This window comes from Cervus elaphus, chromosome 14 (genome assembly GCF_910594005.1).
Source record: "Cervus elaphus chromosome 14, mCerEla1.1, whole genome shotgun sequence".
NCBI classification, from domain to species: Eukaryota; Metazoa; Chordata; class Mammalia; order Artiodactyla; family Cervidae; genus Cervus; species Cervus elaphus.
Window position 1 is genome coordinate 14,862,757 of NC_057828.1, and position 128,101 is coordinate 14,990,857.

Sequence of the window (128,101 nt, forward strand, 5' to 3'; positions counted from 1 at the left end):
CTGCGCCATCTTTGCAAACACTTGTGCGTTTAGGAAAGTAAACAATTATTTACACGGAATTCTTAAAGGTCCGTCTGGTCAAGGCTGGTCCAGTGGTCATGTATGGATGTGAGAGTTGGACTGTGAAGAAAGCTGAGTGCCAAAAAATTGATGCTTTTGAACTGTGGTGTTGGAGAAGACTCTTGAGAGTCCCTTGGACTGCAAGGAGATCCAACCAGCCCATCCTAAAGGAGATCAGTCCTGGGTGTTCATTGGAAGGACTGATGCTGAAGGTGCAACTCTAGTACTTTGGCCACCTCATGTGAAGAGCTGACTCATTGGAAAAGACCCTGATGCTGGGAGGGACTGGGGGCAGGAGGAGAGGGGACGACAGAGGATGAGATGGCTGGATGGCATCACCGACTCGATGGGCATGAGTTTGGGTAAACTCCGGGAGTTGGTGATGGACAGGGAGGACGGGCGTGCTGCAATTCATGGGGTCGCAAAGAGTTGGACACGACTGAGCGACTGAACTAAACTGAACTGAACTTAGGGATTTTAAAGCAGATGGGATGTGTCGATGGTTTGAATCCAGAAAGAGATTTCAGAGGTGAAGTGTAGATGAGTGTGATGGTGTAGTTCGGAAATTCTGAGGTCGGGAGGAGGTGAGGGTGACAGGGGACAGTGTTATCAAAGCTTCTACCAGTAATTCCGTACCTCGACTTGTGTCCGATTTTTTCCTATATTTGTCTCTCTTCACATTCTATCCTTCACTTGTCTCTTGGGCCCCATCCTTGCTTCTCAACCATAACCCTCTCTCCCTGGACCATTCACAATCCTATCAGAACACAGAGATGCTCTGATGCTTCCTGTCTTTGGGACAGAAATCTCAAACCCTCTAAGTTTCCCCCACCAACACCCCCTTCTTAGCTGAATGTGAGAGAGACAGAGATGTGAGGGTCTGTTTCCCTGCTGGCTTTCTCTCCTCCTCATCCTAGCAGGAGTCTTGATGCTTGCTCTTCTGTACTATTCTCTGAACTTAGCTACAGTGAGTGACGCTGGTCACATCGAGGCTGCCAAGTCACCAGACACCTTCCGCCCTCGTTTTCCTCTCTTCCCCAGTTCATCCTTCCTTCTCTTTTCTCTGTTTGCCTGGCTCCAGCCACAGTCGTCTTCTCTTAGATCTTTGAACAAGTCTAGCTCTCTCCCTCCTCAGAGCGTATGCACTGCTTCCATCTTGGCAGGAGAGGACTTCTCTCCACTCTGCATGATTTCTCACTCTTAGGTCTGAGCTTTCATGTCATCTCAGAGTTGCCTCCCCTAATAATTTTGTTTAAACTCATCCCCTCAGTGTTTCTCTCTCTTAGCTACTTGTTTCTAGATTGCATTTACGATATGCTTTACATACTTGTGTATTTATGGTCAGGTGCTTGCTTATCATTTTCTCCATCTTCCTTATTAGAATATAAACTCCATAAAGACAGGAGTTTATATTCTAGGGACCAGGAACCATACCTATGCATTGTTCACAGTAGTATCTTTGTTACCTAGAACTGTGCTAGGTAGTATCTATGAATGAATAAAAATTGAACCAAATTGATTACAGTTCATATTATTACTATGTTTTCAATCCAAAAAGTATGTTGTTTTGAATTCAAATAATTAAATGAAAGAGGACAGTATCAAGAATTTTCTGTGTGTGTTCGGTCGCTAAGTCGTGTCTGACTCTTTGCAACCCCATGAACTCTGGCGTGCCAGGCTTCCCTGTCCTTCCCTATCTTCCAGAGTTTGCTCACGCTCATGTCCATTGAGTCGGTGCGTTTTTTAAGAGTTTCATTTCTCATATATATGATACTTCTATAAATAAACTTTTCAAAGAATTTTCATCCAAAAAATTTAGGTAGCATTTTAAAAGCTTTGGATTTCATCATAACACCCCACTTAACCAAATCTGAGTGCATTCAATTTAAGTAAAAGTGTGTGCCTTTGTGCACTGTGAAAGCTGCTAATGGTCCTCATCCTCAAATCCACTCCTCTCCACTGGGTGACTTTGAGTTCTGCCTTCCTTCCGAGCTTTAATGTCATATGATTTGGGCCACTCCCCTTAGTCTTGTTAGCTTCCACTTCCCAGTGTAATTGCAGCCAGAAGTGCAGGATAATTTGAATGCTTTTGACAGGAATAGCTTTGGATAATCTTTTATTAATGTAATTAGCTTGGCTTAATTAAGGGTCAAACCTGAGGGGCTTCTCCAACCATTGCTATTCTATACCCTGCTTTCAATGCTTTTAGTCTTACCCAGGGAACTTCCATTCCAGGACAGATAAATCCCAGCAGGACGTTCTGACCTGGTTCTGTCCCCAGAACACACAAACAGATAAATTCAACTTCAGCTCCATGGTCCTGTTTTTGACTAGTTAATCTTTTCCAAGGCTGCATTGCAGAGACATTACTTCTGTGCTGTTTTCACTTTATTTTCTCTTCTTAACTCCCGCTTCTCTTTTTCAACACTAAAATCGGAGGATTATCTTCCAAAAGCTATTGATAACTACATATATGTCTGAGAAGAGTGGCAGATCCTGATAGGGACACAGGTTTTCCATTATTCCTTTCCTTCAGAAGACAAAGTCTTACAAAATAGATTTTTTTTTTAAGGAAAAAAAACTAGGTATTATTGCTTCATACTGCTGTGTCACCTTCTGCTGTACAGAAAAACGCATCATCCACACATACACATATATCCCCTCTTATTTGGATTTCCTTCCCAATTAGGTCACCACAGAGTTCCCTGAGCTATACAGTAGGTCTTCATTAGTTATCTGTTTTAAACACTGTAGTGTATACATGTCAATCCCAATCTCCCAGTTCATCCCCCTTTCCCCTTTGGCGTCCATATGAATATTCTCTACATCTGTGTCTCTATTTCTGTTTTGCAGATGGGCTCATCTGTATCATTTTTCTAGATCCCACATATATGCATTAATATATTTTTTTCTCTTTTTGACTTCCCTCTGTATGACAGTCTCTAGGTCATCCACATCTCTGCAAAGGACACAATTCGTTCTTTTTTATGGCTGAGTAATATTCCATTGTGCCACATCTTCTTTATTGACTCGTGTTGATAGACATATAGATTGCTTCCATGTCCTGGCTATTGCAAATAGTGCTGCAATAAACATTAGGGAGCACATATCTTTTATTTTTTTTCTAATTAATTCCCATTTTATTTATTATTTAATTATTATTATTTTTTAAAGATTCCCAGTTTTATTAAATTAGAGGAGCCAGGATCTTTACAAAGCAGATTGTGGGGCTTCTGAGAAGTGTCTGGGGAAGAGCAGGTCTGTGGTTTTTTTTCTTTTTTTCTCAATTATTTTTATTAGTTGGAGACTAATTACTTTACAATATTGTAGTGGTTTTTGTCATACACTGACATGAATCAGCCATGGAGTTACATGTGTTCCCCATCCCGATCCCCCCTCCCACCTCCCTCCCCATCCCGTCCCTCTGGGTCTTCCCAGTGCACCAGCCCCAAGCACTTGTCTCATGCATCCAGCCTGGACTGGCGATCTGTTTCACACTTGACAATATACATGTTTCGATGCTGTTCTCTCAGATAATCCCACCCTCGCCTTCTCCCATACAGCCCAAAAGTCTGTTCTATACATCTGTGTCTCTTTTTCTGTCTTGCATATAGGGTTATCATTACCATCTTTCTAAATTCCATATATATGCATTAGTATACTGTATTGGTCTTTATCTTTCTGGCTTACTTCACTCTGTATAATGGGCTCCAGTTTCATCCATCTCATTAGAACTGATTCAAATGAATTTTTTAATAGCTGAGTAACATTCCATGGTGTATATGTACCACAGCTTCCTTATCCATTTGTCTGCTGATGGGCATCTAGGTTGCTTCCATGTCCTGGCTAGTATAAACAGTGCTGCGATGAACATTGGGGTGCATGTGTCTCTTTCAGATCTGGCTTCCTCGGTGTGTATGCCCAGGAGTGGGATTGCTGGGTCATATGGCAGTTCTATTTCCAGTTTTTTAAGGGATCTCCACACTGTTCTCCATAGAGGCTGTACTAGTTTGCATTCCCACCAACAGTGTAAGAGGGTTCCCTTTTCTCCACACCCTCTCCAGCATTTATTGCTTGTAGACTTTTGGATAGCAGCCATCCTGACTGGAGTGTAATGGTAGCTCATTGAGGTTTTGATTTGCATTTCTCTGATAATGAGTGATGAGCATCTTTTCATGTGTTTGTTAGCCATCTGTATGTCTTCTTTGGAGAAATGTCTGTTTAGATCTTTGGCCATTTTTTGATTGGGTCATTTATTTTTCTGGAATTGAGCAAAAATATGGAACGCTTCACCAATTTGCATGTCATCCTTGCGCAGGGGCCATGCTAATCTTCTCTGTATCGTTCCAATTCTAGTATATGTGCTGCCGAAGCAAGCACAGGGAGCACATATCTTTTAGAATCATAGTTTTCTCTGGGAGTGGGGTTCCTGGGTCATATGGTACCTCTATTTTCAATTTTTTTTAAGGAACCTCCATACTGTTCTCCATAGTGGCTTTATCAATTTACATTCCCACCAACAGTGTAAGAGGGTTCCCTTTTCTCCTCATCCTCTCCACCATTTATTGTTTGTAGGTTTTTTGATGATGGCCATTTTAACTGGTGTGAGGTGACACCACATTGTAGTTTTGATGTGCATTTCTCAAATTACCAATGGCATTTTTCACAGAATTAGAACAAAAAATTTTTAGTTTGTTATGAAAACACAAAAGCCCCCCCCCCCCTCTCCAAGCAACCTTGAAAATGTTCTGATTTCATTCTTTCACATGTAGCTGTCCAGTTTTCCCAGTACTACTTGTTGAAGAGTGTGTTTTCTCCATTGCATGTTCCTGCCTTCTTCATCATAGATTAATTGACCATAGGCGTCTGGATCTATTTATGGGCCTTCTATCCTGTTCCATTGATCTATGTCTTTAGTTTTTCTGACAGTAGCATATACTGTCTTAATTACGGTAGCCCTTAGTATAGTCTGAAGTCAGGGAGACTTCAGACTATTCTCTATTTTTCCTTCTCAAGATTGCTTTGGCTATTTGGAGTCTTTTGTGCTTCCATACAAATTTTAAGCTTTTTTGTTCTAGATCTGTTTTTTTTTTTAAATGCCACTGGTATTTTGATAAAGATTACATTGCATAATACATGCACATGAATCAAATAACTAAAATTATATTTCAAGAATTTTGTCCTAATTTTTATTACTCCTGATTGCCTTTTCTCATAGGAAATGTTTCTTTTCCTTTTTCCATGGGAAATCAAATTCCATTTTCTTCTTTTAGTTGCTTTTTAAAAAATATTACCCTTTTTATCAAACACCCGTAAGTGCAACTTCAGAGCCAGACAACCTCACTTGCCTCCAGAGTCTGACTACTAGCTTCTGTCATCTCTGCAGGAACCAGCTCTGCCTGGGGTTCTAGGTCACTTCCCTGAGTCGTGGGCAAACAGGCTCTCACGTCCAGCCCACCTCCTACCTCCTATGCCTCCTACCTCACATGAAGACTTCCCTATTGGCACTGAGGTGTCAGCTGGCACACTTGGTGACTGTCTGCCTAACTTAATGTGAAGTGAACCTTTCACCAGCGACATATGGAAGCTGGTGATTGTCTTCCTCCCTCTGTTATTGTTGTTTAGTTGCTAGGTCGTGTCTGACTCTTCTGCAACCCCATCGACTGTAGCCCACCAGGCTCCTCTGTCCATGGGATTCTCCAGGCAAGAATACTGGAGTAGGTTGCCATTTCCTCCTCCAGGGGATCTTCCCGATCCAGGGATTGAACCAGAGTCCCCTGCATTGGCAGGTGGATTCTTTACCACTGAACCTCCAGGGAAACCTCCTTCTTCCCTGGATTCCCACCAGAATGGGCTGTCTCCAGTCACGGTCATTTATATGGCCTCTCACTGGATGTTCTTGTGAGAGTGAACCACTGGTTGTGCTTGACGAGAGAGGCTGATCTGGTTTACATCTTGGCAACCACCCTTCATTAGTGCCCTCATTTCCCTGTTTATCCTTCTCTGTCCCTAATAAAGGAGCAGCTTGTCTGCCTTTGCCTCAGGGTCTGCCTTCTGAGGAACCCAGGTCAAAACTCTGTATTTCTAAACAAGTTGTTCAAAGTCATCTCTCTTGATTTTTCAATTTAAGACATTATCAATTGACTTTCTTCATGAAAGATGAAGACTTAGTGGTTTTACATTTTCATTCACCACCCAATACTTTTTTCTCTCCCTATTCCCTCTACCCCTGGAGAAGGAAATGGCAACCCACTCCAGTATTCATGCCTGGGGAATCACATGGACTGAGGAGCCTGGCAGGCTACAGTCCTTGGGGCCACAGAGTTGGACACGACTGAGCAACTAAACCTATCCCCTCTACTGGATTCCTCGGTGGCTCAGGGGTAAAAAAAATTTGCCTGCTACTAGAGCCCAACACTAACTCTATAAATATCCTGTTTACATACATAATTTTCATAACCACTTTATAATGTTGCTATTACCATCACCACGTAGCAAAGACACCGATGTGTTGAGAGGTTGAGTGGCTTAGCAGAGGTTACACAGTCGGGTGATTTCTAATTGGTTGTCTTTCATATTCATGTGAGATTCTCGCACAGTGAATCCAGGGAAGTTTACATAATCTAAACGTCCTTGGTGAGAGCTGAAACACATTTATAATCACACTCTACCAAATACCTAAGTCTTTTAGGAAGTTGCTTTTGGCTAAATGTTGACGGGATCATAAACCTCACAGTCTTATGAAAGCACTCAAGGGCTACACATTTTTTAAAAATTTCATTTCTTGTGGAAAAAAGAAAATGTTCTTAGTTGTACTCTGCTGCTGACTTTTAACCCAGGAGTAAGAGATGCCTTTCTCTGTGAAACAGAGCAGGACACTTTTGTTTTTCCCTGAGGGGTTGGCTATTGGGGCTCATTTCTGTGGTAAGCTGACTCAGGGTCAGGTAACGTCAGGAGTGCAAAAGCCAGCAGAACCTTGGACAGGGAGAAGAAAGGCTGGGATCAGGTGGGAACCATAAAGATAATACCTGTCCGGGGTCAGACCCTGGTGACACGGGGTTAACTGATCACTTAGAGCAGGATTCAGGTTCTATACACCAGGTTGGGTCAAAATTTGGTTAATGAAGCTGAAGTCCTAATTGGAGATAAAAAGTTTAAGCTGTGGAAGCCGCAAAAGTCACCTTTTATGAAAGTGAACACATGCTGGGCTTCCCTGGTAGCTCGCTGGTAAATAACCCTCCTGCCAATGCAGGAGACATGGGAGATGCAGGTTCGATTCCTGGGTCAGGAAGATTCCCTGGAGAAGGAAATGACTCTCCACTCCAGTATTCTTGCCTGGAGAAGTCCATGGACAGAGGAGCCTGGGGGGCTACAGTCCATGGGGTTGCAAAGAGTCAGAAACGACTGAGTGAGTGACCACCACCACCTGCAGCTAAATGCCAGTGGAGGGGGAAAAAGTATCATAACACAGTCCTGCCTAGTCACTATATGACCGAAACCCCAAAACAGGATACGTCGTTGCCCAACTCCTACTATATTTCTCCATGGGGTGGAGTTCCCTTATAATTTTTCTCCTCAAATTCCTACATCAACTTGCTTTAAACCACATTAATGCTCCTCAATTTATTTCATCATCAGTAACTCTTTTACACTTTCTTTTTGTGCTCAGTGGTGCATTATGGAGTAAAAATGCATAACTAAGAATGCAAACTCTTTAAAATCAAAACCACCATAAACATTAGTAATGCCCAGCTGGGCTAAAATAACTAATGAGCCACGAACAAGTTCCTCTGATCTCCCCCAGCCATTACACATACACTGACTTGATAAACCTTCACATTACTCCATTTTAAAGAGAAACATGTTCATGTTATCTAACAAGTTTAAAAAAGAAAAATCAATGCTATTACCACCCTTTCATCTTTAACACTGTAAACTGCATGATGGCAGTTCTGTGAACACACATTACCATGTTTTTTCACAGTGAATGCTGTATGACCCAATATACTTCCACTTGGATTTTTTTGGCAAATGAAGCCCAATAAAATATCCCAATGTGATAAATAGATCTGTCACATGTCTTGTTTCTTATGGTCTCAGCCCTATTCATATCAGTTTCATGATATAAATCAACATTCTCTAGATGAGGGTGAATTATAAACTATAAGTAATTCTATGCCAAAGGATCTACAAATAATTATGAGACAGACTCAACAGCACAGCCTTCGCCAGGGCTAATTTTACTGTTTTTCTGTGGTCATTTAAGAAAACTGACAGGGAAAGTTTTCTAACCAACCATAAATGCTGATCATTATACAATTAAATATAAAAGGAAAGTGTTTTAGAGAACGAGAGAAAAAAAGCTTATTTGGCAACATGCCGTTACTTATATACTAGCACCTCTGAGCCCTAAAACAAATTCAACATTTACAACTCATACTACATCTATTTTAGTTAGGTGAAAGCTCACCCAAGAGCAGAGGTTCAAAGGAACAGGGAGCAGAATAAAATACATATTTAGTGGGCACTTATGAATTGGATGGAAATTAAGTTTGAATATGGCCCATTAAACTCTTCATTAAAGACATTCTGCTGCAGAAGATTCACACATTACTGGCCCCACCGATATGATGCTGCTGCTAATGATTTGATTATGTGGGAGTAGAGTTTCTTTGAAACTTTAAAAGTCGGGATGCTCAAACTGTAAAGATAATGTAACTTATAAAGATACACTCTTAATTCTACTACAACAAGGATATAAGAAACGTGACCATAACCAAGCTGCAAGTTCAGCCAGGCACATAGATTATTATCTTTATGAAGAACTATGAGTTGCTATATTATTTAACTTATTAACAGAAAAGGTGACTATAAATGTACTTAAGTTTTCAAAGCGGAAACTTATATTGCATTTATTTCCCAAGCAGAGGAATACTATGCCTGAAAAAAATCTCATGAATCATTTTATCTAAAGACTTTCATCATCTATATCCTACCCCACACTACAGTTTTTGTCTTCTTGATTGAATGTGATTTTTCTGTCTTCTTGGTTGGGGGAGAGAGAAAGAGAGAGAGTGTGTGTATGTGTGGGGGTGTGTGTGTGTGCATGCATGTTGGGGGATGAGTAGTATTAAAGTCCTACAAAACGTTTTATTCACAATTAAACCTGAGACTTAAAATTCACTGAAATTAAATCAGAATGAGTAGAACACTTTATCAGGTTTCGACTTAAACTCTATTCAAGAACCACTTTGCTTGAGAAAGAAAAAAATTGATGGATAATCACTTATAGTGCCTACACCATGTACATCAACTACATTACATATGAAGCACTATAATCAAACATGGAGGTTAAGTAACTTTTAGTAAATTTAAAGTGGATAGAAATGGAATTCAATGGCAAAATTCTGAGAGTAGGTCATTTACTAAAATTTGACATAGCATCACCCCACTTTTTGAACTTCGGCAATAAAACTAGTTTTATTTCATTAACTTTACTCACTTAAATGGCACACATTTATAACTCCCAAGATATTCTTATAAACACTACCTAAAATAATACATAAAAAAAAAAACAGACCAATAACCTGGAAGTGTTATCACCTATTATCCCTTTACTAAATATAATTCTTTATACATCTATTATACATTTAAATTTTTTTTCTTAATTATTCCAACATGTTAACGTAGAAACTGTGCTGGGGTCTTGAGTCGGCAATGAGTTGGCAATGTGGCAATGAACTGCCCAGAACACATAGCAAGTGGCATTTCAAAATTTCTAATCCAATTCTTAAGTCAAACTCAGTCATTTCTCCCCTTTTTATTTCTAAAGTTAATATACCATGTTTAGAGTAGTCCGTTCCACATCAAATCCAACTGAATAATAAAAGCTCAGTCATATAATATTAAGGTTAATGTGATTATTTTTCATGGTTAATTTTGACCAGCTTTTGTAAAGAATGCATTTGTAATATAAAATATACCACTGGTCTTAAAAAATTTTATAAACTAATTTATAAATTAGTAAGACTCATAGAACAGTTATCTGGAAGAGTGGCAATTTATTCCTGGCCACATATGTATACCCTATCATCACTGTTTCTATTATTAATACCAATAAAATAGAATTGCTATGTAGTAAGAAATATGGCAACTAAATACCCCCCCTCCCCACCTTCCAAAAAAAGAACAATGTCATCACTTTAATTTTATTAGGAGTCACAATATTTTTTATTTAGGAAAAATATTTCCTTCAATGTTCATTAGATAATGAATCTTATTTAAATGAATACTTTACTTTTACTTTTCTGTGTAGACCAATTAAAAAGTATGCCTTTTTCCTTTCATAAGCAGACTCTATTTGTCTAATTCTGCATGGCAGATAAGAAATTAATACTTTACTTCCTTCTACCTTAAAAATTATGAAATTTTCCTCATTATGAATCAGTTATTTCTTTTGGACTGTTGTCATGCTGCTGTTGAAAGAAAAAGTTAGTAAAGGATATGGATACATGGGAAACAAATCATGAACTATAAGACTAGTTTATAAGGAAATATATTAAACATTATTTAAATATTAAACAAAATATTCCTACATTAAATAAATAAGACTTGAATTTGTCATGTGGAACCATAGGCCAATACCACCAATAATGGGGATGGTCTAGTGCAAAAAGGTGGCCACAAAAGAAAAAAACAAAAACAAAAAAAGGAGGAGACGACACAATATTTAATTGTTTTCATATTTAACCAGTGATTTTCAATCCTTTTTGAACATAAAATTACCTGAAGGACTTTTTAAAAATACTGATGAATGGGTCTCATCCCAGACAAATAAAATCAGAAACAGGATTCAGGTAATGGAGTTTTTTTAAAGGCCCCCAAGTGATTCTAGTATACAGTCAGAGTTGAGGGCTGCTGATGGAAACCCACAAGCTTCTGACTGTTGCCTGACTCAGAAAAGTATCCTACGAATGAAGAAAAGGAGCCTTCTTTTACTGGTGGGACAAGACAGGGGTGTCTCCAGTTACTTGTGGATAAATCAAGCTTACTAATGTGTATTTCATTTGCATCAAAATATGTGCATAGGACTCTTCATTCATTGTGATTCTATATTTTTAAGCTCCAAGATCAAGTAGAGTCAATGCTTTGTAATAAACCAGTTATACTGAAACTCCATCACTCATTCATGCACAGAACATCTACTGAATGCCTACTATGTATGTGCAAGGCACCGTGACAGGCTCTGCTCCAGGACCTGGAGTCATGAGAGGAAGAGTGATTGGCCAGAAGCTTGGTTTTTTTTTTTCCTTAGAATTAATGGCTATAAAATGAATTCCATGGACCTAGATAAGGGAATGAATTTTTAAAAAAGGAAAAGAAATTAACTATGTATTAAGGGTCTGATTTTAAGATACATGAAATTCATAGCATATTTGTACTTTTCCTAATGTTATTTCCAGAGCCTTTGAATACATGTAAGGCAAATTCAAGATAGAAAAATAAACCCTATTGAAAGTAGATGTTCTGAGTTATAACCACACTCTGTAAATTTCATACATAAGTATAAATACTAAAAATCTTTATAGAAAGGTAGCTCATGTCCACTTGTAGTAGTCTTAACAAGTAATCTTACATTAAAATATTACAGATTCTAGTCCTTGACTATTTCATCATGGAGAAAGTTCATACAATACATAATTTATTTTGAAAACAGATTTATATACTGAGAAATTCTAATGTGAACAAATTTCAGTTTTCTTTTCAAGAAGAAAGGATGCAGAGAAGGTAAGAAGGGGGGGCGGGGCACAATCTGTTCAAATCTTACACATATCCTAAATCCTAATAATTTAAAATGCTGACTGCTTTTTTCCTGAAGAACCTAGTAAATTCCATATGAATAAATACTTTTTCTATTCATTACTGACATGGACTTTTGTGGTTACTTAAAAAATAAATAATAAGTGCTTCTCATTTTTATGACAGCATTAAATTTCAAAATGAGGCTAGGTAATGTCAGCTTAACCCAGAAAGGAGCTAAATGTGGGGGGAGGGGGAGGATGGGAATGGCATAAGATGAATGATCAGCAACAATTCTAGTGGTAAAACCTCTTTAGGGGAGTAAAGGGTCCAAGTTGCTTTTTAAGGAATAAAAGATGGATCAAGACTCAAGAAAAATGCTCATTCATTGTACCTTGGAGGCAACACTCTGTCTAAAGTACAGAAGTAGTAAAATATTTTACTAAGTTAAAATATAGGTTTTATATTTTATACGATATCGAATACGCACATAAAAATACCAGTGTTTTCATCTTGTTTCTGTTCAGACACTTAATTAAGCAAATATGTTCTTTGGTGTCTGGGAGAGTTATCAATATTAAAGATAATGGAAGATAAGAACATGCCTAGAAATAGAAGACTCAAAATCCTATACCATATAAAGGAAGAATTGGAAGGTGGACTTATGAGAAAAGATAAAGTTACACTGCAGAAGGACGTATACATTTCTTTCCCCCGAATCATATTCTGGCTCCCAAAATAAAAAGTATTATAGCCTATTAGATTTTTAATCTGTGTTTTGAGATTTTTCAAGTGGAAAGATATCACAGATAGAAACATATCACTCTAAGTTTTAAAATTACCAAAGTCAGTGAGAAGAATGTACATTCATTAAATGTATTCATTATAAGTAAAGAAGTCTTGAAAAACTGAACAGTTCAACCAAAGCTGAAGAATTCTTCTTGATTTTTCATTATTCCTTTTTAAATAAAGAGAAAGTATAGTACACATACAGGCTGACATTTTGATTCATTCAAAATAGTCACATCCCTTTGCTTGGTTTTTGACGTTTCAGAGACTAAATTTTAATACCATTCATAACATAGTATTTTCAATAAAAGGAATTAAAGAGCAATGAAAAATCAGAAGCAAGATGGCTTAGAGAGCCTTATAACCTCTACATATACACACATTTGTAACCTGTATTTATTTCCTAGAGAAACAAATTTTAAGTGATGCTAATGTAACCAATGGAGAAAAAACTTCTATCAAAATATACAATTTCCATTACAGACTAGAAGACTAATATTAAAAAAATAGTTGTAAGCCAAAAAGTTTGCTTATATGGATGACAGGCATCATCCCTTTGAAGCATAAATCATCAAATAAGGTTTTATAAAAGATCGATCCGTGACCGTCTTCATTTTTAAGTTCTTGATAAATTCATAAAGCTTCAGTCCCAGTCTTTAGAGCATGGTGCATCACGGCGTATCCGCGGTGTTATCGTCTTAATTCAGATTTCCAGGAAACAAGTGCTAACTCAGAACCTCAAGTGGGATTTGTGCTTTACCATGTACCTGAAAACAGTATTATAATAGGTCATAATGACTATAGGAGTTTTAGAATTTTTACAATACTACCTGAAAAAATAGTTGGTATTATTAAAGATTAAAATCAACAGTGGAACAGGATGTTTTGCTTCTAAAAAGTAGATACAATAACCTTTGGGAATATAAAGATTTCTGAAGCCAGAAAAACCATTCATCTTATTAATTTCTACAATGTAAGAGCTTCTGGCTAGGATAATAAATGACTCTCTTTAATATATTATCAACTACAATCACTGGGTTATCTCAATCATCTCTGACTCTGAGGAAACACATAATATTTGGTGAGAGATCAAGAAAGTTACAGGCTTTAAAAAGCACCTCAAACGAGAACAGGTTCAATGGTACTGTGATCATACGCTGTCCTTACTTTCCAATTATAAAACTGATACTACTGTAAAGGGCTTTAGAAAAAAACAATTTATACCAGTGATTAAGATAAATTCAAAAACCAAATTCCTTTCATGAGCTACCAGCTACCCATACCTCAAGTAGAGTCAGAAATCTTTCAAAAGGTGCTGTCAAAAAATGAAGGGACTGCTTAAAGCCAGTTCCTTGGGTAGACAGAAAACAAGGTTCAGAAAAGCCACAGGGTTCATTAGAGTCAAATTGCAAAACCAAGACCAAATCTGAGTCTTTGAACTCAGGTTTAGTTTTCTCTCTACTAAGCTTTAAGCCCTTTCTCCCTTTGTTTCCAAAGTCAATACAACAAAGATACTTTGCTAATTACCTATTTTAGATCAACATCAAATTAGGCAATGTTTGAAAGGGGAGCTGAGGGGTATGGTTCACAACTCTAAGGAACTTAAAATGCAACTGAGAAGACAGGAAAACTACTGCAATAAAGCAGAAGTAAGTGCATTTTAGGATTATGATTACCTATCCAATGTTTCCCAGAATCGTAAGAAAACTGGTCTGTCCAGATGACGTTTGTGATAGCTGAGTTCTAATACTGTTACATCCCATTTCTGAACGTTTGGGTCCAGACGAACTTCATCATATTTGAGATGGAAGGCTTTAACTAGAAGTAGGAGAAATAATGTTCTTTATTCAAACTGCAATCAACATTATAAAAATATTTTATAAAGGAATAAAATACCAACCACAGACATTAACCAATTCTTCTACCAACAAAGCTGCATTACAACCTAAGTGATCTCTGAAATAGAGGCTAAGCACTGTAGTATCTCCCAAAACATTTAATTCAACAAAAATTTACTGAGGCTTATACACACCAGCCACTGGGGACTGCAATGAAGAATGAGGTAAAATAAAACGTGTACGATCCAGTGAAGGATAATAAGAGAACACCATCGCACATACAGAAAGATAAAGGTAGTAGAATATCACAGAAACACCAGAGTAGTTTACCCAGATTATGGGATTCAGAAAAGGCTTGGATAGGTAGGGTGGCATAAGAATTAGGCAAACACAGAGCAAAAGTGATCCAGTTAACAAAAGAGCATGTTCAGAGAGTTCAGTTTAGAAACTATAGAAATTTAACAAAGTTGCATCATGCAAAGTAACACAGGAAATTGATGAAGGATAAGACCACAGAGGTTCAGAGCAATGTTGGTCCTAACGGTCACATTAAGGAGCTTGGATGGTTGCCTAAGAGACATGACGACTCACTCTGCAAAGTGTTTAGCAAAGACCAATGATACGGTATAAAACCTAGAGAAGAGACAGACAGATCTGCTCTACTGGGGAGAAGATACACATATGACAGGAAAGATTCAAGAAGTAATTAGCAAGTGATAGAACAAATGGGATATGGCAAGAAATGATGAAAAAGGAAGAAGAAAGAACTGGAAGGTCTCTAGAGAAAGTGACCTGGAAATAGATATTTACTTGATATAAAAAGAGGTTAGCAAAGATCCTGAAAAACAGGATTTCAGGCAGAAGGAACGGTTGGTACAAAGGCCCTGCAACAGAAGCAAGCTCAGAATACCCACCCAAGAACAACTCTCTGTAGGCAATGTCCTACGTGTAGATCCTACTCAGCCATGGTCAAAAAAAAAAAATTCTGAAATTTATTTCAAATGTGGTAATAAACCACTGGGTAGTTTGAAGCAAGAAGGTGAAATTATCTGATTTTCACTTTGAAAAGATTATCTCTAGGTGTTGGGGAGATTAGAGACTCTAGGACAAAACTTCCCAACAAGTGTATGCTGCCAAGGTTGACAGGTGACCACAAAACACTGACTGAATCTTCCTCCTTGATCGTCTATCTGGTTGGACCACCCTCGGCAGTTTATCACTGCATGTGCAATCAGTTTATCATCAGTGGAGTGTTAGTTTTACTTGTGCACATGGAAGACGTTTTGCTTTTCTTTCCATTGTTTACTTTTTCTTCCAACATTCAAGATATAAACATTACTATCACCATTATGATCTAGTATTAGGAGTTTCTAAAGAGAAAATGATTGACTGTTAATTGTTTTTAATAGCTACTTTACAGACTGCTTGATCCATATCACTTGCAAGCTTACTGGCTTTTGATGTTAACAATTAATCAAGGTCTAAGTCTTGATTAAAATACAAAATAAACCACTTGTGACCCTCTAATGGTCAAAAAAAACACATAAACATTATTGCTAAAGTATCTAGTTTTATAAATAAAGGTCTCCTCACTGAGTATATTATGTATTTTGAATTTAATTCAAATTAACCAATTTAAACCAGTTCATTAAAGGGGCTGTATGTTATGGATTCAGAAAAGCCATTTTCAAAATACTTATTATATATGTAAAAAATATTTGTTTCTTTAAATTTTTAAATCAAATGAAGTCATTGTTCAGTACTCTCTGCTCATTACATGTTTCTCTTTTCTGATCTTCTCATTATTTATTTTAAATTGTTCTTAAAAATACATGAGTTATAATTTTTAAAATGACTTATCTAAAGTCACAAGGGCCAATAATCCCCTTTACTAATTTCAATAGATTTAGTTTACATAGCATTTATTTTTCAACAGAATACACAATTTTTAAATTAAATCTGAATATCAGAGTTCAAAAAGTTTAAGTCACAAAAGGAGGAAACAGTTTCTTTCATTACACAAAGTATCTTAACAGCATGAAGCAATGGTGGCAAGCAAACTTAAACCAAGACATCACCATAAAATATCTTTCTTACTCAGAAAAAGACTTGGTTTTTAAGCCTCACCAAAAATAGAAGAAATAAGTTTCTTTTATAAGAAGGCAGTTATCTGGGAGTACTAAAGCAAAATTTTACAAATTTGTTGTTCATTTTCTACTGCATGATTGTTGTCAATACATTTTTTGCAGAAACAAAGGAAACAGAAAAGGTGCTCTTAAATAGCATTTTGGTGGATAGATGATGGCATGTAAAATGACAAAGGGGCAGCATAATAGAGAAGATTATTAAATCAGAAAATTTTCTCAATGATAACAAAAAATTTGAAGAAATTGTCATTTAAAAATCTTGGTCAACAAATGCATGTAACCACTTGAAGCATAAAAAATAGTATTTTTAAAAATCAGTATCAAGCTCAAATTTCTCATAATTTTGAAAAGATTTTATTTGGCAATTTTATAGAGTTTAAGATCTTCTCTAAACCTCTGTAATTTATTATGCAGCATGAAGAAAATACATTTTTTTACCTCAGTTTACCCCTATGCTATACAGATATTATCATTTTCCATATAGGTTATGCGGGAAAGGTGAGAAGCTAGAATAGTCAAGAGTTAATTTACAACAAGGAGACCAGCTAAAAGCTAAGAGATAATGTATTTCTAAATTTCTGGCTTATGCAAATTACTAAAACACTGAGGAGAAGAACAGTCTGGGGATGATGGAGAACGTAAGACAACAGACTCCACTCGGAACAGGCAGAGTCCAATGCACCAGTGGGACCTCACAGGAGCCCCCTGGTCATCAGTAGACAGGGAGGCCCAGAACACCAGCCAGAGACGTAACTCAGAACTAAGGACAGAGATGCCGGGAAGCCACCAGATCTCCTCGAGTGAGTGTCCATACTTAAGGCAGAAGAGAAGCGGGAACACAGAAATGCCACTGCTGGCACTGAAAGCCAGAGGAAAAACAGCTAGAGTCTGAGTCAAAGCAACAAGCCCTCAGAAAAGGACATTCTGAGGTGAGGAAATGGATCAAGAGTAATCTGATAAGGAGACCAAAAGTAGCCAATATCTGGATCCCTGTGGGAGCAGTTCAGTGGGTGAGCAGGCGAGTACCACCACAGCTGCCTGAGATCAAACAGAGAGCCAGACAAGGCTTTCAAAGGCTTGGCTGTGGAGGGAAAGGAGAGGAAGCTAGAAGAAAACGGGGGTGAAGAGGAAAGGGCTTCTTTCCATGTGTTTTAGATAGAAGGGCAAGAGTACTTTCATTTTAAATGCTGGTTAAGTAAAGAAGGAAGGTTTAAGAGAAAGTAATTCATGGAAGAAAATCATTATTGTTAACTTAAAAAAAAAATCTCTAAGTCCTTATCTAAATTTCTGAAGACTAATGATCTGAACAAAACCACAATTAAAAGTTATATTCTTAATGAAATTTGGAGAATATTTTTACCTTCAAGACATTCTAATCATTTTTTATTACAGTACTATTCAACAAGGCAAGCAAGTAAGTAAAACACAACAAAATTAGTGTTCAGTGACATTTTGCTTTCATTAAAAATTCCCACTCTCCCTGTATCTTTGACTTCTATTTATCAAATCTGTGCATTACTCAGGTTTTGGAAATAACACAAAAAACTATCATCATATTAGCATTCATTTTTAAAACTGAATGAAGGGAGGAGAATAATGATTAAAAAGCTTTCAAGCTTGGGTAATTTTCAGCCTAAAAGAATGGTGGCACCACTGACAAAAACTAAACTGCTTTATTTAAAACAACAAACAGCTGGATTTCACAGTAGCACAATCTACATTCAAAACAACTAAAGTTGTTATTTCTAACAAACATACTTGTTTCATGAGGATGCTTTTTAAAACATGATTTTATTACTGATACTAACTTCACTGGGTACTCAAATAATAATTAAAAGGGCTTCCCTGGTGACTCAAATGGTAAAGAATCTGCCTGCAACGCAGGAGACCCAGGTTCAACCCCTGCGTCAGGAAGATCCCCTGGAGAAGAAACTGGCAACCCACTCCAGTACTCTGCCTGAAGAATTCCACGGACAGAAAAAACAGACAGGCTACAGTTCATGGAACTGCTGTTCAGTCAGACTTTCATTCTTCTACTGTTGGTGCATTAATAATGCCAAAATATGATCAATGCAAGATATGATACACGAAATTTACACCTTTAAGAGGTGTCTACAAAATGCTTCCCAATGCCATGCTCTTTTCTGTGCTGGTGACATGAGAGTCAATGAGTCAAATGATACCCCTCACATCCTGGAACTGGCAATAAGCCAGGGAGGACTTACAATACAGATATAAAAATCAGGTCAAAAAAAAAAAGAAAAAATGAGGTCAAGTCAAGCAATGAATGTTACCATGAAATCACCAGGAGAAAGTAATGGTTACTTCCAGGACGGTCAGAGGAGGGGATCCCTAAAGGAGAGAGTAATTGGCTACAACCTGAACCAACAGAAAAAGGCCGATTCCGCTGCAATCGTCTCAGACAGTGAGAACGGCGGGCAACAGTCAAGTGGCGCTGTTAGTTCCACAAAAGTCAGCCTGTTTAAAGACTGGCAATCAATTTTACATGTCTGTACATGCAACAAGATTAATGATTTCTAAGCAACCTACCAATTAATTACTAACATTAAAACATAGGCAATGATTCACTTTTAGATATAAATACATAGAAAATATTAATATTCCAAAAAACACTTAAAAATATTTCACAGGTGTTTAAAAATAAAAATATATGGTACTTAGTAAGAATCCTTTGATATACACATCACATGTGCAGAGCCATAGATGACTCTTTCTCTTTAATAAAGCAAAAACATTTCTACATTAGATAAGCAATAAAAATAAAGAGAATCTTACTTTTAGCAAATATGTCAACTGGTGATCCATCAGGCAAAAGCCACGGCCAACCTTTGAACTGCCACGCAGGACCCTGCACGAAAACTGCTACGACCCGGTCCCTGTTGCAGAGAAGAGGAAAGGGAAGAGCGGAAACTGAGTGGTTCAGGTGTTCTCAGTTACTACATCCCTTAGGTGGTGGCTGCGATGGCGCACGAGCGCGGCCTAAAGGAGCTACCCCACGTCCAAGGTGAGAGAAACCCAAGTAAGACGGCAGGCTCTGAGAGAGGGCATCAGAGGACAGACAGACTGAAACCACAATCACAGACAACTAGCCAAGCTGATCACATGGACCACAGCCTTGTCTAACTCAATGAAACTAAGTCATGCTGTGTGGGGCCGCCCAAGACTGACGGGTCATGGTGGAGAGGTCTGATGGAATGTGGGCCACTGGAGAAGGGAATGGCAAAACACTTCAGTATTCTTGCCTTGAGAACAGTATGAAAAGGCAAAAAGACAGGACAATGAAAGATGAACTCCCCAGGTCGGTAGGTGCCCAATATGCTACTGCAGATCAGTGGAGAAATAACTCCAGAAAGAATGAAGGGATGGAGAAAAGCAAAAACAACACCCAGTTGTGGATGTGACTGGTGATAGAAGCAAGGTCTGATGCTGTAAAGAGAAATATTGCATAGGAACCTGGAATGTTAGGTCCATGAATCAAGGCAAATTGAAAGTGGGAAAACAGGAGACGGTAAGAATGAACATTGACATTCTAGGAATCAGCAAACTAAGATGGACTGGAATGGGTGAATTTAACTCAAATGACCATTATATCTACTACTGTGGGCAGCAATCCCTTAGAAGAAATGGAATAGCCATCATGGTCAACAAAAGAGTCCGAAATCAGTACTTGGATTCAATCTCAAAAACAACAGAATGATCTCTGTTTCCAACGCAAATCATTCAGTATCACGGTAATCCAAGTCTATGCCTCAACCAGTAATGCTGAAGAAGCTGAAGTTGAATGGTTCTATGAAGACCTACAAGACCTTTTAGAACTAACACCCAAAAAAGATGTCCTTTTCATTATAGGGGACTGGAATGCAAAGTAGGAAGTCAAGAAATACCAAGAATACCTTCAAGTTTGGCCTTGGAGTACAGAATGAAGCAGGGCAAAGACTAACAGAGTTCTGCCAAGAGAATGCATTGGTCATAGCAAACACCTCTTCCAACAACACACACAGAGAAGACTCTACATACGGATATCACCAGCTGGTCAACATCGAAATCAGACTGATTATATCCTTTGCAGTCAAAGATGGAGAAGCTCTATACAGTCAGCAAAAACAAGACTGGGAGCGGACTGTGGCTCAGATCATGAGCTCTTTATTGCCAAATTCAGACTGAAACTGAAGAAAGTGGGGAAAACCACTAGACCATTCAGGTATGACCTAAGCCAAATCCCTTATGACTACACAGTGGAAGTGAGAAATAGATTTAAGGGACTAGATCTGATAGACAATGAGTGCTTGATGAACTATGGACGGAGGTTCATGACATTGTACAGGACACAGGAATCAAGACCATCCCCAAGAAAAAGAAATGCAAAAAAGCAAAATGGCTGTCTGAGGAGGCCTTACAAATAACTGTGAAAAGATGGGAAGCGAAAAGCAAAGGAGAAAAGGAAAGATATACTCATTTGAATGCAGAGTTCCAAAGAATACCAAGGAGAGATAAGAAAGCCTTCCTCAGCGATCAGTGCAAAGAAATAGAGGAAAACAACAGAATGGGAAAGACTAGAGATCTCATCACGAAAATTAGAGCTATCAGGGGAACATTTCATGCAAAGATGGGCTCAATAAAGGACAGAAACGGTACGGACCTAACAGAAGCAGAAGATATTAAGAAGAGGGGTCAAGAATACACAGAAGAACTGGACAAAAAAGATCTTCACGACCCCGATAATAACGAAGATGTGATCACTCACACTCACCTAGAGCCAGAAATCCTGGAATGTGAAGTCAGGTGGGCCTTAGGAAGCATCACTAAGAACAAAGCTAGTGGATGTAATGGAATTCCAGTTGAGCTATTTCAAATCCTGAAAGATGATGCTGTGAAAGTGCTGCACTCAATATGCCAGCAAATTTGGAAAACTCAGCAGTGGTCACAAGACTGGAAAAGGTCAGTTTTCATTCCTATCCCAAAGAAAGGCAATGCCAAAGAATGCTCAAACATTTGCACTCATCTCACACAATAGTAAAGTAATGCTCAAAATTCTCCAAGCCAGGCTTCAACAATATGTGAACCATGAACTTCCAGATGTTCAAGCTGAATTTAGAAAAGGCAGAAGAACCAGTGTTCAAATTGCCAACATCCGCTGGATCATTGAAAAAGCAAGAGAGTTCCAGAAAAACATCTATTTCTGCTTTATTGACTATACCAAAGTCTTTGACTGTGTGGATCACAATAAACTGTGGAAAATTCTTCAAGAAACGGGAATACCAGACCACCTGACCTGCCTCTTGAGAAACCTGTATACAGGTCAGGAAGCAACAGTAAGAACTGGACATGGAACAACAGACTGGTTCCAAGTAGGAAAAGGAGTACGTCAAGGCTGCATATTGTCACCCTGCTTATTTAACTTACATGCAGAGTACATCATGAGAAACCCTGGGCTGGAGGAAGCACAAGCTGGAATCAAGATTGCCAGGAGAAATATCAATAACCTCAGATATGCAGATGACACCACCCTTATGGCAGAAAGTGAAGAAGAACTAAAGAGCCTCTTAATGAAAGTGAAAGAGGAGAGTGAAAAAGTTGGCTTAAAGCTCAGCATTCAGAAAACTAAGATCGTGGCATCCGGTCCCATCACTTCATGGCAAATAGATGGGGAAACAGTGGAAACAGTGGCTGACTTTCTTTTTTGGGAGCTCCAAAATCACTGCAGATGGTGACTGCAGCCATGAAATTAAAAGACGCTTGCTCCTTGGAAGGAAAGTTATGACCAACCTAGAGAGCATATTGAAAAGCAGAGACATTACTTTGCCAACAAAGGTCCATCCAGTCAAGGCTATGGTTTTTCCAGTGGTCATGTATGGATGTGAGAGTTGGACTATAAAGAAAGCTGAGTGCCTAAGAATTGATACTTTTGAACTGTGGTGTTGGCGAAGACTCTTGAGAGTCCCTTGGACTGCAAGGAGATCCAACTAGTCCATCCTAAAGATCAGTCCTGGGTGTTCACTGGAAGGACTGATGTCAAAGCTGAAACTCCAATACTTTGGCCTCGTAATGGGAAGAGCTAACTCATTTGAAAAGACCCTGATGCTGGGAAAGATTGAGGGCAGGAGGAGAAGGGGACGACAGAGGGTGAGATAGTTGGATGGCATCACCAACAAAATGGACATGTGTTTGGGTGGACTCCGGGAGTTGGTGATGGACAGGGAGGCCTGGTGTGCTGTGGTTCATGGGGTTGCAAAGAGTTGGACACAACAGAGGGACTGAACTGAACTGAGAACCCTTAGTGAAAGAGTCTCACCATCGTTCCTGCAGGAGTCTTCTGTCCACACTTCAAAGAGATAACATAGTGCTGCATGACTATCGCTTCTCTTTATGTTACACCAGTAGAGTACTTTAACGACTGCTACGCTTCCTATGCATTGTTTTAACACTTAAGTCATTTAAACATAATTACGTGCACAGTCCTTACATGAGATCCTTTCAGCCTTTTATCTCTGCCTGATCTATTAATTAGTGGGCCTATTTTTCTAATGTAATAGGGAACAATAGTGTATCTGTTAATTGAAAAAGTTGGTTTTAAAATAAAATCATTTAAAATTCAAACATTCTTAAATGTTTCACTTTAATTAAAAATATTATAAATTACAATAGTTCACTATTTTGAATTCACTATTCACTAAAGCTCCAACACCCTGAATTCTTCTGATTATCTGGAAAATAATCTGTGTACAGTAACCACATAAACTTTTAAACTTTTTCAACTGTTTTACAACTATTTCACTCACTTCGAATTCTCTAATTTGTGTGTGCGTGTGTGCTAAAGCAACTTGTTTTTCCCAGACATTTAACTTTCTTTTCCTAAAAAAGCACAAATCTCTTTCTGGGCCCTTACATTTCACTAGTTTACAAAATATTAACTTGAGAAATTATAATAAAAATAACTACCATAAACAGTTTAAGCCTACAACTAAAGAAGTGGGAACAAAATCATAACGTTAACAAGAATAACCAACACTGGTAAGACTTACTACAAGCATTCACTATGTGCCAGTGCTGGTCTACACAGCTTACTCATGTCTACACACTTAGTCTTCAAAACACTCCTGTGAGGTAATCTATTACCCCATTTGACAGAACAGCAGAGTATGCGTGAGACCAGGAGGCAGGAAGTGGGGAGGGGGGAGGAGTGTGGAGAAGAGGAGGGTAGGAAGAGAGAGAGAGGGGAGCCAATGACTGACCTTGTGCACCAGTCACGCTACTGTCCTATGCGGGGACTGATAAATCATGACAACAGCCAGCTCACTGTTACACTACTGTCCTATGCGGGGACTGATAAATCATGACAACAGCCAGCTCACTGTTACACTACTGTCCTATGCGGGGACTGATAAATCATGACAACAGCCAGCTCACTGTTACACTACTGTCCTATGCGGGGACTGATAAATCATGACAACAGCCAGCTCACTGTTACACTACTGTCCTATGCGGGGACTGATAAATCATGACAACAGCCAGCTCACTGTTACACTACTGTCCTATGCGGGGACTGATAAATCATGACAACAGCCAGCTCACTGTTACACTACTGTCCTATGCGGGGACTGATAAATCATGACAACAGCCAGCTCACTGTTACACTACTGTCCTATGCGGGGACTGATAAATCATGACAACAGCCAGCTCACTGTTACACTACTGTCCTATGCGGGGACTGATAAATCATGACAACAGCCAGCTCACTGTTACACTACTGTCCTATGCGGGGACTGATAAATCATGACAACAGCCAGCTCACTGTTACACTACTGTCCTATGCGGGGACTGATAAATCATGACAACAGCCAGCTCACTGTTACACTACTGTCCTATGCGGGGACTGATAAATCATGACAACAGCCAGCTCACTGTTACACTACTGTCCTATGCGGGGACTGATAAATCATGACAACAGCCAGCTCACTGTTACACTACTGTCCTATGCGGGGACTGATAAATCATGACAACAGCCAGCTCACTGTTACACTACTGTCCTATGCGGGGACTGATAAATCATGACAACAGCCAGCTCACTGTTACACTACTGTCCTATGCGGGGACTGATAAATCATGACAACAGCCAGCTCACTGTTACACTACTGTCCTATGCGGGGACTGATAAATCATGACAACAGCCAGCTCACTGTTACACTACTGTCCTATGCGGGGACTGATAAATCATGACAACAGCCAGCTCACTGTTACACTACTGTCCTATGCGGGGACTGATAAATCATGACAACAGCCAGCTCACTGTTACACTACTGTCCTATGCGGGGACTGATAAATCATGACAACAGCCAGCTCACTGTTACACTACTGTCCTATGCGGGGACTGATAAATCATGACAACAGCCAGCTCACTGTTACACTACTGTCCTATGCGGGGACTGATAAATCATGACAACAGCCAGCTCACTGTTACACTACTGTCCTATGCGGGGACTGATAAATCATGACAACAGCCAGCTCACTGTTACACTACTGTCCTATGCGGGGACTGATAAATCATGACAACAGCCAGCTCACTGTTACACTACTGTCCTATGCGGGGACTGATAAATCATGACAACAGCCAGCTCACTGTTACACTACTGTCCTATGCGGGGACTGATAAATCATGACAACAGCCAGCTCACTGTTACACTACTGTCCTATGCGGGGACTGATAAATCATGACAACAGCCAGCTCACTGTTACACTACTGTCCTATATGGGGACTGATAAATCATGACAACAGCCAGCTCACTGTTATACTAGAAAACAGTTTTGACCTCATGATTCCCTTAAAGGGCCCTTGGAAATGCCCACAGGACCACAGACCATACTGTGATAATCACTGCATTAGATGGAGACTCTAAGCATCCAACAGAATATTCAGCCAAGATTACCTTCAAGTTAAAGACCTACAGCAACAAAGTTACTGTGAAAAACCAAAGCTTAAAATTCTTAACAGCTCAAAATCTCTTAAGGTTAAAATTAAATCTTAAATTAAAAATTTCATAGGATATATGCTCCACACTGCCTAAACCATCTTTGAGAATGGAGCACATTATTAAATGGCCTCTTAATTTTACGACGTAACTTGCAGCACACACTAGCTGAAGGACAAAGGTGCCTGCCAGACAAAAGGGAGTCTGTCAGACAGAGGTCACCCAGACCCTTCAGTGTCTCACAGGGTTAGCAGGGGAGCAGTACAATAAAAATACCACTCCCAGTGAATTCCTGAAAGGACAATTAACAGAGAAGAGAAGAAGAAAGGTAAGGAAAACACCTTCCCTACGTTATGACACCAATGGCCAGGGCCCAAGCTAATATACGAAAGCAGTACAATGCAGTGATGGCACTTGCACACACTGTATGACTGCTTTCTGCAAATATGTGCAAACATACAGATGACATAACTTTCTACTTATTACAAGTTTTAAACATACCTGAAATTCTCATCTTACACTTCATATATAACTCAAAGTATCTCTGTTAGGTACTAGGACAGAATACTAATATGAGAGCCCTTGATTCTTCACTAAAATTTTAACATACTAGTCTTCTCACTGGCTTGATTTTCTAATATCTGAAGACTAACGAGTATGTCAAAGGTAAATTTCAGCTTATGAGTCAATGTGTTACACTCTGTATCAGAGAGATGCACACTCAGACTGTGTATTTTTATTCTGCTTAGATTAATGAAATAATTTAAGGTAAATCATGTACCTGAATATACAGGCACTTTATATTATAAATAGCTCAATATTTTATTAAAGGATATTTTAATTCAATAAAAGAACTGACTGGGATGATGATGTTATTATTTTCATTAAATTATTCCCTCACAATAAAAGTAACAATGCTTTCACTTATTGTTTCTTTACCAAGGAAAATCTGAATTCTCCAAATCAAAAATCTAAAATATAGGCCCTCTAAAACAACACTAGTCTACTTGAAAATTTTGTTCCAAAAGCTGATCCAGAATAACTGGACAAGTGGACTGTTTTCCACAAGTTTATGCTTCTTCTTACAGACGTCCAAATTATACTTACTTGATACTAGAATGCTAACATTATTGATGACTAAATTAGACACTAACACAGGTTTCAAGGATAGAATATCTAGAATTCATGATAAAATCTAGTATTTGTTAATTACACAAAAAGTGAAGGACTCTGTAAAAGCACCGACTAACTCACCAGTCCTGAGGCATCAGTTTAAGGGGCTGGTCGACTACTCTGTAAGGAACTGTGACACTAATGGCCGTGCCGCCTGGCTGCATCTGGTCTTTTCTTCTCTGAATTAGAGTTTCATTTTCTCGCTGGCAGCCTTGTTTCTTCTTTTCATCTGATGGAACAAATCTTTCAAAAACAGGAGACAAAATGATTCCACAACAATCATTAAGTGAGAAAAGAAACTGTACTTTGAAATTACTTTTAAAATGATAGTTTTAAACCAAAAACATTATTTTAAATATATGCTCACTCTGCATGTACCGAATATGGGTCTTTCCTTTGCATGCCAAACAGAAGTCAAGCTCACTTACATGAGAAGTTGGTGTGCGTGAATCTCACACTCAGACACAATTAGTGTGTGAGAGTGTGACACTGAGCATTCCCGATGGTTCCATACACAACCACACTAATCCTTGATTTCTCAAATGCTAATAAGAAGGAAATTTTTACTATAAATCAAAGATCACTTGAAATGGAGCTGATGTGGCTAGATATAGATAGGTGATTCAATCCATCAAAGAGTGTCACCAAATACCCCTTTCCACACGGTAACCACCACGCCCACAAGACACAGAACATGTGCAACAAACAAGAGAAATTTCCTCCTGCACCCTTCAGTAATCCCTACACTTCTCCCCCAACAGGCAACCACACAACTCTGCTTTGCATCACCACAGGTGACTTCTAGGAATTCAGATATGTGGAATCACACAGGAATGTACTCTTCCATGCCCGGGTTCTTTCATTCGATTCAATGTTTCTGACATTTATCCATGCTGGGGGGCATACTGGTAGTTCATTCTTTTTTACTGTTGAGCAAAATTCTATTGTATGAATCTGACACAATCTGTTTATACATTCTCCTGTGGTACATTTGGGAGGTTCCAAAATTGGGGTTATTACAAATAAAGCTACTATAAACACTCTGGTATAAGCCTTTTTATAGACATATGTTTTCATTTCATTCTCTTACATAAATACCTATGAGTGGAACGGTTGGATCGCAGGGTATGTTTAAAAGAAACTGTCAAAGTTTTTCAATGTGGAATAAATTATAAAGAACATTCTAAAGGCATCTCTGAGCTAGCTAGCAAGAAGTAAAGAATTCTTGGGCCAGAGAACTGAGTTAAGAATGGACTCAAAAAGGTCAGGATAACACTGCAGACTTCAACCCATGGAAGGCAGTGGCAAACTAATTAAGTTTTGTCTTTTACTTTATTTCACTAGACTCTCGGAAGAGGAGACAAAGCCCATATTCTGCTCAAAGTAGAGAATCTAACAGAAATTCCTTCTTTCATAAAGTTAGGACTCTGGGGGTTCAGTATAATGTAAACCAGAAATAAACCTACTGCCCACCCGTTTTCCTAACCTCAACTCAGCCCTGACCAACACCCTGACAATTGCAAGAAAAATCAAATCTCAGAATTGTAAATTGGACCTCACTTGGATTTAAAGCAAAAATTAACCCTGACCACAGTGGTTGGTTCAGAAATACACCTGTTACACTGTACAAGCCAGGCAAATAGGATTTAATCCCAGGATTTTTGCTGGAATTATTGGGAAATGAGCACTGTCTCTTTGTGGTGACTGGTAACTTGGGAGTTTCTGATAAGTCATCTTTGCTCCTGAAGAAGGAGAACCTGCCTAAGAGATGGAGACACCAACTCATGCTTATTTCATTTAACACTGAATTCAACTGTGTCAGAAGCCAGGACTTTTCAGTTCAGTTCAGTTCAGTCTCTCACAGGTGTCCAACTCTTTGCAACCCCATTAACCGCAGCACGCCAGGCCTCCCTGTCCATCACCAACTCCCGGAGTCCACCCAAACACATGTCCATTGTGTCGGTGATGCCATCCAACCATCTCATCCTCTGTCGTCCCCTTCTCCTCCTGCCCTCAATCTTTCCCAGCATCAGGGTCTTTTCAAATGAGTTAGCTTTTCACATTACGTGGCCAAAGTATTGGAGATTCAGCTTTGACATCAGTCCTTCCAGTGAACACCCAGGACTGATCTTTAGGATGGACTAGTTGGATCTCCTTGCAGTCCAAGGGACTCTCAAGAGTCTTTGCCAACACCACAGTTCAAAAGTATCAATTCTTAGGCACTCAGCTTTCTTTATAGTCCAACTCTCACATCCATACATGACCACTGGAAAAACCATAGCCTTGACTAGACGGACCTTTGTTGGCAAAGTAATGTTTCTGCTTTTCAATATGCTCTCTAGGTTGGTCATAACTTTCCTTCCAAGGAGTAAGCGTCTTTTAATTTCATGGCTGCAGTCACCATCTGCAGTGATTTTGGAGCTCCCAAAAAAGAAAGTCAGCCACTGTCTCCACTGTTTCCCCATCTATTTGCCATGAAGTGATGGGACCAGATGCCACGATCTTAGTTTTCTGAATGCTGAGCTTTAAGCCAACTTTTTCACTCTCCTCTTTCAATTTCTGCCATAAGGGTGGTGTCTGCATATGTGAGGTTATTGATATTTCTCCTGGCAATCTTGATTCCAGCTTGTGCTTCCTCCAGCCCAGGGTTTCTCATGATGTACTCTGCATGTAAGTTAAATAAGCAGGGTGACAATATGCAGCCTTGACGTACTCCTTTTCCTACTTGGAACCAGTCTGTTGTTCCATGTCCAGTTCTTACTGTTGCTTCCTGACCTGTATACAGGTTTCTCAAGAGGCAGGTCAGGTGGTCTGGTATTCCCGTTTCTTGAAGAATTTTCCACAGTTTATTGTGATCCACACAGTCAAAGACTTTGGTATAGTCAATAAAGCAGAAATAGATGTTTTTCTGGAACTCTCTTGCTTTTTCAATGATCCAGCGGATGTTGGCAATTTGATCTCTGGTTCCTCTGCCTTTTCTAAATTCAGCTTGAACATCTGGAAGTTCATGGTTCACATATTGTTGAAGCCTGGCTTGGAGAATTTTGAGCATTACTTTACTATTGTGTGAGATGAGTGCAAATGTTTGAGCATTCTTTGGCATTGCCTTTCTTTGGAATAGGAATGAAAACTGACCTTTTCCAGTCTTGTGACCACTGCTGAGTTTTCCAAATTTGCTGGCATATTGAGTGCAGCACTTTCACAGCATCATCTTTCAGGATTTGAAATAGCTCAACTGGAATTCTATCACATCCACTAGCTTTGTTCTTAGTGATGCTTCCTAAGGCCCACCTGACTTCACATTCCAGGATTTCTGGCTCTAGGTGAGTGTGAGTGATCACATCTTCGTTATTATCGGGGTCGTGAAGATCTTTTTTGTCCATTTCTTCTGTGTATTCTTGACCCCTCTTCTTAATATCTTCTGCTTCTGTTAGGTCCATACCGTTTCTGTCCTTTATTGAGCCCATCTTTGCATGAAATGTTCCCCTGATAGCTCTAATTTTCGTGATGAGATCTCTAGTCTTTCCCATTCTGTTGTTTTCCTCTATTTCTTTGCACTGATCGCTGAGGAAGGCTTTCTTATCTCTCCTTGGTATTCTTTGGAACTCTGCATTCAAATGGGAATATCTTTCCTTTTCTCCTCTGCTTTTCACTTCCCTTCTTTTCATAGCTATCTGTAAGGCCTCCTCAGACAGCCATTTTGCTTTTTTGCATTTCTTTTTCTTGGGGATGGTCTTGATTCCTGTGTCCTGTACAATGTCACAAACCTCCGTCCATAGTTCATCAGGCACTCATTGTCTATCAGATCTAGTCCCTTAAATCTATTTCTCACTTCCACTGTATAGTCATAAGGGATTTGGCTTAGGTCATACCTGAATGGTCTAGTGGTTTTCTCCTCTTCCCTCAATTTCAGTCTCAATTTGGAAATAAGGAATTCATGATCTGAGCCACAGTCAGCTCCTGGTCTTGTTTTTTCAGTTATGTTGAGCCAATTATTTTTACAATAAAGCTACTTTAAGTTGGTTTTTAATACTTAACACAAAAAGTTATGTAACAAAAACAACCGGAACTGCATAATTACCTGGATGGATATGTGCAATCTGGAGAAATATTCTGACATCCACTGACTCTACCATCATTTGATTTAGGTATTTCACTTAACATTCTATGACTGTGAAGGAACATGGGTAATATGACTAAAGTCACTGTTTAACAAATTTGTTAAACAAATACAAATCTCTAAAATAATTTCCTTAGTATAATATAAAATGCAAATGAGAGGATATAATTAGACAAGTTCCAGATTTGAAGTCTGTATTATTTTGAAAAATGAACAATTTAATCAATATTTCCCGATTAAAAATACAGCTTTCCTTTCTCCTAAATAAAATAAGTTGAAGTTTGTGGGGAAAAAAATAATTAGCAATATCTGGTGTTAAAAAAACCTCAAACCGAGAATTTAATGTGAAGCTATAGATGTTGGATTGGCTATGTCGCCAGGTGCTTATCAGACACAAAAGCAGATCTTCGCCCGCCAGCCATGAACTCCACGCAGTTCAACAAGGGGCCCTCGCACAGGCTCTCAGCCGAGGTCAAGAACCGGCTTCAGTCCAAAAACGACCCTCAGGAGGAGGTGGAGCTCCGAAGCTGAATTGAGGACTGACCAGCCTCTCCATCAGCCTGGACTTCCAGAAGGGTCTGAAGGACTGGATCATCCTGGACACACTCATGAATAAACTGCAGCTGGGCTCAATCCCTAAGACCAACTGCGCCATGCAGAAGTGGCAGCAGCCAGAAAACCTCTCCAACTTCATCAAGGTCACGGTCAGCTACGGCATGAACCCCGTCAACCTGTTTGAGGCTGACAAACTGTCTGAAAGTGGGAACTTGATGCAGGTGCCTCTTTCTTGCCCTGGCCAGGAAGGCCAAGACAAAGTGATGCAGAGCACACGGACACTGGCATCAAAAACTCGGAGAAGCAGGGGTGAGACTCTGACGATGCCACCATGAAGGTGGGCCAGCGTCACTGGGTTCTTGATGGACACCGACACATGTGCCAGCCAGTCGGGCATGACCGCTTCCAGCACCAGATGGCATCTGTACGACCCCGAAAACCATATCCTGCCCCCCTGGGACCACTTGACCATCAGCCTCCAGATGGGCACCAACAAGTGTGACAGCCAGGTGGGCACGACAGCTCCAGGGACCCGGCAGCACATTTACAACACAAAGCTGGGGACAGACAAATGTGACAATTCCTCCATGTCCCTGCAGGTGGGCTACATGCAGGGTGCCAACCAGAGTGGTCAGGTCTTTGGCCTGGGCCGGCAGATATACGACCCCAAGTACTGCCCTCATGCCCCAGTGGCCGATGGGGCTCCAGCAACTGCAGGAGAGGGCCAGGCCCAGGGGAGCCCTCAGAGTGCCCCCTCTACTACTGGAGGAGGCAGGCTACTGAGACACCCGTGCGGGCTGTCTTCCCACATCACTGACCTATCTGGGTTTTCGGGTTTTTCTGTTTTTTGTCTTGTTTTTCTACATATCAGAGTGCTACCAGTTAAGAGTCTGGGGGAAAGGGGTGAAGGCCATAGCCAGAGGCACGTGGGGTGGGGGTCCCCACCAGGGCAGCTCCAGGCATCAGGTTTCCCAGCAGACTTCTGGGCCAAGCTGTTAGGTTAGGGGGACAAGGAAAAGCAGGCAGGGAGGGGAACTGGCCCTGAGTAATTTCCGGTTACATCTACCCCACTTCTCTTTTTTCTGCCAATCAGTCTGTGGTTTCTGTATCCACAGAAATTTCAGGCAGTTTTAGTTAAGGAAAATACTTTGTTCAGAGGAGTGGGGGCGGGGGGGGGGGGGGATGCTGAAAGGTGGTCAGGCCACAGTCCCAAAATATTTTAGGTCTTGTGGATTTCCCAAGGACCCTCAGACCACATATCCTGGCCTCTCCCATGGGTCCAGTGGGGACACTGAGGCCCTGGCAGAACAGTGGAGTTCTGAGTGCTTGAGACAAAACTGGCCCCCGCTCCCTCCAACTGTCCCCACTCCCCCACCAAGTACTGCACAGGGATCCCAACCCAGAGGCCCCCGCAAGGATCAGCCCTGTCCAGGAGCCCTGGGACCAAGAAATAATGTGAAAATACCAACTATGGACGAAAAGAAATAAAACCTCTTTGGGGGGGTGGGGGGGTGGGGAGCAAATCTTCATTCTGGAACTCAAAGAATTTCTACAAGAAAAAATTCCAAGGAGAACAAATAGAAATTACAAAATGAAAACAAAAAAAACCACTAAATGAACAGTTAAAAAGAAAAATCCCTAAAACACAAGGAAACGAGATATCATGAATGAAACAACAGATAAAAGAAAGCAATTAGTAAGGACTTCCAACAGTGCAGCTATCAAAGACCAAAACTTGTGAAACAAGCCTGCAAGTATGTAGAGGAAAAAAGAAATTATTGAAAAAAGGCAAGGGGAAGGGAAGGAGCACCAAAGATTTGAAAAAGAACTAAACAGAACCTCTAAAAATGAAACAATGAGACATCTGAATTTTAAAATGAAATGAACAGACAACATCACACTAGGAGATAGCCAAAGGAACAGACAACTAGAAGTTAAACCTTCAGAAATAATCAAGAATTCAGGTGACAGAGAAACAGAAGGAAAGCAGAACTGCATAACAGACATAGATGATGAAATGAGAAAGTCTATAGTATGTCTCATTTAAATCCCAGAAAGAAGAGAGAAAAAAAAGGGGAGAAGAAGTGGGGGGACATAGAGATAATGTCTAAAGAGCCAAGACTTTGTGAACTGATGAAAAACACAAATTCACAGATTCAATTCTGATGAATCCCAAAGAGGGATATGTAAGAAATCTACACCTAGGTATAGCAGATAAACAAATTTACAATGACCTTTAACAAGAGAAAGCAGATATCCTTCCAAGTACTGATTATCACAGCTGACCTCTGATCATCAAAAAAGTAAGCTATTATAGAAAATGGTGCAATAACATCTTCAATGTAATAAATCAATTCCTATACGGTTTTCCAAAGTGGTTGAACCCTTCTGCACTGCTGTGGCAGCTGGGTACATGAAGCATTCATGGTCCAGTGGGAGCTTCCATCTGCTCTCCTGGCAGCTCTTCCCCAGGCCTTAAGTAGTCCCCCATATACATATGCTGAACACTGTCTGACTGATGCAAGGGGAACTCGAGGTCTATCTCTGGGGCACTCCCTCTGTGTAATCTCTTCTCGTTGCAACTCTGCCCTATGCGAGGACCATCATGGCCAGAATCACAAGCCCCATCCAACCAGTTTATTTTAAATAAGCTCACGGTCCCTCAAGATCATGTTTATAAATGTCAAAGCTCTTCTTAATACTTCCATAATAGAACCTTGATCTTGTTACTCAGAATGTTAAAGGTGAGGGCAGGATTTATTTTGTCTCATTTCATTTACTTATTGAAGGGCTAGAAAACTGAAGAATCCTCAGTTTTACATGAAACCAAACAGAATCTATGCCAACATGAGCTATGGGATACAGCCAGTACTATAATTGTGTGGAGGAGGTTTCAATTATGCATTAATTACATAGCAAAGCCTCAAGCTGACTCAAGCTGTAGGGGAGATGTCAGTTGCAATGAGGTGTTAAACAATGAAGGGAGTGTTTTAAACTTAGAAGAAAAATAAGGCATGATCTATCCAAAGAAGGTAATCTGTTAAAATTGTTTGCTTTCTTGGTAGGAAGGCTAAGGAAAAAGGTGCTAAAATTTAGTTTGTGACTTCTATGCACTACTTACTACTTTTAATATTTTAATTATTATCAAATCTATTTCAAGAGGTGGGCAAAAACAATTATATTTCATATTTGCCCAGCTGTAGACTACTTGAGGAACTGTAGATTATTTAGTAATCAACAGCACTGTCTCAATATTAAACTCCACGAAAAAAAAGCCTAATATGAGGAAATAAAACCTAAAAATTCCTTCTTTCCATATTGTTATTGGAAAAAAGGTCATTGAAAATTTCACTCATAAGTATTAAAGAAAAAATACTATACAGATACACTTGCACATGCCAGTTACATAGGATTTTTATTCAGCTATTTAAGTCATAGGCACTTAAAATTCAATTCTGCATCTATTAAAACCTAGAGTCAGTAAGTATTACAACTTATTTTGCTACTCATTTTAAATTAGTTGTAAGTTATCTAGAAGCAGCATGATTTTCTTTTTGAAGGTTGTTTTTGTTTAAGAACTGCCATCGTTATTTTACTGAGAAAGTTAAGCATCTGCAAATTTTAACACAGGATATAGGTTCCCTCTTTGCTTCTTCAACCAACTTTATTAATGTCTAGGTTAAACTATGGTTCCCTTTTCTAGCGCCATGTGCTCGAGGCGCCGCCTCTTGCTCCTCCCGCCGCCCTGAGTCACTGCCTGCGCAGCTCAGGTTGCCTGGCTCCCTGTGCTAGCCACCGATATTTGGCATTTGTACAACACGGCAGACATCGACAACAAAGAACAGTCTGAACTTGATCAAGATTTGGATGATGTTGAAGAAGAAGAAGAAGAAGAAACTGGTGAAGAAACAAAAATCAAAGCGCATCAGCTGACTGTTCAAATGATGCAAAATCCTCAGATTCTTGCAGCCCTTCAAGAAAGACTTGATCGTCTGGTAGAAACACCAACAGGATACATTGAAAGCTTGCCTAGGGTAGTTATAAGACGAGTGAATGCTCTCAAAAACCTTCAAGTTAAATGTGCACAAATAGAAGCCAAATTCTATGAGGAAGTTCATGACCTTGAAAGAAAGTGTGCTGTTCTTTATCAGCCCCTGTTTGATAAGCAATGTGAGATCATTAATGCCATTTATGAACCTACAGAAGAATAATACGAATGGAAACCAGATGACGAAGATGAAACTTTGGAGGAGCTAAAAGAAAAGGCCAGGATTGACAATGAGAAAAAGGATAAAGAAAAAGAAGATCCCAAGGGAATTCCTGAGTTTTGGTTGTCCGTTTTTAAGAATGTTGACTTGCTCAGTGATGTGGTTCAGGAACATGATGAACCTATTCTAAAGCACTTGAAACATATTAAAGTGATATTAAGGATGCTGATCAACCTGTAAGTTTTGTCTTAGAATTTCACAATGAATATTTCACAAATGAAGTGCTGACAAAGACACAGAGGATGAGGTCAGAACCAGATTAATGTGATCCCTTTTCTTTTGATGGACCAGAAATTATGGGTTGTACAGGGTGCCAGATAGATTGGAAAAAAGGGAAGAATGTCACTTTGAAAACGATTAAGAAGAAGCAGAAACACAAGGGACCCACGTGGGACAGTTCGTACTGTGACCAAAACAGTTTCTTTCTTTAATTTTTTTTGCCCCTCCTGAAGTTCCTGAGAGTGGAGATCTGGATGATGATTCTGAAACTATCCTCACTGCAGACTTTGAAATTGGTCACTTATTACATGAGCATGTAATCCAAAGATCAGTGTTATACTTTACTGGAGAAGCTACTGAAGATGACGATGATTATGATGAAGAAGGTGAAGAAGCAGATGAGGAAGGGGAAGAAGAAGGAGATGACGAAAATGATCCAGGCTATAACTCAAAGAAGGATCAAAATCCAGCAAGACTGCAAGTAGCAGTGAAGCAGGATGTATGTGGCCTTGAGGATAACCTACACTGATCTATCTACCTTCTGCTTCCCTGGAAAGGATGAATTTACATCATTTGACAAGACTTTCAAGTTTTTTGTTGTTTGTTTGCTCATTTTTGTTTTTGCAGCCTAAAATAAAAATGTCATATAATTAAAAAAAAAAAAAAAAAACTACGGTCCCTCCTCCTCCCTCTAGGGTATACACATCTATTAATCTAAAGTATGTTTTACTTTTCTGGTTCTTTACTGGAACTTGGAAATGGGGAGAAGAAAACCTGAATTTGTTTTAGATCTCTAGCCAAAGCAAAATAATTCATGTTAAAAATTAAATGATAACCTGTCTCATTAAGACTTTAGTCAGAGTTTCTACAGTTTTCCCTAAAGGATTCAGATAGAATATATTCTGTTTTTGAAAATTATATTTGAGACTATCTGCAAAGCCAACAGCACTGAAATTGAACGTTTGTTTTCTCAAAATAAGAAATACTGAATCAGTAACTAGTAATTCTCAACAAAAGCTCCATGCCCTAGAAGAAGAGCAGTTTAGCAAACTACTTACTTCAGGTCCTGGAGAAGGTCCTTTGCATTAAGCATGGTTATTAAAGAGGTGGTAGCTGCAGGAATGATGATAATGGGTGTCCGAGATCCTATAAAGAAAGAATTTTCAAGGTATCAAATAGGTTATTAAAAAGAATTATAGTTACTCTAATTAAAAAGTAAAAGCCTGCAAATTTGTAATTTTCACTCTTTTGAACTAAAAGACATTTTAAGCAGCAGTGACATTCAGACTAGTTAATGATCAGGACAGCCTGAGCACGAACCACTCAGAATGGACACCAAACACAAACACCTGCTGCAACTGCATGGGAAGGCCATCAGCCCTGGCTTTGTAAGCAAGAGCTTACTTTTTAAAGCAAGTTTAGAGTCACATGCACAACCTTACCTTTCTTCTGATTTGGGGGAGGTCTGGCTTGAGAAACTGTAAGAAAGAAAAAAAAATACAAATATCTGAGTGTTATAAAAAATCACATTCTTATTTTCAAACTTACAAAGCAAGTAAGTCCAACAATATTTGTATTTACATATGACTCATTAAAAAATTTTTTAATGTACTGCAAGTTTCTTAAATAACATGAAGCTATTTCTCTGCTTCAGAAAATCACTATAATGCCTCAGCAGTTCAACAATCAGGAGCTATAAGCAAAGTGGATATACAGCATTGCTAGGCGCTTTGAATCTACATTCATAGATGTTAGGGTCCAGAAAAGGAGGCAAATAAATGATTTCTGAATTAATAGATTACTCTGTGATAAATATAAAAACACAGAGTACTACAAGAGGATGTAACACTGGGAGAAGGGCTGCGAGAGGGGAATGTAATTAATCTCTGTGGAGGAAAAACAAAGATGGTACCCCAGTAACTAAGACCTAAAATATAATATTTATCTTTATCTCTCTTTTCAAATTTTTTGGTTTGTTTTATTAGCAATGAGTCATGTGAAGGTCTTTTTTCTGGAACTGCCCATATTATCAATAATTTTGTATATTATAAAAACATGAATATTCATATCTCTTCATTATTTATATATGCAATGGACTTTATAATAAGTAAAAACATTTGTTGGCATAATAATGGTAACATCAGTCTAGTTCAAGATGAATGAATTTTAAGATAGTGCTGCATGTTCAATTTTCAGTATTTATTCATACAATAAATTTTTACTGACTGCCTTCTATGTGTCATGTGCTGTGCTAAAATTAATTTTTTAAATCACAAAAAATAAAAAGTCAACAATTTAAAATTCTAATTCAACATCAGTTCTTAGACATACCACTTCTAAAGGAAAGTACACACATCTTTGGAATATGTTCTATTTCAAAAGCAGTAAAATGCTACATTTTAACTAGTACTTTGTTCTCCTTTGAATAGCTATTTCATTGTGATAAAACATTATGGAGGCAGTAAAATGCTACATTTTAACTAGTACTTTGTACTCCTTTGTATAGCTATTCATTGTGATAAAACATTATGGAGGCAGTAAAATGTTACATTTTAACTAGTTCTTTGTACTCCTTTAGCTATTTGATTATGATAAAACATTATGGAGTCCAGAAGTATGATCTTGTAGCCACAAAAAGCAAAGATAAATACAAACACAAGTTCACATGCATATTTATCGAAGTGTTCTCATCTTTCTTTTTGCTGAGAAACAGATACTAAAACTTTCTTAAATTATTTTTAGAAACAGGACTCCTGGATACATCAACATGTAGAGCAAGACACTATCATCTGCAATATAATACAATCTCAATAAACACTTGGAATTTGACAGAGGGATAAAGGAAAGGTGGGATGGACAGACAGATGTACAAACTGGAGACAGGAGTGGCTAGGAGAATGAGTAAGGAGAACAGAGCAATCTTTGACTGAAATATCAGATATAATAGGAAAGCCCATAATGGACTCAGGAATATAAGGAAAGATTCACCAAAATCAAGGCTGAGAAGACCAAGTTAGAAAAAGACAAAATATAGAAGCTCAAAAGCTCACATGTTAAAAATAAACTTTAGATGTTTAGTAAAAAAAAAAAAAATAACAACTACAATTAAGGACCAAGGCAGGCACACAATGATGAATATGCTAAGGATGAGCTTGATCTAAAGGCAGGAGGAGGGAAGCGTGGAGTAACGCGGAGTCCATGAGGAGCATGAGGGAAAGCAAGAGCCTGGAGTCGGAGCTTGACTGTCTCCATTCTGCCACTTTCCAGACAATGACCACCCACCCACCCGCCACCCCGCAGCACACTGAGATGAACGCCGCTCAGCGCCAGCTGTCCTCAGCCATGAAACAGAGACAGTCATTTCTACATCTTGATTCTGTTGTAAGATTCATAAGAACAACAAGGCAAGTTAAGCTCTTCTCCAGATCCTGGGCATATTTACTGTTTACTGAACCTCTCGGCCATAGCTGACGCTAAACGTGCTGCAGCAGCCACGGCCACTGCCTTCAGCAACGCCGTAGCTGACCACTGGCACGCTGAGGACAGGCGATTACTGCTGCTGTGCTTGTTCCCAAACAGAGTTCTATCCTCTCCTGAAGTATTACTCAGAGCATACGTACAGGGCACTCTGCTAGGCTTTTATTTTTATAATGATAAATAAAACAAAAATAATCCCTGCCCTCAAAGACCGTTCAAGTAAAGGAGGGGAACCAGACCATAACAAAACAGGCAAATAAACACATAAAAACAAATTTGAATACACAATATTAAGGAACAAAATGAATGTACACTGATACTAAAGTGTCCTTTAGACAGAACGCTTAGAAAAAGTCTCTCAAAGGAAATGGCATTTCAGCTGAGATTTGAAGGATAAAAAGGAGCAAACTTGCAAAGAACAAGTGAAAGAACAGTCTAGATAAGAGGTAGGAATGTGGGCCAATGCCAAAGGCAGGAAGAAACTGTCGTGCTTATGGAACTGCAAATGTGCAGACAGGCAAAAAGGAAGGGTGCAGCAGGGCAGGAGGTTAAAAATATATGTCGGAGCCAATTCATGAAAGGCTTTCTAGGTGACGTTAAGCTTGTATTTAAATTCTGTTAGATAACCCTGTAACTTTTAAGCCAGAAAGTGACATAATTTGATTTTCACATTATACTTTCTGTAAGGGAAAAACAGTAATTTTAGTTAAGAGATCAAAGGGGGACAACCAAAAAAAAAAGGCGGGGGGAGTGGGACAACTGTGTAAGCAGCAAGCTCAGGATGATCACAATATTCTACAGCGGTGCCGCCCAAATTAAGTGTGGTTAAGGCAAGGGTAAACTTTCCAAGGCCGACTGAATAACATGCAATAAAAATGAACACTAGAACACTGGCCATGCACCTGGATGCTGTTAACAGTATTGCACTCTCAACTCCTATCTGTATCTTGTTAGGGACCAGAAATAAACATGTCAGGGACTAATACTTCAAGATGCACTAGTCTAGAGAAGTGCTGGCAGCTGAGACTTGAGTTGTGGCAGTGGAGATAAAGAGAGAATAGATAAATACAGAACACAGAAAAGGTAAATCTGACAAAACTCACTGGCATACTAGATGAGAAGAATAAGCAAATATGAAGAATAAAGAATAATTCAAGTTTTGGACTTAAGATACAGAGTTGATAGTGGTGTCATTTACTTGTGAAGAAGCAGGAGAATGTGAAGACTTCGTGGGGAAAATATCAAAGAAAAAAGGTTTTCAGCCAGTTTTAAGATAAAGTTTGGCACATCCAAACGTTAAACATTTTTAATATAAGACACCAGAGGTAAGAAGAACTGGTTCAAATGAATTCTTTTTAACGGCTGAGTAATATTCCATGGTGTATATGTACCACAGCTTCCTTATCCATTCATCTGTATTATCTATGGTGAAACAGGTCACCAGCCCAGGTGGGATGCATGAGACAAGTGCTCGGGCCTGGTGCACTGGGAAGACCCAGAGGAATCGGGTGGAGAGGGAGGTGGGAGGGGGGATCGGGATGGGGAATACGTGTAAATCTATTGCTGGTTCGTGTCAATGTATGACAAAACAAAAATACATGAGTCAAGACAAAGATGACAAACTGCTAAGACCCACTCAAGTCAGTCTTATTGACTAGTGAGTATTAAAACTTAAAATCTTTGCTTCTGGAATGATAGGTAGGGATTGTGGATCTATGGGGGTCAATTAGTGAGTGAAACGAGACCTCACATTGATGGGCATGAGAATATCTGTTATATTATGAGATATTCTCGGAGATTTATTTCAGTCATTTTAATCACCGATGCACCTTGGCAGAACTGAAAAAGAATGACAGATTAGGAGGTGGAAAGACCCACAGCTCCCTGCTTCCCACGTGACCTTCTCCAAGATTACAAACTAGCTGGGAGGACGCAGCCCCTTCCCTGCCCCTCCATTCCACGGCACACGCACACAAGCTGGTCCACGCGGGTGTCAGCACCGCCCCTACCCCCTTGTTTGCCATGTGATTTTGAGAAAATGTGAAATGGAGACAATTATTCATACACAGCAGAGAACAGCGTTAGCATCCTCAGGTGGTGACTTGCTCCTTTTTATACCATTTCTGAATTTCTCATGTGATCTTCTTTAGACTAACCATCCTTCCCATCCAAGGGAAAACAAAAAATTCTGCATCAATCATTCCACTGCCTCTACAATATTCCTCTCTTCCTTCCAAGCTGCATCCCTGGGGTCCATGTCAGCCTGACCATTCCTATTTCCCTGACTTTTTCTTCCTTCCTGTAAGGAGCTCCTTTAGCTCCTTCTTGTTTCTGGCACTGAGCACATGGAAGGCATTCAAATAATATTTAACTGGATTTAATTGCTCTTCCTTGTACTCGCATACCAGCTTTTGGCATGGTCCTGTCTACTGAAAAATAGTCCCATAGTTCCATCATCTGATATAAATTATATCCAGTGTGCTCCAAATTTAACAAAGATTTCAAACCAACCCTATGTCATTAAAAGAAATAAAGAAAATACTAGTTGTGTCAAGATCCAGGTGGATCCAAGACACAATCAAAGAGCCTACAACACCATCCCAATATAACCCCTCTTGACATCACGCTTTTTATGTGCTTCCAAAAATCTGAACACTTATAATTACATAATTTTAGAATTAGCCTATGTGTGAACATACTATGAATAAAAAGATATCCAAATCTGCACTACTGACACTAACAAATTGAAAAGGAAGATCAACCAGTTAAAATTCTTGACTGTGCCTTTTCAATTAATACCATTTTCCTAATAGCCACTTTTAACAGCACTGATACTAGACTATGCTAAACACGAAAATAAAATGAACAAATGAACAGTAAATCAAACCCAAAAGAGTGAAAATGAATATAGTGTCTGTATCTACATGCATTTATAAAGATCAATCTCTTTAGGTATCAGGAAAAGGAAAGAAAATATTTTTAAATTAACTTCAGGGAACTCCCTGGTGGTCCAGTGGTTAGGACCCTGTGGTCTTACTGCTGAGGGCCTGGGTTCAATCCCTGGTCAGGGAACTAACATCCCACAGGCTGTGCAGTGCAACCAAAAAAATCAAAAGATTAAATTAAAAAAATAATTTCAATATTAGCCTTGTTTATTAATACATATATTTTTTAAATTATAGAAACTAATATGCTCAATAATACAGATATCTGAAACCTAAACATCAAAGCTGCTTATCAATCTATTAAAATTACGGTTCTATGTTTCCATAGGAAAAGACAAACATCACATCCACCATACTATCATGGAACTCAAACAAGAAACTGATGAGAGAATGGGTATGTAATAAAGAGCTTTTTAAAACATTTTCCTAAAATCTTAAAAATATTTTCTTAAAAATTTTCTTTAACTCAACTATACCTATTTACTCAAGTAAATATGATACTAGTTTCGAAGTATTTTAAGTAAAATTTAATTCCTTCAAATCGTTACACAGTATCAGAAATGTCAGTCGTGATAACAGAAAAAAGCTAAAACTTTTCTGTTTTTACCTGGCCTTGGTACAGGTTGTGCTGCAGGAGTTTGCGTCTTCCGGGCGGATGCACCTTCCTTTAAAAGAATAAAAATGGATGTGTTAAAATTCCTTTGCACAATAAACACTTTTGTTTAATTACTGCAAAAAAAATTCCATGTCTATCTCTCCCTCAGTCATGGAACATGCTATGAGTTAAAACAAACAAGCACCTTACCATTTATGTTTCTGGTTGTGAGTTGGTAAGAGAAATCTTTAGTTGAAAATATACTTAAATTGTTACTATTCATTAGTTATTTTAAGTATGTAAGATTTTTCAAATATTCAATGATTTACTTAATTGCTGACAATTTTAATATTCTCAGAAATATCATTACCAGTTTTAAAATCAAGTCAATCTTTTTACCCTTAAAGAATCTCAAAATGAATAAGTAATACATAATCTCACATTAGAAAGATGTAAACAGTGTTACTTTGAGTGCATCTTTAAAAAACACAAATATTTAAAATTAAACATCTTTAAAATATTCAGGGAAAATAATCCATTTACAAACATGAGATTTGTTAAATTTAAGAGTGGTTGAAAATTTCTTAAAAGCTGAATAACAAATCTCAAGTAATTACAAATAATGTAATATATATAAGGAAACATGCTAAGGACTGAAGTACATCAATTATATACTCAAGAACAGACACCTCTGAAGTGCTTAACAGACTTCAAAAGTTGTCTATCTTTACTGCAATAGTTTCAATCATATTCACACTAAATTTTCTTTAAACATTAAAAATTAATGCTTTTAATTTTTATTAATTAAATAATAATAAATTATTTATTATATATATTTATATATTATTTATTATTAGTTATAGTTTATAAAAATTATTTATAAAAATAATAAAAAATTAAAACATTTTTCTTTATAGAAAGCTACAAGTGTAAATTTCAAAACAGCTAGTAATTCATGAAGATTTTATTCTAGCTGTACTTAAGTGAAGAAAATTTGATAAGTATCAGGAAAATTACACAAATCCATAATAAGAAAAACCACTACCACAACAACAGAAACATTTCTAAAGAAATCCTGCTAAACAATGTTCACTTTAATCATATTATATTTTCTTCATAATCTGAGATTTTACCATGGTAAAATGCACAGAGAATGCATTTCACTTGGAATACAATAGGATTCCTGGCATTCAGTTTAAAGGCTTTTTTAAAAAAAGGTTAAAATAGAGGACTCCCTGGCAGTCCTGTGGTTAAGACTCTGCTTCCAATGTAAGGAGCACAGGTTCCACCCCTGGGTGGGGGAACTAAGATTACAGAAGCCTCATGCATACCTTCCCCCTCCAAAAAGCTAAATTAAAAAAAAAAAGCAGCAGAGGCAACTAGCAAAAACTCTTTGGGGGAAAAAAGCCCTTGAGGACAGCGGACATCCTTTCCTAGTCTTTTCACTGTCATGCATTTAGTCACATACACTGGTGTGGCTGAGACTGAGTCACTTTGGGTGCTGGCTCCATGAATGTGTTAACTTTGGAAACATTTGTCAAGCTTACTGATGGTATGGTCATTATAATACAAGCAAATTATATTCAAGTAAAATTTAAATGTAAAGAAAGTGAGTCACTATTAATGTAGAGACCATATTCAACATTTAACTTCATTTAATGCACTGAAATTGTCTGATCTATATTTTTCTCTAAGTTCATGTTAGGGGACACAACTGCTTTTACTCATCTTTGTAAATCTAGTACCTACAACACAACAGATGCTCAACAAACGTTGGTCATATTGAACTTAGTTCTAGAATTCTAAAAATCAGAAGCCAAGGGATAATCACTAAATAGAAACTAACCAAAGAGATTTTAGCTTTCTCTCCCATGTTCCTTTATAAGGAGGAATCAACTAGATATTATATAATAACAAGATTAACTGTATTCCTTTTGAATTCTTACAAGTAAATACTGGGAATTCCCTGGTGCTCAGACAGTAAAGAATCCACCTGCAGTGTGGGAGACCTGGGTTCGATCCCTGGGTTGGGAAGATTCCCTGGAGGAGTGCATGACAACCCACTCCAGTATTCTTGCCTGGAGAACCCCCATGGAGAGGAGCCTGGCGGGCTACAGTCCCTGGGGTCACAGAGAGTTTGGACACAACTGAGCGACAAAGCACAGCACACACACGTAAACTGGGTCAGTTTAAGTACACAGAGAAGGAAGAAAAATGAAGAAAATGAGTCAGGAAGAACAATGAGCATGCACATATGCAGGCCTCCTTCTGTCTACATTTGACTAGAAGGCTGGCTAGTCCTGGGCTCAGTCTATAGAGAGTTCTCTGTGTTTTATAAATGGGAGTCAGCTAGTCATAAGCCTATAAGGAGTTAAGTCTAAAATTACAGATAATGGTGTCTCGTGACTCATGGAGAAAACCCATCTGCAGAATGATATAAAGAAGTTACCAGCATGCAAGAAGAGACATGGAATACAATATCCCTCATAACACCTATCTAGTTCCAGTGGCCTGTAAGACCTCTTCTCCCGCTAATCCTTGGAATCTTCTTGATTCCAAGAGCCACTAAAATCCCTCATCTCATTCTATGCAACCCACACACTTTTTTGTCTTACTTACTGGAGCAGAATCTGTTACCTGCAACCAGGAGAGTTTTATCTAATTTTGTCTTCTCAAATTCACTGAAAATTTTGAGTTGTCAGTCACTATAGTACAACTTTGCTTAATTTTGGATAAGTAAACACAAGTAAGTTCAAACGCACACACATATATAGCCATGCCACTTCAGTAGGCTGTGAGCTCCTTGAAATGAAAACAGAAAGACCTCTGCAAATCATATGGTTAGTTCACAGCCATTTCAAGGACTCCCTAACCAATACAAGAGCAGCTAAAAGCTCATGTTACTCTGATCTGCATTATTTTGTATGTCACTACATAAAGGACCTCAGAAACCACATAACCTAATTCCAGCACCTCTTAAAGATGAAGAAAGAGATGTAAAATAGCTTTTCGAAGGCTACAAAGAGGTCTATCTGGCATATGTTAAGAAACTGAAATAGAAGGAAAACAAAGAATAAAAGAAACAAAATGAAGAAATAATAATTGGCAGTAATATGGAGCAGACTGACAACTCTGTATTTTTAAAGATATTTGGACTGGGGGAAAAATGCTATTCAGCTGGGAGAAGAAAAGTATCAGCACAAAACAATTGAAAGAGCTGATGAGTTGTGCTAACTGGAGAGGAAAACCTGCTTTCTTTCAAAAAGTCAGAATCATTATAATTTCACCAAGACTGGAGGCATTCTGGAAAAGAAGTAACTGGCAAAAAGGGATGGGGGAAACTGACAGAATCGTTATCGGCAAAACATAACACAACCAAACAAGGTAACTGTTTACAATCCCTCCTTGCTTTCTTTTAGCAAGTGAAGAGAATCTAGAATCTTCTGGTATTGGGAGAAAGAATACTGGTATCTGCCGCTTAAACAAGTAGAAAATAACACCATAATACAAAATATTGTAAGAAAAAAATTTGTAACAAGTATCAGTATGAAAAATATACTATATTTAATTCTGAAAAATGCAGTTTACATAAAAATTAATAAGATACTGAAATTTCTTAATGACGAAAACATATAGACTATATATATACACACAGATTCTAGTTGATAGTCTACCTCTTTGACTACTGTATTTATGAGACAAAAAGTAACGTTTTTAAAAAGTAAATCAATATTAATTGTACACTTGCATGTTTTGTCTTTTTAAAAAGTAACTTATTCCCATGAAATCTGTATTTGATATTCAGAACTCACAAATATTAGGATTTCTTTTTTAAGCATCTGAATTTCTTAAGTTCCAGAATGAGTCTTTAAGAAAATCATTTTGGAAAAACTAGGTAAAAAAAGGAAACTGCAACCCTGAGCAAATCACAAAGAGGCTGAAAAGCACTAAAGGTTTCAGGAGCAAAAAACTTGATACAAATTTTAAGTACAACTTAATTTTTGTTTTTTAGACTAATCATAACCTGGAGTGCATGTATACAATGCTTGCTAACACAGAAAGCAGTTGACACATTTCTAAAACCCAGTACAGTGAACCTACACAGGCACACCTCAGAGATGTTGCTGGTTTGGCTCCACACGACTGCAACAAGCTAGTATCTCAATAAAGTGCGCCACACTTTTTTTTTTGTTTCCCAGTGCATATAAAAGTTATCTTCACACTATAATGTAGTCTACACAACTAATCAACTATCTCTGCAAAACTGCAGGATACAAAATCAAATCAAAAACATCCACAGCATCTCTATACACTACCAATCAGTAACTTAAAAAGGAAATTAGGAAAACAATTCCATTTGGAATAGCATTTAAAAATCAAATACTCAAGAATAAATTTAATCAAGAAGCTAAAAAAAAAAAAAACTGTACACTGAAAACTTTAGATTGATGCTGAAAGAAATTAAAGCCATAAACAAATGGAAAGACATCTATGTTCATGGACTGCTAAGACTAATAGCATTAAGATTTCAAAATTACCCAATGCAATCTATAGATGCAATGCAATCCCTTTCAAAATCCCAAAGGTGTTTTTGCAGAAAGAAAAACTTATCCTAGAACTGACGTGGAATTTCAAGCAGCCCCAAAGAACCAAACTAATTCTGAAAAAGAACAAAGTTGGAGGACTAAAACTTCCAGATTTTAAAACTTGTAGGTACAGTAATAAAAATACTGTAGCAGGGAAAGAAGGCAGATCCATAGACCAACGGAATAAGATAGCCCAGAAATAAACTTTCACGTACATGGCAAATTGATTTTTGACACAGGAGCTAAGACCATGAATTGGGAAAGGATAGTCTTCAACAAACAGTGCTAGGAAAACTGGATATGCACATGCAAAAGAATGAAGCTGGACCACTATCTTACATCATCTACAAAAACTATTAATAACTCAAAATGGATCAGAAGCCTAATTTTAGGAGATACAACTTTGAAAAAAAATTTAAAAACCTACAGATAAAAAATCAAAGAGTAAAAGCTTCATGACATTAGATTTGACATCAGTTTCACGGATATGTGAAAGTGAAAGTAGTACTAAAAGGTACAGGAAAACAGAAGAAAAGCAGATAAACTGGAATTAATCAAAATTAAAAGTTTTTATGCATTAAAGGACACTAACAACAGAGAAGTCAATCCAAAGAATGGGAGAAAAGATTTGATAAGGAATTAATATCCCTGGCATGTGGCTAAAACATTACTCTGGACATGTCTACAAGGATGCGTCTGGGTGAGACGAACGTTTGAATCTGTAGACCGAGTAAAGCAGATTGCCCTCCCACTGCAGATGAGTCTCGCCCAACCCACTGGAGAACTGACGACAACGAAGAGGCAGAGAAGAGGAGACTTCCCCTCTGGCTGGCTGCTTCAAGGAAGGACACTGGAGTTCTCCTGCCTCGGAGGCAGACTGGAGCGCTTACACCACTAGTCCTCCAGCTCTCCGTCCTTCGGACTCAGCCAAGAGCGCCGCGAGCCCGTCAGCTTCCCTGGGTCACCAGCTTGCCAACAGCAAATCCTGGAACTTTTCAGTCTTCCTAACCACATATGTCAATTCCTCACAATCTATCTATCTACCCTATTGACTTCTTTCTCTGGAGAACCCAGACAAATACAGCAATAAAAATTTTAGATCAAAAGAGAGTGAGATAGAACACAAAACTCTTTAAAGAGGCATTCTATCATATTGGGAAAACGTCAGGTTTTTAAAAATTATTTATCTGTAGATTAAAAAATTACATCCACATGAATGTAGTTCCTTAATCTACAGATAAATAATTTAGATAAAATGCTAATCAGAGCACTGCAACTAGAAACAAACCAAAGTACGTGTACCGACCTCCTTTAACATTGAAGTCCATGATAAACAATTCTTTCTCACTGAGGTTTAATAAAAGCTTTATTTTTCTCACTTAAAGTCAGGAGAATTGTTTTCATAATGGAAGAGGGACACAGGTAATGTAGAAGGTCCACAGGATCATTTGTGAATCTCATGGGTCCACGGACTAAAAACAAATACACTAATGTAACTAGAGACAGAGTAAACCAGTGCAAAAAAAAAAAACCTGACGTACACGTCTCGAGCTCTAGGTTCTAGCTCAATGTGGCTCTGCTACATTAAGAGCAAACCTTTGAGAAAAATCTCAGCCTCTCAGGGTCTTAGTTACCTTGCCTGTAAAATGAGGAAACTAGATTTTTAGATGACCTCAAAGGTCCAATTCTACTCTGAAATTCCATTATTCTAATGTAAGTAATACTTTTTCACTAGGAACAATGCCATTACAGTACAACCTGAAGGGTCCAATTAAATGACTACGTTTGAAGACATAATTCAACATGGGTTTCTTCAAACCTATACAGCTTATAATTTTGCTCTACAGCTTATAAATTTGCTCTTCTTTTCTTTCATGTGAATAAATAATACTCTGTTGCCCAGCTCTATCAAAGGTTACATGTTTGGAATTATATCAATATGATTGTTTTGGGAATCAAATAATTACAGCTACTGGCCCGTAAGATGTCTCAAACAATTTAGAGGTGCGGACCTATCGCACCTTCGCAACTCTATCAAACTCAACACATCCCCTTTAAGGATATTTTACACTGACCCCTCTAGCCATCTAAAATGAAATGCACAGGTAACATAACTAACCTATATAGGCAAAACTTTTACTGGAAACCAATGTCCTAGCAATAGACTTTGCATTCCAATTATGTTTTAGGTTCGTTTAATAATAAAAATGGTCTAACACAGCGGCCCCAACCTTCTGGCACCAGGGACTGGTTTCACGGAAGACAATTCTTCCACAGACCCGAGGAGGAGCAGTGTTCAGGATGACTCCAGCGCATTGCCTTTGTTGTGCACTTTCTGCTATTATTCCATCAGCTCCACCCCCGACCATCAAGCATTAGCTCCCAGAGACTGGGGACCCCCGGTCTCTCTCACACACACACACACGGACATTCGGAGGTCCTGCAGAACACACGACTAGTCTTTGCTGTTTTCAAAACCTGTCCCGACACACTACATTCCCTGGCCACATGCACTAAACACCCTTCATTTCTGTTGTCAGCCAAAAACACCTGCCCTTGTAAACTTCTAGAACGTGTCCTAGGAAAGCAGTAGCAAGCTCAATACCACCCAGCTCTAACCTCCAAGATTATTCTGTGTGCGCCAAAAAAACAACTGAAAGATTCTAGTTGATTTGTGCTGAAAAGAAAGAGCTGTGCTACTGAGAAACCAAAGCATATACAAGCAAAAAGGCATACTTTAATTGCACTGCATATACTGCACTTTTTTTTTTTAACAGATTGAAGGTTTATGACAACCCTATGTTGTCAGATCACAGTTAGCATTTTTTAATTAAAATATGTACGTTGTTTTTTAGACATAATACTACTATTGCACAAAATATACTGGGAACATAACTTTTCTATGCAGTGGGAAACAAAAAAGTTCCTGTGACTCACTTCAATTCAGTACTCACTTACTATAGTAGCCTGGAATTGAATCCCAAATATCTCTGAGGTATGCCTTTATTGTTACAGTACTTTCCAAATTACTGCTGATTTTAGATGCTTACTTTTTCTCTTAGGGTCATTAATGGTTTGTGTGAATTAAAATAGACAAATGTCAAAGAGACATTTAAATCTAGCTCCGCTTTCAAGTCAATAGAAATCTTAAACATATGAGTGAAAACTGAAGGCAAAATAGTAAGGCAGGCAAACACTGACACTTGTGGTCATTCTGAGATTGCTAATTTGCAATCAGCTAATTCCTGCTCTGTGAGTTCAAAGAAAAGTAAAACTGGTTTGTAAAACATCAATAAGGGTCAAAGGAAAATACAAAATTCTTAATAAACACATCCATTTCTTTTCAAAAAGGAAAACTACTAATAGTAAATAGTCAAAAATATGTCATCTGTCCAAATCTTTTTATGTAATGAAAAAGATGTCATTTGATTTTAAGTCAAAGCAGTCTCTAGATAAACTCCAAGTAAACATTGCCATGCAAAACTGCTGATTATCTCAATAAAACTGAAGGTGTTACCTAACTAATTTGGTATAAATGGAGTTTTTCAGTGTATTACGTTGGAAATTACATCTGCTCCAAAACATTAAGATTTTTCTCCAGCAGTGTAAAAAGATAGCTAGTTTTTCAGGTGAAATAAATGGCTTGCATTCAGGGGCCTACTAGCCAGACCAAAGCATAAACAGGAATGGAGACCAATGAAGGGAAAACTGATTCATGTCTCCCAAGGCTGTTTGCTCATCACCCACCCTGGTTGAAGTGCTATCTCCACATTCCTTTCTCCAGCCTTCTTTTTACCAAGGACATTTAGTTGAATTTATATAGATACATAATATAATTCATGAAATCATTTACCTTTCCTATTACATACTGAACAAATCTATACCTGATTGATCATGTAATAATCACTCAAAAACTATTAACAACATGAATAAAAAAATTATTATTTCTGTACCCATTTAAGACTTAAAAGAGTTAGGAGGCACAGCAAATTCTGTCTTTAAATTCTGGCTCCTTAAGGGATATTCTAGACATGCACGGGAATACCCTAATATGAACCTGGATAATTCTGGCCATGATGCATATAGTAATATTCACCAATTTTCCCACCAGGGATGTGCTATAAAATTAAAAAGCAGACCTATGCAAGTAAAAATTACAAGACATTTATAACTATAAAACTTAACAAAATAGCTGCCAGTTTGCTGAGTCTGATAAAGAAATCTGTCACATTTAGTGAGAAAGTTTAACCATAGAATTCAGATGTTAAAAGAAACTAGACTGAAGGAAGAGCTTCTACAAGCTTGCCTGTCATAAGACTTTTACAGCTTTTCTTGGCTGGAAACATGCAGGTTGCTAGAAAAATCACTGAAGGAACTTTTATCTCATGTCTGCTGTTGTTCTGTAAAGTTCCTAAGCTAGCTTAACGTAAACGTAAGAAACAGAATGCAGCTGCACCTGAAAGTTTAAAGTAAATTCTGATTTGGCACACAGGTATCCTCTCACGAGCTTTCAGAAGTCTCCTCTGCCATATGAACACTTGCTCAGTTGAGACAACAGTCTACTGGGATTTCAAGGGCTCCACCCAACTGCAGGGGCCACTAACCAGCAGGTTATCTACGGAGTTAATAGTCAAGATCCATAAGAAATTCAGTGGGGCAATCAAAAAGACAGCCAAAAATAACTGTTTTATCCTTCCTGGAGGAAGGGCAGGGGATGCATCTAAACCATCTTTGTATCTTTAACATTTATTAAGGTGTGCCTAATTGCAAATGCTGGCACACAGTAGTTGATCAGATACATATCTATTGATCGAGTAAATAAAACAAAAACACAAACATCTGAACATTTAAAACCATATCTCTGGGTATGCCGTGATGGTGTGCTCCGTCATGTCTGACTCTCTGAGACCCCATGGACTGCAGTCCATCAGGCTCCTCTGTCCATGGGATTTCCCAGGCAAAAATACTGGAGTGAGTTGCCATTTCCTTCTCCAGGGGATCTTTCCAACCCAGGGATTGAACCCACATCTCCTGAATGAACAGGCAGATTATTTACCACTGAGCCACCAGGGAAGCCCCATGCTGTGCTAGTGACAGGAAAAAATTCCCCCAGTTCTCCAGCAGGGCCACACAGCATAATGGTTGAGAACAACTTACATTTGCTTTAATTCCCAGCTGGACTCTTTCTTATCACTAATCATCTGATATTTGGGATAACTGTTTTATAACTCTAAACTCCGGTTCTTCATCTTTAAAATGGGTATTACAATAATAAAACCTTATCAGAAAAAAAGTTATTTATCTAACAGCTCAAGCAGGCTCGGCAGGCAACATGAATTGAGTCACTGCTGCTGCTAGCACAGTCAAATCCTACGTCAGGAATTATTGATACATAGTGACCTAGTAAGATCTACTTACACTTTTATAAAATAAGTCATTTTAAGCAGGCACTTAACCATCACTCTGCCACCTAAGTTTAATTAAAAACAAAGAGTAGCGAACATGTAATACATGTGGACTTAGGGACTAAATGCCAAGAAATCTGGGTTTTAGTTCTATCCTTCACACTTTACCAGGAAAAGCCAAAGCTCCAGGCCTTAGGTTTCCCATCTGTAAAATTCTTAATGTTCCGACTAACATTTCCAGGAAAATCACATACATCCCTTAAAAAAAAAAAAAAGTCTTAGGATTCCTAAAACTACAAAACACATTTCATCATTTACACTAAAAAATAAAATGAAAACAAAAAATTAAAAATATTAGAGAAAACATAAATCTATATTTGAAACAACATACATTAGTAGGGAAAATAGGTGGGACCAAAAATATATGACCACAAATATATGGCTTAAGTTTCAAAATGGTAAATTTCTATGAGTTAATGTCCCTAAAATCTGAGGAAAATCTAATAATTCAAGTTATTTTAATAAAGGACAATGCCCCCAGTACTTGAAGAAAAAAAGCAGCAAGGTGCCCAACAGACTAATCATACAAAGAAATATTTCAGAGTGAGTATCTAGTGTTTATGGAAAAGTTTGCTTGATGGCAAGTTACTAAACCATCCTGAAATATTAGGACAAATAAATATGATTAGTAAGATCTCACTACCCACCAAGAAGATCCTGTGCAACTATGCTTCATCTATTACATTATTTTGTTGAATTCCACCAAACAAGTAATTTTAAAGAAAAAGAAAAAATAAATGATGACATTACAAAGTGATTAAAAATAAAGTTTTGCTGCCTTCAAGAACACTAGAAACTGCACATATAAAAAGAAGTGGCTATATCAAATCATGTGTCAGTAAAACAATTCATGGCAGCTGATTTATATAAACTGCAGAAAATAATGGGGGGATGTCTAAGTTACTCATTAAAAATGGTCTATGAGTTGTAACTAAACATTAGTAAAACTAAAGTTAGAACAATTTGAGGAAAAAAAAAAACCCTCAAGGGAAGGAGTGCAATGAAAGGGTTAAATTACACCAAGTTACATACTAACGCTATACGGCGGGTAAAATCATGCAGGTAACATGAAAACCAACATCTTAACATTGAAAACATTTAGAAAATCTATGCTTGAATGTAAAGTTAAAAAAAAAAAGGGGGGGGGGAATAAGCTGAAAAAAATAAAATAACCATTCATTTCATAATCCTTCCATTTTTGTATTATTCACTTATCACTACACTTACATTGACTATAATAATTTAACACAAAGAAGCAAAATCTCTAAGCTTCTCCCTACCTTGGGTTTTTAATCAAAATGAATGCAAACAATCACGTGGGATTCAGCCAAGCAGTGACGTTAAATTCTGCTCTGTCAGAGAGAGCATCTGTCAAGCCCACATTTAAACTGCTGCCTGCCTGTGCAGCAGCTGAGGAACCGTGGATTTCATATTACAGACTAAAACCCCAGTGAAACTGCTCAAAATCCTTCTGCAGCTGCCAGGCAACGACGAGAGAGAGTTAAATCCTGCTCTTTTCCAATACAATCGGAGCACTCCATTCTAGCTCTGGCTGCTTTACGTTGCAGCTCAGGGTTCTTAGTAGAAATATGGATACTGAGAAGAGAATAGAGCACTGCATTGTCCGGCCAGGAAGACAGCAGATGTAAAAAGCTTCAATGCATCAACTGTCGGGAAGAGTCGACAGTGCTCCAAACAGAACGAACCACCACCACAGCTCTTTTGTTTAAAGAAAGAGAAAATGAAAGAAAGGAAAAACCTCAGAAGATTAGGACCCATATGAACAAGGAAGGGAACGCGAAGACAAGCAGACAGATGGACACTTTGGACACTGTGAAAAGCAATCGCAGGAGGCAGACTGTTGGGGGAGGTGTGCGTGTTTGATAGCATCTTTTTGCTGGAGCGATGGCGTGCCAAAAGTATCTTCAGTGGGCATAATCCTCGCCACATAAATGGCCTGACCAAGGAAGGTATGTCGTTATCTTGTGTGTGATACTCATTTAAATGTCTGTTACCTTTTTATAGCCCAGGAGGAACTAATCTCTAATAAACAAGTTCATACATTTCACTGTCCTTGAAACTATGAGAGGGTTTCTAAATATATGATTTTAAAATTTGTCACTGTTTAGAAGACAAGCTGTCACTGCTTTATTCAAGTAAATATGTAGCTTGCAGTAATTATGGATTACAGAAAAGGCAAATAGTAACAAGATGTGCTTAAAGGCTTCTCTGAAAAATGAAACTTAAAAAAAAAATCTGAAACCCGCTAAAGAAAACACAGCAATCCTCTATCAAATTAGGTCAAGTTGAATCCTTATCCAGTAAATTAAAGGGCTCTCCTTAAAATGGCTATCAAAGGAGTCAATGCAGTAAAATTACACTAAATGGTATAAAAAAATGATCCTAATATTAAGAGCTTTTTCAGTCCTTTTAAAGCAAAATCTTAATATAGAGCAGGTTTTAGTAACAAAATCTTCCCTCCTATGTCCATCTCCCTAAATAAAAATAACAAGCACAACCTCTGAAGACTATCAACAAATTTTAAGTACCACTGAACTGTAAGATACTAAAAGGAAAGCATTTGTACAGGATCACAGAAGGCAGTGTGTGTTTATGCACAGCACACTACCACAGGAGATTTACATGTCCACGAATACAACTTCAAACAAAGAAATATAAATACCTGCTAATATTACTAAAAGCAAGTCTTTACTTTAGGCAACAGACTGATTCTAAATGATCAAAATATAAGATTGGTTTTGGTGATCATTTTTAAAGTGAAACTCAAAAACATAATATGAAAATACTCTGATATAAAAATATCCATGTAACAGCAATACAAGGTCAAAAAATTAAACTTAAATGTAGCCACTGTGCCAGGCTATATAAATATGTAACAGTGAACTATTCGCACAGTATGTGTGTGCAAGGCAAAAATGAATCTAATAAACTATTTTAGTAACAATCCCAGAATAGCAGCTCATGGCTCAGGAACTCATGTATTTCTAAAAATTTTTACAGGTCCTCAAAGATTCCGATTTTTGCTAACTTCATAGCACAACTCATTATTTAATCATCACAAAAGGCAAACATTTTAAAGACATATGTAAGCATTTTATTCTAAAATTAAGATTAAACAAGTCTATCAGGCCTATTATTATTACAGTTCAACACCAACTCTCACTCACAGCATTTAGTCCATTAAAGAATGAAATCAGACGGTATTAAACAAACAAAAAACCTCAAGTCTCTTTTAGAGCCTTTATCTCTCAATGTTAAAGTCACCAATTAAACATTTGTATTAGCTATCTATCTCAAAATAGGAGTGCAGAGTTTTTTACTCAGGCACCCCTAAACTCTAGAACTGTTCCAACGGACTAAAAATATCAACACTTTTAAAAGCCAGATAATAAAAACAAAGCATGAGTGTGTGTGAGAGAGACAAAAAGGTAACATTTTACAGTAACATCCTCTCCATGAGCGTCAACCCATAAGATGTAAATACACATGAATAACTTGACAATATTATCATAAAAACCCATAAAAGATAAATCAAAGCTACTGCTACTGTGAAAATGTAAAAGTGCAAAGACTATTTAGAATATCAAAATATTTCAACTTTCTAGTTTTATTACCACTTCTTAAGAATTAATGTACAACAGGCAGTAAGTGGAAAAGAATTTTATCATTTAATAGGAGGAGGAATTGTTACTTTAACTGTACTTTCTAACAAAACAATTATGATAAATACCTGAAAAACTTTTTAATAAAGAAATTTTAAAGGCTAGATATATGTACTACATTTACCAATGGGAGAGTTGTGAAACAGGTATATACAGATTTCAAGTTTGAGCAGCTTAATATTTACAAACATACAAATATAATGAATTTAAATTAAGATGCATCTTCATTACATATTGCTACAAAATCACACAGGACCATAAACTATGGGTACTATGCCAGATTACAATATATAATAATTGGCTCTTTTCTGTAACACTGAAGTACTTTAGAAACATCACTTCAGGCATATTTTCATAAAAATACAATTTACTAATATATTTACCTGCATTCATTTTTCAGTTCTTTATTCATTCAAATATCTGACCTTCTAGTTATTACTTCTTAAACCATCAAATTTACACTCTTGAAAGATCTACATGATTAGACTTCAACCAGATTTCAAGCATTCTATGTCAACAGAAAGATGATAGATTTAATTTAGTTTTGGAATGTTTAAAATAGATTATCAAATAAATATTAAAAGCAAGCTTTGTTTCTTTTAAATTTACACACATAACCCTCGTAGCTACTGGCCTCTATGGGGTGGAGGAAGAATTATTACTATTTATCTAATATTTCATTTGAAAATAAAAGCTTAGTTTTCTCATCTCAACAGAATGACCAACTATAAGAAAAAAAGTGAGTTTCTAAACTAGAACACTCAGCTCTATTATTTTCAGCTGAGTTCACAACAGAACTGTTTTACTGGTACAGGGAAGTCTTGGTCTTCATCAGAGTAATGTGAAATTAAAATTCAAGTGAATAAATTCTAATAAATAACTAGATTCTATGTTTTTAAAACCTGAAAAATTAAAAAGAAAAAAAACACTGCTCCTATCTCACAAGATGATTAAATAATTTCTTATATCTGAGAAAAACGATAACTTCTAAAAGTACATTTCATATACTAGAAATTATCAAAAGCTGGTGCCTATACTATTATACTTTAGAAGTCCGTTCAAATTCCCACCTACTTGCTCCTCCTAGTGGCTGTTACTAGAATACTTTCATTCATACATGTGTCTAATACTTTCAACCAATATTTTCTAAATACTTCATTTTATATAAGTGAATGTTATTCTAGTTATTCAATTTTATGAGGACTTCCATGTAAATGCCATTATTTCCCCCAAATAATTAAATTTCATATCAAAGTATACTTGGTATTAACCATAAACTTCTTAGTATCACAAACTAAATAAACACATTCACACATATATATATAAAATTTCTAATAAACAAATGCTCTTACAATAAATTTTTAATTGACCAGTTTTCTCTTCCTTAAATAATTATCACAATAAAATGTTGAAAAAGTTAAAATTAAACATTAGTCCCCTTTTCAAAAAGTTTTTATTCTCTTTTAATAGAATTCAAGCTATAGCTCCTCACCTATCCTCTACCCCCACACCTTGATCCAGAAAAACTAAGAACTGAAAAAACATGAACAAATCTGTGCTATGCACTGAAAAACTTCTTCAAAGACCAGTTCTTAATACATGGCATCATGAGCCTCCCATATTGTCAGCTCATAATTTTTGTCTTCTAAATGTAGGGCTCTAAGTGTCAAGCAAGTCTAAGTGTCACTGAAGTCCTACAAATGTAATAAATTCGCCACATGCAAATTTAGAACACAGCATAACTCAAAAATCTTTTAAAATGCATTCTGTGAAATTTAAAATTTTAAACAACTGAGGATATAATAGTACCTAATGTCTATATTTTGAAAAACTCAGAAGACTGTTCAAAGCAGTCCTCTGCTAATTCTAATATGGAGATTCATACGTGACAGTGCTCTGTGACGGCCAGACAGATAATCAGTTGCTATATTTTAAAAATCAACCTTACGTCTAAGTAAAGACAATGATCTGAATGTCTCACATTTGAAGTGGAAGGTTAAAATGAGAAAAGGGTATTTGCAAATGTTCATAATTTATTACTGTCTTGCAATCTTGCGCTGAAGTTACTGAACCCTGAAAATTAATTTTGACAGGTGCATCTTCTCATTGACTTTCTCCACACAGGAGGGGCCAATGGAAACATGCCAAGCAGTGTACTGTGACTAACAGAACTCTGCCATAATCAACCTTGCACCGTCTGTCCCACAACTGATACATGACCATTTTACAAAAAAGGCCGCTGACTGTGCACCATACCACCAATGGTATGTCAAATCAATTTTAATTAATGCCAATACATGTTCCATCTGCTCTCAGGCCTCTTTACACGGCCTCTCCCAGGAATCCAGCAGTGTTTCTCTCCTCCATGCACACAACTTTCAGTCTTAACTTTAGTCAAAAGAACAAATGACCAGAGCTACTGAGATGATGAAACAAGTGGAAGAAAAATCCATCACCTCTTAAAAGTGCTCACTGCGCTCCAAAGTTGTATTTTTTAAAAAATTAATCCTGTTCTCAGGACATTAGGTTGCCAAGGGAAGACAAATTATAAACTTTGTTCCTGGGCGATCATATTTTCACAGCTTAAAAATTCCCATCTGCCCTAATTTTATTTGTCTCTTTAAAGCAGTTCTGTGGTATTTAGCATTTTGTAAACTTTTATGATTCATTTTTACAGAATGACTGCGAGGGAGACGACGTGACCGAATTAGAAAATGACTACCAAAGAACAGTATTGATTCAGGAGAAGGACACGTTCCCCAGCCACCAGTGTCTCTCATCCATTACTGGATATTTACAACATGCTTCAGTGGAGGAGGAGACACTGCTGCTTTGCAAAGATGAGCTGGAATGCCAAGAGGTCCCTGTTTCGGACCCATCTTATTGGTGTACTTTCTCTCGTGTTTCTTTTTGCTATGTTTCTGTTTTTCAATCATCATGACTGGCTGCCGGGCAGAGCTGGATTCAAAGAAAACCCTGTGACATACACTTTCCGTGGATTTCGTTCTACAAAAAGTGAGACAAACCACAGCTCTCTTCGGAACATCTGGAAAGAAACTGTCCCTCAGACCCTGAGGCCTCAAACAGCAACTGACCCCAACAACACGGATCTGTCAGTGCAAGGAGTTACAGGGCTGGAGAACACGCTTGGTGCCAACGGAAGCATTTACAATGAGAAAGGTACTGGACACCCAAATGGTTACCATTTCAAATACATCATCAATGAACCTGAAAAGTGCCAGGAGAAAAGCCCCTTTTTAATACTACTTATCGCTGCGGAACCTGGACAAACAGAAGCCAGACGAGCTATTCGGCAAACTTGGGGCAATGAGAGTCTAGCACCTGGTATTCAAATCACAAGGATTTTTCTTTTAGGCGTAAGTATTAAATCAAGTGGCTACCTTCAACGTGCAATATTGGAAGAAAGCAGACAGTACCACGATATTATCCAACAGGATTACTTAGATACATACTACAATCTGACCATTAAAACACTCATGGGCATGAACTGGGTTGCAACATACTGTCCGCGGATTCCTTATGTAATGAAAACTGACAGTGACATGTTTGTCAATACCGAGTATTTAATACATAAGTTATTGAAGCCAGACCTGCCTCCTAGACATAACTATTTTACTGGTTACCTAATGAGGGGATATGCACCCAATCGAAACAAAGACAGCAAGTGGTACATGCCACCAGACCTCTACCCTAGTGAACGCTATCCTGTCTTCTGTTCCGGGACTGGCTATGTTTTTTCTGGAGATCTGGCAGAGAAGGTGTTTAAAGCTTCTTTAAGCATCCGCCGCTTGCACTTGGAAGACGTGTATGTGGGGATCTGTCTCGCCAAGCTGAGAATCGATCCTGTGCCCCCTCCCAATGAGTTTGTGTTCAATCACTGGCGAGTTTCTTACTCAAGCTGTAAATACAGCCACCTAATTACCTCTCATCAGTTCCAGCCTAGTGAACTGATAAAATACTGGAACCATTTACAACAAAATAAGCACAACGCTTGTGCCAACGCAGCAAAAGAAAAGGCAGGCAGGTATCGCCACCGTAAACTACATTAGAAAAGACTTTTTTTTCCCCCAAAACGTGCAGCCTGTAAAATACTGCTCAACGCATGTGTAGCTAACATGATTGTGATTACATCCACAGGAGCAAGTTTTAGTTAGAACCCATCACATAAAGGAATCCAAAAACATTGTTTTTAATTTCTGAAGAAGGTAATTCTTAAAAATACATTATATAACAAAAAAGTATCCCAAAACAACCTATTAAAAAATCTACTTAAAAAATCCACATAGGGGGATTCTGTGTATTAACATGCAATAACAGGCATGCATACATCAATGGTTCGAATCTTACGTTAGGGGCCAAGAGGATGTATCTGCATGTTTTCCACGTAAATTTTAATTTAAGAAAATGGAGATGGTCAAAAGACTCTTCATTTTAGATTTAGTTTTCCATTTCAATATATGTAAATAAAACATTACTGTCAATTTTAAGCAAACTTTATAATTGTGCAAAGGACAAATTTTCTGACCTCTTCTAGAGTTCTAAAAACCATATTCCATGCAATAAGATTTAGTTGCGGTATTCCATAAACATAGTTATAAAGTTCAGAGGTTTCAGCAATGAAGTTCTCATCTAAGTATTCACTTTTTAAAAACAACTGAGATGTTCATTTTCTTTTATCAGTACTCACATTTATTGGGGGAAATTATTTTGACATGACGTGATAAAATGTGAAAAATTAATGTGTCTCAGGCTCAAGTTTTTATAAAAAAAAAAAATTAAATGTTCAAAACAGAAAGTTTGTTTCCTCGTTGGTGTTCAGGGCCAAGCTAGTACTTCACTGATTTCCTCAATCAGCCAGTTATTGCACTCTCAAGGAGCCTCACCACTTAACTTCAAGCATATCTGAAAAAAATCTATCCTTCTCCTCTAACTGAGGCAACCGTGATTACTTTTAGGCACAAACAGAATGCACTGTTGAAAACAGATAAAGGGTAAAGGGTGCAGCAGCAGTTTCATTCAATACATTTTAAGATGCATGTCTGCCAAACCACAACATATGGGAAGTTTATTTCCTGACAGCAGGTGTACACATGCCGATACTTCATCATTTTATGGCACCTTCTTCGTTCTCTGAGTGCCAAGTTTACAAACCTGCAGTTTTTAATTTGGTGGGTGACAAATATCCTGTTCCACCAATTAAAAACTTTCGGGGAGGGATGGGGGAAAAACTACAAATGTTTGATGAAACACTTGATTCTAGGATGAACAATGTATACAATGCACTTTTACCAAGTTTTTAATAAAAAGGGTAAACAAAAAACCTTCACTGAGTGTTATGGTCCAAATATTTCACAGAAATTTTGTTGGCTCCATTACAAATTTTAAAATCAAGAAATACTAACCCATTAATTTTAAAACAGTGCTTTCATTTCATACCAGTATATAAATCTCTCAATCTTGATTCAGTAAGGATGTTACTTATGCTAATTCTAACATCAATCATTTTTACCCTTGATTCTATTCTGAAGAGTTATCCACTGAAACATCTATTAAAGTTCAAAATCACAGAGACTGTTTCAGTACTTATAATTTAATGTGTTTAATTCTACTGATACTAGGCTTATCTCCCATTTTTAATTCAGTCATCTAAACGTTCTGTTCTACACAGAATAATTCTGAATGCTGAGCTACATTACCCCAGCTCTTGGTAAGGTCTGTTTTTCACATACTTTATTCTGTATGGTCATAAAAAGACTAAAATTATTAAGTACCAAAATTACTAGACAAAGGTCACACATAGGAGGATAACACCAAATTAGTGTGATGAAAAGTAAAAGGAACCCTTCCCTCAGTATAGAGAATTCTATTAATACTTCAGAAGTTTTCTTTTTTAAAAGTGTATGTGCACATGTGTGCATGCACAGGTATACACACTCAGAAACAGAATCCAAACACTGTTTGTACAAATTATTACTACAGTGCAGTATCTTTAAAAGATAGTATTTTCCTACCAGAAAAATTCAAGTTTAAAAAGATAACTAATGAAAAATAGAATTCTTAACAAACAATTCAATTCCTATCTCAGGTGTCAATTTAAAATCATTTCTATATACCTGATAACACCATATTGAAAATTTATGGGAATCTGATGACCCTCCAAGTTCTCAAAGAGCACTGAATCAAATAACAAAGTGCTTTAGTACTGCTAAAAATCCTTATTTTAAAATCAATATTCTATTATTAATTTATTTTTGACCTTCCATTCTGAATATGCAAGCTGATTTCTTTCAGCAGGATGATTTTCATGTTCATATTATGATTTAAAAAATACAATGCTTATTCAAACATCTCACCAAATACTAATTATGCCAAGTACCATGTGATTTTTATTATATATGAAAATATAATTTTAATGACTGCACTTACATCTTGTCAAAGAAAAAATTATAGGAACAACTATGTAATCTTTATGCTCAAAGTGTCAAGAGATATCATGGAAAATAAAAATACCAAAACTTTCACTATCCACACTAGTTTATTTTGATTAAAATTATAGATGATGAAATTCTAATTCAAGTAAATAATTTAAAGTTCTCACCTCTGAATATACAGTATAATCACATAAAATCAATTGGAATCTTATTAAAATCTATTCCCAAACCCCTGTAAAAATAGTGTCAGCAAAGCAGCAGAACTATGTACTGACTGAGCATACACTGTGTGCCTGGTAGTGTGTTCAAGAACTGTACACACACGATCGTATACATCCTTCAAAGTAACACCAAAGGACAGGAAAGACTGCAAGAGGTTACATATCTGAGATCACACAGGCAGTAAAGCAGCAGGGTTTCAGCTCAGATTCTTCACCATGCGCTTCTGCTACACATTCAGTCTAAGAGCTAAGCAAAACGGCCTGTCCTCTCTCCTGGTCTACGCTCCTTCTTCACCTTTTGTGAGGATTTCCAGGCTTCACAACCATTTCCCCACACTGGCGGGACACCTGATGTCAAGTAAAGCACAAATACAGAGATGGGGAAGGAGAGGAAAGCGGGTCCTTCAGTGATTTTTTCTTTTCAGTTATTGATGTTTGGGGGTCAGAAACTTAGAAGAGCTACGAATTACTGCTTATCTCTTATTCCTCTGGGCACTGAGACACATCTGTAAACAAACAGGCAGGTGGCACGTGGAAATTAAACAAAACGTGCTTCTTTTGAAGTACAACTTGATTACTGTTAGTAGACAAAAGCAGCCCCGTATTTGCTCCCTCTACTGGTTAGTCACCTACTGTTTTGTGATGAGGTGGTAAACTCATTTTATCCAGCTGACTCAGGTTAGTTTCAGGTTTAGTGGTTTGACAACATCTGACTATTAACACAGATTTAAGGAGCCAAAACAAGTCTCTACCATACATACATTCTAACACACCTCACAAAGTATCAGTGTATCACTTAGCCTGATGATCAGAAGACGGATAATGTATTAATGCACCAAATACTAATCACGGACGTTACGAGCTCTGTCGAGAAACCTGTTGCTGCCCCCTCCATCAGCGCACACACACCCCCTCCCCCAAGTGCAAGGGAACTAGAAGCATTATTACTTTCAAGTTCTGACTTGCCAGAGAAGGAAGACCATTTCTGTATTTCCAGGAAATGTTTCTCCTCCCTCTACTAGCAAATATCCAAACTGAAGGATAAGCAGAGAGAAAGCAACTGCCTCCACCCGGTTACTAATCTGATTATTTCAACTTCAAACAACCCTCCAGGCTCTCTACCTGAATTTCACCTGAGGCAGTGTCCTGACACTGAAATAGGAAAACAAACCAGTTCAGTTCAGTTCAGTCGCTGATCGTGTCCGACTCTTTGCACCCCATGAACCACAGCAGGCCAGGCCTCCCTGTCCATCACCAAACTCCCCGAGTCCACCCAAACCCATGTCCATTGAGTCGGTGATGCCATCCAACCTCCAACCATCTCACCCTTTGTCGTCCCCTTCACCTCCTGCCCTCAATCTTTCCCAGTATCAGGGTCTTTTCAAATGAGTCAGCTCTCCGCATCAGGTGGCCAAAGTATTGGAGTTTCAGCTTCAGCATCAGTACTTCCAATGAACACCCAGGACTGATCTCCTTTAAGATGGACTGGTTGGATCTCCTTGCAGGCCAAGGGACTCTCAAGAGTCTTCTCCAACACCACAGTTCAAAAGCACCAATTCTTTGGCACTCAGCTTTCTTCATAGTCTAACTCTCACATCCATACATGACCACTGGAAAAACCATAGCCTTGACTAGACGGACCTTTGTTGGCAAAGTAATGTCTCTGCTTTTCAATATGCTCTCTAGGTTGGTCATAACTTTCTTTCCAAGGAGCAAGCGTCTTTAATTTCATGGCTGCAATCACCATCTGCAGTGATTTTGGAGCGCAAAAAAATAAAGTCAGCCACTGTTTCCACTGTTTCCCCACCTATTTGCCATGAAATGATGGGACCGGATGCCACGATCTTAGTTTTCTGAATGTTGAGCTTTCAGCCAACATTTTCACTCTCCTCTTTCACGTTCATCAAGAGGCTCTTTAGTTCTACTTCACTTTCTGCCATAAGGGTGGTGTCATCTGCATATCTGAGGTTATTGATATTTCTCCTGGCAATCTTGATTCCAGCTTGTGCTTCCTCCAGCCCAGCATTTCTCATGATGTACTCTGCATATAAGTTAAATAAGCAGGGTGACAATATACAGCCTTGACGTACTCCTTTTCCTATTTGGAACCAGTCTGTTGTTCCATGTCCAGTTCTAACTGTTGCTTCCTGACCTGTATACAGGTTTCTCAAGAGGCAGGTCAGGTGGTCTGGTATTCCCATCTCTTGAAGAATTTTCCACAGTTTATTATGATCCGCACAGTCAAAGACTTTGGCATAGTCAATAAAGCAGAAATAGATGTTTTTCTGGAACTCTCTTGCTTTTTCAAATATCCAACAGATGTTGGCAATTTGATCTCTGGTTCCTCTGCCTTTTCTAAATCCAACTTGAACATCTGGAAGTTCACAGTTCACATATTGCTAAAGCCTAGCTTAGAAAATGTTGAGCATTATTTTACTAGCGTGTGAGGTGAGTACAACTGTGCGGTAGTTTGAGCATTCTTTGGCATTGCCTTTCTTTGGGGTTGGAATGAAAACTGACCTCTTCCAGTCCTGTGGCCACTGCTGAGTTTTCCAAATTTCCTGGCATATTGAGTGCAGCACTTTCACAGCATCATCTTTTAGGATCTGAAATAGCTCAACTGGAATTCCATCACCTCCACTAGCTTTGTTCATAGTGATGCTTCCTAAGGTCCACTGATTTCACATTCCAGGATGCCTGGCTCTAGGTGAGTGTGAGTGATCACACCTTCGTGATTATCTGGGTCGTGAAGATCCTTTTTGTACAGTTCTTCTGTGTATTCTTGCCCCCTCTTCTAATATCTTCTGCTTCTGTTAGGTCCATACCATTTCTGTCCTTTATTGAGCCCATCTTTTTGTAAAATGTTCCCTTTGTATGTCTAATTTTCTTGAAGAGATCTCCAGTCTTTCCCATTCTATTGTTTTCCTCTATTCCTCTGCACTGTCGCTGAGGAAGGCTTTCTTATCTCTCCTAGCAGTTCTCTGGAACTCTGCATTCAAATGGATATATCTTTCCTTTCTCCTTTGTTTTTCACAGACAACTAGCCAGTCTGATCACATGGACCACAGCCTTGTCTAACTCAAAGAAACTAAGCCATGCTGTGTGGGGCCACCCAAGACAGCCAGGTCATGGTGGAGAGGTCTGACAGAATGTGGTCCACTGGAGAAGGGAATGGCAGACCACTTCAAACCACTTCTCAAGTATTCTTGCCTTGAGAACCCCATGAACAGTATGAAAAGGCAAAAAGATAGGACACTGAAAGAGGAACTCCCGAGGTTGGTAGGTGCCCAATATGCTACTGGAGATCAGTGGAGAAATAACTCCAGAAAGAATGAAGGGATGGAGTCAAAGCAAAAACAACACCCAGTTGTGGATGGGACTGGTGATAGAAGCAAGATTCGATGCTGTAAAGAGAAATACTGCATAGGAACCTGGAATGTTAGGTCCATGAATCAAGGCAAGTTGGAAGTGGTCAAATTATATTTCAATTTATTTATCCTTTACAGGATATATTTTGATCTGTATTGCCAGTTTCTTTTTTAACTTAGAACTTGAATATTAGGTATAACTAGATTCTAGTTCAAGGAGTTCCCCCTTATAAATAAAACCTACTGGACAGAGGAGCCTGGTAGGTTCCTAGTCCATGGGGTCGCAAGAATTGGACATGAATTAGTGGCTCAACCACGACTACCAAAGGCCAAATGAACATGAAGATGGTCTGGCAGATCTCCGGTCTAGAAAGTCTACCTGATAAAACGATGGCTGCCATCTCAGTACAGATGTTTGTTGTTATTCAGCCGTCTAGTCACGTCTGACCCTTTGTCTCCCTGTCCCTCACCATCTCCCAAAGGTTGCCCAAGTTCATGTCCATTGCATCAGCAATGCCATCCAACCATCTCATCTGACTCCCTCTTCTCCATTTGCCCTCAATCTGGTGGGGGAAAAAAAAAATCTCAGAATTTAGGTGATTGCCTCTTGCTGTTAATTCAGTGAATCTAAACTAGGTCTCTGTACTTGTAAAGTGGCACATTAGGAAACAATCACAGACAACTAGCCAATCTGATCACACAGACCACAACCTTATCTAACTCAATGAAACTAAGTCATGCTGTGTGGGGCCACCTAAGATGGACGGGTCATGGTGGAGAGGTCTGACAAAGTGGCCCACTGGAGAAGGAAATGGCAAACCACTTCAGTATTCTTGCCTTGAGAACCCCATGAACAGTGTGAAAAGGCAAAAAGATAGGGCACTGAAAGATGAACTCCCCAGGTCGCTAGGTGCCCAATATGCTACTGGAGATCAGTGGAGAAATAACTCCAGAAAGAATGAAGGGATGGAGCCAAAGCAAAAACAACACCCAGCTGTGGATGGGACTGGTGATAGAAGCAAGGTCCAATGCTGTAAAGAGCAATATTGCATAGGAACCTGGAATGTTAGGTCCATGAATCAAGGCAAATTGTAGCTGGTCAAATAGGAGATGACAAGAATGAACATCGACATTCTAGGAATCAGCAAACTAAGATGGACTGAAATGGGTGAATTGAACTCAGATGACCATTATATTTACTACTGTGGGGAAGAACTCCTTAGAAGAAATGGAGTAGCCATCATAATCAACAAAAGAGTCCTAAATGCAGTACTTGGATGCAATCTCAAAAACAAAAGAATGATCTCTGTTCATTGCCAAGGCAAACCATTCAATATCACAGTAATCCAAGTCTATGCTTCGACCAGTAACGCTGAAGAAGCTGAACAGTTCTATGAAGACCTTCAAGACCTTCTAGAACTAACACCCAAGAAAGATGTCCTTTTCATTATAGGGGACTGGAATGCAAAAGTAGGAAGTCAAGAAACACCTGGAGTAACAGGAAAATTTGGCCTTGGAGTATAGACTGAAGCAGGGCAAAGACTAACAGAGTTCTGTGAAGAGAACGCATTGGTCACAGCAAACACCCTCTTCCAACAACACAAGAGAAGACTCTACACATGGACATCACCAGATGGTCAACACCGAAATCAGACTGATTACATCCTTTGCAGTCAAAGATGGAGAAGCTCTGTACAGTCAGCAAAAACAAGACTGGGATCGGACTGTGGCTCAGATCATGAACTCCTTATTGCCAAATTCAGACTGAAATTGAAGAAAGTGGGGAAAACCACTAGACCACTCAGGTATGACCTAAACCAAATCCCTTATGACTATACAGTGGAAGTAAGAATTAGATTTAAGGGACTAGATCTGATAGACAGAGTTCCTGATCAACTATGGACGGAGGTTCGTGACATTGTACAGGAGACAGGGATCAAGACTGTCCCCAAGAAAAAGAAATGCAAAAAAAGCAAAATGGCTGTCTGAGGAGACCTTACAAACAGCTGTGAAAAGAACAGAAGCGAAAAACAAACCAAAAAAAAAAAAAAACAAAGGAGAAAACAAACCAGCAGCATCACAAAAAATAAATGTTAAATAACAGAATGGTATAACATCATAAGCCAAATCTTAAATTCATGTCTGTGTCTTAATTAAATGTTTAAAAGACACTAATTTACACAATATAAAAAAATTAATAAGGGTTGTCTGCATCACTGTCATACCTAAAAGGCTACTGAAAACATATATTTGAATATAACAAGAACCAGAATCAGTGTTAGTCTCTACCGGCAATGAGAACTTTTCTAACATACCTGAAGATGTCCTTTGGGAAGCTACTCCATCCTCCAATAAGAAAGTTCCAGGAAAACTTTCAATCCAGACACCCTGCCTTGCACTGGCTAAGACGACCAGAGACCCTCTCTCCTTGCGATGTGAATTCTGAAGGAAACACACACATACATGCACACTGAGGTGCAGCCTCATACACAAAACGGCTGGGGCTGATTCATTGGGGCTCAGTACCTGCAGAGATTACCCACTAATTCTTGCTCTCTACATCCCCAGAGCTACTATGGTTCCTGTCCCTTCTACCACTTGGTTCTCTCATTTTATGAACTCACTCATAGTATTCTGATACTTTTTGTTTTTCTGGCTTCAGTTAGCCAAAGTCAATTTCTTCTCATACCAAAGAATCCTATGTGACAGAAAGCCCACAGCTAGCAAACACTACAGTAATCAAGTTGTCCCTTGGTCCTATGATGACCCCAGAATGCTCCATAAGACCAAACCCTCTGTGCGTTTCACCATGTGAACAAGTCAGGAGCGTAAAGGGGTCCAAGAACAACTTCTATGTTAGAGAAAATAGGCTGAAAATTTTAGAGCTCTTCACAGTCCACATTCATGGCCAACTCTCACAAAAACAACAAAGTAGTTTTTGTGCATATGACATGATACTCCCAAGAGCAGGGTGCTGTCAATATTTCTCAAGACTGATCAGGGAAACACACTTGGGAGCTGTGTTTCTAGTCACACCAGCGTGGGGGAGAGCCCACTGTCTCCCACATAACCACCAGCAGGAAGCAACCACCAGCATGGCTGCCTGAGCCCCAGCGCTGTAAAATGCTGTGAGCTTAGAAATGAATGAGGGGAGAAGCCTGCAACGCACGTTCGCACATACTGTTTAAAACTATTCCTTTATCAGAGATTTTCTCATCTCCTGGTAAGGTTTAAAAGAAAAAAGTTACAATGTTCTTCCTGGCAGATTTAGAACAGAAAAAGCTAATAACTGGGCCAAAAAAAACAAGTTAATTCTTACAAAAATAAAACAAAATTTCTTAACCAAAGTTCATAAGTATAACTCCAAATTAAAATATTTATATGGGGCTTCCCCGGTGGTGCAGTGGTTAAGAATCCACCTACGGATGCTGGAGACCTGGGTTCGAGCTCTGGTCCAGGAAGAGCCCACATGCTGTGGAGCAAGTAAGCCCGTGCTCCCCAACTACTGAGCCCGAGAGCCTAACGACTGAGCCCGCAGCCACAGCTGCTGGAGCCCATGCGCCCTAGAGCCCGTGCTTCGCAACACGAGACGCCACCACAGTCAGAAGCTCGAGCTTCTGACTAACTAGAGTAGCCCCTGCTCCCCACAACCAGAGAAAAACCCTCCAGCAATGAAGACCCAGCACAGCCAAAAATAAACAAGTAAATAAAAATTTAAAAAAGAATGATTAGATACTGCATTTATAAAAAGAAGCTGCAGAGACAGAAAATATGCACAGTGAGCAAGACAACTATTCAGAATTACAGAATGATTGACAGTAAAGAATTTAAAAAATAAAGTATTTATATGTCTTGGGCATCTTTAAGTACAAACATTTAACAGTATATTTAAAGCCAGTTATCTTCCTTCATCTCCAAATTTAAGAACTTTTAAAACAAAAGATCCTATCACAATGAATGGCTATATCCAGTCAGTGGCCACATCAAAATATCAAGAGTCATACTTGCCACTGTCTCCTTATTATCACCCATATCAATCTATCCCCAAGACCTGGATTCCTGGTGAAATCCACCCACTTCTCTTCACCTCACACCTCCAGTAGTTCAAGTGAGCAATACCTTAACAACTGGTTTTCTTCACAGTCACCCAAACTGCTTCTCATACTTCAGTCAAAACAATACTTTCGAAACCACAAATCTATGCAAATCATCCCATTGCTTTAATGGGGATGCTGTTTATTGCCACAATGAAAAAGTGATAGTGAAAGTCACTCAATCGTGTCTGACTCTTTGCGAGTCCATGGACTACACAGTCCCTGGAATTCTCCAGGCCAGAATACTGGAGTGGGTAGCCATTCCCTTCTCCAGGGGATCTTCCCAACCCAGGGTCCCCGCATTGTAAGCAGATTCTTTACCAGCTGAGCCACCAGGGAAGCCCATTGCCGCAATAAACAAACCAAAGAATCCTAGATTATAAACACTGAACTGCAACCTGACTTCATAAAACATTCTCACCTTTTTGGTTTGCAGCATTCTTATCTTACATGAAAGGAAACTTATTTTTAAGATGTCAAAATCAATTTTTCTCTACAGTGATGAGTCAACCACTGGTTTGGATATGGGCTCATCCACATTGCAAGTAAAGCAACATAAAGGTAAATATATGTTGACAAAAAGAAAGCACAAGTATTCTGAAAATAATTACTATAATCAGTTCTACAAATGTGAAGGTCCCTCAAACGACAGTGCATTTCTAAGCAGCGACCATGATGCTGAAGAAGATCAAGAAGTGTTAACTTTCCTCAACAGAAACTCAATGCAGATGAAACATCATTTCCCAAACAGACCAGTTCACCATGCTAAATTCCAGAACTCTAACACTAGCTCAATAGAAATTTCTTGAGTCAAGCCCTCCTTAGTGTTGAAGAAACTTCCAAAGGTCCACTAGATAAATATTTACTGAGAGCCTAGGCATTAACATGTGAGCTGTAGGTCCAATGATAAACAAAAACAACCATTAAGTTGTTGAAGTAATACTCCTTTGATAGAGAAAGTCATGAATCAGATCTTCATAGAATTAAGTGGAAAAGACAACTATGTTATCTGCCACAAAGGACAGATACACAGTGCCTTGCAAGCGTAACAGGAGAAGGACCTAATCTGTGTTGCCTAGAGTCAGAACAGCCTTCTCTGAGGAAATGTTTATGTTAACATCTACGAGATAACTAATCAGGCAAACGGGGAACAAGTCCAATAAGAGGGATCAGCAGGTACAGCAGCCCTCAGGTTGGAGTAAACCAGGGCACAAAATTAAAGAGGAAGAAGACTGGTATGAGCTGTTGACAAAAAGGTAAAATCACATGAAGACTTGTAGCACAGAGTAAGGATTACTTATGGCTTTTATCCCTAAGAGCAATGGAAAGCCACTGGAGATACAGCAGTATTTGGAAAACAGAAAAAATTGAGGCTAGCACAGGCCTAACAGCTCCTTCCTTATTGTGAGGCATCCTGAAGAGATGTTTGAGTGATATAAGAAGACCAATTCAGAGACCAGTGCACAATCCAGGGAAGAAACACAAACAGCTGGACCAGGAAGGATGGTGGTGGTGTGGGAATAAGAACTGCCGAGATGTTAGCAAGCAAAATCCACAGGCCTTCAAGACATGTGGATACTGGAGGAGAGGGAAAGGGAATGAGTGGCAAAGCCTAAGATGCTGGCCAGGGCACTGAGGGGGTGAGGAGAGAAGATGCTGTATGAGAACCTGATTCATCAAGGAAAACATAACGAAGAGTCACTGGAAACTGCACAGAGGACTGTCAAGTGGCCTGACAGCCTAATATACCACAAAGTACCAACAATAATGATAATTAATTTTAACTACTGGTCTACACACATATGAAAGGATGGAAAGTAACAAAAAATATATGGATAACAAGAGCTTAAGATTCATTCATTCAATAAATACTTTTCAAGCAACACCCATGTAACCACTACCCTGTCCTCAGCACTGGGGATGTGGTGGAGGGCAAGAAAGATGTGTTTCCTAACTTCAGACACTCATATGCAAAGAAAATCATCCATGTACACAAATACGTAAAATTACTAGCAGAAAAAAACTGGGAGGGTTTCCTGGTAAAGTGACCATTAAACTGAGATCTGAATTCTGAGGAGGCAGCCTTATGAAGAGCAACAGGAAAAATGAGCCAGGCAAACAGAACTAAAAAGACAAAGGCAATGTATGACAAAAACCACTACAATATTGTAAAGTAATTAGCCTCCAACTAATAAAAATAAATGAAAAAAAAAAAAAAACTAGTAATGAAACAAAACCTAACACAATAAAAGGCATTTACTAAAATAAATAAATAAATAAATAAAAAGACAAAGGCCAGGAGGTTGAGGTAAGTCTGTAGAAAAAACGGAAGCGAGCCAGTGAGGCAGAACTACAGCCAGGCTCTTTCCTAATATGTTTACTCTAGAGCAGAGCGTTGTGGATAGAATTCGGGAGTCCCTAATTTAATTCGGATGGGAAAAAAAAATCCACAATTTAATTTTCACCAATATCTAACAGAAATTGACACTGCCTTCTTGAATGTAGGCAACAAACCACAGTACTATTAGCAATGGTTGTGGCTTTGTCACCAACAAAGTTGAGTCTTTTCATATCACAACTTACAGATATATTGAAACACTACTGTACATAGTACTTTAAAATTCTGGCATTTATTAACTTTGTCCCTAGATCTTGTTATATAATGCATTAGTAAAAGCAGCACAAACACCATGTCCATAAATTTGTATTTTTTTAAACTTTGATAATTTAATACAATTGGCTTTCTGTGTTATCTTATGTATTTTATGCATTAAAAACATGATACAGAGAGAGGACTCAAAGGATTCATCAGTCTACTAAATGGGTCCACGGCACCAAAAAAAAAAATCATTAATTTCTAACCCAGAATAAAAGAAATGTAAGATTCTTATCAACTAAATGCAACTCCTGTAACTACTAGTGGTTCTTTGGATCCTACTTCCAATAAACAAACTACAAAAAGATTTTTCAGAAAAATCAAATAAGCTGGAACTAGATATTAGATGACACCAACCATTACTATTTATTTTGTTATATGTAATAATGCAAGGTTAAAAAAGACCATTTTTCTAAGATGTGCAAAGTACATAGGAACAAAATGTCAGTGTCTGGGTTTTGCATCACAATAGTCCAGGAGAAGGGGGAGAGGTGGAACAGTTGAACTGATTAAAAAGTAATCACAGAATTTGTGTGATGGACAGATTAAAAAATCATATACTATTTTCTCTAATTATATTTACATCTGAAATTTTTCCTAATTAAGAAAAAAGGAGGTGGGGGGGGGGTCGGTGGGGAGGGATACAGTCACTGCTAAAGGTCTCCTGGCCTTTGCACTTGGTCTGACTTTACTGAAGAAACACAAATACTATCTCTGGTTTCCAAGAAGTTTCTCTGAGGGAGAACCTGTGAGTGCTGGAGAGAGGAACTGAGTGCCCGCTGTCCTTGGCAATTACCTTCCTCACTGGAAATTAATAAATCAGCATTTAGCATTTGAAATGTTACTGTTTCACAAGCTTGACAATGAAACACTAATATTACCCAGTTTCTCAGCCTTGCTCTGGGCCACGGCAAACTACTAAGGAAAGGCCACCTTATAAGGCAACCTGGGATCCACACGACTGATCTCTGCCAGAGAGAATAACCTTCTGCACTGCTGCTCATCCCCAGCAGTTATTTATGCTTTGATCTGTTACTACAAAGACAGTGGTGAAAATTCTTCAGGTACTCAGAACCAGATTGTATAACCAGGGACTGGTGGTCATGAGTAATCTACAAAGAGGGTTCCAATATAAATCGTAAGTGTAACACTACCATGTGCCATGGGGAAGCACGTTTTTGTAAAATCTACTATCCTATGACCTTGGCGCTGATGCTGAGCGCTTCTAAAAAAAATTATATGAACTTTTCAAAACTCCTGAGGACTCAGGAAGTTTAGAAATAAGTCAAATGTGTGCCATAAAGTCACTCAGTCGTGTCCAACTATTTGTAATCCTATGGAATGTGGCCCATCAGGCTCCACTGTACATGGAATTCTCTAGGGAAGAATACTGGAGTGGGTAGCCATTTCCTTCTCCAAAGGATCTTCCCAACCCAGGGATTGAACCTGGGTCTCCCACACTGCAGGCAGACTCTTTACCATCTGAACCACCAGGGAAGCCCCCAAATGTGTGTCATAGGTCTCCCCAAAACTGATATCTATCACTTTATTACAAGGTATCAAATCAATTATATCTATTACATTTAATCCAGATAAAGAAAAAATGTTCCCTAAATAAATGTATTTAAATAGTTTAGCTTTTAACATTTACTTTTCCTGTTAAAGTAACTTGGGGAGGGGGGCAGATGTGATAACATACACTCAAGTTATTGATGAATTATAGTGTATCCACAAATTTACCATAAGAATGAGTGGTAATTAAAATGTAGCTCTCTATGTTAAAAGCCAACAATTCCTAAGGATACAACGAAGCATTCTGTATTGCCTTTTAGGATAAATTATAATAGTCTAATCATATCAGAAGCTAAATTTGGGGCTGCGGGGATTTATAAAGAAAACTAAAATCTTTCCACATAATTGAAGTTAAAACTTTTCTGAAAAGTCAAAGAGTTGCATAATTTTAATTCTCAAGCTTGGTATATTAAAATAAATACAGAGTTGAATTCCAGGATATTAATGGCAATACACATAAAGGAGAGAAATGACAAAAAGACATTGTAAGAAGATCAAACCATCTAAAACATCAAAATTAAGGGAGGTAAATGATTAGTGTGATAGTGTCCAGAATTCACTGTTGATAAATGATGATAATACACTGAAATCAACTCTTTCCTGGCTTAACTAGTAATTTGTCAAAAATGTTAAATTGACTTGATTTCAAAATAATTTTGTTTGGTCTTATATACTTCTGCACAAACCTAAATGTTAAGCAACAAATGCTTTTTCAATGACAACATAAAATATGATTTCAATAGCGATACTACTACTTGAGTTCTACAGTATGACTGTTGTCTCCAATTAAAACAAAACTAAAAATGTTAAAATATTTAATTCCTTAGCATTTCATATGTGTATGTCTTCAGCTTATTCACAGTAAAGCACCGTTCTGAAATTTCAAATAAAAAGCTTAGTTCTAAACAGTAAGATTTGTCCAGACTAAGAGTTTTTTAGACACAGATATTTAAAATAAACATGGGAACAGCACTCACAGAGGAACATGAGAAGCAGGAAAAACAAGAAGAACAACACTAAAAGAAACATCCATCAAGAAAATGACCTGGAAAAGAAACCAAAACTTAGAATTAAAGACCAAATGAGGTTGTTAGAGTGTGGGACAGAGGGGACAGTGAGGAATAAATTAACAATCCATTGAGTTTTAAGAGAAAAATACTAAGACACTAGGAAAATAAAACTTGAATGTAGGATTTATATAAAAGATTGGAAATTCACTGAAGATTTCAATCAATTTATGAAGACCTAGAAATTGATACGGCAAACAAAACCTCAGCCAACAACAGCCTAACAGAAAAGTACCTATCAAGAGAATATCTAAATGCCCGATTACTAGTTATTAGTAATCACTAGTTATTAATATACTATGTGTTTTTCATATGAATGAACTGACTCAAATCATGTCATGAAATTATATATTGAATTAATGTTTTTTCCTCAAATTAATGAAGAAAAATATATAAAATAAAATCATGTCTGAGTTAAAGAACAGTAGCAGTCAGTCTAAAACTACACTGAGAAGTTAGAATTTAAAAGTGGTGAAATATGTTCAATATTGATACTAATTCTGTTAAAACTGAAAATATTAAAGTTGCTGTGATGAAGGTAAATAGAAATTGGAATAAAAGACTATATACTGTAGTATGTTGTTCGAGAGAGAGTACTGAATTTAAGGAAAAATAAAGTTTTCCTTTGTGCATATCTGAGTCATAAGTAACTGCAGCATTACATATAGAACTATAATAAAAAGAACTTATATAATCAAACTGAATTTTCACAGCATAAATTCTTCTATTAACAAAATAACATATTTCCAAACTGGTTCTGTTTTCTTCTCTTTTCACAGTAAACAATATTAAAACACTCTGAAACATAGTGATCTTAACACTACTATTAAAGATTAAACAGTGGTTATCTAAATTAATTCTAGCATGTATGTCAAGAATAACTTCGTCTATACTTCTTTCAAAATAGGTCTCAGGAACTGTGCGATCATAGCATTAACTATATGGTCATTGGCTGAATAAATTTAAAAGGTATGTTATAGACAATGTTAAAATTTTAAGATACTGCGGATAAACTGATAACTACTCTTTAATGAAATGAAAAGCTACATTAATGGCATTTAACCATCTAGGCTTATGCCAAAAGTACTATCCACTGTGCAATGGATTTTCAATAGTGTTAACAAGATACATAAATTGAAAGCAACATTATAAAAGAGCAATATCATGAAAATAACCTTTTACTTTATAAGCATTAAAATTCCCTAACACTTATTAACATGATTTGTACTATTGTTTGTTTTTTCTATGTGTACCAGCATCAACATGCTGATTCTGTTAAAGAAATATTAAGGTAAAACGAGATTTTAATACCTTTAAGAAGGTATCAGTGTTAGGAAATGAATACCCACCCAAAGAAGTATTCACTCTACATACTGCCCAACTAATTTAAAAAAAGGGGTTGGGGGTGCTGCATTATTCAGTGTAGAAAGTTTATAAAATACCTATAATATAAATATTCCTGCAATAACTACAATTAATTCAGTGCTACAAACAGCACTGAAAGAACAATGCTAAACTAGGTACATCTGTGCACATTTAAAACCCTGAAGACCTCAAGGGAGGTTATCATAATCCCACTTTTCAGATGAAAAAATCAATACCTAATCTGTTGCAGCAAAGAGGCAAAGAAATCAAAATAGAAGGTGCTCTCCTCAGTCTCCCTTGTATCAAAGGTATGCCCCAAATCTATAATAAGCACATTATAAAAGAATTTTTAAAAACCAATATGGAAAAAATCACTTGGGGAAAACTACTATAAGAGGGATATAAGTGAAGCTAAGAGTACAAAGCAAACACTCAATTCAGTGGTGAAATCTCAGAAAAGTCTATGAAAATGCAGATATAATAAAAAAATAAAATATGCACAAAATATTAATATGTTAAAAATTAAGTATTTACTTCATGTAACAGGTAAAGTATACAACTGACTTTCAAAAGCTTAAGACGTAACGAGTGACTGACAGAAAACATACAACGCTCTGTTTTATTTAGGGGTACACCTTTATGTTGCTCAGGCTGACAAAAGATAGAGTGCCCCTCCCATTCCCCAAAATATCAAGAGAGTCTACATGCTCTGAAAATTATTTCAAGTGTAATGTTCTCAAGGAAAAACATGCCAATCTAAATACAGAATGCAGAAAATTATAAAAGTAATAATTCTTACTTACAATTCTGTGACCATATATTAAAATCTCAACACTTTATATACTTTTTGGATCAAAATAAAGAGTTTAAATCTCTAAATTAAGCCTTTTCCTATAAATGAGCCCTAGCAGGTAAACGGAAAAGCCTAACTAGCTAAGCTGTCACACACTCAATATGATAACATCTTTGTAGTGATTTTATCTCAAAGAATAAAGAGCTTATAAAAACACACAGCTAAAAAAAAAAAACTACACAACTACAGTTAAAAAAAATATTCTAGTTACTGGAGAAGAAAAGGGTTCTCATAATATTTAAATAAACTAGTCTTCATAGCTTTGAATGAAAATTTTATTATTAAACATGTAATATTAAGTTCATCACTGAAAGCAGAGTTCCTACATTTACACATACAACAAACTGAGATTATACATAAAATTATAAATTCATAATAAAAGTAGCCATCATTTATCTATTGAGTCCTTTCTGTGCTAGGTACTTTACTCACTCACCAATAATACTATGCAAACTCTACTATCCTTGTTATAAAAACAAGACCTCTGGCAAAAAGGTTATATAACCTTCTCAACTTAATTAGTGGCAGAATGAATGGAAGAGCTGAGATTCAAAGCCAGGACTGACTTCAAAGCTTTAAATTTGTGTTTCCAACTGACTGACTTCTCTTTGGCAAGCAAGCACTGCCTTTATTTAGAGCAGGGATTTCAAACTCAAAGGCCAATAGAACCTAAATGGTGTACAGAAGTGAAGAAGGTGACATAAAAGACCAGAGTACTGAGGCTTGGAGCAACCCAGAGAACATGCAGCAGGTGGAGAAAGTGAACTGCTCGGGTGGACATGGGGCTGTCATGCTGGACAGCCAGCGTGGGCCCGGAAGCTTGTCAAGAGGCTGGAAATCCAAACTGTTTACGTGACAGACTCCGATCTTTCAAGTGTTGGTGAGTAAAATAAAATTCATGTGGGGCCACAGTGAAGGCCCCCAGAAATGCACCCAGAGGCCCTGGCAAGCACTTTCCTAGAGGCACCCTTCAAACCCACACAGTAACCCGTCTTCTTTCCAACCTTTCAAAGTGACACGTCCTCCCCACCTGGGCATTGCTCCTTCCTGCCTTCCGGTTCCTCCTGTAAAAATGTGCTCTTCTGCAACCTTTATGTCAGCTCCTGCTCAAACTCTGGACCTTACTCCAACAGCTACCCCCTCAGTGAAGTGTTCTGACTCCCAGAGAAATCCTCCGATTTTAGATTTTCATGGCACGACGGGTTTGCACACACCTGGCACAGTCGTAACTGCACGAGAGCCATGTGCTCTCCAACAGCCCATTTTCAAACAGGCCACGGGCACAGGTCTGGCTGTGCTCACGGGTGACGCGCCAGCACCCAGCCCAGCACACAAGCACGCAGCAAATATCTGCTGAAGGGAGAGTGGAGGGAGGACAGTCCCACGTCCCAAGTCTTCATCAGCTGTCTCCACCTCCCACTGGCCCGGGCTCCGGCCCCAACCCCAGAGCGGCTCCGGCCCCAACCCCACAGCAGCCCCGGCACCAGGACAATCCGAGCCCAGATGAGCAAGCTGACAACCACTGAGATCGAAGGAAGCCTCACACAACACGGAGTGAGGCAGCTGCTATGTGCGCTCCTGCTTAAGAATGTAACTTTGTGGAAACTGCGATTCTGGATCCTTCTGAAAAGTGAAAATTGATGGTGATGTTATTAGACCTCTCGCACAGATACTAGAAATCCACCCAAGTTTACTATCAGGAAAATGATTTCCCAAAAAAAGAGATCATAACAACTATGATGAGTGTTGGAGTGGCTTCAAATAACAACCTGAAATGAAAACTTTTGATCTGTATGATTTCAGAGTGCAAAAGGTTTCCTCAAAAATAAAAACAGCAAAAGGAATCAATGATATTCAGTAAGAACAGGGGCTAGGATATGTGGCCCTTTCACATAAACAAGCTAGATGGGGAGGTTAAAGTGGTTCTCGATGAAAGATTTCCACATCTTCTTATTCCCTCTCCAGTGGAACCATAGGTTTGCTGCTGCTGCTGCTACCACCCAACAAAAAAAGGTCTTCATTGCCACCTCTTATTTACCATACAATGAAAAGCATTTTCTTATGACCTTTTTTTAGTTTAAAAAGGCCCCTTTCATTAAAGAAATACATGAAAATATACTCTGATGTCCTCCATAGCAAACGGTTCCTACTCTCAAACCACAACTCCTAAGACTGCTTCAATTAAACTGATTCCATGCAACTCTGCATGGAATTCTCTGCAGCGGTCTCAACAGGAGGGAGAAAGGGGCCAACCTGGGGGGTAAACAAGCCCAGCAAAGAGTCCACACTCTTGTCTTTCAATTAAGATACTTATAAATCAAAAATGATGAGATTCCTGTACCACAAAATATGTTTAATCCAATATTTCTTAAACATTAGAGAACGCAGTGATGCACGTGGATGAAGTCTCCCAACCAGGAAAGACCCCAGCTTCTCTTCAACATAAAGGTCCTGTGCCCCTGCATTTCTTGGCACAATTCAAAAGCTAACCAGAGGCCCAACTACACAAACGTGTGACTTTAAAGATGCCTGGGCTTCTGTTTCTATAGTAAACTTCGATAAATTATCTTCATGAAACGTTACAAAATGCACTGCCTGGGCCTTTATTTCTATAGATTTCAATAACTTATGATTCTTATGAAATATTATCAAAACACATATGCTTGCAAATTCCCCAGCAGTCCAGTGATTACAGCTCCATGCTTCTGCTTCTGGGGGCATGAGTTCAATCCCTAGTCAGGGAATTAAGATCCTTCAAGCATCACAGTCCTTTTTGCAGCCAAAAAAAGATGTAGAGGAAAAAGAAAAAAGAAAGAAAACCCCACAAATTCCTTCTGTATAATACGTGTAGGGTAAAACTCATCTGCACAAAAATTCTCTAGTTTGCATAAGTCGACTTAGTAGTTTAGTCTAAAATCTAAGAGAACTCTAGTGTCTTGAACTTAAAAGATATGCAGATCAATCCTAATGTAGACTGAAACTAACCTTAATAACTATGTATATCAATGAGGCATTTCAAAACCCTGAAGAACAAGGGTATCAAAAATAAGCTGCACATAAATTAGTAAGGAAGTCATATCTGTACAACAAAGCCTTTAACATACCCTTAACTGCTTTGTATGTTTGCATGGATCTCACAAGAGAAACTTTCTTAACTGGAGAATAAGGTAGAAAGTTGGTGAAACTCACAAGCTCACAAACAGGTAATAATTTAAAAAAAAAAAGAGAAAAATTACATTGAAAGGATAAGTTAGAGGTTCAACTAAAAAGAAACAATTATCAGAGTAATTTCAAAGCTTTTAGATTCAAAGTTCTCAGTGTATTACTCTCTAACAATGCTAAAATGAATCAGGTCACAAACAGGACAGAGATTCAAACCTGGCATTAAAACATTAAAAGTACTAGCAATTTAACCATGTTTAGTCTTTCTGCTGTATTCCTACACACTGTGTTTCTGTGATCAGTTCTGTAAAATCACAAGCCATAGAACTGTTTAAATTTGCCTCTTACAAGTATATTTAGGAACAAAGACTCTGGTAAGAAGTACAGCCTCATCATTCTCACCCTGTTTAATTAAGAAGCTGTCCTTGGATTTTAGAAAAACGGTTCTGCAAAAAGCATCTATTAAAAACTATCGCAGATTTTACTACTCGCATAGAAGCTCAATTATGAAATCTATTTCACGGCATTTCAGATGAGACAAAAGTAAAACCAATAGTGACAACAATAACCACAAAAAACTTACTTTGATGGCTATATAACAGCGTCAGTTCTATAATTCACTTGGGGAATGGCCAATAGGCAAGTTCTGCCCCCAAATAAATGTCAATAAATAAATCTTTGAGAATTTAAGTTAAATCTTACAGCTATGAGTTACCTTTTGAAGTCAAGAAGAACTAAGTAGATCTCATAAAATGGTTTACTTAGCCTTTTATCACCTTCCCCTCACCCACTCAACTCCAGTGACCTGGCCTGCACACTGCGGCGTATGGGGCCTCAAGTCCTGACCCCGCACGTCTTTCACACAACGCTCGTCACCAAGTCTCTGCTCAGCTGTCACCTTCTCAGAGAGGCCTCTCTGACCCCTCTGTCTAGAGAGTCCTATCTGGTTTATTCACAACAACAACCCTAGCAACCAGAGCAACGCCTGACACAAGTGCTCAATAAGCACTTGTTGAGTGAATAAGGAGTCCTCATACAGTTTCAATAATATAAACTCAAATCTGATGACAATTTAAAAATAAGTGTGTTAGCAAAACAGAGATAAAGACAAATACCATGTGATTGCACTCATACGCAGAAACTAAAAAAAAAAAAAAACAAATGAAAACACTCAAGAAAAACTCACAAAGATTACTGCATTAACCATGAGTGGTTACCAGAAATATAGGTAGTTGGGAGGTGAGAGACATGGGTGAGGGGGTCAGCTGTGTGGTAATTAGACTTGTGGCGATCACTCAGTAGTGTACACAGATGTTAAATTACAACCCTGTACAACTGAAACTTATTTTTTTTTAAAAACAGGGTTTGGTCAGATCATCTAGAAAGAATGATCTTTAGGAGGCTAAAAAATAAAAAAGACAAGTTAGTTAAAAGTGAGCCAAAGGCTTATAATCACAGATATTAGGTATTCAGTTGTGTCAAGTAAGCAATTTGTAGCATGACATGAACTACTACAATCTGTCTTTTCAGAGTGTAAAACATTACATTTTAAGGACATGAGATATTATGGCAAAGAACTCTCCCAAATGGAACCTCGTATCTCATCACTAACTTTAAAATCTCCAACCAAGTAGCATCCAATCTACTTGCAAGTTAATCAAAACAACTTTCATTTAAACATACTCAGCCAAAAAAAAGAAAAGACACCCATGAATCAAATAAGACCCCTCAGCTCTGTCAGCACAACGGGTCATTAAAGATAAATGTCTGAAACAGAAAATACTAGAGAACACAGACTTCCTTTCAACATCTGCTACTCACATAAAATGACTGGAACAAAAGAACCTCTGCAGTCAGAGTGACTTACCGTCACAGACTTGAGAGTCATCCCATGGTAGGTGCCCATAGTGTCAATTTTGAAACCTTCCGTTTCTGTAAACAAAGTGAGGCTACCATTAGATTTTATATATTTTATTATAAATAGCAAATCTAAAGTAATAATCTACATTATATCTGATAGCTCAACAGAATAACAAAGCCCTGAATCTACCACATATACAGTTAAATGACATACTTGTGAAGATGAAAACTCTCAAAGGGATACCAGTCTCAAAGATGCAAACAATACACACCAATGGGCCCAACGTACAGAAGGTGGTTAGGACTGTCTCTACAACTGTGTTCAAGCCATACAGCTGGTTGGAAATGTAAAAAGCTAGACTGAATAAAATATAAAATATTTTATAATCCCCATTATTTAGTCCTAATATGAACTCTCTAACATAAAAAGCTGTGTTCCAAAGTAACAATCATCAGTACATGTTATGTAAATCGTAGAAAAGCAACACTGTAAATATCGACAGGCACTCCAGAACAGAGTCTCCGTATACCTTTCTGTGACAGGTCAGAGAGGTAAATACTGTACACACTGCAAACCACAGTCTCTGTCACAACTCCCGAATTCTGCAGTTGGAGTGCAAAGGCAGGGTGAACAACATAAGTAATCAAATGAGTATAGCCTGATTCTGCCCCAGGAGGCTCAGACTTGGTCTATGGGCTGTAACCTGCCAACCCCTACTTGACAAAAGTCATTCCAAGAGAAAAACTGGATAAAAGGACGAACTACCGTACTTTCTACGCCATGTGTTCAGTACATACTTTTATCCCGCCAATGAAACAAGCACACAAAATTCACTGCATCAAGGCAACAAGCTCTTTAATAAACTCATGGGGATTTCAGAGTATGCAGGGAAGAAATCATAAATGCTACCCTTACAGCTGCTTCTATCTCATTTTTCCATGAATGAGATCAATGAAGAGTCCAAGACATCAGTCACACCCTCACTAAGCACCTCGTGGATGTGGAAACGGCTCACTGCTGAATGAGCCAGGGAGCCATCACAAAGTCAGTCCTCACGTGGCTACTCCAGTCTATGTGTCCAAGTCCTCAATGCACACCTTTACAACTGGGGAAATATGATTTGGTATGTAGTGTTTCCACCCTAAAACAAACTTCTGAGAAACAGAATTAAGGCTAACAATAGGTAGCTTACTATACACACCAGTCACTATTCTGGGGACTTTATTAACTAGTTTAATCCCCACAATACCCTGAAAAGATAGGGACTACTACTACTATTAGTATCATAATGACACACAGAAGGAAACTGAGACAGACTACTGTTAAAGTAACATCAAAACTTTTCTGTAAAATGCCGGACAGTATTTTTAGGCTTTGCAGGCCTCACGATCTCTGTCACAATTCAACACTGCCGTCACAGTGCTAGAGGAGACATGGGTAACACAAAAATGAATGAGCGTGGCTGTGTTCCAACAAAACTTAATTCAGAAAAACACATGGTGGCACAGACTTGGCCTGCAGACATTAGCCAACTCCTGCTTCCGCAGGTGAGGTCACGCTGCCTCTCAGGTTCAGCACAACCACGGCAAGAGGAAGAGAAAGATCAAGTAACTTGCCTTCTTTTCCTTTGAATCTTTCCTGGTCATATCTGTTGTAAGCAGCTGGGATAGGCTGTTTGGTACGCAATGTGGGATCCTGCAGAAAAACATCATTAAGTTATATGTCAATATTGTCTAAACTGTTACTTAATACTTATAATAAAAACCACAATAAAGCTATTGTTTTCTAAGCTTTCCTCTTAATACTTTGGCCAATAAGACCAAAACAAGAAGTAGACAAAACTTGGGAATCGTCTGAAGCTGATTTTCAAGATACTGTTTACAGCTAGAAAACCATCTCAACTAGGGAGGAGGTAAAGACCACCAAGTGAGCGTGCACCAAGGCAAAAAACAAAATTCTCAGAAACTGCAGAAACAAAATGGGTGTACTTACTAATTTCATTATAATTAAATTTCTTTAAAAATTAATAAACTCACTCCAATCATGAATTACTTTTCTTTAACCCAAAAAATAAACTTTTAATTCAAACCTTATATTCAACTGACATGATGGAGTCTTTTAACTGAATTATTCTCAAATTATTAATCCTTATATTAAATAATGACAATAAACCCATTTATCAATGTACAGTGTAAAGCTGAAGTTAACAAAGCTGTTTTTTTAAAACACTCAGAAAAACTTGCCAATCTAACGTATAATTAATTCACAGATACTTTCTATAAAAGTCTGTGATAAACTAAAAAAGTATATTTAAAGAATATTCCCAAAATTGCTTGGGAAATTCATGGTATTTGTGAAGACTGAAACATGCTTCATTTTGTTACAATAGGATGCTACCCCAGTTATTATTCCAAATAAAAGATATTCATTCAAGGCTGCCACTAGGTATACACTCCCACGGTCAAATGCCAAACATTAAAATTTTCAAGTAGTTTAATGATTATGAGAATACAGAGAATATGCAGTCACAAAGATAACAGCTGAACTGTTTTAGGAGTTGATGTAAGTTTCCTACCAATTGCTATTCAACAAGTCCACCCATTCATAATTATAAACATTCTGTTTTGCCATAACAGCACCTATCACTGCCTTTTTTATTTATCTGTATGTCCCACTAGACTGCAAGTGCAAAGGAAGCTTTTCACTCTCATACATCTTATATCTCTGTCAGCACGCTGCCTGACAAATAAGAGGCACTTAAAAATGTGCACCTGTGGCTGACTCATGTCGATGTATGTCAAAAACCACAATACTGCAATTATCCTCCAATTTAAAACAAAAACAAAACTGACCAGCAAGTCACCTGAAGTGTTTATCTAAATGCTAGCAAAAATTTACCACCTCTAAAAGGTTAAACACCAAGAATTTCATGAACAAATAAACCTACTTACTCTTGTAAAGACTGTATTAGTACTTTACCAAATTTTGACATACTTATAGAAATTATAAAATGAAAAAGGTTTTATTTGCATGTTATTTTTCCTTTGCTGAATCTTATGAAACTGGCTTCATAGATTTCATTTATATGTGGAATCTAAAAAAAGAAAACAAATCAACAAACCAAACAAAACAGAAACAGACTCACAGAAAGATGCAGAACAAACTTGTGGTCATTACAGGGGTTGGGAGGAGTTGAAACAAAACAAGTAAAAGGGATTAAGAGGTACAAACTTCCAAGTATAAAATAATTAAGTCACAAGGATGCAATATACAGCATGGGGAATACAGCCAATAATATTGCAATAACTCTGTATGGTAACACATGGTTACTAGACTTCTGGTTCTGGTCAATTTGCAATATATATAAATGTCAAATCATTGTGCTGTATACCTGAAAAAATATAATTTTGTATGTCTCAATTGTATAATAAATAAGCAGACAAATATTTAAAGATGTTTTCAATATTACAACACTGAATAATCACTTTTAATAAAACTACTACAGAAGCAACAAAATGTTCTTACAACAGGCGCTGCATTTGGGGCCGGTCGCTGTTCGGGTGCACGCCCTTCTTCTCTGGCCTTTACCGACTGAAGAATTGCAAAAATATTCTTGGAAAAATTCTGCAACAGAAATGGATTTCAATTATTGAGTCCACTTAAAATTAAATATTCAAAGACAATAAGTTTACCTAGTAAACAATTTCAGATTCAGTTTTCTCTATTAATTCTTCCCTTACTACATCATAACGAAGCATGATTACTACACACAAAAGTAAAAATCAACTACTACTAGGAAATTCATCCGAAGACCAATTATTATAAACCCAATGTTATTCACTTATTTTCATTTTACTTAAAGTACATAACTGGCTATAAATTCATCCATATTCTCCATTTATTCAAAAAATGTAAGCAGGAAACAAGGTAACATTTAAAAACAATAAAAGTAGAGCACATTTGTTGTCAAGGGGGCTTCTTAGTTCTAGAAGAAATTAATTCTTCTGAAAGAAATCAACTATTAAAGTCTCTTCTTGATAAACTCCATGGTAATTTCAGACTGCTACACTTTATAAGAGATGTTGAAAGTTCCAAGATACTGTTTGTTAGGAGTCAATGTGCACTTTTCAAAGCTGTGAAAGTTGGAAAGATTTTTAAAAACATAACAACTTATACATGAACAACCTTAGCAACACTGAACAAAGCTGACAAATCTGACCACTCCTTCATGAAATATTCTTCTTTCACCCAAGATGCTCCCTCAGTTCCCTTGGTGCTCTTCTAACTCTGCCTGTTAATCACTTACCATTTTAAGCAACATTCTGTCTCCTGTTGAAGAATATAACCTTTGTCAAGGCCAGGACCAAGGCAACCCCAGACAGTGCTCCCATGTGCCTGCTGGTGGACGTTACATAAACCTTACACAAATAAACATGGATACGAGAGGAGAGACAGCCCGAAACATAACTTTAACCACTGCCATAGTAATAGTCCTTACTAGTTCCTATAATTCTTTAGGACAACAAACATACATCTCACAACCACTTACTCTTAAAAATTATGGCACACCCCAAAGAGACTTTGTTTATATAGGTTATAATATTTTTCAAATTAGAGATCTGAATTGAAATATTTTAAAAATATTAATTCCTTCAAAAATGAGGGGAAAAGGTATTCCAAGTAAAAATAACTTGTTTTTATGAAAAACTATTTTCCAAAATGCACAAAATGTTAATGACAAGAAAGTATGACACTATGTTCAACTTGGGAAACTGCTATGGCCTCAGTAGCAAAAAGAAACCTCCCAAATTCTGACTTTCTTTTAATTGACAAAAAAAGTGTCAGTTCCATTTCTTGAAGCAACAGCCTCTCCTCCCTCATTTTCCAAAAAATGTCAAATGCACGTGTGCTTTTCACGGAGACAGTCATCGTATTTTGGTATGCAGAAGTGCTCTGTGTGTTCTGCTTTGTATGTTCTGATTTCATCACAGAAAATACTGATAAGAATATACTTAAAGGTTAAGATTTAATAAAATTAGTGAATTTTTTAAATTTTATCAAGGACATCATTAGTGGTGAAGAACGAAATGGCTACTAGCAAAGATTGGTGTCAATGCTTTAATTCACGCCAAGATGCCAGCAGTTAACTAACCACTTCTTTTGCACCAGCAGGGCGAAGGTAAACACAGTGACAAATGCAAATAAAATCTTAATCCTATTAAGAAAATAGCTGAAAACATGAAAAGCAAATTTCACTATTTTAAAAATAAAGCATTTCATGAGAGACTCAAACTCTAGGAAAAAATTAAAATGTTACTAGCTATTTTTATGTGGTGGAATTACAAGTGATTATTATACCTTCCTTTTAGTAATCTTTTATCAATTTTTCAACAATGACTATATATTAGTGTGTGTAAATTTAAAAGTATGTCTTAAACAGTATTATAAAATTAGACTGTTTTTTTGTGAGGTGCTTACAATAGAATTTTGAAAAGACAGCTTTTGCTCAAGAAACAGCAAATAAGGAAACCCTGATATATGGTAATAATGAAGATCTGTTTAAAATCATAGGGCCTTTCAGGGCAATAAGCAACTAAAAGTTTTTTTTTTTTTTAAGAGTTTGTCAGATGGAAACAGTATACAGAGGGACTACCAGTCAAAATCGTCATTTTGATTTTTAAAAGCATTAATACTCACAGAAGCAAACCTAGCTAAAAAACAGTTCTTCTAATGCTAACTTATTTTTAAATTACACATTGGTGCCAACAACGCTGAATTCTACTACAACACTTAAGTTTTGAAATGGTGGTACACTCCTGCCACCTAGAGCTCAAAGAAATTTATTCATTTCAAAAATTACAAAGAATACTGGTAGAACAATATAAGTAATAATACTTAACTATTAGCCACCCTAGGCATTAAAAATGAGTATTAACAGATCTATCTATGAGGGCTTCCCTCGTAGCTCAGTGGGTAAAGAATCCACCTGCAATGCAGGAGACAACAGTTTGATTCTTGGGCTTCCCTGGTGGCTCAGCTGGTAAAGAATCCGCCTGAAATGTGGGAAACCCGGGTTCAATCCCTGGGTTGGAAAGATCCCCTGGAGAAGGGAAAGGCCACCCACTCCAGTATTCTGGCCTGGAGAATTCCATGGACCATACAGCCCATGGGGTCGCAAAGAGTCAGACACGACTGAGTGACTTTCACTTTCACTTTCTTTCATCAACAGATCACTTAAACACAAAACTTAAGGTTTATTCATGTTCTCAGATTCCTTTCTAATTCTAAGCTCTGGAGAATGATTCTTAATCTTGACATCAGTTCAGTTCAGTCGCTCAGTCGTGTCCGACTCTTTGCGACCCCATGAATCGCAGCACGCCAGGCCTCCCTGTCCATCACCAACTCCTGGAGTTCACTCAAACTCACGCCCATTGAGCTGCTGATGCCATCCAACCATCTCATCCTCTGTCGTCCCCTTCTCCTCCTGCCCCCAATCCCTCCCAGCATCAGGGTCTTTTCCAATGAGTCAACTCTTCGCATGAGGTGGCCAAAGTACTGGAGTTTCAGCTTCACCATCAGTCCTTCCAATGAACACCCAGGACTGATCTCCTTTAGGATGAACTGGTTGGATCTCCTTGCAGTCCAAGGGACTCTCAAGAGTCTTCTCCAACACCATAGTTCAAAAGCATCAGTTTCTTGGTGCTCAGCTTTCTTCACAGTCCAACTCTCACATCCATACATGACCACTGGAAAAACCATAGCCGTGACCAGATGGACCTTTGTTGGCAAAGTAATGTCTTTGCTTTTTAATATGCTATCTAGGTTGGTCATAACTTTCCTTCCAAGGAGTAAGCGTCTTTTAATTTCATGACTGCAGTCACCATCTGCACTGATTTTGGAGCACAAAAAAATAAAGTCTGACACTGTTTCCACTGTCTCCCCATCTATTTCCCATGAGGTGATGGGACCAGATGCCATGATCTTAGTTTTCTGAATGTTAAGCTTTAAGCCAACTTTTTCACTCTCCTCTTTCACTTTCATCTAGAGGCATTTTAGATCCTCTTCACTCTCTGCCATAAGGGTGGTGTCATCTGCATATCAGGTTTTGAAAGTGAAAGTGAAGTCGCTAAGCTGTGTCCAACTCTTTGCAACCCCATGGACTGTAGGCCACCAGGCTCCTCCATCCAAGGGATTTCCCAGGCAAGAATACTGGAGTGGGTTGCCATTTCCTTCTCCAATCTGAGGTTATACTGCTCTACAAAACAAGTCAAAGTACAAGAGAAAAAAATTCTTCCCTTTATATATTCTTTTCCAGTAGCTATTCTACTAAAACAGCACAGTAAACTTAGGGCCAGAATCCAAAAAAATGTGCAAACAAAATGAGTCCGCCTAGACCAATGATGAAGTTCACTTTCTTCAATACTCTCACAACTTCTAAAAAATCTTCTCACCAAATCATCACTGTGAACTGTGTCTCAGTGAAGAATTAACATTTAAGAGAAAATTCAGATGTGTGGGAGGAAAAGAGAGGTGAAAATAGGTAAGTGAAACAGAAATGATTCAACCTTTTTGGAGATCTATTAAGATACTGAATATCCAGTATCTTTCAACTTCTTATCTTTCAAAATTTAAAGTACATGTCTCCTTTAACCAGCAATTGGCTTCCAGGAATTAATCCCTCTGCTATGTAGTCATAAATGCATGAAGGTGTTATGTACAAGGATTTTTTTAATGCAGTTGTTTATAATCGCGAAAGCAAACGAGAGAAGACAGGAGAGAGGAGGAAAAAGGGGAAAGGAAATGAAGAAAACCCACCATCCTGCAGCCCAACACAACTCCATTAATGAGGAACAAGCAAACACTGCCACAACCACCCAACAGAAGAGAATGTATCAAACACACCCAATAAATGTTTGTTGGGCCATTTTCATTAAGCTCTCTACTTTGTGAGGAAAAAAATTAATATTGGTATTAATGACCAGAGAGCTTACCATCAACAGTCCCTGTTCATTAGGTTTAAGCAAAAAATCTCACCAATAAGAAAACTGTAAATCTCTCTGGATTTACAAACAAGGTGGAAAGGAAGGGACTCGCACTTTGACTCAGACTTTTTCATCAGCTTCTCTGGTGAGCAATCACCAAACATACACTAGCATGGACTGGTAAACAGGTCAGTTAGAAAGCTAAATGATTACTGCTCTCTTAGATACAAATCTGAAACTTCCTCCTCACAGGAAATTTTAACCAACTTTAAAATCAACTGTAGTTGAAACACACACAGACACTAACAAATAAGAAGTAAAATATTTTAATTACCTTTCCTGTGCTCTGTAAAATAGTTGTTCGCGTCCGCCACACTCTTTCTCTGCTGACAATATCTCGGGTCACATCTACTTCAGCGTCCACAAAACTCCTCTGTTTCAGGGCAGTTATATCATCATCTAAGTCAGTCTTAATGGTAGATCTTTTCTTAGCCATAATTTTGGCTTTGATTGCAGCAATTTTTTCCACTGACATAGCTTCGGACAGAGACCTGAAAGCAACATCTTTTTTAATACTCACAGCAAGGATCTCTTGAGCACACTATAAAATATTTTGTTACATTTATAACTTCCTGGTAATAATACTTTAAGTGGCAATAATTAAGATTTCCTCCATATACATAAAACTGACACACTTGATAACTTATAACCATGTAAGAGTCAACATAAAAATACTACACTATAAGCAAATTAGTAATTTTTTAGGAGGAATAATGCAAAATACTTTTCATATTTTTAAAAATCTCTTCCCCTACCCAAATAATTCATTAATACAGCCTTTTTGATTGATCACCATCAACCAATCAGAAAATTCTGCACAAGCTGATCACATACCCTGGGACACCCCTCCCTCACTCTGTCTTTAAAAATACTTTGCTGAAACCCATCAGAGTTTGGGTTTTCTGAGCACAAGCCACCTGTCCTTCTTGTGTGGCCCTGTAATAAACCTTTCTCTGCTCTCCCTCCACAAAAAAGCTTTTTATATGAGACTTTTATTTGCTAACCCTCCCCATCCTGCATGCAAATTACACACACACACACACACACACACACACACACACACACACACACAAACATCCCCATAAGCATGTGCACACAACACCTTGAAAGACGGGGAAAAAAACTGCATTCCGTAAAGAATCCAACGTTTAGGTTTTCCTTGAAATTTATTTCAAGGTTTCAAATCAATGTTATAATGTACAACATATCAATTTTACAGCTGACAGAGACATTTATGTGTCACATAAACATATACCCCTTTTAAAGTCTGGAAGATAAAACAATACTTTGAAGTACTCATTTTCCTTCTTTTACTTCATTTTCAAAAAGCACTGAAATAGCAAAGAGAAGCTATGCTTTCAGAAGTAATAAAGAAAACAGACTTAACAATGAAAGTATAGATTTCATTAAAATGATAAGTTTAGTGTCATTTCTCACAACGTAAAAACAAGAAAAAGAGTTTGGATACCTTAACAGCAGTTGATAAAATTATTACTCTAATCACAAGATGACAATCTTGAAATACGTTTAAACAACATGTGGGGAAAAGACAGCAATTCCTGCAGGTTTAAACATGGTAGTATTATGTAGCATGCTATTTATTTCATTAGGTATGAAAGTACTTTATAGCAGATGCTCAACATGTATCAGCATTTGACTCATTTTATATAATACTATGCAACTTTCCCTTAAAATCTAAAGCACACCAGCATACCATGAGCCAAATTCAAGCACTTTTCTAAACTATAATCAAAACGTGCACTGGACAAGCACTGGAGTTTTACTTCTAGCCAAGATGAAGTAACAGGTACTGGTTAACCCTCCTACCTTGAAACAATCAGTCAAATACATGAAACAATAGTTTACTCGTTATCTGCTATCAAGTAATGAAAGACAATGATCTCTCACACATGAAAACCAAGTAAGCAAGCCCTGGTAGCTCAGACAGTAAAGTGTCTGCCTACAATGCAGGAGACCGGGGTTCGATCCCTGTGTCGGGAAGATTCCCTGGAGAAGGAAATGGCAACACACTCCAATATTCTTGCCTGGAAAATCCCATGGACTGATGATCCTGGTAGGCAACAGTCCATACGGTCGCAAAGAGTTGGACACGACTGAGCGACTTCACTAAGCCCTACGAAGGCTGCAATTTACAGCCTTGAAAGTTCCCAACACGGCACGGGGAAGAGAACTCAGGCAAAACTTCCCGTACATCCTGATTTGAGAAAACAGAGCCGGGATTCCAGCAAGGTCAAAGAGTACAGGGACTCAGAGGCCCGAGTGCCTGAGAAGAGAGAGCTGCACAGGCCCCCTCGAGTACTCTGGCAGATGACTGCTGAGCCCGTAAGTAGTTGGAAACTAAAGCGAGGAACAGAACCACCTAGAGGGAACAGAGTCCAGCACCCACACAGGATGAAGAGCAGAACCTAGTCCCAACAGCCAGACTGAAAACCTCCTATTTACGGGGCGTTAGATGGAGTAACAGTCAAAATGGTCCTGGCTCAACAATGGTGGGCAGTAACTACCCTAACTACGCACTGTTCAAACAACAATTCTTCAAATTAAAAAATCCAGACTCAAAAGAAACAAACTGCTTCAAAGGATTAACTGTGTCCCAAAACAAAACGAAAGAAAATTTAGAAAAACACAAAAACATCCAGCACACAACAACATAAGATGCACCATGTCTGGTATCCAAACAGTACAAGGCATATAAAGGAGCAGGAAAATGTGAACCAGAATGAGGAGAAGTCTAAACTGAAAACAACTGCAGGACTGGAAAAGGCATCAAAGTAATACAACCATTCCATACATTCAACAAAGAGAGACATGGACTGTATATTTAACTTGTAAGGGTAAAAAATACAATGTTCAAGACTACCAATACAATATGAATATAATTACATGAGAAAATATGAATTACATACAGAACTACAGAAACTATCCAAAAAAAAAAAAAAAAACAGAAAAAAAAATCAAACCAAAAAAAAAAAGAGAAGAACATAAGTGAGCTGTTGAACAATTACGAGTACGAGTAATTAGGTCAGAAAGGGGAGAAAAGGGGGAAGAAAACTGAGGAAGCAGAAGCAAAGCTTTTCTAAATTCACTGAAAATTATGACCCAAAATCCCCTCAAAAACTCAAGCACAAGAAACATGAAGAACACTCTCCCAAGTTATGTGATAATTAAGTAGTCCCAAACCTACAATACAGAAAACTTTTTAAGTAGTCAAAGGAAAAAAGCCACATTTAAAGACACAAAAGAGAATTCCCCGGTGGTTCAGTGGTCAGGACTCCATGCTTTCACTGCCAAGGACCCCAGGTTCAATCTCTGATCAGGGAACAAAGATCTGACAAGCCACGAGGTGCCGCCAAGAAAAGATAAAGGGGTAACAGCAGATTTTTAACCAGAAACAATGCAATCAAGGAGACAGTGGTATATCACACTTTAAAAAGTAGTAGTCTGGATTCCATATCCAGTGAAAATTAAAAAAAAAAGGTGGGGGGGATTTTTTCTGAAATAAAAATGTTGAAAGAAACAGCAGCAGTCCTAAACAGAAAGAAATGTTAAAAGAACTTTAAATTAAAAAAAAAAAACAGTAAGTCAGTCAGGCCAAAGAGAAAAAAAAATGGGTACACAAGTCCACAACAGGGAAGAAGAGGCATGGAAATAGCACACAGAATTTTCCCTAGATGTTTAAACAAGAGTAAGAACAATGCACTGTGGTGTTTGGGACACAAGCATTGAGCAAAACGTATGACAAGAGCAGCACCAATGCCGAGAGAACAGGAAGCCCTCGTGCTGAGGTCCCTGCACTGCACACAGGCGGCAGACTGCGACGCCACACGCCACACGCAATGAACCCCAACAACCACCCGAACAGAACTGCAGCACACTACTCAGACAACAAAAGGATACAACAGAATCACAGCGTATACTCCTTTAGTCCAAAATTAAGTTAATTTCCGTTTCAGGGAACAAAATTTTGAAAGAACAAAGAGACAAACAGAAAACAACAGCAAATTATTGACCTAGAATTAAGCATGTTAATAATCACATTAAATGTAAATATTTAACATATGGTACTTTACAGGAAAAGTCTGCTGACCACTGCTATAAACCAACAAGAGATTTCATGATAAATGAGTGGCTTGGATTATGGAATAATTTTTAAAAAGATCAATATGGTAACAGAATCAAGAAACTTCCACAAAGCATAAGCAGCACAATGGCTTTCAATCCTCCATCAGAAAAAATACTCGAGCATCTTCTTTCGAACTGAGGGCAGGGAGACACGCTGAAGAATGCAATATATGTAGACAGCATGTTAATACCCCTTGTTTCCACATATACTTATATATACTGCCTAAATTGCCTATTTTCTACCAAAGAAATTCTTACCTGATCTGTTCAGTCTGTACAATCCCTTCTTTGTGACCCTCCAAACGAGCAGCCAATCTCTCTTTATCAAGGCGTACACACTCTTCATCCTGAAAATAATCAGTCAGTAAATATTTTAAAATTTTACTTAACTTTTAGAACAACAAAAACACCATAAACACTGCACGTAACTTTTACCAAAGTTCCCACCTATAAAGTCCCAGGCATCACTGGCGTTGGGTCAATTTTAAAATACTTTTAGTTACATAAAGAACCGACTCATTGGAAAAGACCCTGATGCTGGGAAAGATTGAAGGCAGGAGGAGAAAGGGATGACAGAGGATGAGATGGTTGGATGGCATCACCGACTCGATGGACATGAGTTTGAGTAAACTCTGGGAGTTGGTGATGGACAGGGAAGCCTGGCGTGCTGCAGTCCAGGGGGTCACAAAGAGTCAGACACGACTTAAGCGATTGAACTGAACATAAAAACAATAACAAATGTATGCTGGAGCACCTAAGATTAGAACTGAAAAATTACAAATAAACTTTATTAAGTTTTTCCTATGACTAAGGCTTCTTTTATAATATATCATAGCTACTCTTACTCAGAAAGATAATATACAACAAAAAATTCCTTCTCCTCAGAAAAGTTTATAGCTAAATTTTATCAGTCCTAAATGTTCATTGGAAGGACTGATGCTGAAGCTGAAACTCCAATACTTTGGCCTCCTGATGCGAAGAACTGACTCACTGGAAACGACCCTGATGCTGGGAAAGATTGAAGGTGGGAGAAGGGGATGACAGTGGATGAGATAGTTGGATGGCATCACGGACTCAATGGACATGAGTTTGAGCAAGCTCCGGGAGATGGTGAAGGACAGGGAGGCCTGGCGTGCTGCAGTCCATAGGGTCACAAAGAGTCAGACACGACCAAGTGATTGAACTGAACTGATGAGAAGCCTTCACCACAGTCAAGACTTTCACCTTGGATCCAGACGGTTTTCATATGTTGCCCCAGGTCCTGACTCTTTCAACACAGAACACCACCAGAAGTGAAAGCTGAATGTTTTTCAAAGGACCTTCTTCAGAACACCAGGCACTTCCTACAAAGTGCCCATGAGCCACTTCATACCTGACTTCAACCTTTGCAACTCAGCTTCTACCTTATTTAGGTATTAGAATCTCAGGTAAAAGTTAAGTCTGAAAAGGAATGGTTACTTAAAAAACAAAACATACTAACTCTGATCTAGTTTAATGCCTACATTCAACAAATGAGAAAACTGAGAGCCAGAGTCAGTGTCTATGGCTAACGAATATGAAATTGTATAAATTCCATCAGTAGATTCTACAGATCCAGAGAAATGTCATGCTCTAACCATGTTAAACTCAAAACAGCCATCTTGCCGGGGTGAATGCAAAGATTAATATCTCAACAAATGTGTTAAATACACCTAAAATAAAGGTTTAACACATATTACTCAAGTTCCTTAAGAGACTGATTTTAAAGACAACTGCAGCCTAGGTTTCAACCAGATCCCAAAGTTTCTCGCTGTTAGCACAGTGCCTAGCAGGCCCTCAACAGATATTTAATGAACTGAAAACTCTCCGTGTGTAATATGGCTATTTATGTAATTCATTCTAACTCTACAAATACTCTGGAAAGAATTCTATTATGCTATTTCTTGTTGGTTTTTAAAGTTATCAGAATCCTAGCAATTCTTCAATTCTGATACATTCAACTTTTTCAAATAATTAAATCATGAATTTCAGTTTTTCCCCAATAAACCATATCTTTAAATTCACTTATTTTGTACACAATGTGTTACAACCTCCTTTCACACACAAACAGTTGTGGAAAATTTCAGTTTTGCTGCCACAAAATCTGTACCCAGCAGAGGGGAACAGCCAGGAGCCAGACTGCCTGGGCTCTAATCCCAGTTATGTGCACCCCAGCAAGTCACTGCTCTCTGAGCCTGTGAGCTCACAGATGACATGTGTGGTACTGCCAACTTCAGGAGGTGATGGTGAGGATTACAGGAGTTAATAATGTACATGAAGTACACAGAGTATCACCTAGCACAGAATAATAACAATGAGCTAATTATCTCTATCATTATCTGAAAAGTCAAGTCTCAGAGTACACTGAAGCAAAAATACATAATCTTGGCATCATATTTTATCAGTGATTCTACTGTATATATTTAACAACCAACCTTGCTCCTAAGAGTTACTTTCCTTATCCTTCTCCAACTGTGGATGCTTTGCTGTTCATGAAGCAGGCAAAAGGTAAACTATTTGATTGTTACACAAGTGTCAAATGAAAAGACTTACAGTTTCTAGTAATGTTAACCCTACCAGTGATTACAAGTGTTATTCCTATACTGGTCATTTATTTACAGCCGATTTAATCATTTCTCAGATTTTAAGCAAGCCTCTAATGCATGATCTTCCATTTTCAGAGTGTTTATATGTAACTGATCTGATGCTTGTTACAAACTTAAATAAACAGTACTATAATTATACAATTTAAATTTCTAACATTTTAAAACTTCATAAAGTTTTAAGACAACTGAGCTAGTCAATAAATTATCTTTTCAACATTTACTGCATTTCTTACAGGGTTCTATTCAACATGAACTGTCCTTGTTTACCAACAGTAATATTCCACTTGCTGGCTATAAAATACTACCAAATCATCTAACCTGATAAGTCAACATTGGAAAAAGAAACTGTTCACAGCTCTTCAGAGGGGAGCAAACTCCCATATCACCTATTCCAAGGGAAACTGAACCACAACACAAAGGCCAAATCTGGCCCATCGCCCGTTTTATGAAGTTTTTTGGAGTACAGCCTCGCCTCGTCATTGACGCGCTGCTCTGCCTACAGTGCAGAGGGGAGGGGCTGGATGAAGACGAGGCCCCAAAAGCCTGAAGGAGGGCCTCTCTGGCCCTTTATAGAAAAAGGCTCTGACAACCATCTAGTCCAACACTTTCATCAATAAGGATATAAAGGCAAAGAAAATAATTTGTCCATCATGCAGCCTGTATGTGAGAGATCTTATAGAATGTAAGAGCTCAAGCTACTTATTAATCAACTGTCAATATAACCACTTTTCAAGGAAAAAAGCTCTTAGGACTACGATGAGCAAAGAATTCTTACTACTACACAATTTCAATCTCCATTTAAAAAAAAAAAAGAATCACTTTAAAAATAACGTCCTATTACCTCAATTCGTGGTTTTTTTGCTTCTGCCAAAACTTCATCTGCAGCTCGTTTGACTGTAAGAAAAAAAGAAATTAATGTACAGTTTGGGGATAGGTGTTTGAAAGTTCAGTATAAACATGAAACAAGACATACCTTGAGTAGATCTCTGCAGACCTATTTCTAGAGGGGCACTTCTGTCTATACTGGCTGATGTTGCTGAAGATTTAAAAAGATACGTGAGAGGATAAATATTTGAATATGTAGATTAGAAATTAATGCAAGGGAAATACTCAAGATCTATTACATTTCTTACTTAATATAGGATTATGTCTCTTAAAAAACTAAGTTTTAAAGCAAGTTTGCAAAAGCATTTTATTATAAAAGATTGACCTGTAATAGAAAGTATGTTAAGAGGTCAAACTATTTTTGACCATTTAAGTTACAATCTGACGGAAATCAGCTACAAGGAACATACTCCCACATAATACAATGTAGGTATGCAGAAGTGTAAGAAAACATAAATAAAAATATAAATGTATGTACTAATTCACGAGGGATCAACTTTAGCACACAGCTCTGAATCAGGTGGCGAGTAGTGAGCCACGTTGACAACGTGAAACAAAGCGTAACACAGAGGGAACGGCAAGTGCACAGGATCTCAAGTCAGAAAAGCTACAAGAACCAGGGAGACTGGGAGCCCAAGAGGTCACGGAGACGAGCAGAAGCATGGCTGTGCAGGTCACGGAAGGAGGGTGAGCTGTATTCCAAGTGTGATGGGAAGGCGCAGGACCGCCTTGAGCAGGTGAGTGACAGGATCAAGTTCAGATGCTCTTCAAAAACAGGCCCCTCTAAGTGGTGCTCAGAGACTACACGGTAGGAAACGAACAGCAAGGACCCTCAAGAGGGCTGTGCAATGGTCACAGGAAGAAGGTGGATCCGGGTGGTCATCCGATGCCAAGAACCTGTCATGCTCTCAAAGATTAAGAAAGGACTTGGCTGGTGGAGCTGGTGTAAAGGATGTGAGCTGTGACGGTATAGGAATCAAAGATTTCTCCAGGGTTTGCAGCCTAAGCCACTACATGAATGGGGGACCATTTGCTGAGATGGGAACACTGGGAGACCAGACCTACTCTTTCCTTGTCTGTGGCGAGAAGGAAAAGAGGGAGTCGGCACTCTATTTAAGAAATGTTACATTTCAGACGCCTGTTCAATACCCAAGAGAAGATGCTGACAGTCAATTTATAAATGTGAAGCTCAGTTATACGTCAATGTTGGAGATAAGGAATCAAGGAAAAAAAAAAGCAAGGTGAACAATGAGTAGAAAGAGAACCTCAAGAGTCTGTTGCCCCAAATGGCAAGTCAAGAAAAGCTTTCCAAAGGGGAGTAAGTAGTCAACAGCATCAAGTGCTAGTGAGGTCAGGTTAGCTGTGAAAAGCAGAGACCAAAGGATCTGCCAATCATGCGTCAGCATTGACCTTATAAGAGTGATTTGAGTGAGACAGTGAGGAAGAAAGTTAGACTAAAGTAGACTCAAGAGAGAATCAGAGGTAAAGAGGAAGCAGTGATACCATGCAACTCTTGCAAAGAATTTTGTAACAAAAAGAAGAAAACTGGAGCAGCAGAGAACAGGAAGCGCGCGTGTGCTAAGTCTACTCAATTGTGCTCCACTTTTTGTGACCCCATGGACTGTATCGCCAGGCTCCTCTGTCCATGGGATTCTCCAGGCAAGAATACTGGAGTGGGTTTCCATTTCCTCCTCAGGGGATCTTTCCTACCCAGAGATAGAACCTGCATGTTATGTCTCCTGAATTGGCAGGCAGGTTCTTTACCACTAGCGCCACCTGGGAAGCCCAGCAAATAGGAAGGAGGGAGTTTAAAAAAAGTTTTTAATGAGAGATATTACTGTGTACATCCTAAAGGGAATGATTCAGAAGAGAACTGATGATGCAAGAGAGAAGCAAAATTTACAAAGGAAAAGTCTCTTGAGAGAGCAAAAGGCGATGGACTCCATATGCAGGGAAGGGCTAGCTGGTCCTAGGAGTAAAGTACATACATGGTAACAGGAAAGAGAGAGCAGCGTGTGGACAGAGTTGCAGGTAGGGGAAGTTTATAATGAGCATTCACAATCTCTCCCCACTGATTCTTATTTCACAGGGAGTGGAAACCAATGCCTGTTTAAGAGTGAGAGCAACTTAAAAATTACTCACATGCTTCACCATTGAGATATCCGAGTAGATCTTTTCGGTCAGGTCTTCTAACTACTGGAATATTTTCGGTCTAAAGCCAAAATTTTTAAATAGATATCAAATCAATAACAATTATAAGAAACTTTAGTAAAGTTAAACAACATTTAACACCTGAATTTTATTCCAACTTATCTGGCAACATATATTAGAATCATATTTCTAGAAAATAACCAGACAGAAAAAATCTAATAAAATCTTGAAAATGTTTAAGCATATTAATTTTTGGTAACGTCTCAAAATTCCAGTAACATATACAAAAGATAACCATTAGAAATGAAACAATAACCCTAACCCTCTTCAAAATACCAACTATATTCTTATTTTTTCCCTTGGATTATTCTAAGTATTTATTAATTCTACTCATGATGTTTTGGATTTAGTCCCATAGACTGCTCATTTTATTTAAGGTTTCCAAAGTGCCTTTGTTTCTCACACCCTAACCACACCTCCTCAAAATATGGTACTTGAACTCTTTCAAATAAACTAAATTAGCCACTAGAACTAAATTTTCATAATTAACAGTAAGTACATGTCCCAAGAATATACACTGGGGAAAAGACAGGCTTTTCAATAAATGGTGCTTGGAAAACTGGACTGTTACAAGAACAAGAATCAAACTGGGCCACTTTCTTATAACATATACAAAAACAAACTCAAAATGGATTAAATACAACAATAAAACTCCAGGAGAAAATACAGGCAGTGTGTTCTTTGACATGAATCTTAGCAGTATTTTTCTGGATCTGCCTCCTCAGGTAAGGGCAACAAAATAAAAAAATAAACAAATGGACTACATCAAATTAAAAAGCTTTTGCACCATAAAGGAAACCATCAACAAAATGAAAAGGCAACCTCCTGAATGGCAGAAGATATTTGCAAACAATATATTCAATAAGGGATTAGCCTCCAAAATAGAATAACTCACACAACTCAACATCAAACAACAATCAATCCGATTATGAAGTCATGGGAATGTAATGCATAGCATAAGGAGTATAGCCAATAATACTGTAAAGATGTTGTATGATGACAGACAGCTACCAGCTAGACTCACTGTGGTCATCAAGTCACAATGTATAAAATGTAGAGTCACTATGTTGTACACCTGAAACTACTATTGCATGCTGACTATACTTCAATAAAGAAAATGACTAAAAAACAGGTATGTGTTATTTAGGCATGGGAAAAAATTTAGGAGACTATACAGTAAAATGTTAATGACAGCTGTTTACTTTCTACATCTCTTTTCTTACCCTTGAGTGTGTATAAATTTTGTAAGCAGGAGAAAAAGAGTGAAAAATTACATCTGGAAAATTTGCCTATTGTGCTAAATGAGTAGGTTTCCTTTATTCTCTGTTAGCAATTTGTAAAGAGGTGAGCAAAACAAATAAAACTGTATACTTTAGGCACCAAGTCGTCCTTGGATGATAAACTCAATGAATTCTGTCATTACTACAGTTTTCCCCAGTTTGTGGGGAATGTAATGCAAACAAACAATGGCAGGGCACAGGGAAAAGCTGGTTACAGGATTATAGTTATAAACTGTTACTCTCTGTAGGCAACAATGAATAAGCACCCTTAATATTTTGGGTAATTACCTTATACTGAATACTGACCATATTTTACTGCACCAAATATTCTGCACATACACCTTGATGATACGAGATAAACAATATTTAATCACTTGAAATTAATTTGTTTTTTAAAAGTTAGGTTATATTTTAATTTCTGCTTGTGAGTATAAACAAGTAAGAGTGCACAGGTTTTGGGCTTGTTTTTAAAAACTAGTCTACATGGACTACCATTAACAGTTAAAAGATTTGAATTTTCTTTAAATTACTATATCTAAGTTTGAAAATACACTTGATTATTCAGTCACTAATGAATTATGTATTACGTTATCACCAACAGAAAATACGGGCTATGAGTCAGGAAAAGTTGTTTCAGAAAGTCTGCTCAAAAGAAAAAGCAACAAAGGAGTTAAAAATTTTGTAGAACCCTACTTTCCAAATTCTACCCTTTCAATCTAGCAAATATTCAAGAGAAATGATAGTTAAACCTTATGTGACCAAAGGTCCTAAGGACCACAGTAACAATTAGGGCATCAGTTATGTGCTATAGTCATTCCCCAGAAATATAATGTAAACCTAAACTAAGAGTCTGGACTATCTTTATCAGCTCAAAATGAATGGACCTATTCAACAAAACATTCTAATGAGTGCCTGATTTCATTTTTAAAGATCTGAGTTAACATAGCTTTATAGAGCACGATGCTTCTATTTTATACCACAATTTCCCAAGTCACAAATAATTTCACCCCACATATTGCATTTTTCAATACACACTTGACACTAAATATATATTTCTTGTTCAGAGAAGCAGTGTTCAAGCACTTTGAGGCAGAAAGCAGGCACATTTCAAGCATCTGAAAACAAATAAATTTATCAATAATGAAAAATGTTTGTTGATTAAAAATTCATTTTAAAAAGCCGTCTACTAGGTTCCCAGCAGTCCAGTAGTAGGGACTCTAATCCCTGAAAAAAGGAAAAAAAGGGGGGAGGAGGGAAAGCTTTCTACTAACTTGACTCTTTTTGATGCCAAAAAATCCTTTTTTTCTTTGAGATTAAACTAGAGCTCCAAAATCACTGCAGATGGTGACTACAGTCATGAAATTAAAAGACGCTTGCTCCTTGCAAGAAAAGCTATGACCAACCTAGACAGCATATTAAAAAGCAGAGATATTGCTTTGCCAACAAAGATCCATCTACTCAAAGCTATGGTTTTTCCAGTAGTCATGTATGGATGTGACAGCTGGACTATAAAGAAAGCTGAGTTCCAAAGAATTGATGCTTTTGAATTGCGGTGCTGGAGAAGACTCTTGAGAGTCCCTTGGACTGCAAGGAGATCCAACCAGTCCATCCTAAAGGAGATCAGTCCTGAATATTCATTGGAAGGACTGATGCTGAAGCTGAAACTCCAATACTTTGGCCACCTGATGTGAGGAACCGACTCAACGGAAAAGACCCTGATGCTGGGAGAGATTGCAGGTGGGAGGAAAAGGGGATGACAGAGGATGAGATGGTTGGATGGCTATCACCGGTACGACAGACATGAGTTTGAGTAGGCTCCGGGAGTTGGTGATGGACAGGGAGGCCTGGAGTGCTGCAGTCCATGGAATCACAAACAGTCGGACACGACTGAGCAACTGAACTGAACTGAACTGAACTGAACTGAAACTAGAGTTCTGAATATCAGGATCTTCCCACAGGCTTACTTAATTTTTAAAACATCCCTAAAAAACAACTCTCAAACTCCTACTGCTATAAACATTACCCGCAACTCACAAGTTTAAAAAAAAAAAAAATCACAAATTTTAAAAAATCCACATAAATTAAATTGATCTATTTTTGACCCTCCAGGAGACTTTCTTACAGATAAACCTTTCATTCTTTTGATCTGAAACTCATCAGGGAAGTTATCACCAAATAGGATCAACTATCAAATTCAAAACAAGTCTCTAAATGAATTCTACTTACAGCTGCACGTCGGACATAGACAGGATGAGATAGGTGCACATTATTTAGCAGAAATAAGATCGAATCCAATGTGTAGTACTCTCTAGGTTGGCCTTCCTTCCCAGTCCTGAAATGATTAAAACAAGATTTTTACTCACAATTCTAATACAACTCCTTGGGCTTAATCACATAGTATTATCTTACACACACTGCTATCCAACAAAAGATATTCTTAAGAGTATGAAACCTAATAAGTGAAAATGTCATTTGGGCAAAAGGGACACAAATGGAAACAATGACAAAAAGCAAGAGGTAAGGAAAGTACTATTCAAACTTTATTACTACAGACTTTTTAGAATTTGGTACAAATTAGCTTCTGGGCTTTGTCAATAGAGAAACCTAAACAGTTAGGAAGGATCCATAAGAGAAGCAAACTGATTAAAAGAAACACACTCGTCACTTAGGCTAAACTTGCAAGAAACGTACCATGTTTTCTAAGTAAGATTCTGCTGAGAAAACACCCTTACCAACATTCTTTATTACTACAGTTAACTTCAGAGATATGATTCTTACGACTTCTCTCAAAAAGTGATGTAAAACCAAAACTAATTCTACCTGTGATAAAACTAAGTCGTCCAGGAGTGCAAGCTCTTTCATGCAAATACATAATACTACTTGCTCAACAAATGTTAGTGTCCAATCTGACTGTCCTATTACATTCTCCCCACCTAGAAATATCAACATATTGCTTAAATTCATCTGAATATGGCCCAATATAATCAGTCCCAAACTTATTTTTCTAGCCTCTATTTCCAGTTTTTCTCTAAATCAGTATACTTCAAACCACATATCACTTATCAATCACTGTACTATGACGTATATAATACATGAGTAACAAGTTGTATCTCTTCATGATATATTATAAAAAACAATGCACTGCATTCAGAAAGGGTAAATATTAATTTCATGCGTATGTTTGCATTTCCATATACACAGAGAATAACACTCAATGAAAATACATATACTGTTGTGATTCACTGCTGCGAAAGTTTGAAATCTACTGTTCTAAGCACTCTTTTCTTACTACTGACTTCACTCAGCTATCAAAACATTTCCTTTCCAGCTCTCAAGTCTTTAAGTATGCAGTTCCCTCAGCTGGAAAGACCTAGCCCACTACTTCGCCCTCAGAATTCCTATCCATCCCTTAACATTTGTTCATTCATTTATTCAAGAAAAACCTAGCATGTCCATAGGTCAAACACACTTCTATGAAAACTTTCCCAGCTAGAAGTGATTGCTCTCTTTAGGGACTGGAATTCGATTCTTATCAAGTTATGTGTCATCTCTTCCACTCTGACTGAGATAACCTCCTTTGAGGCACCGACCCAGGTTCTCAAAATTTTTTCCAGTTCTCGGATTGAACAGCCTTACGCTGTGAATATTCAACCATTTTTTAAAGAAAAACCAATCAGTTAAAAATTCAATCAGGCCGAGCTCCTACAGAATGTGTGGGGCAGAGGACTCCTAACCTCTTCCAGCTTGGTACTCCCCAAATTAAATAGACTTTTCTTCACATAAACTGTTAATTTGTTTTTAAAATGTAAATCTGCCTGTGCAAATTCTTTTTGAAAGGGAAAAAAAAAAACCACAGAAAACTCAGAATGATTTTACCCATCTTCACAAAGCTAATTAAACCGTAAGCCCATGATGCAAAAAAATAAATAAATAAAAACCAAGGAACTAAACTTCCCCTAGCTTTTCATCAACTCTTCCTAAAGCCCACTGCTCCCATTCAATCAAGCAAAATAAGTACGGATGTTTCTGTCTAGGGTTCTAGCTATCCAAAGGAAACGCCGCTGAGAGGGCTCACTCAAAAAGCCCCTCACGATGATCAGACCTTTTTTTCCTTTTGCAATATATATGCATATATCTTCTTTTTCAGATACTTTTCCCATGTAGGTTACCCACAGACCTCCCTTTGGGTGTCTTCCTTCAGGACTGAAACTTGGGCAACCCCCACCGGGATCCACATTCCCAGACACACTCTCTTCACGCACATCTGCCCCCAATCGCACACTCCATTCGTTCCCCACTTAGAACGGCAAAGTTGACTTCATTTCAGCAGGAACTTTCTCCCTGAGGGAGACCCCTGCCTTCACCTCCAACAGATTCCGACGACTCGTCCCAGGTCGCCGAAATCTCTTTCCCGTCCTAACCTGACGGAGTGGGTTCCCGTCTCTCTCTGCTTGAGGGAATCGCGAAAGGAGACGGAACCGACCGGGAGCTGCAAAGGGCCAGCAGAGACCATCGCAGAACAGCCTCCGAGAGAGATTTAAAAAAACAAACTAAAGGACAAAACGAGCCGCCCGAGGACCCGGCGGGGCGCTCCTTCATATGCACCTATGCACCCGGCCGGCTCTCCACACACAGGGCCAGCGACCTCCACACGGAGCCGCGGAGGAGAGACCCCTCCGGACGCCGCTCCTCCGGCGCCCCCCTCACAGACGAGCTGCAACTTCTGCTCCCGGGAAAACTTTTCCCCGGAGCACCCGTTTCCCTCCATACCCAAGGGGAGCGGGGGGGAGGGGTTCGGAGAGAGGGGGTGGCCCCGGGGGCGCCCAGCCCTGCCCCCGGCCGCAGCAGACTCACCCCCAAACTACATAGTTGGTCTTCACATTCTTGGGCCAGGAGAACTCGCCGAAGATCACTTCGTCCCCTTTCACCACAATCTCCTTCTTCTGGATGTTGTACTGTCGCAGGACGCTGAGCACGTCCGCCATCTTCGCCCCCCTCGCCGCCGCCGGCCCCGGGCCCCGCCGCCGCCGCCGCGCCCGCCGCCCCCTTCGGCTGTCGCCTCAGACCCCCCCCCTCCCCGCCCCTCTGCCTCGGCCGCCGCCGCCGCCGCCGCCGCCGCGAGCCAACTGCAGCCGCACTGGCAGCCGTCCGCGCCTACGACAGCAGCGGGGGAAGGAGCCACCCAGGCCGCCGAGGACCCCGCGCTAGGAGGCAAGGCCCCGCCGCGGGCTGCCCGCGGAGAACGCCTGACCGCGCGCGCCGCCGCCGCCGCCCGCCACCAGGGGGCGCCGCGCCCGCCCGGGAAACGCCCCGCCCAGACACCCACTTGGCGCGCGGGGCCGACTCCCGGCCCGCAACTCACAAGGCGCGGGGACGGCGCGCCCACGTACGACGCACGTACGGGGAAGCTTTGCCCGGCGCACGCGCGGGAGCACGTACCTCATCCTCCTTTCCCCCCCCCACCCCCGACCCGCCCTCCACGCGCAGCGCGCACGCGGCAGGCGACAGGTGCGCGCGCACCTGCGCGGAGGCTCTGGGACCTCAGTCCCCAGAGCGCGCACTGGGTGCTCCTCGACGGCCCCGCAGTGTTGGCCCCTGGCCAGGGCAGTGTGGTCTCTCCTTTAAGCAGGCTGCAGCCTGGTGAGAGATTTGCAGAACCAAGGTTGCCGTCCCGACAGGTCGGACCTACCTAGCAAATGGCCTCTTGATAAACCCCTATAGAAGGGAAAGGTGTTTGGGGGAAGGTGTTGCTTTGGGGGTTATTTTTTATTTTGTGTTTTTAGTGGACTCGCCTAGTGGAAAAGGCCAAAGATCAATGCTGGGGCACTGGTGTTTGTTAGCTACCTTTTGACCTCAGTCAAGTTACACACCTTCTCACAGAATCAATTGGTTAATGGAGAACATGGAATTAGTATAAGAAGGTAAAAGCATCACGCAAATAAAAAAATCATAAATATTGGATCTTCCTCCTCTCAGTTCCATAGATGGTGGCTTTTTCCATCTTGTCCCCTTCTCCTGGCCAGCCTCAAGAGGCTACAGTTTAATAGCTGTCTTCCGAGATGCTAATAGGAGAGTTAGAGAACGCAAGCTCAGTTTATTGATATAAATTCAATGTACTGTGGCATGTCTGCCTTAAACATATCCCATGGGCCATTAAAAAATAAAATTTCTCTTACTATAGCAGAAAAGGGGGAAAGCAAATTTTGTAATTGACGTAACCAAATTCTTTTACCTGATTTGAAAGAAAGCAATTTTTGTTATGTGCACTGCAGAGAGATCTATAGAAGAATGTGGTTCACTTTTCTGTATTCACTCTTCAGCCATTTTGCAGCTGAATTTGAGAAATTTTGACTATTCTGTAAATTTTCCTGTTACAATAGTATTTTCCTAAACTTCACCCCAAACACGTTAAAAAAAGAACCTTTTATTTATCCCCAGTACTATCTACTGGATTTATACTTATATCAGAGCATCCAGTACTACTTGACTATCTCACTGCAGAGGAATTCAAGGAAGTCAGGGTTTTATGATACATTAGGAGAGTCAGAGTCTCCTCAGAAGATACTGAACTTTATTTACCACACAAATGATGGCTTAGTCCATTAAGGCTGCTACAGGAGAATGACGTATACTAGGTGTCCTATAGACGGATTTATTCCTGATAGCTCTGAAGTCTAGGAAGTCCAAGATGAAGGCACCGGTAGACTCAGTGTCTGGTGAGAGCCTGCTTCCTGCTTCAAATACCTGAGTCTTCATATTGCATCTTCATGTGGTGGGAAGAAAAGCGGTCTCTGAGGTCTTTTTTGAGTAAGGTCCTAGTCACCCCCACAAAGGTCTCACTCTTAGTACTGTCATGCTGGAATTAGAATTTCAACTTATGAATTTGAGGAGGACATGAACACTCAATTTTACAGCAATTACCAAAAACAGTCTCTCTTTGGAGGTAAATTAAGTTTTTTTTTTTTAAGGGTAATGATTCTTTTTTTTTCTATTCTATTATAGTTTATTACAAGATATTGAATATATTTTCCTAGGCTATACAGTAAGCCATTGTTGTTTATCTGTTTCATGTATAGTAGTTTGTATCTGCTAATCCCAAACTCCAAATAAACCAAGTTTGTTCTGTACATCTGTGAGTCTCTTTCTGTTTGTAAATAAGTCCGTTTGTATCATATTTTAGATTCCACATGTAAGTGATATCATACTACTTGTCTTTTTTTATTACTAATTATTTTATTGTATGCTGCCATCAGTGTATATAAAATAATTACCCTTGTGAAACAGAAAATTATGAATATTCAGAGAGGTAGACATTAAGGACTGAAAAAGTACAAGTTTGTATAGTATGGCACGTTACAGAGAGGCTTTTGTACAGGCTTCAAATTTAGCTTTCCTTTGAATATTCACTGGTTTATGAAAAGTGGTTTGGAAAACCTTGTCAAGATTCGTCTTACTACAAAAAGGAACAGACTTTCTGGGGCCTGAAGGGATTTGCACTTGAAGATACGCCAGTCAGCAGAGGGTCATGTTGAGCATTCTGCAGACAGAACTGTTTCAAATCTGCAACTGCCTGGGAGAACTTCACCCAATTGAGCTCGGCCTCCAGCCGGAGCTGTTGAACCACTTTTTTCATAACTGCGACACTGGATGAACCAGACATGGTGCACTCGAAAAGATGGCAGATTTGCCATCTTGTCTTTCTTTGACTTCACTTAGTGTGATCATGTCTAGCTCCATCCATATTGCTGCAAATGACATTATTTCATTATTTTTATGGCTGAGTAGTATTCCATTGCATACTATATCTTATTTATCCATTCATTTAGGTTGCTTACATGTCTTTACTATTGTAAACAGTGCTGCTATGAATATTGAGGTGCATGTATCTTTTCAAATTGGAGTTTTCTCCAGATACATGTCTAGGAGTGGGATTGCTGGATCATGTGGTAATTCTATTTTTACCTTTTAAGGAGCCTCCAAACTGCTCTCCATAGTGGCTGCACCAATTTATATTACCACCAACAGTGTAGAAGGGGGTACCATTTCTCCACACCTTGGGAGTAATGATACTTAATGCAGTGAGATATAGCATTAGTAATCTATTGCTTGTAATAGTCAAAGGGCTGAAAATTGTAGATCATTTAGTTTAAATCTCTTAAAAGTGCCCCACTAATATTGGTTCAGTAATGGTGTCAAAATACAGTTAAAGGCAAGGTCAGTCGTAGAGCTGAAAAATTAGAAAATTAATTTTTCCAGTAGTCATATATGGATTTGAGAATTGGAGCATAAAGAAGGCTGATCACCAAAGAACTTATGCTTTCAAATTGTGGTGCTGGATAAGCCTTTTTTAAGAGTCCTTTTGGACTGCAAGGAGATCAAAGGAGACAATCCTAAAGGAAATCAACTCTGAAATTTGTTGGAAGGACTGATGTTGAACTGAAACTCCAGTACTTTGGCAGCCTGATGCGACGAGCTGACACATCAGAAAAGATCCTGATGCTGGGAAAGATTGAAGGCAAAAGGAGAAAGGAATGGCAGAGGATGAGATGATTAGATAGCATCATTGACTCAATAAACATGAATTTGAGCAAACTCCGGGAGATATTAAAGGACGGGGAAGCATGGTATACTGCAGTCCATGGGGTCACAAAGAGTCGGACACAAGTTAGCAACTGAACAACAACAAATAGAAAAATATTGAGAAATTAGCCTTGTTTCTTGGTCTTAGAATGAAAGCTGCTCATTTTCTCCAGTCATTATCATCTTCTAAAGAATTCCTAGCAATCCTCAATGTGAAGTCTACTAGTAGAATGAAGTCCAGTGGGACTTCCCTGGTGGCCCAGTCGTTAAGAATCTGTCTTGCAGTGCAGAGGACTTGGGTTTGATCCCTGGTCAGAGAACTAAGATCTGACATGCCCTGGGGCAATTAAGCCCATGCATTGCAGCTAGAGAAGCCCCGTGAGCTGTAACTAGAGAAATAAGCCCATGCACCACAACAAAGACTCAGCAAAGCCAAAATTTAAAGAGTGATTTTTCAAAAAGAGAATACTGGAGGACAGGAAACCAGTAATTACCTCACTAATTTTTTTCTCCATGAATGTGCATTTTATATCATTTTAATAATTTGGAAGTAGTAAAAATAAGCATGCATACCACCCAGAGACATTTGTGTATTTTGTTAATCCATTGCTTTTCCTAAAAATAGGAGTAAAGAAAAATTATGTTTAGTAACCAGTGGTTTTTCATTCTGCTTTTTACTTAGAAATTATCCAGGCTTCAAAAGATTCGTTATTAGTTAATTTAATTCTGTGTCTCACATCTTAAAGTTAGTTAAGGATCTGGAATTTACGATTTTTAGCTAACACATTAATCCCTCATTATTTGTAGCATTCTAAGAATTTAACTATTGAAAAAGGTATCTGTTATTACCATTTCATTTAGTTAAATACAATTACATATATTTTATTTTTATATATTTATTTATATATACTGCTGCTGCTGCTGCTAAGTCGCTTCCGTTGTGTCCAACTCTGTGCGACCCCATGGATGGCAGCCCACCAGGCTCCTCCGTTCCTGGGATTCTCCAGGCGAGAACACTGGGGTGGGTTGCCATTTCCTTCTCCAATGCATGAAAGTGAAAAGTAAAAGTGAAGTCGCTCAGTAGTGTCCAACTCTTTGCGACCCCATGGACTGCAGCCTACCAGGCTCCTCCGTCCATGGGATTTTCCAGGCAAGAGTACTAGAGTGGGGTGCCATTGCCTTCTCTGTTTATATATGCACACATGTATGAATATAATTTTAATCATGTTGTAGAAACAATGATAATTCATTTAACTCATAAAGCCAACTTTGCAAATTTAAGAAATTTAAATTAAGAGAAGTTTAACCCTAGTCCTATATAAAACAAAATATTGTGTTGACATTATTTTTATATAGTAAATTAAAATGTAAAATACATACTATAAGGTCTTCTTTTCTTTTGGAATTAAGTCAAGCTTTGTCTTCTTACAAGTATGTAACTAGGGCTATTCAGTAAAAACACTTCTCAGGGTTCACAAAATAAACGCTTAGAGTTTGACAAATTTTTTTAAAAAAATATTTTGACTGTTTATCTGGACTAGATATTCCTAACTATGCCAGTTAGAAAGCTAAGCATACAAGTTAATGTTGTGGTGTGAAACATAAAGGAAGAAGGTTTGGGACATGGAAGTGGCAGTTTTTGATTGCAAGGAACCCACGAGAACAGCAGTGTTCCCCAAAGATATGCTTGTACAACGCTGCTGGAAGTTGGCCAAAGGCTCAGCATCACCAAACACAAGTTGGACAAAGCTCTTGCTTTGAACCAGTTGAAATGAAAGGAATCAGGGACACAAAGACAAGACTCAGGAGAAAGTCTTTGTATAATTTTAAAACAGAGACTTGAGGCAAAGTTGGTTCAGAGACACTGGTCCAAGGAGACTGTCCTCATCAGCCCAGGACCAGCTCAAGCATAGACTTATGAGGTCTCTGCCTGTCCTCTTCCCATAGCCTTTCCCTCTAATAGACAAAAAAAGAAGCAGACAGGCCTTAGGGAAAAAAATGTTAGAAAGCTAGAAAACAATTTAACTAAGGAGCAGTTCAGATAACCGATATCTGATAACAGATACTCTTCTGATCAGATAACAGAAGGATCCCCTGACACTTTATTCCGAGGAAAAGAAAGTAAAACCCAACACGAAGGCCCTCAACAAAATACTGGAGCTCAATTAAACATCAGTTTACCTCCCCATTCCAGGAATGAGGGCTTTAATCAGGAGACTATGGAAGAGATTTCAGCCATTCAGCCTAGAAAGTTGTGGGTCCTGTCTGTAGCCATGAAAATCTGAACTCAGTCTTGGTGGAAATTTCACTTCTGTCAATGACCTTCAAAGAGTGACCACCAGGAGCCCACTGTAGGGGAGAGGCAGTCCGCCAAGGGCCCTGGGTGCCCCTCTGTGTTCTTTCTGAGGTTGCCAGACTGCAAGGTTCACCCATCTTCTGATTCTAAATAGTTTCTGTGTTAAGTAACAGAGGCAACTAAATGTCAAGGTAACTGCAACCTCACTTCTGTTCAGCCGGCAGGCAAAAGAGACTGGTTTAATGGCATCTTGTCATAACCTTTGTTATTGTTCGAAAAGCGCTGGACGCTTAGCCCTGGGTTCTTTTTCTGTAAAGCAACACCCTGAATATATATACTGGTGTCATCTGGCCCTCCACATCTCCCTGTTAGAATTGGGGCCCTGGAAACCAGTGTAAACATGCTGATAGTCTAGCCACTGCTTCCAGTAATAAAGTCCTTCTTCTCTGATCCAGAAATCTTGTGTCTTTTGTCATCATCTCTGAAACTGATGCAAATTAACTTGGCAGCTTGTAAGTACAATAAAATCTCAGACCCTTCACAGTTCTTGACCAGGAGTTGGGAACTTTTTCTTGAAGGGTCGAATAAGAGATATTTTAGCATTTGTGAGACATATAGTCTCTGTTACATATTCTTCCTCATTTGTTTGTTTGATTTGAAACAATCCTTTGATTTACAAAAATCACTCATAGCTTTCAAGTCATAGGAAAACAGGCCACAGAGAAGACTTGGCTTGAGTTTGCTGGCTGTTATTCTTGATACATTTATTAGTCAAAGGAAGTTGGGCATATTGACTGTTTGCTATAAGAAAGACTACACATTATGTTTATCTGTACATTTTCTCTGTAACAGGATGTTAGGATTACTGTAGGCTTTGGGGCTTGACTTAGGTAATTTGGGGAACTATTTATGGATGTGGAGCTTTTCTCAGCTTATGACTGGATATCTTACTTTTCTCCAACACATGGATTGATAACTTTTTCTGTAAATAGCCAGATGCAAAAGAACACTTTAGACTTTTCAGGTTACCTATGATCTCTTTCACATATTATCCTTTGTTTTTTTTTTTTTTCCTTTAAAAAATGTTAAAAACCATTCTTCACTCAAAGGCTGTATGGAAACAGTCAAGGTCCAGATCTGGCCTTATCTCGAAGGCGAGAGGAATGAAGTGAGACCTAAGCTGTAACTGGCGAAGGAGCCCCGATAGTGCTCATGGTTTGATGCGTGCTCAGATCTGATTCCTGAGTGATCTTGTTTTGTCTTGATCCATCGTGGTCACAGAGTGATCTCATTTGAAGTTAGTGCTCTGTGAAATTCTCTGTATTTAGCAGGAGAGCATCATGGCCTCGCTGTTGGTGTGGACCCAGGCCCTAGATGGCAAGGACAACTTTTCTCTTTGTGAACGGACAGAGGGTCGGAATGACTTCTCTCACTACTGTTGGCCTAACTGGGCCCGCCTCAGGTGCCCTGTAAGATTTACACTTTACAGCAAACAGTTTGATGGACCTCATAGCATACTGGAACATTGGTGAGATTTGAATTAGAGAAACCTGAGATCAAATTTCAATTCTGTCAGCAGTCAGTCTAGCCTTGGTTCTGTTACTTGCCCTTCCTGCTTTCATTCCTGGTTAGAGATAGGAATATTTCATCATGGGGTTTGGTTTCAGACTACTTGGATTAAAAACCCAATCTATCAGCTGCATAACTCTAGACAAGTTACCTAACCTCATGGTGCTTTGGGTTCTTTATATGTAAAATGGAGGAAAGAACAAATCTGTTTCATAGAGTGGCTAAGAATAGTCAGTGAAAAAACATGTCAAGTACACTTGATCCTTGAACAACAGATTTGGAATTCATGTGTCCACTCATACATGGATTTTTTTTTCAATAGTAGGTACTACAGTCCTGCACAATCTGAGGTTGGTTGAACTCCTGGATGCAGAACCTTAAATATAGAGAAATTGAGGATACAGAAGACCAACTTAGGAATTACACATGGGGATTTCTGACTGTGCAGTGCCCTTAACCACAGCATTGTTCAAGGGTCAACTGGATTTCCCAAGTAAGCTGTTGTTTACCAAGTGAGTTTCTATATTGGAATCACTCAAATGCAGCATCTGACATATCATTAAGTGTGAGTTATTTTCCCCTCTTCATGGTGCTGATAACCTCCTTTTCACCTGGGAGAGGGTCAGGCATTTTGATCTTTGTTACCTTGTAGGAGGATGGAGAGAAGACAGCAGTGGTCTTCTGCAGGTTCCAGGTCCCTTCCTTCTAGCTCAGACCTGGAGCATTGTTGAGAGATCCTCTGTGTGCCTTGGACCTGCCCCTTTACCTTTTTTTCTCCTTCCCTCACCTCTGCTGTCCAGACCGACCACCTGGGCCTGCTTCATCCACAGCTTCATGGTCAATCCCTTTGTCAGTCACTTCTAATCTGACCTCTGCTACCACCATGACCATTCGTGGGAATTTGGTCCCTTGAAAGGTAAGAATGTCTTTCCTCTTACAAATCTAAGAATCTGTGTAAATTCTCACTCCCTCACTCCCATTAATGTCTTTTTTTTTTTTTTTTTTGCTACTATAGACTCTCCTCTCTTTTCAGAAAACTTTTTCCCTTCATAATTCTGCCTACGTTGTCCTATGTGGATTTCCAGAAAGGATAAAAGATAAAATTCAAAGAAAAAGAAACGGGTTACTAAAGTCCCTCTATGTCCCTTGCCCCTTTTTTAAATTATTACAATCACTTTAATATTTCCTTGGCTGTGCCATGCAGCATGCGGGATCTTAGTTCTCCAACCAGGGACAGATCTCCACGCTTGCCATGGAAGTGGAGTCTTAACCAGTGGATCACCAGGGATTTCCTCTCCGCACCTCCCCCACCCGGAACTGTGCCATCTCTTGTTTGTAGGAAAGCTGAAGCCTCCCAGGCTTCCCAAAGTCACAGAGTAGCATTCTCGAGCAGTTGACGATTAGGACCACAGAGTCAGAGACTCTGTCTGATGCACATCGCTGAGTTGTTTTACAGATACTGTAACTGCCACCAGAGGACATGACATAGCTATTCCAACCTGAACAGTACTTGAGTCTATGGCTGGTACGATTCTAAGAACTGGCCTCAAGAACATGGGATTAACATTATTGCTCATAGTAATCTATGTCTTTGTGGGCATCAAAATAATTGTAACCTGCTCTGCCCATATACTTAGGGGGACAGATAAAATCGTCAGCGAAGAGACGCTACAGACCTATGTTGACATCTTCCCCTCGGAGGAGATGGCGCCCTCTGTCAGCATGAGAAAGTTACAGAAGATAAACCTTGGCCCCCAGTCCCACAGAAACTAAATGATGTCTAACAATGGGGCATTGAAACAGCTCTTCTGACCAACCTAGACAACATATTGAAAAGCAGAGACATTACTTTGCCAACAAAGGTCCGTCTAGTCAAGGCTATGGTTTTTCCAGTGGTCATGTATGGATGTGAGAGTTGGACTATAAAGAAAGCTGAGTGCCAAAGAATTGATGCTTTTGAACTATGGTGTTGGAGAAGACTCTTGAGAGTCCCTTGGACTACAAGGAGATCCAACCAGTCCATCCTAAAGGAGATCAGTCCTAAGTGTTCATTGGAGGGATTGATGCTGAAGCTGAAACTCTAATACTATGGCCACCTGATGCGAAGAATTGACTCATTGGAAAAGACCCTGATGCTGGGAGGGATTGGGGGCAGGAGGAGAAGGGGACGACAGAGGATGAGATGGTTGGATGGCATTACCGACTCAATGGACATAGGTTTAGGTGGACTCCGGGAGTTGGTGATGGACAGGGAGGCCTGGCGTGCTGCGGTTCATGGGTTCACAAAGAGTTGGACATGACTGAGCGACTGAACTGAACTGAACTTCTGTCCCTTTCCTGTTTGCCCACTTCTGTCCCCTCTGACCTTCAAAGAACCTAAGAATGAGGTCACTAGGCGATATAACCTAACTCCTGACTTAGGCTCTCTTGAATGCACACCATCCCTTGTCTAATCTGTCAGTTCTTTTCCTAGATAAAAAGAAGTAAGAATGAAGAGTTAAATAATTGAAGAATGATTAACTTTTTCTACCCAAAGACCTCCTAAGGACCTGCAGGCAGATCCTGCAGGTAAGATAACATCTGAAGAAAGAATCAGCCAGTCTGCTTTCTGCCCACAAGGGACAATGATGCAGAACCCAATCACCTGCCTCCATGATTCACTGAGATTCTTCCCTTCACCTCACTTTTCCCTTTAAAAATCATCATGGTTGAGCAGGATCTTTGGGGTTGGTCTCTGGATATGAGTCCAGATTGTCAACTTTTCTGGTTAAAGCACCTTTCTTTTCTACTGGCACTTGCCCTCAGATTATTGGTTTTTGAGCAGCAAACAGCTGAACCTGAGTTCTGTAACAAGTCCAGCCTCCTCTTAAGAAAAGAAATAAGACAGCACAAAGCAATATTGACCTCCATGGAGACAGAGAGAAGAGACAAAACTTTGGAATGCAAAGGTTGCTGCTGCTGCTGCTAAGTCGCTTCAGTTGTGTCCGACTCTGTGCGACCCCATAGATGGCAGCCCACCAGGCTCCTCTGTCCACAGGATTCTCTAGGCAAGAATACTGGAGTGGGTTTACATTTCCTTCTCCAATGTAAAGGTTAGGAAACATTTATCACAAATACTGTTTGTTCAACACCAGATGGCACTCCGAGTTATTAATTTGTCTAGTGCAATGCTTATAGATGACCCAAGATCTTTTTTTTTAATGTGAGGTATGGCTGAGTTATAATATTATAGAAGTTGCAGGTATACAATACAGTGATTCACAACTTTTAAAGGTTGTACTCCATGTATAGTTATTATAAAATATTGGTTCTATTCTCTGTGCTGTACAACCTATCCTTAAAGTGGAAGTGAAGTCACTCAGTCATGTCTGACTCTGCAACCCCATGGACTGTAGCCTACCAGGGTCCTCTCTGTTCATGAGGTTTTCCAGGCAAGAATACTGGAGTGGGTTGCCATTTCCTTCTCTCTGTAGTTTATCTATTTATGCATATTAGTTTGTACCTCTTAATCCCTAACACCTATCTTGCTCCTCCTCTCTTCCCTCTCCCCACTGGTATGCACTAGTTTGTTCTCTGTATCTGTGTGTCCACCCAAGATTTAAAAAAAACAATTTGCTCACACTTCAAAACAAAATATTTTCTGGTCTTGCCATTCCAAGTCTACTGACCAGAGACTTAAGAATACACATATTAGAAATGTAGAAATGACGCAGAAGTTAAGAAGTGCTTGACAAAAAATAAAAGGAAATATTTTCATTAGAGCATGTGTGTGTGTGTGTGTGTGTGTGTGTGTGAGTTGCTCAGTTGCGTCCGACTATTTATGACTCCAAGAACTATAGCCTGCCAGGCTCCTCTGTCCATGGAATTCTCCAGGCTAGAATCCTGGAATGGTTGCCATGGCCTCCTCTGGGGGATCTCCCTGAACCAGGAATCAAACCTGTGTCCCATGTCTCCTACATTGGTAGGTGGGTTCTTTACCACTAGCACCACCTAGGAAACTCTTCATTAGAGCCTACTAGATGCTAAATCTTCAGTGAATTAAAGTGGTAGAGCTACAACATTCTTTAAGAAAAGTTCCCCTAATTCACGATTTAGCTTTCTTTTCCTTCTTAAGTATGTCCAGGGCATACTTGGTTGAGGAATTCCAAGTCTTCCATATAGGTATAAAATACTCCCTATCTGTTTTTCTGTCCCTTATTCTCCAGGCTCAGAGCATTTAAATATCTCTCAGTTTGACACTTACAGATTCTGAGTAACTTTTGACATAATCCTTTCACTTCTTGCTATGCTGGTGGATATTCTAATCTACCTATCAAAGATATTTTCTTATTCATTTCATTCTTGAATGAGGAACTTGAGCTATATGCCTTCTGAGTATAGGAACTTAAATAACATTTGACATCCCCATTCGTTATGGCTTACCCTGGGTTTCTACAGAAAGATCAGATAGGTCCTTGTGGTGTAATAAAAATATATATATTTGAGTTTTGCTCCTGGTTTGGTTCCCAGCAAAGAGCTCCTAAAACTCTTGCAATTTCCTGAGTGATTGAAGTGTCTTCTTATCCATAACAAATCTCTTTCTCTCATAACTGAGTTTATGTTAATGAAGTTATTATTATTATTTTTTATTCATTTATTTTTGGCCGTGCTAGGTCTTCACTGCTACTCGGGCTTTCTCTAGTTGCAGTGAGCAGGGGCTACTCTTCGTTGTGATGCGCAGGCCGTGGCTTTTCCTGTTGCCGAGCATGGGCTCTGAGACACATGGGCTTCAGTAGTTGCAGCTCGTGGGCTCAGTAGTTGTGGCAGACAGACTTAGTTGCCTTGCGGCAAGTGGGATCTTTCCAAACCAGGGTTCAAACCAGTGTCCCCTGCAGTGATAGGAGAATTCTTAAACCCTGAACCACCAGGGAAGTCCCGGTGAAGTTATTCTTGACGGCCCCATATTTAGTTTCAAGGGAAGCGCTAGCTATGCTTAAAAGATGGACTTCCAATGCCTCTTGCCCCTTCCCCAAACACACACCTCAAAGGAAGGGACTGTTTCAAGTACCACCAAGTCAGTGATCCAATCAGCATCACCCACCCAATGGGACTTTAATACAACTCTGGAGTAACAAGTTTTCAGGGAGCTTCCAGGTTGGTGAACAGGGTGATTTGCTGGGAGGGTGCTGCTCCTGGAGAGAGTGCTGGACTTTGGAACCCAACTTTCTCCTAGCTGCACCTCAAGCATTACTCCTATTTACCTGTTGCTGGATTGTATCCTACATAATAAAACTGTAATTGTAAATACAGTGCTGTCCTGAGTTTTGTTTGTTTTGTCAGTTATTGAAGCTGAGGTGAGGTCATAGTAACTTGTAAGTTTATAGCTGGCTAGGCAGAAGTGTGGGCAGCCTGGACACCCCACTAGTGGCTCCTGTTTGAAGTGGAGGCAATGTTGTAGGACTGAGCCCTTGATCTTTGGGGTCTATGTCAATTCCAGGAAGTTAGTGTCAGAATTAAATAGAATTGCAGAACACCCAGGTGATGTCAGAGCATTGGAAAACTGGATGCTGTCTGAGAAACCAGAGTCCTTATCAAGCTTTCCTGTGAAATAATGTGTAGTGATTTTTGTACTTGTTGAATGAGAAACTGTAATGCCAAAAAGCTTGTAATGAATTTCAGGCATAGGTTTAAACTAATGTGCTTTTAATTTAGAGTTGACGTCTATTTGGGAGGAAAACACAAGGGGGAGACATTGTTCAGAATAAGACAATGCATGGGCACACATAAGTTTGTTTTCACCTTTTCAAATGGGTGTGTTTTTAACAGCGATGTTAAAGTAAAAATATGACACCTCTGTAAACAACAAAGTTTACACTGAACTTTACAATGTTCAAAAATTTATTGAATGAAAATAAAAACAACAAAAAGCAAATGGGATCTAATTAAACTTAAAAGTTTTTGTACAGCAAAGGAAAAGAAACCATGAATAAAACAAGCAAGACAACCCTCAGAATGGGAGGAAATATTTGCAAACGAAGCAACCAACAAGGCTTTAATTTCCAAAGTATACAAGTACCTCATGCAGCTCAATATAAAAAAAGAAACAGACAACCCATCAAAACTAGGCAGAAGATCTAAATAGACATTACTCCAAAGAAGGCGTACAAGTGGCCAAAAAGTATATGAAAACGTCAACAGCACTAATTATTGGAGAAATGCTAATCAAAACAACAATGAGATATTGTCTCACACTGGTCAGTACAACCACCATCAGAAACCTACAAATAATAAATGTTGGAAAGAGTATGAAAAAAGGGAACAATCCTACACTATTAGTGGGAATTTAAATTGGTACAACCACCTATGGAGAACAGTATGCTGGTTCTATTAAAAAAACTAAAAATAGAACTACTATATGACTTAGCAACTCCACTCCTGGGCACCCACATGAAGAAAACCAGAATTCAAAAAGATACATGCACCCCAGGGCTCCCTGCAGCCCTTTGCAATAGCCAAGACACAGAACCAACCTAAATGTCCATCAACGGATGAATGGATAAAGAAGACATAGCACATGTATACAATGGAATGTTACTCAACCATAAACAAGAACAAAATAATGCCATTCATAGCAACATGGATGAACCTAGAGACTGTCATACTGAGTGAAGTAAGTCAGACACAGAGAGAGAAATATCACACCAATTATATGTGGAATCTGAAAATAAAAGGTACAAATGAGCTTATTTACCAATGGAAGTAGAGTTACGGAGGTAGAAAACAAAATTATGGTTACAGGGTATAAAGGAGGGGCGGGATGTATACACACCACGATACATAAGATATCACAGTGTATATACATCAGTTCCCTGGTGGCTCAGATAGTGAAGAATCAGCCTGCAATGCAGGGGACCTGGGTTCAATCCCTGGGTTGGGGAGATCCCCTGGAGCCTGGCAACCCACTCCAGCTCACTTGCTTGGAGAATCCCATGGACAGAAGAGCCTGGCGGGCTACACTCCATGGGGTGGCAAAGAGTAGTCAGACATGACTGAGTGACTAACACTTTCACAGTACTCTGTAATGGCCTATGTCAGAAAAGAATCTTAAAAAAAAAAAAAGAGTATATATATGTGTGTGTGTGTGTGTGCACGTGTGTATGTGTGTGTATGTATGCTTAGTTGTTCAGTTGTGTCCAACTCTTTGCAAGCCTTTGAACTGTAGCCTTTCCTCTGTCCATGGACTTTTTTGGCTAAGAATACTGAAGTGGGTTGTCATTTCCTCCTCCACGGGATCTTCCCAACCCAGGGATTGAACCCTGTGTCTCCTGCATTGCTAGCAGATTCTTTACCCGCTGAGTCATCAGGGAAGCTGATATATATGTATAGACACACACATATATATACACACACATACATACTACATACATACATAAAAGTGATTCACTTTGCTACACATCTGAAACTAACACAACATTGTAAATCAACTGTAATACAAATTAAAGAAAAATTGTTAAAAGATAGAGTGTTATTTCTTATTAGTTCCTCATTATGAGGGATGCCTTTTTGTATCCTATGTTTAGAACAGAGACTGACATAATAACAGATGAAGTAATACAGTAAAACAGACCTAGAAAATGAATATAATGTGAAATCCACAGGATTTTAACAAAACACACAGGACTTCAACGAAATATCAGGATTTCTCTAGGCTGTGTTATGTGTGGTAGACTGCAAAATGGTCCTTTGCTCACCATGTGGAGGTCAAACCCCTGCAACCTGGGAATGCTACCTTATGTGGAAAACTGAGTCTGCTGAGGTAATTTAGTGAAGGGCCTAGAGGTGAAACCATCCAGGATTATCCTGCTGGGCCCTCGTCTATACACAGTGTCCTTGTAAGAGACTAACAGATGAAAAAGGGGTATGAAGACAGAGGCGGAGATTGAAGGGATGTGGCTACAAGTCAAGAAACACTTTGGAGCCACCAGACGTGGAAAAGGAAGGAAGTGAATTCTCCTCTATAGCTGCCTCTAGAAGGCACAGCCCTGCCAGATTTTGGACTTTTGGCTTCCAGAACTGTGAGAGAATAGATTTCTGTTCTTTTAAGTTTGTGGTAGTTTTTTTAACAACAGCCCTAAGGAAACAACAGTAATACAAAGGCCGATCCTTGAGGACTCACGATCACATTCTATTTAAAGGAAGAGTTTTGGAGGAAGAATTTTCAAAGGTTCTTTCCTAGACGGCTAAGGTCCACAGGCTGGACCCACTCTAGAGAACCTCCCTTTAGGTTCTTTCAGGGAGATCTCATTTACTGATCTTAGTGACTTCCAATGCTAGGAAGGGGAAAACACTGCTTTTGATGTAAACACAATGTGTGAGCTTTAACTGACAATTAAAATATAAAAAACAAGAATGAAAACACATTTAAAGATATGTTAATTCTTTTAATGAATAACACAATGAATCATGAAAAAAATTATATAATGCCCAAAAACTGTGTTTGGAGCTTCCCAGTTGGCTCAAGTGGTAAAGACCCCACCTGCCAATGCAGGAGACGTAAGAGATGTGGGTTCAATCCCTGGGTTGGGAAGATCCTCTGAAGGAGGGCATGGCAACTCACTCCAGTATTCTTGCCTGGAGAATCTCACGGGCAGAGGAATCTGACAGAGCTATGATCCACATGGCTGCAAAGAGTTGGACACGACTGAAGTTACTTAGCATGCATACTCACAGGTTGTAATTAACAATGTATTCTTGATCTACCTATACTGGCCATCCCCTCTTATAGCCACAGCTTACATGTAAATAGGCTGGCATATTTCTTCTTATGCCATTGTAGACATCACAATTTTGCCTCCAAAACACCACTTCTGTAGCTACTCAGAGTTCAATTCAGTTCAGTCACTCAGTCGTGCCCATCTCTTGTGACGCCTTGGACTGGAGCACGACAGGCCTCCCTGTCCGTCACCAACTCCCGGAGCTTACTCAAACTCATGTCCATAGCGTCGGTGATGCCATCTAACCATCTTACCCTCTGTCGTCCCCGTCTCCTGCCTTCAATCTTTCCCAGCATCAGGGTCTTTTCCAATGAGTCAATTCTTCGCATCAGGTGGCCAATGTATTGGAGCTTCAGCTTCAGCATCAGTCCTTCCAATGAACATTCAGGCCTGATATCCTTTAAGATGGACTGGTTGGATCTCCTTGCAGTCCAAGGGACTCTCAAGAGTCTTCTCCAACTCCACAGTTCAAGAGCATCAACTCTTTGGCACTCAGCTTGATTTATTGTCCAACTCTCACATCCATACATGACCACTGGAAAAACCATAGCTTTGAGTAGATGGACCTTTGTTGGCAAAGTAATGTCTCTGCTTTTTAATATGCTATCTAGGTTGGTCATAGCTTTTCTTCGAAGGCGCAAGCATCTTTTAATTTTATGCCTGCAGTCACCATCCGCTGTGATTTTGGAGCCCCCCAAAATAAGATCTCACACTGTTTCCATTGTTTCCCATCTATTTGCCATGAAATGATGGGACCGGATGCCACGATCTTAGTTTTCTGAATGTTGAGCTTTAAGCCAACATTTTCACTCTCCTCTTTCACTTTCATCAAGAAGCTCTTTGGTTCTTCTTCACTTTCTGCCATAACTGTGGTGTCATCTGCATATCTGAGGTTATTGATATTTCTCCCTGCAGTCTTGATTCCAGCTTGTGCTTCATCCAGCCCAGCATTTCTCATGATGTACTCTGCATATAAGTTAAATAAGCAGGGTGACAATATACAGCCTTGATGTACTCCTTTTCCTATTTGGAACCAGTCTGTTGTTCCATGTTCAGCTCTAACTGTTGCTTCTTGACCTGCATACAGGTTTCTCAAGAGGCAGGTCAGGTGGTCTGGTATTCCCATCTCTTGAAGAGTTTTCCACAGTTTGTGGTGATCCACACAATCAAGGCTTTGGCATAGTCAACAAAGCAGAAGTAGATGTTTTTCTGGAAGTCTCTTGCTTTTTCAATCATCCAACCAGTGTTGGCAATTTGATCTCTGGTTCCTCTGCCTTTTCTAAATTCAGCTTGAACATCAGGAAGTTCACAGTTCACCTACTGTTAAAGCCTGGCTTGGAGAATTTTGAGCATTACTTTGCTAGCATGTGAGATGAATGCAATTGTGTGGTAGCTTGAGCATTCTTTGGCATTGCCTTTCTTTGGGATTGGAATGAACTCAATACCAGAGAAATAAACGACCCAATTAAAAAAAATGGGCCAGAGAACTAAACAGACATTTCTCCAAAGAAGGCATACAGATGGCTAACAAACACACGAGAAGGTGCTAAACATCACGTCATTATCAGAGAAATGCAAATTGAAACCACAATGAGGTACCATCTCATGCCGGTCAGAATGACTGCCATCAAAAAGTCTACAAACAATAAATGCTGGATTGGATGTGGAGAAAAGGAAATGCTCTTACACTGTTGGTGGGAATGCAAACTAGTACAGCCACTATGGAGAACAGTGTGGAGATTCCTTCAGAAACTGGAAATGGAACTGCCACATGACCCAGCAATCCCACTGCTGGGCATACACACTGAGGAAACCAGAATTGAAAGAGACATGTGCACCCCAATGTTCATCGCAGCACTGTTTACAATAGCCAGGACATGGAAGCAATCTAGATGTCCATCAGCAGACGAATGGATAAGAAATTTGTGATACATATACACAATGGAATAATACTCAGCTATTAAAAGGAATGCATTTGAATCAGTTCTAATGAGGTGGATGAAACTAGAGCCTATTATACAGAGTGAAGTAAGTCAGAAAGAAAAATGCCAATACAGTATATTAACACACACACACACACACACACACACACACATATATATATATGGAATTTAGAAAGACGGTAATGATGACCCTATACAAGAGATAGCAAAAGAGACACAGATATAAAGAACAGCCTTTTGGACTCTGTGGGAGAAGTCAAGGGTGGGGTGATTTGAGAGAATAGCGTTGAAACATGTATACTACCATATGTGAAATAGATGACCAGTCCAAGTTCAATGCATGAAACAGGGCACTCAAAGCCGGTGCACTGGGACGACCCAGAGGGATGGGATGGGGAGGGAGGTGGGAGGGGGTTTCAGAATAGGGGACACATGTACACCTGTGGCTGATTCATGTCAATGTATGGCAAAAACCACTACAATATTGTAAAGTAAAAGCCTCCAATTAAAATAAATAAGTTAATTAAAAAAACTAAGATGTGGCATCCAGTCCCATCATGGCAAATAGATGGGGAAACAATGGAAACAGTGACAGACTTTAGTTCTTGGGTTACAAAATCACTGCAGGTGGTCACTGCAGCCATGAAATTAAAAGACACTTGCTCCTTGGAAGAAAAGCTATGACAAACCTAGAAAGCATATTAAAAAGCAGAGACATTACTTTGCCAAGAAAGGTCTGTCTAGTCAAAGCTATGGTTTTTCCAGTAGTCATGTATGAATGTGAGATTTGGACTATGAAGAAGACTGAGGGCCGAAGAATTGATGTTTTTGAACTGTGGTGTTGGAGAAGACTCTTGAGAGTCCCTTGGACTGTGAGGAGATCCAACCAGTCCTTCTTAAAGGAGATAAGTCCTGCGTGTTCATTGGTAGGACTGATGCTGAAGCTGAAACTCCAATACTTTGGCCACTTGATGTGAAGAGCCAACTCATTAGAAAAGACCCTGATGCTGGGAAAGATTGAAGGCAGGAGGAGAAGGGGATGACAGAGGATGAGATGGTTGGATGGCATCACCAACTCAATGGACTTGAGTTTTGGCAAGCTCCGGGAGATAGTGAAGGACAGGGAAGTGGTGTGCTGCAGTCCAGGGGGTCGCAAAGAGTAGACAGGAGTGAGAGACTGAACAGCAACAACTCTCATTAGGGACTCCCTTTAAAAAAAATCTGTCCAGATAGTTTTGTCCTTAATCTAGGCCATCTATACTATATTAAAATCAAATTGTGACATAATTGTTTCACCTCACAATACACAGTTTGAGACAATAAGGTAAAATTCTGCATCAAAACAAAAAAGTCATAGTAAATTTCCTGAATAGCTAGCTGTCTTTGATTACACACACACACACACACACAATATGCCGCGACTTTGTAGCTACATATCTTTATTTTTAAAGTTAATTTTGGATTTATAAAGAAGCACCTTTACACCTTTTGGGATATTTGATTTTGCAATAAATCTTCATCCTTTTATGAAGTGATGAAACATGGTCCACTTGAAAGTAGGAAAAGAACTATTAGAAATAGAAGTTCTCATTCTGAAACTTGGTAGCATGAATCTTAAATTTAGCTAACTGAGAAAGAACCATTAAAAAAAGGTCTGGATTGTTCTAACAATTTCCTAGAATTTTAGACACACTATTTGACCTTTGACCTTAAATAGATTTCAATGTCAGTAAATAAAGGACGACACGCCTCTTTTTTACCTAGCTATGCACAAAGGGCTATTATTACCGTGACTCAATGACACAATGCTGTCATTAACAGCTCTCAAAGCCAGAGTGAACACTCGTCGGTTAAGTTTTATTTTCTAATTTTATGTTCAAAATACAATTTTGTTTTCTTTGGAATGCGCGTTCTACATTGGATCACTTTCTTCTAAAATCCCTGATTTATATGAGTTCTCAATCAACGGCCTAATTTTGAGATGACATCTTTAGGCTCTGATTTCATCAACACAAAGACCAGTCCGACAGGAAGTTGCGCTGACGCTACCATCCTATGTAAACATCCCAGGCATTTTGACTCCGCGTCGGACACTCATTGTTTTTGTTTTCCGTTTCGTCAGAAGGTTGGCCACAGTGTCCAGGCAGTGCCTGCACGTGTCTGTAAGCCTTTATGAGCGTTCTCGATCCGAAAAAGCACAGGGGCGGGACCTGGATGAACCCTGGACACCAGCAGGTGAGGCATCAGCCGAGACTCCGACCGAGGCCCCCTAGTGGGCGGGACTCGCCGAGACCCAGCGCTCGGGCTGCCTGGAGGAGAAAGACCCCGGGGCAGAGTAGAAGAGACCGGCGCCTCAAGGGCAGCCCGGAGGGGGCGTGACCGGCTAGAGGGGGCCGGG

At 38.8% G+C, this 128,101-nt stretch overlaps 3 protein-coding genes, 1 non-coding gene and 2 pseudogenes across 5 annotated transcripts; 3 read left to right on the top strand and 3 right to left on the bottom strand.

Moving 5' to 3' along the window:
- Positions 1-4,333: 4,333 nt before the first annotated feature.
- Positions 4,334-4,440, bottom strand: LOC122708338. Its single transcript, XR_006345125.1, has one exon. It is a non-coding gene; the product is annotated as a U6 spliceosomal RNA (small nuclear RNA).
- A 5,081-nt stretch (positions 4,441-9,521) lies between these two features.
- CDC73 (cell division cycle 73) lies at positions 9,522-107,744 on the bottom strand. Its single transcript, XM_043922986.1, has 17 exons — positions 107,417-107,744; positions 104,789-104,894; positions 101,214-101,283; positions 99,160-99,222; positions 99,028-99,080; positions 95,821-95,909; positions 91,694-91,910; positions 86,903-87,001; positions 84,994-85,072; positions 83,384-83,448; positions 42,985-43,042; positions 37,398-37,433; positions 37,014-37,101; positions 26,875-27,036; positions 19,430-19,530; positions 14,325-14,466; positions 9,522-13,415 (listed from the first exon to the last, which is right to left on the bottom strand). The coding sequence occupies exons 1-17, from the start codon at positions 107,545-107,547 to the stop codon at positions 13,379-13,381; spliced, it is 1,596 nt and encodes a 531-aa protein (XP_043778921.1). The 5' UTR covers positions 107,548-107,744; the 3' UTR covers positions 9,522-13,378.
- LOC122707504 lies at positions 31,334-32,251 on the top strand (annotated as a pseudogene).
- LOC122707598 lies at positions 32,651-36,484 on the top strand (annotated as a pseudogene).
- B3GALT2 (beta-1,3-galactosyltransferase 2) lies at positions 54,403-62,053 on the top strand. 2 transcript variants are annotated; one of them, XM_043922988.1, is made up of 3 exons: positions 54,427-54,993; positions 58,831-58,970; positions 59,384-62,053. In XM_043922988.1, the coding sequence occupies exon 3, from the start codon at positions 59,508-59,510 to the stop codon at positions 60,774-60,776; it is 1,269 nt and encodes a 422-aa protein (XP_043778923.1). In that variant the 5' UTR covers positions 54,427-54,993; positions 58,831-58,970; positions 59,384-59,507; the 3' UTR covers positions 60,777-62,053. The 2 variants fall into 2 exon arrangements, with proteins under 2 accessions (XP_043778922.1, XP_043778923.1); XM_043922987.1 differs by lacking the exon at positions 58,831-58,970 and having other exon boundaries at positions 54,403-54,993.
- Positions 107,745-109,785: 2,041 nt separating the features above from the next.
- On the bottom strand, positions 109,786-110,222 carry LOC122707364 (guanine nucleotide-binding protein G(I)/G(S)/G(O) subunit gamma-5-like). Its single transcript, XM_043922773.1, has one exon. The coding sequence runs from the start codon at positions 110,220-110,222 to the stop codon at positions 110,016-110,018; it is 207 nt and encodes a 68-aa protein (XP_043778708.1). The 3' UTR covers positions 109,786-110,015.
- Between the last annotated feature and the right edge of the window lie 17,879 nt (positions 110,223-128,101).

Bases quoted from the DNA above. Each gene is read 5' to 3' on its own strand.
- B3GALT2 (XM_043922987.1), top strand. From the start codon at position 59,508: ATGCTTCAGTGGAGGAGGAGACACTGCTGCTTTGCAAAGATGAGCTGG.
- CDC73 (XM_043922986.1), bottom strand. From the start codon at position 107,547: ATGGCGGACGTGCTCAGCGTCCTGCGACAGTACAACATCCAGAAGAAG. The intron at 99,223-101,213 runs GTGAGTAATTTT...TTAAATCTTCAG, and splicing joins ATATCTCAATGGTGAAGCAT to CAACATCAGCCAGTATAGAC. The intron at 37,434-42,984 runs GTAAAAACAGAA...TCTTTCTTACAG, and splicing joins ACAACCTGTACCAAGGCCAG to TTTCTCAAGCCAGACCTCCC.
- LOC122707364 (XM_043922773.1), bottom strand. From the start codon at position 110,222: ATGTCTGGTTCATCCAGTGTCGCAGTTATGAAAAAAGTGGTTCAACAG.